General features: G+C 38.3%; 4 protein-coding genes across 7 annotated transcripts in view; 3 read left to right on the top strand and 1 right to left on the bottom strand.

Moving 5' to 3' along the window:
• The window catches only part of sult6b1.1.S (sulfotransferase family 6B member 1 gene 1 S homeolog), a 7825-nt gene extending 222 nt beyond the window's left edge, over window positions 1-7603 (top strand). Inside the window, exons 2-7 of the mRNA XM_018265226.2 lie at window positions 864-973; window positions 1533-1622; window positions 3872-3998; window positions 4735-4829; window positions 6894-7050; window positions 7341-7603. Of these exons, the coding sequence (XP_018120715.1) occupies window positions 864-973; window positions 1533-1622; window positions 3872-3998; window positions 4735-4829; window positions 6894-7050; window positions 7341-7471 (710 nt within the window). The 3' untranslated portion in view covers window positions 7472-7603. The remainder of the gene's footprint in view (window positions 1-863; window positions 974-1532; window positions 1623-3871; window positions 3999-4734; window positions 4830-6893; window positions 7051-7340) is intronic.
• An 8628-nt stretch (window positions 7604-16231) lies between these two features.
• sult6b1.2.S (sulfotransferase family 6B member 1 gene 2 S homeolog) lies at window positions 16232-33013 on the top strand. 2 transcript variants are annotated; one of them, XM_018264775.2, is made up of 7 exons: window positions 16234-16480; window positions 18185-18297; window positions 19476-19565; window positions 25874-26000; window positions 27455-27549; window positions 29054-29210; window positions 32751-33013. In XM_018264775.2, exons 1-7 carry the CDS (start codon window positions 16282-16284, stop codon window positions 32873-32875), a joined length of 906 nt encoding a protein of 301 aa, XP_018120264.1. In that variant the 5' UTR covers window positions 16234-16281; the 3' UTR covers window positions 32876-33013. The 2 variants fall into 2 exon arrangements, with proteins under 2 accessions (XP_041420373.1, XP_018120264.1); XM_041564439.1 differs by lacking the exon at window positions 19476-19565 and having other exon boundaries at window positions 16232-16480.
• Window positions 33014-67573: 34560 nt separating this feature from the next.
• Window positions 67574-79846, top strand: sult6b1.5.S (sulfotransferase family 6B member 1 gene 5 S homeolog). 2 transcript variants are annotated; one of them, XM_018265225.2, is made up of 7 exons: window positions 67574-67809; window positions 70463-70572; window positions 73559-73648; window positions 74669-74795; window positions 75564-75658; window positions 77274-77430; window positions 79647-79846. In XM_018265225.2, the coding sequence occupies exons 1-7, from the start codon at window positions 67611-67613 to the stop codon at window positions 79772-79774; spliced, it is 906 nt and encodes a 301-aa protein (XP_018120714.1). In that variant the 5' UTR covers window positions 67574-67610; the 3' UTR covers window positions 79775-79846. The 2 variants fall into 2 exon arrangements, with proteins under 2 accessions (XP_018120714.1, XP_041420371.1); XM_041564437.1 differs by lacking the exon at window positions 67574-67809 and adding an exon at window positions 69183-69319.
• Window positions 79847-89489: 9643 nt separating this feature from the next.
• Window positions 89490-138944, bottom strand: shprh.S (SNF2 histone linker PHD RING helicase, E3 ubiquitin protein ligase S homeolog). 2 transcript variants are annotated; one of them, XM_018265224.2, is made up of 30 exons: window positions 138787-138944; window positions 134465-135087; window positions 134203-134332; window positions 132793-133011; window positions 130263-130341; window positions 129726-129876; window positions 128825-128930; window positions 127965-128221; window positions 125020-125652; window positions 123177-123428; window positions 121948-122026; window positions 119688-119851; window positions 119226-119482; window positions 117779-117900; window positions 115527-115615; window positions 114136-114228; window positions 113787-113894; window positions 109709-109851; window positions 108025-108198; window positions 106767-106829; window positions 105300-105525; window positions 104050-104193; window positions 103213-103314; window positions 101810-101881; window positions 100093-100281; window positions 98521-98613; window positions 98071-98157; window positions 96640-96818; window positions 93631-93711; window positions 89490-91652 (listed from the first exon to the last, which is right to left on the bottom strand). In XM_018265224.2, the coding sequence occupies exons 2-30, from the start codon at window positions 135068-135070 to the stop codon at window positions 91556-91558; spliced, it is 4995 nt and encodes a 1664-aa protein (XP_018120713.1). In that variant the 5' UTR covers window positions 135071-135087; window positions 138787-138944; the 3' UTR covers window positions 89490-91555. The 2 variants fall into 2 exon arrangements, with proteins under 2 accessions (XP_018120713.1, XP_041420370.1); XM_041564436.1 differs by lacking the exons at window positions 130263-130341; window positions 134203-134332; window positions 134465-135087; window positions 138787-138944 and having other exon boundaries at window positions 132793-132929.
• Between the last annotated feature and the right edge of the window lie 5235 nt (window positions 138945-144179).

Genomic DNA, 144179 nt, shown 5'->3' with positions numbered 1-144179 from the left:
AAGTGTGTAAAGGGACATTAAAGGACCAGTTCGGTGTAAAAATAAAGACTGGGTAAATAGGCTGTGCAAATAAAAAAATATTTCTAATATAGTTAGACAAAAATGTAATGTATAAAGGCTGGAGTGACTGAATGTCTAACATAATAGTCAGAACACTACTTCCTGCTTTTCAACTCTCTAACTCTGAGTTAGTCAGCGACTTTAAGGGGGGGCCACATGGGACATGATTGTTTAATGAGTTTGTGATTGATCCTTCAGAATCAAAAGCAAACAGTTATAACCCATGTGCCCCCAATCAAGTCACTGCCTGGTAACCAATCAGTGGAAACCAAGAGAGTTGAAAAGCAGGAAGTAGTGTTCTGTTCTGTTATGTTAGACATCCAGTCACTACAGATTTTATAGATGACATTTTTGGCTACCTAACTATATTAGAAACATTTTTTATTTTGCATAGTTTATCTACCCAGTTTTTTTTACTCTGAACAATTCCTTTAACCCCTACAGAAAGATACTGTATAGTTTAGAGCTCCTGTATGAATATATCTCATGCTAAACTGCACAAATAAAAAAAAAAAACAAATCACAAAGGTATTTGCTCCTACAAACAGCCTCTGTGACTTGCACCTTGTGCCATTGTGCTAGTCAGCCTGGCCTGGGCTGATGTTGCATACAAGGTGCAGGGCCCACAGACACAAGAAAGGCCTGCAAATTTACACTTGCCATGAGAAGATGTTACTTCCAATACTTAGAGGAATTCTGGGAGAAACGACCAGCAGTAATGCCTTTTCTATAAATAATATATTAACTCTGAATATTGTATATTGGTGCCTTGTTCATGTTGTTTTTTTTTTTGTTTGTTTTAGGGACAAATTGGGTAATTGGTATACTACACGAAATGTTGTTTTGCATCAATGGTAAAAAGCCCACTAAAGACCCCGTTATAATTGAATTTGGAAAACCAGAAAAAGTACAGGTCAGTAAAATATAGGAAGTTAAATACCAGCACTAGGCCATAGCTAAGGAGTGTCCTAGGCAAGCCCCCGGCCTTAACGCTCCTGCCATAGTGAGGTGAAGAGTGAGGGAGGTGATGGGAAGGAGCTGTGATGGGGATGAGTGGGGGTTCATCTCAGTTGAGAAAAAAACATGGTGTCTTATAATTCTAATATCTCAGAAACAACAAACATTGGAAACAAATGTATATTGCAAAAGTTCTCAGATAAATATACAGAGAAAGTTTATATTTTTTAAGTTTACAACCCCTATAAGTACAACCCTGCTAAGGCTGAGAAATTAGACTGTATATTATAAATATCACTTGAAGGGATATACTTTAAAGCCGTGCCCTTAAATTATTAGTTAGATCAGGCTTATCTATTCAAAAACACCCAAATTGGCCCCTCTGGAATGGCTTTCTTTTAAAGAATAATTCATAAGGGCAGATTTATTAATAAGTTAGCTTGCTATGATTATGATCAAATTGTTTCAATCTGTCCATTAACATAATGATATACCTGTACATGTCACATTATCAGATTCTTAAAGAAGCATCTTCCCCAAGACTGTTTGCAACACATTTGCATTATAAGGACATCCCCAAGTCTTTTTTGGAAAAGAAAGTAAAGGTAATTACTTTTTCTTTAATTGCATGCTTACCGTCAGACAAATACATAATTTATATTCATCCCCCTTGGGATCAGGGTCGGATTAATCATTGGTGGGGCCTTAGCAGTACCCTTGACCTCCCCAGTTCTAACCCATCCTGTCTCAAGTTCCACTCTATCTTCACTGATGTTGTTCAGTTCCCTTAATTTCCCTTTTATATATTTTCATTTAAGCTGCAAATTGATTCCCCTTGGGATCAGGGTCGGATTAATTTTGGTAGGGCCTTGGCTGTACCCTTGACCTCCCCAGTTCTGCCCCATCCTGTCTCAAACCCCACTCTCTTTTAATTGTTGCTCTGCATGTAGGCAGGTGGCCCATAATGTACTATGGCAGAAGTAACACCACTTCTAAAAATAAAGTTCTGTTTATTTTCCAACGGCAATATGCAATTCCAACTCATACACAAATAACCAGGGCATTCCAGTACGTGGTACAAGAGGAGGGTTGTGGGTGCACTCCAAAGGCCATATAAAAAAATATTTAAATACAATAATCCCCTGTCTAAAAAAAGAAAAACAGGGTTTTTTGTTACAAAGTTATGATCATAAAATTGGTAAGCCGCCATACCACGTCAAGGTAAACCCCATAGGATGGTCCCTAACCTGTTTACCTGTGAACAAAATATAAAACCTTGGTTTCAATCTGTGGACTAGATCCTCCCCCGCCACCTGCATATGCGGCTTTTGAAGGGGAGACTGCCCAGACCAACGCCCATTTAAAAAAAAAAAAAATGTGATTGTGAAGAGACTATAATGAAGGAAAAGTAAAGTTGTATAGCGGCTGGGGAGGCTTTGGCCTTTTTATTACCAACGCCTGTGAGACACCCATTATATTTGCTGCACTTATCACTAGGTAACACTTGCACAGACCCACACACATTACACTCCACATTTAGCTTTTCCTTTTTCATCTCCTTCATCATCCTACATCTATACTCACACCTGTACTTATACTCACACACATACACACACAAGTGTGCACTTATATATATTAAATAATAATATTATATATATTTTAAATAACCCCCTACGTGTATAAAAGACATTTTTGTGAATAAAACATAGAAGGAATCTTGTATTGGTTACTTAAATGCATCCTCTCATCTGAACATAATGAAAATTACACCAACGATAGTAACAAATGCAAAGACCTGTTTGCCCAGAGATTTAGGGTGAATACTAATCTGCATTTTAGAAAATGACACATTCAGTTCCATTCACACAATGATTATTTAAATATTTCAGTTTAATCCCATTCTGTATGAGTTGTAGATCCCATCTTTTCATAACACAGGGATCATACTATGTAAGTGCACTCATAGAATGGTTAGAGCTGTAGATCAGCTACATTTAATTGAAGATCTCTTCCATGCTAAATCAGGCAGCATATCTTAATTTAGCAGGAAAAGATTTTGCATTATTACCATCATTTATTATAGGTTATATTAGGGATGTTCTTGATTCGGCCGAACCCCCGAATCCTTCACGAAAGATTCGAACGAATACTGAACCGAATCCGAATCCTGATTTGCATATGCAAATTAGGGGTGGGAAGGGGATTCCCTCAATTTGCATATGCATGCGGCTGGGAAGAAGGATTTGGCCGAATCCGAATCCATCTGAAAAAGGCTGAATCCTGGCCGAATCCCAAACCGAATCCTGGATTCAAAGCATTCCAAGTTTATATAGTACATATCTACAGCACAATGATTAGACAGCATTCACTACCACTGGAATTTAAGCAGCCATAGATGAGCCAGTCGTGTATGCTCTCTTGATTGGCCCATGGGCTGGATGGAGAACATACAAGATACAACAGGCAAGAGATTCCGACTTTGTTATTGTACCAATTTTTTGGAACTATCATGCTATAAGAAGTTATATAGGAAAGGATTTTCAAGTCCTGTAATCTGTAGAAAGACATGAGGCATCCGCTCATGTGCATGTTCACAAAAATCATAGTTTATTATTAAAACAAATATTATGCAAAACTAATTTTGGCAATAAATCACAAGATATGTGGATATTTTTAATCCTGTTGTATTAGAAGTCTCTTCACAGTTCTTGGCCCTGTGCTATACATATGTAACATATTTACATTTCCCATTTCATTGTACAGTTGGAAAATGTAAATATTTGCATTGAGGTGAAACATTGTACAAATGTACCTAAATTAAATAAAAAATAACAGTATGCTTCTCATTCAATAGACCTTGTTGATCCTTCGTAATCCCAAAGACACAGCGGTCTCTTACTTTCACTTCTGTAATAATAATCCAGTACTTCCCAGCTATGACTCATGGGATTTGTTTTTTGATGATTACATAAATGGAAAAGGTAGGATTTTATGTTATCTAATACTGGTACATGTTGTCTCACCCATAAGAAATTGTGTTTATGCTACCTATTCCCCAATTTGTTTGTACCTTCATGGAGAGTGATTTTGAGATGTCACCACCACTCCCTGGCCCCTTTTCTAATTAATAACCTGGTGCATAGTGTGTGGGGGGGGGGGGAATTCACCCCCTTTAATCTGTATAAGGAAAATACCTGAACAGCAGTTCTGGTGCAAAGTGAGGATTACCCTGCCTGTAATGTTTTGGGGACATGTTTCTTCATCATTTGGTTAAATATGCTGGGTAATTCCCACTTGCACCAGATTGGGTGTGTCGGTTCTTTCCTTATGCAGCATGGAGAGTTTGCATTTTAGAGGAAATCATCTACTGAACACCCCAATACCCTTTACATAAGCACCACTTGATGTTTACTTTATGCTTTTAAATGCAACTGTAAGGGGCAGTTTTTAGTCTGCAGAATAAAATATGTATAAACAAGACCAGTATGGTATGAATTCTGACCATTTAGAAAAAGACAGCCTTCTTTAATTCTCCACTATATAATATGGCGATCAACACCACAAATGCAAAAAAAAGTAGAATTAGCTTTACTGAAAAATACCTTTGCCTAAGATATTATAGTAATTGTATAAAAGCAAGAACTTTTATAATTATTGTAGTCTTTGTCAATTCATTACAATTTATGTGTCCTTCATTTGGTTTTCATCTGATTTTAGTATGCTATGGGTCATTTTTTGATCACAATTTGGCATGGGGAGAGCACATGAATGATGAAAATATTATGGCAATTACATTTGAAGATATGAAACTGGTAAGTGTTGATTTCTGTGTGATTTGCATAGACATTACAACCCTAAAGACTAGTGGTTGGTAATCCTGACAGCTGTAGCCACCAAATAACGTATTGCTTTTAGGGATGCACCGAATCCAGGATTCGGCCTTTTTCAGCATGATTCGGATTAAGACTAATCCTTCTGCCCGGCCGAACCGAATCCTAATCCTAATTTGCATATGCAAATTAGGGGTGGGATGGAAATTGCATGACTTTTTGTCACAAAACAAGGAAGTAAAAAATGTTTTCCCCTTCCAACCCCTAATTTGCATATGCAAATTAGGGTTCGGTATTCGGCTGAATCTCACGCAAAGGATTCGGGGGTTCAGCCGAATCCAAAATAGTGGATTCGGTGCATCCATAATTGCTTTACTAATTAGACTCAAGATTTTACAAGCAGGGCCCTTTCACTTTCTTCCATTGGCTTTCATTTGTATGTGTCTACTAGTGATGTCTTATAAATATATATTGTACAGCTCTGTCAGTACTTAAAGTGGACCTGTCACCCAGACATAAAAAGCTGTATAATAAAAGTCCATTTCAAATTAAACATGAAACCCAAATTCTTTTTTTTATTAAAACATTCATCGCTGTTGTAAACTCATTTAAAAATCTCAGCTGTCAATCAAATATTTTCTGCCCCTCCTCTATGCCTTAAGAACAGGCATTCACTTTCACTTTCCATTCAGCATTTACTAGATGTCACTGCTCTCCCCACAATTACTAGATGTCACTGCACTCCTCCGCTCAATATACCATTTAATTGTGTAACCAGGGCATGGGAATGAACATCAGGTCCCCCATTCTGGTGCACAAACAAGATTCTGAGATGATGCAAGGCTTGTCGTAATAACAGTGTCCACAAAATGGCTCCTGCCTCCTTCCTAGTGATGGGCGAATTTGCGTCGTTTCGCTTCGCCGAAAAATTAGCGAAATTCGCGAAACGGCGGAAAAAGTCGCGAAACGGTGCCAGCGTCTTCTTTTTGACGCCGGTGCCCGTTTTTTACGCCGGCGCCCGTTTTTTCGGAAAAAAAAATTTTGACGCCGAAAAATGTGCGAATTTCGAGTGAAATTCGCGAAACGCCGGTGCCCGTTTTTGGCGCCTGCGTCCGTTTTTTCGGAAAAAAATTTTTTGACGCCGGAGAATTTTTGCCGCGAATTTTCACGGGCGTTTCGCGAATTTATTCGCTGGCGGCGAAACGCGCAAATTCGCCACGAATTCGCGCTGGCGAATAAATGGGCGAATAAATTCGCCCATCACTACTCCTTGCTATAATTATGAATTCCCAGGCCAAAGGAAACAAGATTCAAAAAATGTATATAGTGTAATTAAAGTTCATTTTGCTTGACTAACAGGATAAAATAGGATTTTTTTTTTGGTGACGGGTCCCCTTTAATAACAATTTAGTGCATTTATTTTTTCTAACCAACCACTTCCTTTTCCAATTATGTGTATTGGTATTTAAAAATGAAACAGTACGAGCAAAATCAACAAAATATTGACTTACAATGAAGCCCATCAGTTTACATAATAAAAGAAAATAATTATTATTACATTTGATTTCATGCCAATCCATTGAAAATAAAGCAGCAAATTCTAACTTGAACAAAAATTCATCAAGAAAAAAATTTGCAACCACTTCCATAATCCTAATACTCTTTGGTTACAAATACAGATCTCCATCTGGAGTGATTTAGAAACTACTTTTTCCACCACCTTAGGATCTACAAGTTCTCCTTTCCTGTGCCAGAATTATCAGATAAATACATATACTTGATTTACTGTATATAGCCGTAACCTTGATGCATTGCCTAGAACCCCTCATTTCTAACCTTTCTGTTACTCGTTAACATTTATAAACGAGTCACAAATCTATGGAGCACAATTAAGGAATATATGTGTTTCAGCTCAGAAGGACCTTCATAGCGACAGTAGGCGCAGAAATTATGATGTTAGTGCAAAGGTATAGAGGTAGTCTGATTATTTTGGATTCTACAGTACAATTCCTGTTTTCTTATTTATATATCATTCCTTTCTTGAAGGATTACGCTATGAATCTGAAAAAAATAGCTGACTTCTTTGGACTCTCCTTGTCAGAGGAACAACTTAAAGTGACTGAAAACAAAACTACCTTTAAATCTATGAAAGACAACTCAGAAGACACACATGGAAAACAAGGAAGTGCTTTCTTCCGCAAAGGTTTGTAGTTTGTTTAGTTAAAGGATAATATAAGCAGTAGAATAAAATAGCATACTACTGTATAACACTTGCATGCAATACATTTTTATCAGTTCAAATAATTTGTAGGAGTTTTGACCACTGCATGGTCACCTTAACCCTATGATATTCCAAAGTAAAATGGTTACAAAATAAACCAGTGAGCTCTGGTCACTAATATTCTTCCAAACAAAACAAAGCATTAACAACTTAAAGAAAAAAAGACAAGAAATACACATGAAAGCTTTATACTGTGCTCTTCTTTCTTCTAGGAGAAATAGGTGACTGGAAAAATCTTTTTACTGAAGCACAAAGCAAAGAGGTTGATGCAAAGTTTGAACAGCATCTTGCAGGGACAAAGCTGGGAGAGAAATTAAACTATAAAAAATACTGTGAATATTAGAAATTCGTTAATTCATTCACTCTTTTAGGAAAAAATGTATTACTATCAAATTTAATTGTACTCAGAAATAAAACACCCTATGTCATTGTTAATCAATGGAAAGATACTAAATAAATTGCTATATAAATTTTTGCTTGTTTTTTACTTGTTTTTATTTTACTTGTGTTTTTGTTGCTACGTTTATGTTTTACTGAATTTGGATCCAAGTAAATGTGAAATAATAGTGTTCTACAAACCCCAAAAAAACATATACACTGTGTGCACTTAGGGGCAGATTTATCAAGGTAATTGATAAAGGTATTGAGGTAATTTTAGTGTTCTTCAATTAGGGAATAGTCCAAATTCGTAACGAATTAGAAAAAAATTAGAAAATTTGAATTTCGAAATTTATCATGTACTGTCTCTTCAAAAAAATTCAACTTTGACTATTCCTCGTCTAAAACTTGCCTAATTGCTGTTTTAGCCTATGGGGGACTTCTAGAACCTATTTGGAGTAATTTGGTGGACTTTGAAAAATATAAGTTTTTTTTGGAAAATACTTTGATTCGAATTCGATCGAATATGATCCAAATTCGAATCGAACATTCGCATACAGCCTATTCAACTGAAGTTAATTTTTTTTTTAAATAAATTTCGGTTGGTCCTTTTTTATTCAAATTTCGAGGTGATGATAAATCTGCCCCTTAGACTCTGACAGCAATGACCATGCCCATCTCTTGTCCATGTTTTTTTTGTCTTGAATATTGAAATCAGAATGTAGTAGGTATTTTAGCATTAAGAAAACATGCTATGAGTGGCCTGGTGGAACTCCAGGCATTTACAGTACAATTCCTGTTTTCTTATTTTTAAGACATAGGTGATGGTATTCTGAGTGAAAGTATTACCTCAGCTACATTTGCACAATCTATCCATTTCTGCATTGATCTTACTGGCATGTCTGGAGTTAATGAAGGGTCATTGGCCATTGTAGTGGGGAAGATGCACCATCTTGGGTCCTGTTAGTGTCTCTAGTGTACCTTTCAAGCGTCATAGCTGCTTCCAAAGAGCTTTTATGGACCTTTTGTTGCCCAACAAAGCTGTGGCAGTTTCAGAGGCAGTATGTTTGCCCTCTGTAATTGTTTATCAGGCATATGATTTTTTTAGGATCTCAGAGAGCGTAGCTCATAGAGATGCATCCTTTCACATCTACTGTAGCTGCAGGCCGTGCCCCATAGTGGATATTTTTAGCAAACAGTCAGCACTTCTGATTTTGTCTGTCGTCCCAGGAGTCCGTTGAGTGGCAGTGGGAGCAGAGGGCTATGGTGGTCTTGTGCACAATGTGAGGTGAGTTGGTGACAGACAAGAGGGGCAAAACTAGTACTGTCAAGCGGCACAGGTAGTGGGCCAGCAGCAGTGCAAATGCAGTAATTAATCTGTGAATAATTAAACCAGGGACATTGGGATTTATTGGGGAACTGGGATTTTTTCCAGTAACCCAGAGGCCAGTCCGGCCATGCTTAAATTGATTCTGTCATGATGTTTATGGTGTTGTTTTTATTTCTAAATTACACTGTTTACACTGCAAATAATTCACTCTATAATATAAAATTTCATTCCTGAACCAACAAGTGTATTTTTTTTTTATTTATAATATTGGTGTGTCGGGAGCCATCTCAGGTCATTTTGCCTGGTCATGTGCTTTCAGAAAGAGCCAGCACTTTAGGATGGAACTGCTTTCTGGCAGGCTGTTGTTTCTACTTCTCAATGTAACTGAATGTGTCGCAGTGGGACCTGGATTTTACTATTGAGTGCTGTTCTTAGATCTACCAGGGAGCTGTTATCTTGTATTAGGGAACTGCTATCTGTTTACCTTCCCATTGTTCTGTTGTTATGCTGCTGGGAAGGGAAAGGAAGGGGGGTTATGTCACTCCAACTCGCAGTGCAGCAGTAAAGAGAGACTGAAGTTTAGCAAAAGTCACACGACTGGGGCAGCTGGGAAACTGACAATATTTCTAGCCCCATGAAAACACCAATTTAACACCAGCAGCACTCTTGAATGTTATGGGGATCACCGCTTATTTCAAAAATATTCACTTCCCTGCTCTGCAGCTTTTGGTAATGGAGTACTCCCACTCCAAATATATAGAAATCTGTAGTAAAAAATAAAAGCGCAAAGACACAAGGGATCTTTTCTAAGTGCAGTATTTAGTTATAGTTCAACATATCCCCGCATACAAAGTTACAATCACAGGATAAAAAAAAATAGTAATTGCATATAAGTTTCTTCTCTGTCCAAATGTTTTGTCCCACTCCGTGTGTGTTTAGTGCTCAGAACCAGTCCCGTGCCGGCAATTGGTCCCTCTATGGTCCCGATTTTGAGCTCTCTCAATCCACACTTGTTCTTGGAGTAGTTTCAGGCATACGGACTCCTCACTTTTATCCAACGCAGACTCCGATTTGCTTTCTCAAGGACTTCTTGTCTCATACATCACTTCCTTCATTCTTATTCTCATCATCCTTAACCCTTCCCATCTTAAAATGTATTTTACTTTATTAATATTAAACCTGTGAAGCTATTAGTTAAAATAATTTCAGTTAGAGGAGTCAAGATGTTCCCACTACATAATTTTACACTGTGTTCCTAAGACTATATGACACAGCAGTTTTTCATCAGTGCAATTATAATAGGTTTACATAATCACAGGGCAAAGGGCGACCTGCTAATACTAATCTTATAGTTTTAGCTGCATTAGGCATGTTAAACAATACTTAGAAGGAGCTTTGCAGTATTCTGTGATACTCATTGTTACACTTTACTCAGATTTGCTTTCTCTAAAAAATCATGCACCATATTATACCTTTTCTATTTGCCAAATGTTCCCTCTTCACACACACCAAGGGGCTAATTTGATGTCAAAGCACCGGGCTGCTCTTTACCATGGGCTAGTCTCCAACTAATTTTTTTTCCACATCATAAAATAAAAAGCTTGAAAATTGATACCTGGTGATTATTGGGGAAAAAAACCATCATGATTTAAAAGACAAAAAAAAAGTGGACGGGTAATATTAGGGTCAACACAGTAGATGGTGTACATTCTCATGTACCTACAACATATTCCATTCAATGCAGCATCTCTGTTGGGCTTTATTATTTATTTTTGCATGGTTTCTTTATTATTCTTTATTTCTTGTCTACAGCTGAAAATGCTATTTGAATGTTGGGGTGACTAACTGAAGCAATCATAATAAGAGATCAACAGTGAGTGCTTAATTTTCTGGTCCTTCAGCCAGTCTTCATTCAAAATATAAAGCAGTTTGGCAGTTTGATGGTGAGCATTTGCCCTTTTGACCATTTATTAAAGTGGCCCACCATTACAATTCTTTATTAAATATGCTAATGAAGAATTGAGAATAACAAACTGAAATTTGAAGGTGAAACAGAAAGCAAAGTTTTGCAGTGCTGCAGTATGAGTGTAAACATTATCCTGAGTAGTTTGTTCCAACTCAGTACTATAAACAAAACCCACAAGACCAATGTCTGACTTGAACTAATGACCAACCAGCTTAATAAATAGACGTAAGATATTCACATACAGCAATAAAACCATGGGGTATTATAAAATACATCATTAATAATATACCCAAAAGCACTTTAGCATGTTCATAAGGTGAGGCCGGTGTGGTCCAGTTGGACGCCCCAGTGGGGAAACAGATCCCTTCTGCAATTCAGTGCAATACCTGACATTAACAACTGGGCCAGTCGAGGGGTAAAAACTTTCTATGATATTGTGGAAAATGGGGTCATCAAGATGTTTCAAAGCCTTAAAGAAGGCTACAACCTACCTAATTCCATGTTTTTTTGCTACCTTCAATTAAGACACGCCTTTAGAACTCAATTTCCCACTAGACTAACAGACCTTAGGAAACCAACTACTTGGTTATATACCATATTATACCAGGCTTGCCCAGACAAATGGGTTAGAGATATCCCAGAACTGGAGGAGGAAATGTGGGTGGATGCACTTAAGCAGGTCCTTGACATCACAATGTCAATCAAAGACAGATACATACAAGCAACATATTTGAACAGAGTATATCTTACTCCGTATAGGCTTGCAAAGATATACCCAGTGACTCTAGACCAGTGTGTAAAATCGAACCAAGAGGTTGGCTCATATATGCATGTGTTCTGGTCCTGGCCACTTATCCAAAGATTTTGGGGAGAAGTCCTGCAATACATTTCCAACACCCTAGGGTGTCCCGTGCATTAAGACTCCACTAGTGTGTCTTTTGGGAGTGGCGGACGAAAACTTTGCTACCTCTAACTGTTATACTACGATTTCCACTGTAGCCATTCTGCTACAGTGGAAATCCACTGCTCCCCCAACCCTTGCCTTCTGGTGCACATTGGTAAATGACACCTATATAGCCCGGGGTTGCCCAATAAAATTTGAGACAATCTGGGACATGTGGCTGGAAATGGAGGGTACCAGCTCAGACACTAATGGACAATAATGTTATGTCTGATAAAGATATGTTAATGTACAGCAAAGTATGATAAGGAAATGACAAAGATAATTTGATAGATAAAATTGAATATTTATTATTTGGCTCCACTGGCAAAAACACTGCTTGTATGTCTTCTTCTTTCCTTTTTTCTTTCTTCACCTGGTAAAAGCAAAATGCAAAAATAAAAACTTTTTTTAAAAAAAATGTACCCAACCCTTTAAAGGAGAACTAAAACTTAACAAACAATTAAGGCAGAATTGCTGCATGTTATAAAGTCCAAGATTGTGACTGCTGTGGACAACTGTGAAGGCCTGGAATTTTACTGTTAAAGAGACTTTGAAACTTCTGAAACGCTGATGCAGCAAGTTCAGTACACAAAATATAGAATTTCTGTCCATATTTGTTTTTTTGGTTCAGATCTTCTTTAAAACCGTCAGTTCCAGGAAATGGAAGACTCTCCTGTTATGATTGGTATCCCGAACTAGAACGAACCCCTAGGTCCCAGTCATGGCACCGTCTTCTGCCTGTAGCAGCCACCATTGGCTTCGGGAGGAGCCCTCCGCTACTCCGGTGCCGCCAGGTCTTAAATTAACAGCCGTATGCAAATACACTAGGCACAAACGAATATTAGTGCATCTTTGCTATGAAATGCTCGCACTGCCGAAGTAACGCTAGGAAAAAGTCGCCAGCATTCAGCGCCTAGGGTGCAACTTTGCATATTAGTGATTGAGCGTAGTGGTAGCAAATTTCCGCCTGGCGAAGTGGAGCGATGTGTGTGAATTGGTCGCTGACGTCAATTCGCCCTTTAGTGAATCTGCCCCATGGTCGGACTTAAGTGTTTGACTACTGAGTACTATTCTCATGTCTACCACTAGGGCCATGGGAGCATTTTTAGCAGGGCAGGTGCCAGTGGACTATTATCTTGTTACCTTCTCATTTTTATGTTCATAGACTGCTGTGGTGGTGGGAAGGTAGGGAAATGATATCACTTAAACTTGCCGTGCAGCAGTAAAGAATGACTGAAGTTTATCAGAGTCACATGGGTGAGGGCACCTTGGAAAATAAGAGTATGTCTAGCCTCACATTACATTCAAACTTAAGTAAAAAATAAAATTAATTTAAAAAAATCAGTTTTCTCTTTTGAAAAAATGATTTTAATTCAGGATTCTCCTAGAAGAGCACTATGAACTGATACATTTTGTAAAAAGACATGTTTCCGGTGACAGAATTCCCTCAACTTTAGTGCCTAATTTCATTTCACTTGATTCAGTCTATCAAACTGATGACCAATGTGCCCAAAGTTTTTGTTTTCAGATTTTAAACCAATTTGGACATCAATTATTTAGACTATAAGTTCACAAGTTTTTTCTGCCGATATATTAGATTAGAAAAAATCTAAAAATAATCAAATAATAATTCAACCAGACTAATTGATGGAACCTGGACCAATTGGTATCCCATCTCTTTGATTGTATAAGTGATTTGATAACAAATAAAGTGTAAAACAAAGCCTACTGAGGACTTTCTTCTATATTACACATTTACAAGTAAGCAATAAGAGACCACAAGAACCAGGCAGTATATATATTTCTATATACTGTATATATATTTATATTACATCACAATGCAATATTTTGATGGCATTATATAACCCTGGCACATGTGAGGGACTTTGGACTGAAATCTTAATATGAATGCTCTGTCGAGATCATGTTTGTAACACTTGGAATCCTGTTGCTTTGTGTTATAAAAAAAAATAAAAAAATAAAATCAATATTAAAAAAAAAAATTTGACGTCTAAAAGCCACTCATTTCTTGTACAAAATGCTAAGTGTTCCTTTAATGTATTAATGCAATGTAGAAGGACTATCTTATGAACTGAAGATAATTTTATAATCATTACACCTTGCGTTTTTATTGACAAAAACAATATTGTGTAACCATCTCCTTGAACCAAATCCAAATACTTTCTGCTATTAATGTGTAATTCAGTTGGTAAATCTGTTGAGGGCTGTGGTCCAAGTACTGCCCTTTATACCCTTCTTTTGAATGCAAGATAGTATAAAACAGGGCTGTCCAACTGGCGTCGAGCTGGCTGTGACCCCCTTGTGTGGCCCCCCCACCTGCTGTGTCTGTTTACCATGTGTAAAATTTAAATCGTATCACTACAGAGATTAAATGGCCCCTCTATTGTTTAAACCTCAAATTCAGACTAAACCCCTTGCATTGTTCACACTTGTGACACCTCTATTGTTTACACCCCCTAAAATCCTGTACTGTTCACACCTGACCCCCAGACTGTCCACATTGTTCATCTGTTCACACTTTATACACAATGCTAATGGGGCACCAGCACTGTGTCACTGTATGTATTACATCTTAGAGTGGTCCTGTGTGTGCCATACTCTGCCTGCGTGTGCCGTGTGCCCTACTCTGCCTGTGTGTGCCCTGCTCTCCCTGCATTTGCAGTGTGCCCTACTCTGCCTGCGTGTGCCCTACTCTGCCTGCGTGTGCCCTGCTCTGCCTGCATATGCCCTGCTCTGCCTGCATGTGCAATGCACTGCCTGCGTGTGTCCTACTCTGCCTGTGTGTGAAATGCTCTGTCTGCGTGCGTCCTGCTCTTGTGCGTGTGCCCTGCTCTGCCTGCATGTGCCGTGTGCCCTACTCTGCCTGCATGTTCCCTGCTCTGCCTGCGTGTCCAATGCTCTGCCTGCGTGTGCCCTGCTCTGCCTGCATGTGCCGTGTGCCCTATTCTGCCTGCATGTTCCCTGCTCTGCCTGCGTGTCCAATGCTCTGCCTGTGTGTGCCTTGCTCTGTCTGCATGTGCCCTGCTCTGCCTGCGTGTGCCATGCTCTGCCTGTGTGTGACATTCTCTGCCTGTGTGTGACATACTCTGCCTGTGTGTGCTCTGCCTGTGTGTGATATACTCTGCCTGTGTGTGACATACTCTGCCTGTGTGTGCTCTGCCTGTGTGTGCCATGCTCTGCCTGTGTGTGCCATGATCTGCCTGTGTACCCTGCTCTGCCTGTGTGTGCCATGCTCTGCCTGTGTGTGACATACTCTGCCTGTGTGTGACATACTCTGCCTGCGTGTGCCCTGCTCTGCCTGTATGTGTCCTGCTCTGCCTGTGTGACATACTGTGCCTGTGTGTGGGGGGACGCCCGCCGGCTCCCTGGCAGGGACGCCTGCCGCGTCAGAAATCCTCTGTGCCTGTTCTTTCCTAGGGCGCGTGGCGCACTTCTCGCGTGATGACGTGGGCGCGCAGTGGCGCGAAATTCAAACCTATTTAAAGTGGCAGATTGTATTTGTCAGTGCCCATGATAGGATTTGTTCCTGGTGCTTAGCTGTTGCTATTCTGATCTTGAAAACCTGTTTTGACTACCTGTTGTGACCCCTGCCTGTTCTTGATGATTCTACTTTGTGTATCCTGACCCCTTGCCTGATATCCAACCCCGATTCTGCCTTATCCCTCTGATTGACTTTCTGGTTTGACCCTTGCCTGCCTGACTACGTTTGTTCTCTGCCTGCCCCGACCCAGCCTGTTCTGATTACGATTTGTCTCACACTTTGTACTGTGACCTTCAGCTCAAAGACTCTTGCCTTACAGTTGTGCCCCTCTGCTTGTCTAGAACCCCTCGCCTTGCACCTCTCGTTTAAGACCTGGAGGCATCTGAGTAGCTGAGGGCTCCTCTTGAAGCCAAAGGCGGCTGCTACAGGCGGAAGCACAAGCTGAGACCAGGGTGCTTGGCATTGGTTCTAGATTTAGGGTGCACAGACTAATTGATGGAACACACCTGGTCCAATTGGTGTCCCATCTCTTTGACTGTAGAAGTGATTTAAAAACAAATAAAGCCTACTGAGGACTTACTTCTACATTACACATTTACAAATACTGAGCAATGAGAGACCACAAGACCTAGGCAGTATATATATTTATATATACTGTATATATTTTTATCACAATGCAATATTCTGATGGCATCATTTAACCAAATATAGGACTCACTCATTTCTTGTACAAAATGCAAATTGTTCCCTTACTGTATTAATGCAATGTAGAATGGACTATCATATCTGAACTGAAGCTAATGTTATGATCATTACACCTTGCGTTTTTATTGGAAAAAAACAATATTGTGTAACTCTCTCCTTGAAACCAATCCAAATACTTTCTGCTATTAATGTGTAATTCAGTTGGTAAATCTGTTGAGGGCTGCGGTCCAAGTACTGCCCTTTATACCCTTCTATTACAAGCAAGATAGTATAAAGCATAGCATACAGCAAGAATACTATTTTCAGTAGACACATTATTGCTCCACAAAATGGCTAGTAGGAAGCTATTCCTTAAGGAGGTTGAAAATATGATGGATGCTTGTAAAGATATTCCACAGGATGATATGCTCTTTACATACAATGGAACCTTATACCCCAAAACAATATGCCATCCAGAAACATTTAAGGCTATGGAATCATTTCAGTTAAGAGAGGATGATTTACTGATTGTTTCTTATCCTAAATGTGGTATGTAACACAAGGATTTGATTTAAATGAAATTATTTTCTTTTATTCTCTTTTGGTGACTAAATAGTTACAGAAAAAGAATATAAATCATCTATGTTCCCTCTACTTTATTTGCACATAGCTGGGTGTTTCGTGAAAACAATATATGATGAAGATTTTTCATTGAAGAACATTGATTCTGCACTAATATTTTGTATTCGAGATACCCAGATTTGCTTGTGAAATTGGATGTAACGTCCATAAAATAATAGAAATCGATTTTTGATGTTAGTCTGCTTTGTAAAATATTTCTGCTGCTGTGTAGTTCTTGAATACTATGGAATGCTGAAATATCATTGACAAGATGGGTAGGTGGACTTGTACCCAGTATTGCCTGGAACCTTTCATGTTTGCTGGTAAATGGACAACAATTTTGTATACCTCTGAAATCTACCCGGAATCTATCTGCTCAGTTGTTCTACAATGCTATGGAAGGATGCAATTTCATTATCAGGTAGTTTTTGGGGTAAATTTACACAAAAAGTAGTTGATGATCTCCTCCAGTATGAGAGGATAAAAAGTTATATAATTGCAGGCAACAGTGGGTTTTATATACTGCCAGGACTAGGGACCTGGTTCTACATTAAGGCACCATTGGGTTTCTTATTGCTATTGTTTTTGTATACCGGTCTCTTTATCTAGTATGTGTTCATAAAGTGTGTTGCAGGCAAATTACTTAAGGAGAAGGAAAACAAAAAGAACCACTTGTTGAACTGAGTTGTGTATATAATGACAGGAGAATATACAGTAGGTCAGGAGACCTTGCTCCATGACACAGAGCAAAACAACTAGAATGTGACCCAGAGGAAACATGTGGTTTTCCCTAAGTGATATTTAATAAACAGGTTATGTTTAAGAAAAGAGTGCTTCTACTAAAATCTGTATCTTTTAATGGGAGTGGAGAAGAGCTCCTAATAATATGGGAGAAATAGAGAATACCATGAACAAATAAGAATTAGTTCAAGTAATGTAAGCTAAGGGCATAGACCCTCTTGCTATGGGGCAAAAATTCCCCAGCGACGGCTTCGCAGCCATCGCAACACTTCGCCAGGCGTAAATTTGCTAGGACAATGCTAATTCACTAATTCGCCAATCAAAGTGAAGATGCGATAGTGTTGCCTAATTTGCATACGGCAGGAAATGATAAAGTTGAATGGACATATATGTTGCAGCAAATACATTACATTACACAAGTCCAGGGAATCTTAATAAATGAAATAGAATTGTTATAATGCCCTACACATGAGCCCATTGTATAGTTCATGTTCCGTATGTTAGAAAATGGAGGGGGGGGGAACCCGGTTACCCAAAAAAATGTTTTACAGACCTTTGCAGGCTATCACTCAGAAAAAAGACACCAGCATTTTTTGGGACTTCAGTAAAATCCACATCTTAGTGAATTTGGGGAGTTACGTATGTTCACCAGAGCAAAAATTTGATTGGCGCTAGAGTGCGAAGCAAGGCTATCGTCTATCTCCTTCGCTAGCGAAGTGATGCCTGAGCCCGTTAGGAAATCGGTGAAGTCCCTGCAGGCGGTAACACTAGAGAATTGACGCTAGCATTAGCCACTTTGCCCTTTAGGGAATTTGCTCCCATATATCTACTGATATGCTAACATGCTATCACATCTACTTACAGTTTTTTTTAATCTTTTTATTTGCCTAGGATCCAACTGGACTTATCAAATATTACAGGACATATTATATGCTGTGCACAAAAAAGAAGAATCAATCATTGGAATACCAATGTTGGAATTTGGACTTCCTGATAAATATGAGGTATTTCTATCATGCAATCCATAAGCATTTGTATACTAACCTAGAAAACTGACATCACACATCTCCCTCTATACAATTTCACATAAATAAAGAAATTGGGGCATCGGGAGCACTTTAAGGTACTAGTGGGACCCGGTCAAATATCTCCTGAAGCAGGAGAACTTGGATATACAGTAATAAGGCAGGAAATTAAGAAATAGTTTATACTTAGCGAAGTAGACAAGAGACCATTAGAGGGTTATGTTGAGCTCTTCCAGCTAATATGCATGACATATTTAGGGGATGCTTTAGTGAAAAGTTCTGGCAGTTAAAAGGTTTGATGGTGGGCTCCTAGTCATGGTGAGGACTGGGCAATTGTCACTTTATTAAAACTGTTCTGAGGGTCTCCCATAGTGCAAAACAATGAAAAGTTTATTACGTTTATTTAAACAAATATATTGAACAATCAATTATAAAAATCAATTATATAGTCCATTTATCAGACCACACGGTCCACGCAATAGGAGGGCACCCCTCTTTCTTTGTTTATTTTCAGTTCTTCTGGGTCTGAGCAACTGTTGAGAAAGCAGTGCTTGATACAGATCTCATTTCTGTTTTTAACTTTTTATTAAATGTATTGGATTGACATTCTCTGTGGTGGCAAATAACTGCACTTTGTTTTATTTGCTTTCATTTTCCTTTGCTTCACATATTCCTATGTGCCACTTTAAGTTAGTTATATGTCTGTGTGCGGATATACATAGTGGACGCACATAAGCCCTCTGCTGTTCATCGACCCTGTCTCCTTCGTTTGTGCACAATTGCAAATTTTCATCAATGGGTCATGGGAAATTTAAAAACTATGTTATCTCTTGTGCATCCCCAGTGCTTCCGAACCAAGTGCATGTGGTTGGGCAGCATGTCGCCCCCTAAAATCCTGCCGTCCTAGGCCGGGACCTTTCTATCTGTGTGCTATTTAACATAATACTGTCTGGGTGACAAAAATTTGGTGGTGCTAGTAAACCATGTAATATGGTTTATGTAGTGCTGATCATTTACGTGCACCAAAAAAAACTGAAATTATATTAGTGATTGCAGTAAACCAACTCTGATGTTTAGTCAGACTGTGAGCAACCTCTCTGCCTTTTTTAGCCTAGTAATTCACATAATTTGTCTCATATTCCTTACCTGTCCTTCAGAAATACAACCAAGAACCTTCACCAAGAGTCTTTACCACACATTTTCAGTATGGTAACATGCCAAAATCTGTGTTTACAAGAAATGTAAAGGTAAAGAATTCATTTTTTCAAGTAATATTATCTGCATTAGGTTAACATTTACATTCCAGATTGCATTCTCTTGAATATAATCTATCCTAGAATATTGTTATGTATCCAAGGTACTTGTTGCAACTGGTAGATGGGGGTACCCTACAATCAAAGTTAGTCCAAACAGGTTACCTTAAAACCGGTTAGACTTGGTTCAACTCCTGGCAACTCCGAGAAGGGCACGTGTTCCTATGTGACTGCTATCTCTCATGTCAGCCCTCGCTGTATTGTTGGAGGAATGTTTAAAGGGCAAGGCAAACAAATAAAATCCAATTTTTACTTTCTTTAATGAAAAAGAAACCTATCTCCAATATACTTTAATTACAAAATGTGTACCGTTTTTATAAGAAACCTAACTGTATGCAGTGAAATTCTCCCTTCATTTACAGCTGTGGATAGGAATTTTCAGATGGTCCCTAACTGCTGAGCAGGGAAACAATCATACTTATGAACAGCAGGGGGAGCCCCCGCCTTACTTCCCAGCCATGCAGAATTCAAGCAGCTTTGTTTATGATGATCCTTAAGCAGCTCAGACCACACTGAGCATATGCAGGGCCAGGGTCAGGCAAAGATGTTAAACAAAGTTACAAGATGACAGCCCCCTATGGCCAACTTTGAAAGCATAAATCATTTGTTGATTAGGCTTTGTGGTGCAGTAAGTTCATGCTTATATTTAGTATACAAAATACAGCATTTCTAGCCTTATTCTATTTTAGACTTTCCTTGTCCTTTAACACTGATTCCACTCACAAAGATTGATCTCTTGAATAAGCATTGATTCTTTAAAAAACATATTAAACCATTTATTGATGGATATTACTCAAATTCTCTCTTGTGGCTACTGATTCAGATGGTACAAGCTCTAATCAGTAAATGCATCAAATATTTTTGTAAACAGTTGTTAGTCAATCACAGATATTGGGGCAGTGTGTTTACTTCAGAAAAACTCACCCACTTTCTATTCATTCTAATGGGATGTTTAGAGGTGCATTTGTTAAATGGTGAGCTCTAACTTTCACCCCTTGATAAATACACTTCTAAAAATTGAATAGAAAGGATTAAATAGAAATGGGCATTTTTCAGTGGTAAACTCGAAGCTCAAATTTTGATAAATCTGCCCTGTAGTGCTCACAACAGAGGCAGCTTGCTGCTGCTGTCACCCCTCCCCTGCCCACTCACCTTTATGATCTGGAGGGGGTGGAGGGGGGTGTCCACAATGCCAGCAGAGAGGTCCAGGAGGCAATTTCCCTCTCTGCACTAGAAGAGCCGAGTTTCCAGTTTAAAAAACAAAATTCGTCTCTTAAAGTTACAGGAGCAGCATTTTGCCACCCCTGGTAACTATTGAGGCACTGCCGCCTAAGGCGAGTTCCTCAACTTGTCTCATTGGTGCTCCTTGTTGGAACCTCTTACTGCACTACTAACTTATCTGATCCTGCCTTTCCCTCCAAGATTGTATATTATAAAACTATCCTTGCACTTACTTCCAGGCCCTATTGAGCACATCACACCACTTCCAGCAACTGGGGGAATTAAAGAGACCATGCGCAACTCTTTTTACAGAATAGAACATTGACATTGACTGGCCAGCTACTGAATTGAAAGAAAAATACTTTAAAGGGGACCTGTCACCTAGAGATAAAAAGCTATATACACTGTAATAAAAATCCATTTTAATTTAAACCTGAACCCCAAATTATTTTTATTTATTAAAACATCCTGTTATAAACTCATTTAAATGTCTCAACTGTCCATCTTATATCGCCTGTACGTCCTCTAAGCCTTAGGCATAGAGGTGGGGCAGGAAATTACTTTCACTTCAGAAAAAATGTACACCAATACCTTGTCTGCTGCAAACAGGGATTTCCCAAATTTTTTTCCATGGTGCTCTTGAACACTTCATAAAGGAAGGGCCATGCGGTTCCGAAACGTTTGATCATCTTGAAGAGCACCATGGAATACATTTTGGGAAATCCCTGTTTGCAGCAGACAAGGTATTGATGTTCATTTTTTCTGATTGCATAATTGCAGGTGGGTGGCTAGGCCTAGGCCAGTGCCTTTACCTAAATCCCCTTAATAGGACTATGAATTACTTTCACTTTCCATTTAGCATTTCCTAGATCGTCATTACACTTCCTACTTTTTCACTCCCTTTTCACCAACTAATTGTGTAGCCTGTACAGAGACATGGGTATTTTTAAGGGTGACAGGTCCCATTTAACACTGGAAAGGGAAAGATATTCCCATCTATACTATGACAAACTATGATTAGTTTGTCATATGTAAAGTGTTTTACATGCCTTACTTTCAATTTATATGGATGGAAAGTTATTTTTGCAAAAAGGTTTAGCACTCAGATGCAAAAGGGCAGACTCTGAAAATACACTGCAGACAAATGTGACAAACAAATGGCAATGCTAGATTAGATGTCAAATTTTCTCATTCAGTATAAAAATAAAAATTGGATAAACAGATAGGCTGTGCAAAATAAAAATTATATCTAATATAGTTAGTTAGCCAAAAATGTAATATAGAAAGGCAGGAGTGTCTGGATGTCTAACATAATAGCCAGGGTAAACAATTGCAGCAGCACTCCGATATGTGAAAAAAACTTTTTATTCGTGCAACAATGGCAACGTTTCGGACTATTCCAGTCCTTTATCAAGGCTTGATAAAGGACTGGAATAATCCGAAACGTTGCCGTTGTTGCACGAATAAAAAGTTTTTTTCACATATCGGAGTGCTGCTGCAATTGTTTATCCACGTGTAAAGAACCTGTGCAGAGAGGAGTTCAGCGTGCACCCGAGACTACAAACAGTGAGTTGTGTGAGTGTGGCACTTTACCTTTGACTTTGTAACATAATAGCCAGAACACTACTTCCTGCTTTGCAACTCTCTTGCTTTCCACTGATTGGTTACCAGGCAATAACCAATCAGTGACTTGAGGGTCTTAATGGTTTGCTTTTGAATCTGAGCTGAATGCTGAGGATCAATTGCAAACTCACTGAACAGTTATGTCCCATGTGGCCCCCCTTCAAGTCACTGACTAACTCAGAGTTAGAGAGCTGAAAAGCAGGAAGTTGTGTTCTGTTCTGTTCTGTTAGACATCTGTTCACTCCAGCCTTTTTACATTACATTTTTGGGTAACTAACTATATTAGTAACTTTTTTTATTTTGCATAGCCTATCTTTTTACCCAGTTTTTATTTTTACACTGAACTGTTCCTTTAAGACCATCATTTTATTTAAAAAAATAAAATATCAGTTTGCCAGGTCTAAGCTGGGGAAGGAAACTCTGGTAACTCTGGTAACATTCTATAAAATTCACACTTTAGTGAATTTGCAGAGTGACGATCATTTGCCTAAGAGAAAATTCAACTGATAGGGCGCAAAACTGCGATAGTGACCATTTCTTTCGCTAGCGAATTATCTTCTACGCCTGTTAGTAAATTGGCGATGTCCCAGTGGATGGGATTTCTGGCGAATTTTCGCTAGCGATGGCCACTTTGCCCTTTATTAAATCTGCCCCTCAGTGACTATAGTGTAACATTTATATCATGATGTGAAATGAATACCTTGCCTCAGGTAGCACCCACAAGAGCTCTTTTAGCTTTTAGAGACAATTTTGCTGTTTTAAACAGGAAGTCTAGCTCTTCTACTGTAGGAGAGTGATCACACCAATTTACATGCGTCACCATCAATGTGCACACTTGCATCAATGGCGACAAAATGCAGTGACAGGACATACATGTGGATTCCTTCAAAGATTGACAACATGCTACTGATATTCAGCCTGAACCAAAGCTATGATTTAATCCATGAATTTGTTCAACCTCATAAAACAATTAGGGGCAGATTAATCAAAGGTCGAGGTGAATTTTAGAATTCAAAATTTTTTAATTTTGAGCAATTTTTGTGTACTTCGACTAGGGAATAGTCCAAATTCGATTTGAATTTGAAAAAAATGTGAAAATTCAAATATCTAAATTTATCATGTACTGTCTCTTTAAAAATTCAACTTCGACCATTAGCCATCTAAAACCTGCCGAATTGCTGTTTTAGCCTATGGGGGACCTCCTGGAACCAATATAAAGTCAAATGGTGGAAAAACTTTGAATGGAATTCGATCAAATACGATATTCCTTCTATTCGAACGATTCGAATTAGACCGAATGTGGTTCTATTTGATCAGAAAATTACCTATTCGACCAAAAAAAAACTTTGACTTAATTTCAGTTGGACTTTTTGAATTTGAATTTCGAAGTTTTTTCAATTCGAAATTCTACCCTTGATAAGAATGCCCCATAATCTAGGATGACTCAAACAACAGTTTTTAAGAATGCAACAGAAAAATAACTGCACAAAAAATATTGAGATTAACACATATACAGGGCCAGATTTACAAAGTGGGTGCCCCTAGGTCTGCTGTTGTTCATCACCTCCACCCCCCCCTTTATTCATGCAAAGTTCCAGAGCAATGGGGGTTGGCGCACCGGAATCCCTATCCCCCTATCGTATCTCCTGCGCATCCTCAGTGTTTTTGAACCAATGTGGGTGTGGTTGGGCAGCATGCCATCCCCTAAAATCCTGCAGCTCTAGGCCTGTGCCTTGGTGGCCTCTCCTCAAATCTGGGCCTGCACATATAAAAGTACAAAGAACAAGATGCCTACCCATTAGATTAGAGAAACTGAATTTGAAGCAGTGCAGATGATTCTTGAGGGTGAGAGCAGTGAGGTTGTGGAATGGCCTGCTGGGTGGTGATGGTCAGGGGCAATTTTATTCCCTTAGCTACCTAAGGAGACTCCCGCAATGCTGCGCCACCTTGTTCCTCAGTCTTTATCTTTCCTGGCCAGAGCAGGTCCGTTGTGGAGGCTGCATCTCTAATGCAGCCTACTCTGTTCTAGAAGAGATGACTTTCAGGTTTATTAACCAAAAATTCAGCTCTTAAAGTAACCAGGAACGTTTTGTTTCACCCCTTGTAACTTCAGGACTGCTGCCATCTGAGGTGAGCTTCTCACCTTGCCTCATGGCAACAGCATCCCTGTGATGGTATATTATTGCCTTTAAGAGTGGCTTGAATGATGTCTTGGACAAGCACATTATTAACCAGGTAACTGTAACCCCAGAGATGCTCAGTTAAACTGTTTTAAAAAATGGGTCCCTAGAACTGATCTCCTGCATGGCTTCTAATCTCAAAGCACCAGGTATCACTGCTCTTTCAGGCCTGCAGCCTGAGAACCTTTTGCCAGACTTCTGTATTGTGATTCGCAGTGTAGGACTGGCCCACTGGGATACCACGAAAACTCCCGGTGGGCCCAGGTGTCAGTAGGCCCTCTTGCTTCTACTCATTTGACCTATTTCTTGGCCATTCCCTATTTATTGAAGAGGCTTAATTATGGAAGAGTTGAGTATAGTATGTAGAGATAAAAAACTAGGAGAATAAAGAGTTTGAGTGAGGAGGAATAATAGTTTGGAAAGTGGGCGCATGGTCTAAGGTGGGCCCCTGGCATCCCAGTCCGACACTGTGTGGCACATTTTCTAAGCTCGAGTGAAGGATTCGAAGTAAAAAAACTTCAAATTTCAAAGTATTTTTTGGGTAATTTGACCATCGAATAGGCTATCGATAAACTATTCTAACTAAAAATCGTTCGACTATTCGACCATTCGACCATTCTATAGTCGAAGTACTGTCTCTTAAAAAAATACTTTGACTACATACTTCGGTAGTTTAAACCTACCGAGGTACAATGTTAGCCTATGGGGACCTTTCCCATTACTTTTCTAAGGTTTTTTTGATCAAAGGAAAATCCTTCGATCGATGGATTAAAATCCTTCAAATCGTTTGATTCGAAGGATTTCACCATTCGATCGAACGATCATAGGCTTTGGGGTAAATCCTTCACATTCGATATTCGAATTCGAAGGATTTTACTTCGAGGGTCGAATTCGAGGGTTTATTAACCCTCGATATTCGACAATTAGTAAATGTGCCACTGTGTAATTGTAATACATTTCAGTTTTTCAAAGGAGCAATTCTTTATTTGTTTGATTAGATATGGCCTGTATCACAGGGTTCTTCTCATAAAGACCTGTCCCCCAGAAGCAAATCAATGACGGCTGCTGAGTCTCTAAAATATAAGCAGACTGCCCAATTTGGTTCTTTACCTCTGGTATTTAGTCCTCTACCTGCCAAGTTTTTACTTTGCTTCTTGAAGCAGATGAATAGTTGCTGCTTCATAAGGACATTCTCTGTCTTGTTTGCACCATGTACAGATGCTAGTGGTTTTTCGGAATCCAAAAGACACAGCAGTATCCTTCTACCATTTTTACAACAACAACCCAGGTCTTCCCAACTACAGTTCATGGGATACATTCTTCCAGGATTTCACAAGCGGAAATGGTAATTTTTTCTCATTTGAAGTATTTTTTTTAAACAGATGATTGTTAATCAAAATGAAGAACATTTTTGGAGATTTTATATCTTTTGTCTGTTTCCCAAATAAGGGCACCCCACCACTATAAGGGTAAAAAAAAGTAATGGAATGTAGAGATGGCAGTCATAATGTCTTAAAATATGAGATTTGCTGTCTTTTAGATTCATGAAACAATAATAGAGCAGATCTATCAACTATGATAACCTCTGCTTGAATTACTTTATTTGATATCACAAAATAAACTTTCCACCATTACTGGAAGATTATGCGCATAAGGTCTGCAACTAATTTGTACCAACTATCCACCCTGATTCAGAGAGAGCTGCTTTAAATATGAAATCATACACTTTGAGTATCAATAGAGAAAGTGGAGTCAGCATCTCTCCTGGTCTTTGTGTGCATCTCATTTACCATCCATACCATTGTCCTCAACACCTTGATTGCGAGTGCCCACTAATGTTGTATTTCATATAGTTTGGTGGGCATTAGGCACTATAGATGATTATTTTAATGAAAGATAAAGTAAATCAATGCCACTCTTAAAAAGTATTCTCTCTAAAAAAGGTATTTTTTATGGAAAAACAAATGTTGAGGTATGTCACATTTTTTGGGTAACAAGATATAAAACTAAAATTCTAGTTACATAGTGTGTGCATAAAGGAATAATAGTCTGCAACAGCTTTAAAATAAAACGTATGGCACTCCTGCTGCTCCAACATATGACTTATGCATACATGCCAGGACAAAAAAATGCCCACAGATCAATTGTACTAATCATTTTTAGAAAGGGACTTTTGAAATGAAGCAGATATCTTATTCAGGCATCTAGTAATTCATCAAATAAAGATGCACCACATCTTGGATCCCAAAAACTCTTTCTGCAGGATTCATATTCAGCCGAGTGCTTATTCCAAGCTGAACACAACCATAAATATCCCAATACTTTAGACCACATGACAACTGTCATGTGTCTTTTCCACATACTACAAAAGTTTTTTTGGAATTTCTCTGACTTCCATACAGTATGTGAATTGCATTCTGGATATGGCTGAATCTTTTGTGGTGGATCTGAAATTCATCCAAATCCTAAAAAAATCCTAAAAGGGGGAATGTAATTATATTCACAAAGAGAACAACGTTGCGAATAAAAAGCCTCATGTCACAATGCAATATTCTTCATTAAGCTTTTATTGCTTTGCGAATCTTAATTGCACATTGCGAACCTTTAACACCTGCTTGAAGGTGGCTTAAACTTTTGGAGAAAATGTAACAAGTTTTACGATCAGCAAATATATCCAAAATGTTTTTCCAAACAGATTGGATCACTGTCAGGACAGGGCCCTGCATTTAAAGAATTCATACACAATACAAGAGTCTTGTGCCACATTTTGACCTAAACTTAACCATCTTTTGTTTTCAGTTTGCTTTGGATCATATTTTGATTATGCTCTTACGTGGAACAAACACATTGATGATGAAAATGTGTTGATAATGACTTTTGAAGAGATGAAAGAGGTTGGTTTATCATAGAGACACAAAAGATGCTTATTTTTGTAACACATTAGCTATATGGTCTGACACTCTTTAAAAAACTAATTATGTGTACCTTTAAGGCATTAAACATTTTTACCAATCCTAATTAATTCAATTCCCATTCAATTCAATTCGTTAGCTGAATTCCCTTTACAAGCGGACACAGTTTTATGTGGATTCCTGGCTTATGTATACCTTACACATAAACAGTTTTTTTGTGGTCAGTACCTCTGAGCTTGAGTTCCAGTTGCAATTTATATATAATTTACTTAAAAGGATACATGTCATGTCATGTTTTTTTTTTCAATACACATCAGTTAATAGTGCTGTTCCAGCAGAATTCTGCACAGAAATATGTTTCTCAAAAGAGCAAACAGATTTTTATATTTTTAATTTTGAAATCTGACATGGGGCTAGACATATTGTCAGTTCCTCAGCTGCCCCAAGTCATGTGACTTGTGCTCTGATAAACTTCAGTCACTCTTTACTGCAAGTTAGAGTGATATCACCCCTCCCTTTCCCCCCCCCCAGCAGCCTAACAAAAGAACAATGGGAAGGTAACCAGATAGCAGCTCCCTAACACAAGATAACAGCTGCCTGGTAGATATAAGAACAGCACTAAATAGTAAAATCCCACTGCAACACATTTAGTAACATTGAGTAGGAGAAACAACAGCCTTCGAGAAAGCAGTTCCATCCTAAAGTGCTTTTTATGGGGGGATTGTACAAAAACAAACTAACTCTTTATGTGGGGAGTGTACAAAAAAAAAACCTAAACTACTACACTTAGAAAATATTCCCTGCTGCTGCGCTTTTTAGAATTATAGATTTCCATCTCTTTCTGAAAGCATAGGACCAGGCAAAATGACCTGAGATGGCTGCCTACACACCAATATTACAAAAAGAAAAAAATACACTTGCTGGTTCAGGAATGAAATTTTATATTGTGGAGTAAATTATTTGCAGTGTAAACAGTGTCATTTAGAAATAAAAACTACACCATGTGTCTCTCTATTATTTTTTATTGTTTCCCTTCTCTGTAGAGCCTCTACTATTATTTTTTCATTAATACTAATGAACATTGCAATAAATCAGCCATTAGCATTAGATTTGTACTGTTTAAAAACAAAACATCTTATTCTTTGTTAGATAAGTAGACCAGGGGCAAACAATAGACAGATTCAAACCAGTGAGAAGAAGATATATCATGGTTTATTACATGAAACAGACGAGATTCAATTTGAGGATAGGAGAAAACTTTTCTCCAAATTCAGTTCCAGTTTTATCCCATAGACTTCCATAGAGTTTTTACGTGATAAACCATGAGAAACGTTTTTCTAAATTAGATTGCATCTCAGATTGAATCTTGTCCATTAGTTTTCATGTGATAAACCTTTTTTCACTGAATTGAATCTGGCCTATTATATCTCACATGTTTCTGAACATCATTTGGAGCTAGATATATGATTAAGATTCATGTTCACAGGATTTATACAAAGCAGTGAAGAAGATATGCATATTCTTTGGATATTCGCTGACTGAGGAGCAAGTCCAATATATTTCAGACAAAGGCACATTCAAGTCTATGAAGGAGAAATCAGGTGAAACTCATGGTTATTTTGGGAAAGTTCTTTTTAGAAAAGGTAAGAAAGTATAAGTATTTAAACAGTTGTATTTTTTGCTTTTCCATCAGCCCTGTCAGTAAACAATTACTTAGAAATAAATCATAGCTTTAAAAAAAACCATATTCTTAAGCGTCCGCACTATGTCCCAGTTTCTCTAGGTTGCACGATCGATCTTTCAACATATACTTAATCTTTGGAATAATTAATTCCTGGATCAACACTCCCATTCTTTGTGATATATTATGTATTTTTATTTATACACACATGATATAGTGTTCCAATGTTTCGGTCCACATTTGGACCTTTTTCAAGGTTAAAAATGTATACACTGAGAGATTCTGTAACTCAAGACAAAAGGGAGGACCACAATAACTTTAGTGACAAGGAGGGTAATTCTAACTGCTGTCAATGTATTCAATTTCTCCTGCTACTGAAATAATCCAGCATGCAGCCCCAGCTATGATGAAAGAACCACTGTTCTCTTAGGGCAATGACACATGAGGAATTTAGTTACCCTTGAAAAATCTCTTCTCTTCTGCATTTTTCCGAAGTGGCCTCAAGAGGAAACTTCAATCGACTTTGATAAAACAAACTGACCAGGGGCGTAACTACAGAGGCAGCACACCCTGCTGCTGTAGGGGAGCCAGAAGTGTAGAATAGCCCATTAAGGCCCTAATTAATTAGCAATATTTTTCAATAGCTTTTTGTCAACAGTTTTAGAACTACAAGATGGATATCACAGTAGAAATATGCATTATTATTTGCGCCAATCTATTTAAAGAGCAATTTTAATATACAGGTATCTTGGTAGATAAGGTCAACTTACTGATATTTTGTGCCCTAAATTGAATTTGCTGTGGGGCCCAGTAGTGTTGTAAAGCCACTCATATGTTTTACCATCAGCAGAAGAGGAGATTTGTCTTATTTCAACAATGTGTTTATTATTTTCCATAAACAAGTCAATAATGGAGCAGTACATATACAACATTTCAAAATATTGAATGTAGAAGTATGCATATATAATAACAAGTAATGATCTTCATGAACTAACTAAGAGCAATAAAATTGCCAAAATGACATAAGAGCAAAGAAAATACATGAAATAAAAGCATCAAAGCACTAAGAACATGAAATGGGAAATAATTTGACAACGTCCATGAAATATTTTGACCTTCAATCTTCTTGTTCAGATGACCTTACAAATCCCAATTTAGCCAACAATTGCTTTTTGGGTTTATCAAATAAATCTAGATATCTGGACCAAAGAGAATAAAAAAAGAACAGGAGGATTTTTCTTTCTCAAAATTATATCTAAAAGCTTCTTCAAGCGTAACTGACTTAGAGAAAGTAGTCAAGGAAGTTGTCTGGAGAAAGAAAGAGGCTGCTCTGATGTTCTTCTGCTTAGGAAAGATTTGAGAAAGGTTTATAATTGTTTTCCTAAGCAGAAGAACATCAGTGCAGCCTCTTTCTTTCTAAAGACAACTTCATTGACTACTTGGTGGTGCTGTTGTAACAAAATACATTCATATTAACAGCACATGTATCCCTTAATATTTTGGAATAAAAAGAAAATAAATAATGAATGTAAATGACAAAAGTGCTTAGACTAGCACTCTCATCAATTACATTCACTTCTTTAAAGGTTCACTTATACTTTAAGATAGGGACTTCCTTCTGTATCCAATAAAGAGATATAAGTTTAGGAGATTTGTCTCAAGCATTCTTCATGTGTCATTGACCTTAATTTATACTCTTTTGCTTTACTGACCCCTTTCTTGAATTGCTCCCCTTTCTCTCCTCTGTCCCCAGAATTTTTTATAAATAGAAAGCTTTCATCTGCAGCCACTTTATATTGGGCACTTCTCTCTGAATACAGCATGGGGCATGTGTGGATTGGACAGTGCAGAAAAAGTTCAATCTCCTGTAGAATGTCACTGTGGCAGCAAAAACCTTTCTATTATCAACACATTTGGGACAGGGCCTAAAAGGAAATCACACTATGGTCTGTGATACAAATTTTGGGGGGCTTAGCCACCATGGTTCGGATGCCTATGACCTCTAGGTTGGCAGTAATTCCAAAAGTACATTGAAATTACAAGCACTTAGTGCATGAAGAAAAGTACTGATTAGAAGGTTATGATATATAAACATATATTTTAACAATTACATTGGACAGGAAGTAATGTGAATGATCTATACTGTATGTCAGTGCTGTATAAGTAAGGGATAATAATCGATTCGGAGCGAATGTGTTTTTAAGGAGATCTTTCTTTTAAAGGACAACTATACCCCCTGGGTCTCTATAAAAATATATTGCATAAAACAGCTCATATGTAAAACCCTGCTTCATGTAAATAAACCATTTTCATAATAATATACTTAAGTAGTATGTGCCATTGGGTAATCATAAATAGAAAACTGACATATAAAAAAAATAAGGGCCGCCCTCTGGGATCCTAGGATCAGAGACGTGCAGCCGTGCCCCGCCCCCTCCGTACGGCCGGAAACGGACGCATTTCCTTTAGAACAGAGTGGCGCGTGAGCTGCTGTGGGGCCCTGAGGGGGTGCTGGCCCTGGCCCAATCGCACCCCCTGCTCCCCCGGTAGTTAAGCCACTGCCTAGGATTCACGATGCACACAAACAAACTATAAATGTTAGGTCATTGAGCCAATTAAAAGACAGAGTTCTGTCTTTTAATTCCACACTACTTCCTGTTTAAGGGGCAGATTTACTAAGGTTCGAGTGAATTTTCGAAGTACAAAAAGTTGGATAATTCGACCATCGAATAGGATACTACGACTTTGAATTTACTTTGACTTCGATTCTAAGTAAAAATCGTTTGAATATTCGACCATTCGAAGTACTGTCTCTTTAAAAAAAACTTCGAGTTCAATACTTATCTAACTTAAACCTGCCGAAGTGCTATGTTAGCCTATGGGGACCTGCCAGAGCATATTTCTAAGTTTTTGGGTTTCGAAGAAAAATCTTACGATAAAATCGTTCGAACTGTACGATTCGAAGTACGATCGGAGTACAATCGGAGTACGATGTTACGATGAATAAAATCCTACTATTTCGAATTCAAATGTCGGAGGATTCTATTAGATGGTCGAATTAAGTAATATCGCATTCGAAATGCACTATTCAACGTTTTCTCCAAAAGATACTTCATATAATAATTTTTAAAGTCCACCAATTGAGTCCAAATAGGTTCTAGGAGGTCCCCCATAGGCTAAAACAGCAATTCAGCAGATTTTAGATGGTGAATGGTCGAAGTCAAAATTTTAAAGAGAAAGTTTAATTTTCGAATTTTTTTCAAATTCGAATCGAATTTGGACTATTCCCTAGTTGAAGTACACAAAATTAGCTCTAAATTTGGATTTTCACTTCGATCTTTGATAAATCTGCCCCTTAATGTGAAATAAACTATCTGTTGCTTATGTATGCATTTTGGGAGTATAGTTTTCCTTTAATGTTTGTAAACAATATTCACATACCTGTAAAACTTCTGCATCATAAAGCTTTTAATGTACAGTATATATTTTGCTTAATTTGAAGGTGATGTTGGAGACTGGAAAAATCATTTTTCTGAAGCTCAAAGCAAAGAAATGGATGCCAAATTTGAAGAATATTTAGCAGGAACAAAGCTTGGAAATAAAATGAAATACAACATATATTGCTAGGCATAAAGTGCAACAATAGATAAACACCAAAAAAAGAAAAAATGCCCTGTAAATGTTCTTTGACTCAATATTCGTATTTCACCCTATTTCAGCATTGGTCTTTCTTTCACTTTTACAAAATAAAGCACATAACCTCTACAATTTGTATCCTTATTCCATTTTTAAATTAGCACTAAATAGGACAGGGACTATATTATCTATAAAATGTAGCAGAACATGTCACTACTATATTAATAAATACAATAATATATTAAGGAAAGTGTTTTTAAAGAGATTCTTCACTCACTAACCATGGGATGTTGAACAGGTACCTGTTATCCAGAATTCTCAGGACCTAGGGTTTTCCAGATAACAGATCTTTCCATAATTTGGATCTTTATACCTTAGCTCTACTAGACAATCATGTAAACACTAAATAAACCCAATAGGTTGGTTTTGCTCCCAATAAGGATTAATTGTATCTCATTTTGAATCAAGTACAAAGTCATGTTTTATTATTACAGAGAAAAATTTAATCTTTTTGAAAAATTTGGATTATTTGGATTAAATGGAGTCTATGGGAGAAAGCCTTTCCATAATATGGAGCTTTCTGGATAACGGGATAAAAAAAAGTCTGTCCTATGTGCTCTAAGTTCCAAAAGAATTCTGGAAACAAAATGTAAATCATTTTTACAGTGTTGGTAAAGTTTATTTTGCTTGACAAATACAATAGAAAATAATTTGGCATTATTTCTTAGGGTGACAGGTCCCCTTTAATTACAGAAATTATAATATTTCGGAAATGGCTCATTATTTGGCATTTCCACTAGATATGTAGCATTGATATAATTTCCTTATCATACCTCTAATATTTGTTTGCACCTCCAGATATGTTATGACTATTTTACAGTTTGTTTCTTGTACCTTATACATAAGGTAAATGCATGTATTTCATTATTCTACAAATTTATGGGGCAGATTTATCAAAGGTCAAATTTAGGTGAATCTTTTTATACTCTAATAAATTTGAATATACTCACAACTTGAATGGGAAGTTAAGAAAAATACGAACGTCTAATATTAGATCAAATAGTCCTGACATGAAAATTTGAACCAAATTCGAATCAAATTTTTCCCTCTGAATAAAACTTGAATGTCAGGAAGGAAATTAACATTCAAACAGTTTAACAGACCTTTGCCATTGACTTGTAAATGAACTCGGCAGGTTTTAGATGTTGACTATTAAAACTAGAACTATTCCCATGGTCGAGGTGTGATACATCTCACATTCGAATAATTGGTTGGGTGAGATAAAGAATTATGGGGAAGCTAGGGTAGACGGGGCAGTGGGATTAGTAAGGGGTCATGCGGGAGGAGTGAGGGGGGCATATAGTTTACCAGCTAATGAGGCCCCTCAAGGAAAACAGACTAATACTAACTTAATATATAATTCTCCACTAAATAATGCAAATTTCAAAAGTAAACGTAGTAACCTCCGCTGTATGCTGGGACATGCACAGAGTTTGTCAGGTAAAATGGGAGACCTAGAATTAATTGCATGCTCTAAAAATTATGATATAATTGGTATCACTGAGACCTGGTGGGATGAAACATGTGACTGGATTGTGAATTTAAATGGTTACACCATTTTTAGGAGGTACAGAGGGATTAAAAAGGGTGGAGGAGTGTGTTTGTATGTAAAGCCTGAATTAAAGCGATGCGCTAAAGAAATAATCATAGCTGGCACTGGTGAGGGAGTGGAATCCCTCTGGGTAGAGATTTTGATTGGGCAAAAGGTTACAAAGAGAATCATCATTGGTGTATGCTATAAACTACCTTGTTTAAGTGATGAGTATGAAGCCCAGCTACTCTTGCAGATACAAGCGGCTTCACAGCTGGGTCAAGTTGTTGCTATGGGTGACTTCAATTATCCAGACATTGACTGGGGTAATGGGGTTGCCAAGACAGAAAAAGCTAGTAGGTTTGTAAATATGCTGAATGGCAACTATTTATTCCAGCTCGTTCAAGAACCTACTTGGAATAATTGTGTTTTGGACCTTGTAATAACTAATAATACTGAACTCATCTCTAGCATTTGTGTGGGTGAGCATTTAGGGTATAGTGATCATAACATGGTCTCCTTTGAGATTCTGTTGCAAAGGCAATTCTATAAGGGAGTAACTAATACACTTAATTACAGATGTGCAAACTTTCACAGTATAAGGGCATCTCTGCAACATATTAAGTGGGAAATGCTTTTCACAGGGTTAAACACAGGACAAAAATGGGAAGTTTTTAAAATGCTGCTTAATAAATATACTTGTCAGTATATTCCACTTGTAAGCAAGGAACGTTGTTGCAAAGCAAAACCTTTTTGGTTCAATAGAAGCGTTGGTGTTGAGGTGGGTAAGAAAATACGTACTTTTAAGGCTTTCAAGTTAGCTGGGACAGCCGAATCATTTATAAGGTACAAGGAGGCCAATAAATCATGCAAAAAAGCTATAAGGCAAGCTAAAAAAAATTTTTTTTAATAGTAAAAAAAATTAAGCAGGAAGGGGTGGGACCTTTAATATCAGAGGGGGGTCAGCTGGTTGATGAAAACAAAGATTATGAACTCATATATTTCGTCTGTCTACACAAATGAGGAACCAGTTAATGAAGGTTTCCTTCTTAATAGTCCCAATTCTAGTAATACAATTAATGATTCATGGTCCATGCATGGTTCACACATGAGGAAATTCAAAATAGACTAGAACATGTTAAGATAAACAAGGTCCGGGGCCAGATGGTATTCATCCCAGGGTACTTAGCGAGCTTAGCTCTGTGATTGCCAGACCTCTTTACTTAATTTTCAGGATTCATTGAGGTGTGGCATAGTGCTGACAAATTGCTAATGTAGTGCCTCTATTCAAAAAGGGATCCAGTTCTCAGCCTCAAAACTATAGGCCAGTTAGTCTTATGTCAGTGGTAGGAAAGCTTTTTGAAGGGTTAATAAAGGATAAGATACTGGACTTCATAGCAAATCATAATACTATGAGTTTGTGACAGCATGGTTTAATGCATAATAGATCTTGCCAGACTAATTTAATTTCTTTTTATGAGACGGTAAGTAGAGACCTTGATTCTGGGATGGCAGTGGATGTGATTTACTTAGACTTTGCTAAAACATTTGATATGAAGTTGTTTTCTCTGGAAAAAAGGCGCTTGCGAGGAGACATGATTGGATTAGAAGACATTATAGACAAATAGCAGGGGACCTTTTTACCCATAAAGAGGGGTCACCGTACCAGAGGCCACCCCTTCAGACTAGAAGAAAAGAACTTTCATTTGAAGCAATGTAGGTGGTTCTTCACAGTGAGGACAGTGAGGTTGTGGAATGCACTGCCGGGTGATGTTGTGATGGCTGATTCAGTTAATGCCTTTAAGAATGGCTTGGATGATTTCTTTGACAGACATAATATCAAAGGCTATTGTGATACTAAACTCTATAGTTAGGGGCAGATTTATCAAGGGTTGAAGTAAATTCGAGGGAATTTTCAAAGTAAAAAAATTCGAAATTCAAAGTAATTTTTTGGATACTTCGACCATCGAATAGGATGCTATGACTTTGACTTCGATTAGAAGTAAAATTTTTGAATATTAGACTATTCGATTATCTAAGTACTGTCTCTTTAAAAAAAACTTTGACTTCAATACTTCGCCAAATTTAAACCTGCCGAAGTGCTATGTTAGCCTATGGGGACCTTATAGAGCAGTTTTCTAAGGATTTCATAGTTCAATCGAACAATTTTACTTTGACCGCAAAACGGTCAAATTCTGTGAAAAAAAATTAAAAAATTAATGCCATTCGATGGTCAAATTTCAAAGTATTCATCACTTTGAAATTCGACCCTTGATAAATCTGCCCCTTAGTGTAGATGGGTATATAGAATTTATGTGAAAGTATGGAGGGGTGTGTATGGATGCTGGGTTTTCATTTGAAGGGGTTGGACTTGATGCACTTTGTAACTAATTAGATTTCTCAGTCAGCACCTATGCTTCCCAATTCTTAAGCCCTGGTGCACGTCCAACGGTTTCCACCATGCGTCCGTTTATTCACAATTTACAGATGTCGACAGCACCAGCCAAAGATTATGCAGTTTAAAATGCCTTTATTGAGACATGGGTTTCTGGCCCCAATACACTTGGCAACGTTTCAGACCGCCATCGGTCTTTTATCAAGCCCTTTGTAACTAACTAAATATGTAAAATTGGGGGTTTAAAATGTGAATTTTGACACCAAAAACAATTGAAAAATTCGAATTTACTATTCGACCCTTAATAAATCTGCCGCTTAGTCTCCATTTTTTTTGTGAACGTGTATTAACAATTGATTTATTTACAGGTGCAAATATCCAATGTTTACATCACTCAAATTTGTTTGCCCATATTTGCATATTTAAGAATGTGCTTTTGTTGATTCCAAAAGAAAATGAGTGGCAATAGTTGGTAAAAATGGTCCATTTCATGAAATAAAAAGTGGGCTGTATTTTAATAATGTATTTGTAACAGGTACCGTTTCTCTACATATTGTATGTGCTATCGATGTGATGAGTCTGTGTGTCTGGTTTAGCCACTGAAGTGACTGGAAGGATGCTTGTAAGTGCTTGCTGTTTTATCCATTTTTTTGTTGCTGGAGTGATGGACCCATTCTGCTCATTGTGGCTGACTTAGGCCACCTTTCAATGTATTGTAACGCTTTCTTGGCCTATCCCGCCAATTAGGGGTTAAGGGTGTCCAGCTAGTGTATGAGCATGGGTTACACTGTGAAACTACACTCAGGGCGGAGCCTTCGCTAAATGGAAGCTTCCCCTTTAAGATGGTGTAAAACTACAACCCACAGGCTAATTAGTGTTAAAATAGAATAATGGACGCCAGGAGGTTCTTAGATAGTGAAAACAAGTGAGATGGTTTATTAGCACAAAAATATGCAAAGGCAATTGACCACAGGTTTACTCACGCAGGAGTTGTAGTAGGAGTTAGCATATCACAGAGGAGAAAGGATAGCATTGATGATGATGCAGCATGTACAGATGTCACTCCTCAAGTCAAACAGTAGGAAGAATATCACACTCCCAAAGACCAGCGACCAATGTGAAACAGGATCGATCAAGTAGGGGTCAGGCAGTGCTCTGCTAAACTGAATTCCCTATCATGAGTTCCCTACACTAAAGGCACCTTAGAAGCCTTTGGGAGGCTACTCCCTGCTATTCTCCTTGTTGGAGCACACAACTGTTCATACTACATAAATCTGGCTATCTCTCTCTCCTAGAGAGACTATTACAGATCTGCCCTAATGATAGCTAATCCTCATTCACGGGATTGCCTGGTTCCCGACTTCAGCACCAAAGGTACAGGTCCCTTTGGGGTAAATGCTTACTGGGGCCTTGGTGATCCCAGGCTCAATGGGAAACACCTAGCAGCACAGACACCAGGAGCCAAAGAGGAAGAGGCAACTCCCTACACAGCACTATAAAGCAGTGTGGCAGGGGAGTGTCATTACACTCTTTGTCCAATAGGTGTAGATGTTACACTTTACCAGTAAGAAGGGCTAGGCCCAATAACAAGGGAAAGAGAACTTAAGCAAAGGTAGGGGATTAACTCTATAGGAGCCTAAAAGATCATATAGGTCCCTACAGTATGTTGTATTAGGGGTTTCTTACTTGAAATGCATCTTAATTAAGCTTCTTCGTCCAAACCAACCTCCAGCCAACATCCAGCCTCATGCATAACTGCAGCATGGGTAAATACACATGTGGCCACAATTTTTGTAATATAAAGGCTGCATTGTGGGGGGAATACATTGTGAATTGTGTCCAATTGCCCTTTGCACACTGCGCTTGCATTGTAAATGAACACACAATAACCTTTGAACACCCTGGCATGAGTGTACTAAAGTTTCTCTTAAAAAATCAATACAGGACTTGTTTCTGTGATTTACAAATGGGTGGATATCAACTTGAACTTGTCTGGTGCTGACATACCATAAAATGTAATTATACTGATAGTAAAACATGAAGATTAACAATTAAATATTTGCATCATGTAGATGAAAGGAAATGAAGCAATACAGGAAATCTTCTTTACCATTGTTTACTCCTGAGTTTAAATGGAGAGGGAGTTTACAGTCATTTCTGTTGATTATGAAAAAATGCTGCTAAAATAATGCAAATATTGTTTTGCTACTGTAACTAAATACATAAAAAACAAAATAACAAACATCAAAATGTCTTTTTATCAGAAATATTTTGTTCAAAATCCTAATTTGCGGAATCTCTAGAAAACACGAGCATTACTGTTTGTGGTTTTTGCCAATTAAATGTGGAAATTCCAAAATTCCCAAGCCCAGCCCTGGATTTCTGGATTTCAAATTAAAGGCTTTTTTTCCAACCGGTTTGAATAACAGAAAAATATTACTGAAGGCGTACTAATGATTACTAAAAACTAAATGGACAACATGTAACAGAAGATGTAATTGCAAAAAATTTTTTGCACATCTTCCCCACCTGAACTGCATCATTTCTACTGTATATAACCCTCCCTTTTGATGGTTCCTCCTCCTGCATAGGTGGATAAGTTATACAAAGTTGGATCTAGTCAGAAATCAGCTTCAACTGCACATACTCCCGCAGCCTTCATGTCGGCAAAGAGACCCAAAAGAATATGAATGGGCAGAAGATGGTGCCGGGGAACTCATTATAGAGTCAGGTTTTTTTTCAGGGGCACCTTTCTGACTAATACACAGTGCGGGGAGGGAGAGGATAGTGGGGCAATGCCAGGCAGTTAAGGGAGGCTGTTGTTACAAAGGGGGGGGGGGTAAGTTCTCCTTTAAACCTCAGTGGGACTTGTCCCTCATATATGCCCCATGTCCCCTCTCTACTGTAGTAACCTGTATTGCCAGCAACTGATAGTTTCCAAGGTCTTGCATCAGACATTGCATGGTAGACAATAAACTATAATTTGTGTGCCGATTTAAGCATGGCTTAGGATAACAAAAGCTAAGATTAATAACAATCCTTCAACTATTGCACAATGAAGGAAGTGAACTATAAACTAGGCACCAGCGAATTGCAAGCAGTTACATGAGATTTCTGTGGATGTTGCATTCATGTTGCAGCACAAGTAGTGCCTGTAATGAGGGCTCACCTTAACCTAATGGTTTCTTGTGGTATTACAAAGCTGTGGGAAAAAGGCATTGCAAATCAGTCTGTGATAAGGGCACCAATAAAAAGGATGGGAAATGGCTAAATCAAATTAAACAACCATAAAGCCAGACTAGGGCAGCTTTGTTCTTTCTATAAATAAAGCAACAATAAAAAAAAACTCAGCTAAATTTAAAAATAAGGTATACAGTAAGTGTTCTAGTGACTACAGCAGAGGATCACACATGCTAATCACATGTAGTTCCAAAGATAAACAGAAATATGCCCTTCACTATAGAATTAAGGAATGTCAAGGGTATAATGCACAATTCATTTGCAGGAGCTGAGGCATATACGCGGATGGGAGATTATTTTTTATTTAATATTTACAGTCATGTTTATTCATTTATGTATTTAAACTTTTAATTCTGCATTATAGCATGAAGAGGAGAGAGTGATGACAGCTATCAGCAGAGAAAATGTTTTTGACAACAGGTAGGGAAGCCTTGCAGTGGTCCTGCAGTGAATCTCTATCACCTTCAAAGCCTCTTTTCATTGCTCAACAATAGTAATTTAAAAATAAAAAACTAAAGCTAATTCACTCAGGGGAGTACTTTGTACTTATTTAATTTGTTTTGGAGATTTCCCATCCTTTTTATTAGTGCCAAATGCACTCGTTGGAGGGTGTCAACAATGAAGCAAAGAATTATTAAAAATATTATTATTATTATTATTATTAAAATATATAAGTGTGTCAGAGATGAACCTACAAGTGGTGAAGAATCCCTGTAAATATTGGAGTCTAGGAAACTGGCCAGGAATTACGGAACAGGTCTTTCTGCAAATCCAGGCCTGATGATAAGACTATAATTGTTAGGCCTGGAATCCAGACAGGTCCTTGGCCTCAAGACTTACAGACAGGCCCTACATCTTGAAGTTAGGACAGACACCAGGACATCAGAGGCAACAAAAACTGAATTATAGGAAGAGTCACTTATTGGGATTATCTGGACAGCAGAATGGATACAGTGTGCTATGTATCATCATGAGACAATAGTAGGCACTCAAAGAAATAGATCTACCTTAGTTTAGGCTAAATAGCACACAATTAGAGAAGGTGGAGACTCTAAGGTACAGAGTCTTTATCCAATGTGCTCTGAAAAGGCAGAGGTTTTTGCAAGTGTGTGCATCTTGACGCATCTTACACTTTTGTCATGACTCTTACATATGGATGTGTGCAGTGTGATACTCGCCAGGTTGCACATGTGCTTTGCCTACTTATGGACTTTGATAAGTGATTTTCAGCTATTGCAGACTCTCAGCTCTCTTGCTTGTTACTTATCTTCCACTAATTGATTCACTGGATGACCTTGGTCTGTTCCAGACCTCTGAACCTCACCTGCCTCAGTTGACCTCAGCCTGCCTTTTTTTTTTACAGAACCAGCAAGCTCTTCACAGATTTCTGCAGTTCTGTTTTGCAGCTCAGACACCTGCAGCTTCCCAGATGAAAACAGTGCTGACTGCGCTTATCAGAACTGAAATTCTAAATAGGTCCTGGCATTTCAAGTATACAGAGGTCCAACTAACCTATTATAAAGTAATGGTCTAAAGCAGCCTACAGCAGTCCCTCTGGCATTTACAGTAGACACGACCTTGAGGCTGCTCCTACTTCCACTCCCTCCCTTGCGTATGCAAATACTGAGCAACTGCCACCTCAATGAACATTAGGGGGAGCTCTAACCAACAAAAATAATATCAAATAAGACAAGTTTCAGGCGGCCCGATATGCCAATTATCCAGTGTACATATTACAAGATACTCCCACTGGAATCTGGTAATTCCAGGATTTTTGCAGTGGGTTGAGGCAATAGCTTGTGCCAAAAGAATAACATGGTAATGGTGTTTATATTGCCACACTGGCACTGACACAATCCCCATTTTGCAAAAACATGAATAGGCAATTGCATTTGATTTGAGGCATCTGGTACAATTCTGGTAGGTATAACTTCCTATGTGCCCAAAATTATGCTGTAAAAAACACTGCATTGTGGGTAACATACATGGCAACAAATTGATGGGGCTTTGTGCCTGAAAATTGCACTTTGCAAACTAAATGCTATACAGGGGTATTATGTGCTGGTGTATTTCAACATAAATCTTATAAAGTCACTTCCCATACAAGCATATCCCATTCAAGTGAATGAGAGGTGGCAGTGACACATAGGCATATTTCCAAAAGAATTTCACTAGTTTAGGAAAAAAATTGCATTTTTTTTGTAATTTTTTCCTTGCTCTTTAAGTGGAAAGTTGGTATATTTGCCACCAGTGGAATCAACACATTGAGTTGTATGTCCATTGATTTTGGTGGCATGTCACTGGAATCCCACAACAAGTTAATTCAGTTAACACAAAAGCATGTTTCAGTGTCACTGGTTCTGTGCAGCTATACATCATGCACTTAAATTAAGTAGCTGTAAGTATTGGAGGTGGCAGTTCAAAAAGGAAACTTTTAGCATGTATTTGTCAGTGTGGGCAGTTTGTATGTTTGTCTCAAATACTATAGAGTGGGTCTAAAGGTGGCCATACACGCACTGATATTATTATACAAAACAAATTTTCATATGATATTTGGTGTGTGTATGGTGGGAGAAGAGCTGACTGATATTGACAGAAGGCTTGGATGTTGGTCGGCTTGCCGATCGGTCCAGGCGGAAAATTTTGATTGGGTGCCTTTGAATGCACTCGGACATCGGCCACTGTTTAGTGCTGAATCATCAGATACAGATAGAATTCTATTGTTTCTACCTATATATGTGGCTATTCAGCTTTGTGTGTTGAAATGAATGATCTTTTTTGGAAAGATCTTTTTCAGGAAAGATTGTAATTGTTACGTCTATGGCCACCTTGAGAGCAGTGTCGGACTGGGCCGGCGGGACACCGGGAAAAAACCCGGTGGGCCCCAGGCTCTTGTGGGCCCCGCCGGCCCAGATCCGCTACTTAGTTTGGCAGTGCGACCCCACTTTGTCGGGGGTCGCGGTTGAATAGAAGATCTGCGCGTGCGCACAAAGGTATTGCTGCGCGCGTGCGCACAAACGTGGCGCCGTGCGCACAAACGTAGCGTGGCACTAGCCCAATGAAGCACGCCGGAGCGGCGGCGGGGGCCGGAGCGGGGCCCTGGGCAGTAGCCCCGGTGGGCCAGAAGCCCCCCAGTCCGACCCTGCTTGAGAGAGAGAGAGAGAGAGATACGGTATGTGCGATAGCCCACACATGCCAAGTCACACAGACTCTCTGCACACAAGTCATAATTCATTTAAGCAGCAGTTTTACACCTCAAGCAGGTTGTCATTCCCAATAAATGAGTTGGTGCAATTGCTGTTTAATGTTTTATAGCAGATTGTGTCTGTTCCACTGCAAAGCGTAGGATACCATTACATTTGTGTTGCATATAGCAACCATTAATAAGCTGAATGAATGTCTCTTTAGTTACAATTATGTAGTGTAAGAGGGAGGCTGAACTATGAGTTTCTCTCATATTACCCACCCATTTTTCTTTCATTGACGAGACAAGAAACACAGAGAGGACAAAGAGAATTGCTGTTAATTTTGTTGTCCAAAATGTCAGCCAAGGAGCAGTTAACTGAACAGGTGAAGATGAAATTAAATGATTCTGATAAGACATCACAGGACAAGAAACTGATTCAAATAAATGGAGTATTATATCCTAGTTCTTTATGCAGTGAGCTGCTGGTAATGTACTATGCAACATTCCCCTTTAAACAAGAATACCTGTGATATGTACTGGTACTAAAACCTCAACAGGCCTGTATCAGATATCTTTACCTAAAGAGGATGGGGGGGGGTGAAATACACAATGTAGAATCTACGTTGGTAAAAAGAGTGTATAGATTCTAAGGTTTAATGAGGACGATATGCTAAAAATAAAAATATCTTGTACGTGGTTGTTTTTTATTGCACTTTTCATGCAGTTGATATTTGAACATGGCAACGCGGTGTTAAATCAACTGGAGGAACAAAAAATGAATATTTCAGCTACACAACATTCACAATGTGAATCATATGCAGGGCATACATGGGAAATAATGCAGATATAAGGAGGCTTTATAATTATATTGGTAACCTCCTCAACAGGACTATATGTAGGTCCCAAGCACCAGACCTCATTCTCCTCTCCTGTCCTGCACATTTGGGAAGTGTGGAAAAGAAGGGTACTTCCTCTCAGTATTACATCAAAGGGGGGCCGCATCGCTAGTGCAATGAGCGCAATAGCATTAAAACCTGGAAATTCGGAACTTAAAGTTACAAGAGGCTGCTTTTTTTAGCTGTATATACTTAATAGAACTGACTGGTTTTGTTGGGCTTTTTTTTTTAATTCAGTAAAGTCTAAATAAATGTAAAGAGGCAGAGATTAGCCACTTGGGCATGTTTATTCTCTATATTGCAATTGGCTGGCTTGACAGGATTGCAGCTCAGAGTTGTATAATAAGCTACAGGGCTAGATACTGGAAGCCTGGTGCACAAAATGTGACAGTTGATGCTAGTGGTTAGACCTCAACATGATAGGCAAGGAAAAAATATAATCTAACAAAAAAGCTATATATTTCTCTCATAGCGTCTTCTTGTATTTAGCCTTGAGGCTTGTTAGGCCCACAGAAGAGCTGCCAAAGCAATGAAATGGTTACTTAAAGGAACAGTAATACCAAAAACTGAAAGTGTCTTAAATGAATGACAATATAATGTAATGTTGCTCTGCACTGGTAAACCTGGGGTGTTTTCATCAGAAACTCAATTATAGTTTATATAAACAAGCTTCTATGTAGCCATGGGGGCAGCCATTCAAGCACAGGGTGTACAATGGATATACAATAAGTTCTGAAGAATCCCATTTTATTCCAGAGAACTTAACTGTTATCTGCTGTGTATCCTGTGCCTTTTTTCCTTTTCCAGCTTTGAATGGCTGCCCCCATGGCTACACAGCAGCTTGTATAAATAAACTATAGAAGAGATTCTGAAGCAAACACCTCCATTTTAACAATGCAGCACAAGAGTACATTGTATTTTCATTACTTTAAAAGACTTTCATTTTTTTGTGTTACTGTTCCTTTAAGATAGGTGTAGAGTCTACTTTAGGGTGATGGCACATGGTTAGTTTTGTTGACAGCACTAAATCTTCTCCTGCGTGGGCAACAAAACATCAGAAAATATCTTTGTATAGAGGTCATTGTGAATCTCCACCACTGAAACACTTGAATCATGTAAATGTTGGAGGAGATTTAGCATGGGGCACAAAATGTACCATCACACTTGCAACACACTGCACTACTTTTATCTGTCACTCTTCAGATTCCCTAGACTAATCTAAGCAATACATAGGGGCACATTTACTAAGGGTCGAATATCGAGGGTTAATAAACCCTCAAAGTAAAATTCTTCGAATTCGAATATTGAATTCGAAGGATTTTAATCGATCGATGAAAGGATTTTTCTTCGATCAAAAAAACCTTAGAAAGCTGATGGGGAAGGTCCCCATAGACTAACATTGTACCTTGGTAGGTTTAAACTGCCGAAGTATGTAGTCAAAGTTTTTTTTAAAGAGACGGTACTTCGACTATCGAATGGTCAAACGATTTTTAGTTTGAATCGAAGTCGAAGGTCGTAGTAGCCTATTCGATGGTCAAAGTACCCAAAAAAAAACCTTCGAAATTCAAAGTTTTTTTCATTCGAATCCTTCACTCGAGCTTAGTAAATGTGCCCCTAAAGGTTGCTTCCACCTAGTGACCAAACTGGAAACTACACATAGCTAGTTAATAAGTATCTTTTAAATGTTTAAATGCTGTTACAATAAAGTTGTAAATTAAGCTAAATATATTTTCTCCACTTTCTTAGGAACTACTTGATCATTGCATTTACTAAATGACGTGGTGCAGACAATATACAATAAAGATCCACCAAACATGATTTAAATCTTAGAATTTGGAGCTCCTGACAAACATGAGGTTTGTATAAATATGTGTTATCTTGTTGCAGTCACATATGTGCTATGGTTTTTGGATGATATCTATAATGTGCTTCTGTACCAAGATACACTTTTGTGATCCAAGCTTATGATTCTAATTAATCCAGATATTTTCAAATCCAGGTGCATTTATCTGCTACTGTTCCCTGTCATACCCCATTCTGCCAGGCAATTCCCCATTCCACTTAGCCCATGCCCCTGATTTTCTATTTTGCAGTACGCCTGTCTTTTACACAACCAAAACTTGCCTCCATGCCTGGAATTCTAAAATAAGCAACATACAAGGGGTTTGTGATCAACATGTTGCTCATGAGCCACTGATTCAGGCCCATGGTGCTAGCGCCTGCCCCCACCCCCTCCCCTGGAAACGCAAGCACGTATGCACTGGAGCACCCCAGTGCAACATATATTGCAGCTGGCTGCCATGCTGCCCCTAATATTTTGCCACCCTAGGCCCGGGCCTTTGTGGCCTCACCACAAATCCGGGCCTACACTGATTGGGGTTCATTGATATAAATGGATATCCACAAAATGACATATTTATGGGCTTGTATCCTGTCAGTTGTCATAGTCATCTCCTTTGAATGGGCTTTATGTGTTGCTGACTATAAAATATCATATATTTATTGCCACAGCTAAAAATTGATCATGTGATTTAATTGTAATGCTGTAACAATGCCAATTTAAACACACATTTTGCAATATTTTGTGTTGTGTTTCCAGAAATTAAATGAAGAACCATATCCAAGAGTTTTAGGGACACACCTGCATTATGATAATATTCCCCAGTCCTTTTTTTAATAAGAAAGTAAGAAAGCCATGTTCCTTTTCCACAATGCATGTGCAATACGGAAAGAGTGAGTGTTTCACCATCAATAAAATCCTGTTTTTTATGTTGACATATTTAGTTGACAACATTTTAGTATTTTTGCAGATTAGAGATATATATAAACAAAGCATTATAAAAGATTATTGGGATTATTAAAAATTGCAAACCTACACTATCACAATGATGTCAACAGTTGCTGATGTATGTGGACCACCTTAACAGGGCCCAGAATAAGCAGTGGCCAGTATACTTTTTGTAAGAATAGTCTGTTCAGAGCTAGGGCCTTGTTTATCATTAACAACTTTAAAGTTTTTTAATTATTTGCCTTGTCTGTCTATTTCCAACTTACAACTGCCTCCGGCAGCCAAAAAATGATTGATTTCTGCAGTTACATTTTATTACTTATCTTTCTATTTTGTATGCTATTTTCTATGCTATGCCTGTTTGCCAGGCAACCAGATAGCTGCTGAAATTCCAAACTGGAGAGCCACTGAACAAAACTAAGCTATTTAGTAGTCTATTTTTTAGCTAAATAAGTAAAAATCCAGGAAAAATAAAAAAAATTAAGACCAACTACTAATTCTCTAATAATATCACTGTTTACATAATACTGAAATTCAGCTACCCCTTCAATATCCCAAGGATTTGGCCTATCACCCACGGTCCATCTTTTCTTATTGTCTTATTTTTTTCTTAATCTCACATGGTGTGTCAAAGAAGAAACCATAAATGTAAAATATACCACGCTGATGGTTAGGTGCTGAAGAGCTGGAACTGAAGATTTTACAGTAAGCAGTTAATGCCCCTTAGAGTTAAGAAAAAAACTGATTTATTAATGGTTACAGTCAATTTCAACCCCCCCCCCCAGAGTCCAGTGGAATGTTCTATATCCCTGTACAGTAAATCTCTCCCCTTACCTGGTGTCACCATGGTATGGTACATTTAACCATCTTTTTAATGTCAAATGATATGGTCCATCTACCAGTCTGTATCAAGTGGTACAATTTATCTTGCTCCTTCACTGTAACCCCCCACATTGCAAAGTGGTACAGTTCACACCCACCGGCATTTCAGTGTGATATGGCTCCCCTTACCTTGAGATAACATGGGTGTGGTTTAAACTGGTGTATTTTAAAAGGGGGAGTGGTCAACACTGGCTTCCATTATTGGCCCTCCACCATGTAGGCCAGAAAAATTCCAGCCCTCTGTACGACAGAAGTTGGACAGCACTGCCTTATCCAACAATCATTTTGCTTCAGAATTATTGGAATAAGTAGAATAACTGCTACTTAAAGGAAAACTATACCCCCCAAATTAATACTTAAGCAACAGAGGTATGGTTGGTTTGTGTGCACTGTGAATCCAAGGATCCCAGAGGGTGGCCCTTACTTTTTAAAATGGCAATTTTCTATTCATGACACATACCCAGTGGCACATATTACTAAAAAAAGTATATTATTATGAAACTGGTTTATTTACATGAAGCAGGGTTTTACATATGAGCTGTTTTATACAACATAACAGCAATAAATCTAAAATCTCATAGTCAGGCTAATGATCCTGACAACAACATAGCTTGTTTAGTTTCAGACTACAGTATAAACACTAATATGTAAAAATATATATATAAATATATATAAGAAATGGTAAAAATATGAGAATGAGGTGGGTTTAATATATGTGTACATTTTATATTTGTTTGTAAAGAGCTGCAAAAGCAGAGATGCAGGTTATTGCTTAACAATTGTTACTCTGGTTATGCAAACTCCAAAAAGGAATTGGACTGAAAAAAATCACTTCTAGTCCCTCCCCCCCCCCTTCTGCAGATATTTACAATTGAGAAAAATAGAGACAGGAAGCAATTATTGATAGGTAGCTTCCAGAGTTTGTGTTGAGAACAGAAACACAGTGTGCAAAGTTCATAAACACAGAAGCAAGTCACCATGTTTTTTTAAACTTTGGATTTCTTTGCATCTCATGCATGAGGGATAGACTGGGGAAGACTGTAGGTATCCCCTATCCTGCGCACTATTCAGGCATGCAAGTTAGGAAGATCCAGGGTTGCTTAGTTGGTGTTGGACTGGGACAGTCCGGGCCCACCAGGGCTGCCACAGCTAGGGCCCACATAAACAGTCAGGCCCCTTTTGCCCGGGCCCAGTACAGATGTACCCCCAGATGGCAGCCCTGATTGTACTTATGTAAAGGATAAATAAAGCCTAACTAAAGAAGTAGGATAGAAATGTTGTACATTAAGTTTTGGGCTGCTGTACTAGCCCAAGGCAACTACAGCCCTCTAGCAGGGAAGATCTGTGTTTTCAAAGATGCTTCAGTAGATTCCCAACTTCTTTCCACCTGCTCTGTGCTGTTGTCACAGATAATTACTACATGGCAGGTCAGAAACCAGTGCAATTTGCATCAGTCTTGTAGCATCATCTTATATTTTATATAATACACAAAAGCCATGAATATCTTGTAAATTATATCCTTATAAACGGTGAGTTCTGATGTCATCAGTTATAAACGGTGAGTTCTGATGTCATTTCTGTCACATGACTCACTGAAACTTGTGTATTATAATAAATAAAGTACCCCCTGCTGCAAAATATGAGGATATTAGAATTTACCTCAGAGTTCCATGACCTGTATAAAAACACTCGGCCTTCGGCCTCGTGTTTTTATATGGTCATGAAACTCCTCGGTAACTTATAATATCCTTATATTTTACAAAAGGGGTTACTTTATTCACTATATATTATTTTGCAAAAATTCCTAAGCTTAGCTTTTCACCCAGGCCCGGATTTGTGTAGAGACCACAAAGGCCCGGGCGTAGGGCAGCCAAATGTGTTTGGAGCAGGATTTTTTTTTCGCCAGTCTACTATCTCAGTAGAAAGGGTGCATTGGGTCCCAGCATGAAAGCCACCAGTTGGGGCGCCACCAAGACCCCTAATTCTTAATCTTTTAAATTTTAAGGATAGAGATGCTGCACTCAAAGAAGCTAGACTGAAGGGTAAAATCTACCATGAGAATGCCAGAGTGTTTCTACCCTGATTTCTCCACTATGATACAGAAGAAACACAGATTGGAGGTCATTTATAAAGTTTGCGCAGCGCATATTTTTTCGCAAATGGTTGTATTGCCCATGTTTTTTCCTGAATGCTAATATATTGCACTACTCTGCATGTTTTCTGCAAATTTGAATTGTGAATACATTTTCACAAATGAGATGAATGTTTGTGTGAGTGCACCCACTGTGCGAGGTTGATGTGCACGGAAATAGCGTTGACAGTAAGTTAAATTTGCAATTTGCAAAACTGTTTTGCAAATATTTTCTTTTTATAAATGAGCCCCAGGACGTTTTAATGAGGCCAAACAATGTCTGTGGTGTCAGGGTATTAAATATGCTATGGCTTTTCCAGCTAAACTTCAGGTGATGGATGAAGATTCTGTAGTATTTTTTGAACATCCTGAACTGGTCATACAGTGGTTGGAGGCTAGACCAAATGTGTGTAACTCACATCCCGGGGGAAAATAAGAGCTTGGTTTGGCATTATACCTGGTATAATATGAACTGTACAGCATAAGGTGAATTATCTTGGTGTTATAAGTTTGTGGACTGTCTTTTTGCTGAGTGAATATGGCAATGCATATACTGGGATTTGTACATTGGCTAAGCGATGAACTGGCAGAAAATGTGCTGTGGACAGATCCTTGCTTGAAGCACTAAAATATATCAGAGAGGGGTTGTGTTATTTTTTTTTTTTTTAATTAACTTTAAAATATTGATATTTATTGCATTAAATTTGACGGCTACATTGTTTTAAATCCTGTTATTAATATGTTCAGGAGCCGGGAACAGTGTCGGACTGGCCCACTGGTGTCAGTGGGCCTCTTGCTTCTAACTATTTGGCCTATTTCATGGTCATTCCCTATTTCTTTTTAAGAAAAAAAGGCTTAATAATTGAACAATAGAGTAAAGTAAGTAGATATAAAGACTCGGAGAATAAAGAGTGAGTAGAGGAAGAATAATAGTTTGGAAAGTGGGCCCACGGTCTAAGGTTTTCTGGTGGGCCCCTGGCATCCCAATCCGACACTGGCCGGGAATTTAGAGGTTAGCACTTGCTCACTGCCTATTTATATAAATACAGTGGGGTGTAGGCCTGCTTAGGAGAATCGGCGGGTGGGGTTGGTTTTGGGGATTTAGTACAGGGTGAAGGGGGGGTTGTATGTACTTTAATGTATTGTTATGTTAAAAGAGTTGCCACATTTTTGATTATAAGTTTAAGAGAACACAGCTCTTTACCTATCTCAAGAAATGTTCTCCATCGGTACTTTTATTACAGGAAACCCACTTAGTGGGCTGTAAACTTTTGGGCCGCGCATCACTATCATTCATCTTTCTCTACACATGCTAGGGGAGTATCTGTGTTAATTCATAAGAATATAATGTTTGAGAGATGTAAAGATAGAGGGGAGATTTTTAATAATTCACTGTAAAATTAATTCTTTTTTATTACTATTGTTAACGTATACAGTATAATCCACCACCTAGTTCATTAGACATAATAAAAATTGTTTATGCTAAAATAGCTAAATTAGCCCTTTCCCCTTTGTGTATTATGGGGGATTACATCCATATTTAGATAATTTGTCATCATAGAATCAGTCCCCTACCCCTCTTGCAAAATGGGTAGCTAACATGAACCTTGTAGAAATATGGAGATGGAAACATCCGGATTCTATTTAGTATACTTGTTATTCCATTACAAATAAGACTTTATATCCTATTGATTTAGCATTTGCCTCTCCAGAAATTTTACCAATTGTTGAGGATATTTTTTTTTATCTTACTAGAGCATTTTCAGATCATTCTCCACTTTTACTTATGTTATGTATTGGTTTTTCAACCTTCTACTTTTTATATATATTAAGTCCTCTGTGGCTTTGCAAATCCATTAGTATATCAAACTAACTCTAAAGACAATAGATATGTTTGTAGATATGTTTGTTGGGAAGCTTCTAAGGTAGTGACCAGGGGAATTTTACAAATGCTGTATTGGTTGCTCGTATGGTTTCAAAGCAAATAGGTAGGGAAGCAAAGATGGTGGATGCTGAGTATGTTATTAACCCCTTGTTGGATTCCCATGATAATCTTTTAAAAGCTTAAAAAGCACTTTAGTTATCCTATACAATGCTTACTAATAAAAAGTTACTGTATGCATCTCAACATATTTATGATTATGGGAAAAAAGTGGTAACGTTTTGTCTCGACTGGTTGCTTCATCTCCTGCTAATACAGTGATTGCTAGGGTACATTTAGGTGAAGGAGATTGGGTTTCAAACCCACAAGATATATTGGAAGTGTATAGGGAGTATTATGCTTCTCTTTATGAATCTAAAACAGATCATTCTGTTAATTCTACAGCCAAATATTTAGCTACTCTCCCAATTCCGCAATTAGATCAGGATCAAAGGGCTTATCTTGATAACCGAATTACGGTGCAAGAGATTGCAGAGGTTATTCAATCTTTACCAAGTAATAAGACCCCAGGACCGGCGGATGGGTTGCCACATCAATGGTATAGATCAGTGGCTGATGATGTAATTCCCCATCTTTTGCATATGTATGAAGATGCTTTTAATGTACAGCAACTTTCTCCATTAATATATTCTGCCTTCATAGTACTGAAACATAAAACGGGGAAAGATCCGGATCTTTGAAGTTCTGATCGATCCATCTCTAAAATTTTGTCTAAGATATTGGAGAATCGACTTGCTAATGTCACGAGCGCCGCCCGGAGCAGGTCCAAGAGCTCCGGGCGGCGCGTCCTCTCCTGCCGGCGTCGCTCCCAAGATGGCGGCGCCCATGGCCGCCACGTGGGTAAGCGGCGCCGGCGCGATGACGTCAGTGCGACGACGTCGGCGCAAGGACGTCAATGACGTCACTAAGGCGCCAAATTCAAATAAAAAGCCTGTTTAGACGCCAGAATGGCGCCCAAGTATAGGATTACCTTCCCTAAAGTGTATCCTGGGTTTCCTGTGTACCTTATTGCCAAATCTTGTTCCTGATCTGTTTCCTGACCCCTTTGCCTGGACTTTGGACCTTGTTGTATTCTGCCTGCCTGTGAACTCTTGCCTGATCCTGACTATTCTTCGTTTAACCCTTTGGACACCGCGACCTTGTTCCCTCAAGAGGGCTTCCTCCTTGATCCTGACAACCTCCCTGGAGGGAGCTCCCGGCTCCCTGACATTATACTTGGGCCATGGATCCTTCTGAGGAAGCCACACCTCATGTCGGACGAGCGCTCCGCGGACTGGCATCCCGCATGGAGGACTACGAAAACCAGCAGGTTCGCATTGGGCAAGCACTCGATGTCCTGCTGGCTCAAGTGCCTTCTGCGTCCTCCACTGCTCCACCTACTGGGGATCCCCCCATGGCGGCAGCCCCCACGAACACAAGCTACCCGACAGGTGAGCCTCGCATTCCACCTCCCCCTCGTTTCAGTGGGGACCCACAAGCCTGCAGGGGATTTGCCACGCAATGCCAAATTCAATTTGAGTTCCAACCCACACAGTTTCCTAGCGAGCGTTCCAAGGTGGGGTATGTGATGTCTCGATTGGAAGGCAAGCCACTAGAGTGGGCCACGTCTCTTTGGGAGAAGAATTCCCCGCTGACTTTTGATGTTAAAGACTTTCTCCAGGCTTTTCGTATAGTTTTTGATGCTCCAGGTCGGGTTACGAACGCCCCTGCCCGTCTCTTGCAGCTCCGGCAAGGAAGCCGCAGTGTCAATGAGTATGCTATAGACTTCCGAACACTGATGGCGGAGACTTCCTGGTGTGATGACGCTTACAAGGCCGTATACTACCAAGGCCTATCCATCCGCATCAAAGATGATCTCGTCTCCAGAGAGACTCCTGACACCCTGGAAGGGTTGATCGCTCTATCCATTAAGGTGGACACTCGTCTCAGAGAGCACCAGGTGGAGAGAGAGCGCAGTAGACGATTTTCTCCCATGTTGGCCCCTCGCTTTCAAAGGCCGATTCTGCAAACACCCGCTGTTCCTGTGACCCATGTGTCGACGTCTCCCTTGGAGGAACCCATGCAAGTAGGAAAGACTCGCCTCTCCGAGCAGGAAAGACTCCGAAGACGTATGGCAGGTCTCTGTTTATACTGTGGTGGGCATTCCCATTTTGCCAACGCCTGTCCTGCCAAAGCCAAGAGTTTTGTACCCCGAGGTATGTCTCAGGTTTCTCATGTAGGGGGCATCACTCGAGGTTCTCTGGAGAAGTATCAAGAAAATTCACGCAGGCTTCTTCTTCCTTTGCAGATTCACCTGGCAAGTAAGTCTATCTTCGAAAGGGCCTTCCTCGACTCCGGAGCGGATGGCAATTTCATGGATGCCTTTTTTGCCGAATGCATGAAGATTCCTCTGCTTCCATTGTCTTCTCCCCTGCGAATTACTGCCATAGATGACAAACCCCTGGAGTTTGAATTCGTCACAAAGTTCACGGCGGAACTATCTGTACAAGTTGGGGCGCTGCATCAAGAAAAACTTTCATTCTTCATCATCCCCTGTCCTTCTACTCCAGTGATATTGGGTCTTCCATGGTTACGTCTGCATAACCCCACCATAGACTGGTCCACTGGGCAGATCTCTCGTTGGAGTTCATTTTGCCTGCAACATTGCCTTCCGCCAAAACCCCTCGAGAAGGTGAATGTCTCCTCTGCGGAATTAAAGACTTTGCCCTCCACTTACAAGGGATTTTCCGATGTATTTTGTAAAAAGTCTGCAGAGTTCCTTCCCCCACATCGCTCCTACGACTGTCCGGTTGAACTCCTGCCTGGAGCTATGCCCCCCAGAGGGCGCACCTACCCTCTCTCTCCTGCAGAGACTACCGCTATGAAGGAGTACATCCAAGAAAATCTCCAGCGGGGGTTTATCCGCCCTTCTACCTCTCCTGCAGGGGCTGGGTTCTTCTTCGTGGAGAAGAAGGACGGAGGCCTTCGGCCTTGTATAGACTATCGGGGTCTGAATAAGATCACCGTGAAAAACAGATACCCTCTGCCCCTGATTGCCGAGCTCTTTGACCAGCTGAAAGGGGCAAAGATTTTCTCCAAGTTGGATCTCCGGGGGGCCTACAACCTCATTCGCATCCGGGAGGGTGACGAATGGAAGACGGCATTCAACACTCGGGATGGGCACTATGAATATCTCGTTATGCCCTTCGGCCTATGCAATGCCCCTGCCGTCTTCCAGGAGTTTGTGAATGATGTGTTCCGAGATCTCCTAGGAAGGTTCGTAGTCGTATACTTGGACGACATCCTGATCTTTTCCAAGGACCTTGAAAGTCATCGCTCCCAGGTGAAGGAGGTACTCTCTCGTCTGAGGAAGAACTCTCTCTTCGCCAAGTTGGAGAAGTGTGTTTTCGAGGTATCCAAGATCCCCTTCCTAGGATACATTATCTCTCCAGAGGGATTTGAGATGGACCCCGTGAAAGTGTCGGCCATCCAGGAGTGGCCTCTCCCACTGAGTACCAAAGCAATCCAGAGATTCATCGGATTTGCTAATTATTATCGACAGTTCATCCGGGGGTTCTCTTCCCGCATTGCACCTATCCTGGCCCTCATCCGAAAAGGGGGTAAACCCAGCCTGTGGCCTCCATCTGCCATAGAAGCCTTTCAGTCCTTGAAAGAGGCCTTCACGTCTGCTCCTGTTCTTCGACATCCCAATCCTGCACTACCCTTCTGCATCGAAGTTGATGCTTCTGAAGTCGGAGCCGGAGCTATCCTGTCTCAGAGACACTCCTCTGATGGAAAATTGCACCCCTGTGCGTTTTTCTCCAAGAAGTTCTCATCCGCAGAGCAGAACTATGATGTCGGAAATCGAGAACTCCTGGCAGTCAAGCTTGCCCTTGAAGAATGGCGTCACCTCCTGGAGGGTTCTGAAATTCCTGTCCAGATTTTCACTGATCACAAAAATCTGGAGTTCATACAGTCCCTCAAGAGGCTAAATCCCAGACAAGCCAGGTGGGCCCTTTTCTTTTCCCGATTTAACTTTGTTTTGACTTATCGCCCAGGTTCCAAAAATCTGAAGGCCGACGCCTTGTCTCGTAGCTTCACTCCGGTGGACCGTGACCCTGAGAGACAGGAACCAATCATTCCACCAGTCAAGATCATTGCCTCTCTGTATCCCCAATTTGCCGACCAGATTCTGGCTGGGCAGTCCTCGGCTCCTCAAGATACTCCGATTGGCATGGCCTTCGTCCCTCCAGAACTTCGCCTGGCCATCCTGCAACAAACCCACTGCTCCAGGCAAGCTGGACATCCTGGTCCGGCCAAGACCCTTGAACTTTTGAGGCGCCTAGTCTGGTGGCCTGATATCCGCAAGGATGTAAAGGACTTTGTGGCTGCTTGTAATGTCTGCGCCACTTCTAAGCCTAGCCATTCCCGCCCCAGTGGGTTGTTACAGCCTTTGCCGGTACCCTCTCGTCCATGGACACACCTCTCTATGGACTTTATTGTCGAACTTCCTCCCTCCGGTGGGAATACTGTGATCTGGGTTGTTATTGACCGCTTCTCCAAAATGGCCCATTTCATCCCTCTGAAGAAGTTGCCCTCTGCGGTGGAGTTGTCCCAGCTATTTATCCAGTACATCTTCCGCCTGCATGGTTTCCCGGTGGAGATCGTCTCCGATAGAGGCACCCAGTTTACTGCCAAATTCTGGCGTTCCCTATGCAAAGACCTGGGAATTGTTCTTCAGTTTTCATCTGCATACCATCCGCAGACGAATGGGGCAGCTGAACGTGTCAACCAAGCCCTGGAACAGTTCCTGAGGAACCACGTATCCCTCTGCCAGGATGACTGGTCTGATCTCCTCCCATGGGCGGAATTCGCTCATAATAATGCTTGTCATTCCTCTACAGGGAGGTCTCCGTTCATGTCGGTGTATGGTCTGCATCCTCAAGCTTTTCCCCAAGACTTTGTGCTATCTGATGTCCCGGCTGCTGACGACTCCGCAGCCCATATGTCTGCTATTTGGGCTGCGACCAAGTTGAACCTAGAGAAGAGCGCTCTTGTTCATAAGACTTTCGCGGATCGTCGTCGAAGATCCTCTCCTCCCTACAAGGTGGGTGATAATGTCTGGCTCTCTTCCAGGAATATCCGGTTGAAGATACCATCTCCCAAGTTGGGTCCAAAATTCTTGGGTCCATTTCCAATCTTGGAGATAATCAACCCTGTGGCTGTCAGACTCCAACTGCCACCAGAGATGAGAATCCCCAACGTGTTCCACGTGTCTCTGGTGAAACCCGCCATCACCAACCGGTTCTCTGGCGGTCAATCTCCTCCTCCTGCCATCTCTGTGGAGGGTCAACTCGAGTACGAGGTGGAGAGAATCCTAGACTCCAGGATCTCCAGAGGGTCTCTTCAGTACCTCATTCAGTGGAGGGGCTTTGGCCCTGAAGAATGCTCCTGGGAAGGTCACCGTGATGTTCACGCTCCTCGTCTGGTGAGGGAGTTCCACTCCAAATTTCCCCAGAAGCCAAATCCTGGTGGTCCGGAGGCCCCCGTGAGGGGGGGGGTACTGTCACGAGCGCCGCCCGGAGCAGGTCCAAGAGCTCCGGGCGGCGCGTCCTCTCCTGCCGGCGTCGCTCCCAAGATGGCGGCGCCCATGGCCGCCACGTGGGTAAGCGGCGCCGGCGCGATGACGTCAGTGCGACGACGTCGGCGCAAGGACGTCAATGACGTCACTAAGGCGCCAAATTCAAATAAAAAGCCTGTTTAGACGCCAGAATGGCGCCCAAGTATAGGATTACCTTCCCTAAAGTGTATCCTGGGTTTCCTGTGTACCTTATTGCCAAATCTTGTTCCTGATCTGTTTCCTGACCCCTTTGCCTGGACTTTGGACCTTGTTGTATTCTGCCTGCCTGTGAACTCTTGCCTGATCCTGACTATTCTTCGTTTAACCCTTTGGACACCGCGACCTTGTTCCCTCAAGAGGGCTTCCTCCTTGATCCTGACAACCTCCCTGGAGGGAGCTCCCGGCTCCCTGACAGCTAAATTCATTAAGTCAGTGATACATCCGAACAAATCTGGCTTTATGCCACATAAGTCTGCTACAACTAACTTGAGGCATTTATATTATTTGTAATTTACAAATAACTCATGATCATTCGAGTTCAAGTAATAGTCTCCTTAGATTCTGCTAAGGCTTTTGATATACTGTAATTGAATGGCCTTATCTTTGGGAAACTTTAAAAGCATTTGGTATTGGTCTTACATTTTTATCATGGATACAACTTTTATATAAAGCTCCTAAGACCCAATTTACAGTTAATAATTTGCTTTCCTCACCTTTTGAATTACATCCGGGAACGAGACAGGGGTGTCCTCTGTCCCCTTTGTTGTTTGCTATGGCGATAGAGCAGTTGGCCATAGTGATTCGACAGACTTAAGGTCTTAAGGGACTTCAGTTTAAAGTGGTGGAAGAATGAATAGCTCTCTACACAGATGATATATTGTTATTCCTGGAGGACAAGTATGATTCATTAAAAAAGGAATTTCCAGAATAATGGTTCCTACGCTGGTTTGCAGGTTAATTGGGACAAGTCCCAGATAATTACTGTAGATGTAAAACCTTTGTCAAATTGACCAGTTAATATTCCAATAGTTTGGGCTGAGGTAATCCATTATTTAGGAATCAAAGTGTCCATGCAACATTCACAGTTTCAAGAACTTAATTTGGACCCATTAATTAAACAATTTTCTTCGACTACTGCTTCATAGCATCACTCTTTGGTGATGCTAATGCTTACAGTAGATAATGCTAATGTCGAACTTCTGCTTGCAACTGGTAGATGGGGCCCTACCTTTAATTAAGCTGACCTATGAAATATGGGGAGCAAAACACAGGGCAAAGTTTGATAAAATATGGGTACCTTGGTGTGAATCTTGAAGGAGTAAAGCTGGCCATAGTCTCAAAGATCCGCTCCGACATCGCCAAAACGAGCATATCTTTCCCCGATATGAAACTAACGGCATGGCTATATCGGGGTAATTCGAACGTTCAGCCATATGGCCGAACAATCTAATTACGATACGCCAAGGGGCTCTGATGGGTCGACCGGTTAAAAATCAAACCTTCCCGATCGATATCGTGGCCAGATATCGGTCGGGAAGACCGTCGGAAGCCCCCATACACGGGTCAGATAAGCTGTCAAATTGGTCCAAACGACTGATATCGGCAGCTTTATCTGCCCGTGTATGGCCAGCTTAACTAATGCAGTATCATCACCTACTACAACTAAATAAAATCTGTGCTGGACTAAGAATGGCATGTGGTGGTCTTGTTAAATACTGTGGAATTTTACCATCAGACTACTGCAATGCACTGAACGGATGATTGTTTTTATGGAATAAGAAAAAGTTTAAATTTAGCCACCATAGAAAGCTCTAATGTAAATAACATTTGCACCTGATGTAAGCCACCATGTGCTACAAATCATCTGTAGAGGGTGAGCTGATGATCATGCCCTACACTGCATAATTGCGTGTACTTCATTACTTGTCTGAGAATGTAGTTCTACTGGCCGGAATCTGGCAACACAGGTAAACGCTTCACACTTTTCCCACACATTGAATTCAATAGAAAGTATCTAAGATGTCATGTCTGGTTTATGTATTTGCTAACTTTTAAAGAGGTGGTTCACCTTTAAGTTAATGTTTAGTATGCTATAGAATGGCCAATTCTAAGCAACTTTCCAACTGGTCTTCATTATTTATTTTTTATATTTTTTTTTAATTATTTGCCTATTTCTTCTGACTCTTTCCAGTTTGCAAATGGGGGTCCCTAAAAAAAACAAAAAACAACCATCTAAAAACAAAATCAAAATTACAAAAAACAAATGATTTGTCAAGCTGCAACTCATTACTCATATTTGTATTCAGGCCCTCTCTTATTCATTTCCAGTCTCTTTCTTTAATCTGTGCATGGTTGCTAATAGCAACCAGATAATTGCAAACTGGAGAGTTTCTGATGAAAAAAACGAAACAACCATGAACCACAAATAATAAAAAAATAAAACCAATTGCAAATTATCTCAGAATATCTCTCCCTACATCATACTAGAAGTTAAGTCATGGGTGAACAACCCCTTTAAGTTAACCTGGTCCTCAAAAATGCAGAATATGTTGAATAATGTTTGGGAAGGAAGAACAAAGTACTGTTGTTCTCAATATTATTGCATGCAGTGACAGTATTTTCTGGATATTTCCATTTCAGTTTGTTAGGGATCATATTTTGATCATATACTGTACTTGAATGAAACAAACATATTGATGATAAACATTTGAAGAAATGAAAAGGGTAGGTTTATTGTTAATGTTTAAATTGTGATTATGCTGTGTTTGCTTCAATAATGGTTAAAGCGATAACCTTGGCTACTCTTGGCAGTACATGGGTTACATGTGCAGACTTTCACCCAGACATGAGGTAGGATTATAACGGGACATACTTGAGCAGCAAAGCTTATTGACAACTATATTTTACTCTGCTGCAAAGGCACCATTGGGTTTTATAGGACTGTTGCAGATATATATATATATATATATATAATACACAAAAGCCATGAATATCCTGTAAATTATATCCTTATAAACGGTGAGTTCTGATGTCATCAGTTATAAACGGTGAGTTCTGATGTCATTTCTGTCACATGACTCACTGAAATGTGTGTATTATAATAAATAAAGTACCCCCAGTTGCAAAATATGAGGATATTAGAAGTTACCTCAGAGTTCGGCCTCGTGTTTTTATACGGTCATGGAACTCCTTGGTAACTTATAATATCCTTATATTTTACAAGAGGGGGTGCTTTATTCATATATATATATATAACATACACACAGCTGGTTTGCATTGTTCAGTGGACTGGGTTGTGAGTTACCCAGAAAGCCACAAAGACCCAGGCCTGGGGCCAGGGTCGGACCCTTGTTGGCCCAGTCCCGCTATTGGCGCTGCCCCTCCAACCTCCATCCCAGTCCCTGGTTGCGGACGCAAACATGGAAAAAGGTAAGAACAGGGGGTGCCAGAGTGGGATTGCAGCTGTAGATGGGGGGAGGGTCTAGCCATTGTGCCTTCGCTGCTGTGGCTGGGGCGGGAATTTTAGGTGTGGCATGCTGCCCAGTCACATCACAAGGGTTCTGAAGCACCGTGGACATGCGGGAGATTTGCTAGATCTTTAAATCTCCCTTGCACCAATTCCCGTGCTCCGAGATAAAAACTTGTGCACGCGCATGCAAATATGGAGGGGGATGCGGTAAGGGGGATGACTAGTGGCCCTGGCCTAGGGGTGCTTTATGTACAGCCTGTACTGCAAATGATGCACAAAGAAATTTAATATAATAACTGTGCGTCTGGCAGAAACCATGAAAACACAACCACCCCTCAGAGACTATAGCAGATCCATAGGAAGCTTCTATAAAGGGGCCATTTTTAAAGATAATAATTTTTAGCCAGAGTAAAACCGGCACCATATAGTACTGATTATTGCTTACAAGATTGGGGGACTTTAAGTTATGCTAAATGACACCTCAAATGTAGTTATCAAAATGCAGGTTTTTCAAAAAGCCTCTGTTTTTACTCAAACAACATTTTAACATTAACATTTTAAAGGAATATTCTAAACAGAATGTCCCACATTTTCTCTAAATATTTCCTTTTACTAAACCAGCTACAGTCAGGTGATCTCAGTGGTGGCCAATAAAAGTGCAACTTGGGTTGGGAGTATTAACCTTGAAAGCAGCAAGTAAGTTGCAGGTATAGTACCTGTGTAAAATGTATATTGAAGCAGTACAATTCTAAATGAATCAAATAAAAGTGTTTAGGACTGGCCAGACCAGGGATGACTTTGACGTAGTTGGCCAGCTTAAATATATTGCAATATATGGACAAACAATCCCTGTTTTGTTTAAAAGGTAGGAATCATGTATGGTATCCCAAAACAAACCCCATGGTCCCGGTCTCCGTTCACAAGTCATGCTTCTGCCTTTAACAACTGCCTTTTGCATTGGGAGGAGCCCTCCACTACTCAGATGCCGCCAGGTCTTAAAGTGAGAGGACCAAGGGGAAGTTCTGGGCAGGGCAAGGGAACCGTAACATATACAGGAGTAACAGGGAACAGAGAGTGTAGTCGTGGAACTGGCTTAGGACAGTTCCAAATCAGATGCAATACAGGATCAGGAACCAGGAACATAGTCAGGATAAACAGGTGGGGGTCATAACCAATTGGTAACAAGGTACAGAGTTAGGTTACAGAACAGTGGTCAAACAGACAAGGACTGGTTCAGGCAGCAATAGAGCAATGTCAAAAACAGGCAATGGTCAGGAACAGAAAAGCAGACAAGAATCATACTCAGGAACTATGGAACATAGACCTACATTGGGCAATGAGTCCAGTCCATGAGTGCAGTGCAGGGGGTTTTATAGGCAGCTTAATGGCTTACACAGATCACATGTGACCAGATTGATAACGGGTGAAACAAGCCATGCCTACTTGCAACTAAATGGAAAGTAATGGACGTGAACCAGGGCCTTCACTGTCTCCTTATATAGCACAGTGGAAATGTGGATAGTACAGAAACACCAGGTCCTTGGTTCAACTCCAGCAGGTTGTTAGAGGAGGGCATTTTTAGTAGCTTAAGGCAAAAACATGTCTTAAATAGATTGATAATAGGTTGAATGTAGAGGACTTCTTGTATTTGTCTGGTTGAGAAACACTCTGCAATAAATCAGAAGAACTAACTGAGATGATAGCAAGGCCATTTTGGTGACCATTGTGACACAAGAAGTTGGTGGAGCAGTTGCAAATTACACATCTAGTTTCTAGGAAGTTAAAAGTTGTGCTAAAACATAAGTCCCATTATACTGTATTGATGTGGACACAGTGTCGGACTGGCCCGGCGGGATACCGGGAAAATACCCGGTGGGCCCCGACCCTAGTGGGCCCCGCCGGGCCAGTCCCCCTCTCCCAAACTTTTTTTTAAAAATAATAAAAAAAAAATCGGCGCATAGTAGCGCCGTTTGCGCATGCGCGCCGAGCGCCGTTTCCGTTTGCGCATGCGCGCCGTTTGCGCATGCGCGATGCGCCGAGCAGGGATTCGCCGAACAAGTAGGTAGCGGGGCCAGAGGGGGGCCCTGGACACCAGTCCCGGTGGGCCCCGGACCCCCCAGTCCGACCCTGTGTGGACATGCTGGATATGTGCAATTAAAAGTACATTTTTTGTATCTAAAATGACTCTAATTAGTGCCCTTTCTCCCTGCATTCAGTCTTATGTAATTTCTAAATCACAAGCTGAAAACTGCAGCATATTTCAGCCACTTCCTGATCTAGCGTGAAGCTTCATCCCTTTTTTTCTGAGCTCTAGGGATGGGTGAATTTTTTTTCGGCTTTTTTCGCCAAGGAAATGACGCCCATAGACTTGTATGGTGGCGCGCGTCAAAAAAAAAAAAAAAAAAGACGCACGTCCCAAAAAATTCGCAGCGTGTCAAAACATTTTTGAAATGCGGGCTAGCATATGTGGGCCAAACCAAGAGAACGGTCCGTGAATGGATACGAGAACACAAATTTGCAATTAATACAGGAAAAAAAAGATCAAGCAGTGGCCGGTCACTTTATCGCTTCATGCTCATAGGGTCAATCAGTTAAAATTCCAGATTGTAGAGACCATTGAACCTAAATGTCGGGGAAGGAATAGATTAAAGGAGTTATTATACAAGGAGGCATACTGGTTTAGAAAACTTGAAACCCTAGAACCATGGGGCTTAAACAAAGAATATGACTTGAGTCCCATTTTCCGATGATTTTAATATTATTCTGACTGGGTTTTTATTCTGATTTTATTTGTTTTGTTTTTTATGTCTTACAGATATTTTCACTTTAGACATTTTGTTGAACTTGCTTCAAACGATATTGAACACTTGCTTGAGTATTGTTCTATTGGTGTTAAACTGGCAAATGTAAAAGAATTATTTGTTGATGTTGATGTTCCATGTTAATTGAATAAGTTTGCACAAATGACCACTAGATGGTGTTATAGAGTATAAGTAGCATTATTGAATCACATGCTGGTTAGCTTAATAAAAGACCATATGGTCTGAAAGTTGCAGTAATGCCCTTGGACCAATAAAGGCTGTTTTATTTAAAACTGCGGGTGCTGGACTAATTTGCCAAAACATTTTTGATGCCCATAGACTATAATGGGCGTCCGTGACATTTCGCCGGCAGCAAATTTTTGGCGAAGCGAAACAGGTCAAATTCGCCAAGCCTACCGAGCTCTCCTCTCCTTGACCGAGAATACCGATGAAATGAGCTGAAATTTTCAGCTTGTTATTTAAAAAAAAATGTGCAACTGAATGCAGGAAGAAAGCTACAGTATGTTTTCTGGGGTTGTTTTAGAAACTTTTTTAGGAATTTTAAAATAATAAGGATAATAATTATTGCTCTATGTTATTTCTCTTTTATTTTGATTTACTAAAATGCAACCATCACTGTATTCTTCTGGAAATGAATGCCGTATTGGCACATTGGCAGTTGGAGCAGTCTTCCGGTTCGTAGCAACTGTGCATGCACCAAAAGTGCCAGAAATTGCTGAAGGGAAGGAAGAGGACCCTAATAATACAGAAGATGAAGCCTATGAGCTTCTCTGCACCGTTACGTGAGTAATGAACTATGGGCACTTTCAGGGGTAATCATCTATGTGGGGGGGGAGAAGCAGGGAGGGACAATGGGTTGTAGTTTTCATTATTGGGGGTTTAATTCTCCTTTAAAGGAGAAGGAAAGGCTTTTTTAACTTGGGGTGCAAAAAGTTAGGCACCACCAAGTGATTGTATTTATCTACATGATACCCCAAGCAGTGTTCCTATTAGCAGAAAACCTGCCTGGGGTTATTCCAGCAAGCACCACAGATCGATTCTCTTCATCCACTTCTTCGTCCTTGAAATATCCTGAGGCAGAAGCATGCACAGAAGAGGGCAATAGCCGGATTTTTGTTAAAGTTTGGCTTTTCACTCTACTGTACATGTACAACCGTGCTAAGAAAGAAGAAACAGAAAGAAGATCACTCTGTGGTGCTTGCTGGAGGAACCCCTGGCTTGGTGAAGTTTTCTTCTGATAGGAACACAGTACTGGGGTATCAAGTATATTCAGTCACTTGAGGTTACTAACTTCCCCAAGTAAGAAAAAAAGACTTTCCTTCTCCAATACGGCTAGTTACAGTTGAGAAGTGCACACTTTGCAGTTTTTCGGTCTAAAGGCCCATTACTTGTGAAATACCCCCCCATACCAGATTCAAAATTAGTTTTCTCGCCAAGATCCTGAAGCAAAGTTAAAAAAAAAAAAATACTGGATATCTACGTGTAATATTTCAGAGAGAGAAATATATGGAACACAACCAGTTCTCAAAGAGGTGTTTACTGGGCATGCTCACTGCCTCTGCTCCAATGGAAATTAATCAGGAATGCACCTCTTTGAGGTCTTCATAATCGGAAAGAGAAGAAGAGCTCAGAAAGGAAAAACAAGCAAGCAAGGCTCTCCATTGTCAAAAAGGATAATAATCCAGACATTTTAGGGAAAGGAAAGACTGTAGCACTGACACTATAGTCAAGGGGTGCATTTGGGACGGTCCATTGGGAGATATATCTAAAAATAATGTCTTTGAAAATAACAGCCCATCTACTAAAAACAATCCTCATGATTGAAAGTTGTGCAACACTATTTTAATTTAACTTTTAGTATGATGAATGAAGTTAGGTATGATTTAATTGCACTGAACTTGGTTTTTCCTTTTTTATCCTCAAGTACTAGAAAAATTATTAATATTGTTAATTTTAAAAAGGGGAGAAATACATTAGATGGGTGGGAGATTTGCATCTGACATCAGTATCATCTTTTCTTTCAATAAGACTATGCTATGTTTGTTTGCTTGATCTCTAAAGGCTGAGATGTACAACCAAATTCCTGATCACCAGTTTATTATATTGACATTTAATAGCAGAAATGTCTGTCATTTTTCCAAATGTTAACAAATGCCACATATGGTCACCTAGTCTCAAACCTAGCATCAGTACCAGTGATGGGCAAGATATTTCTCCAGGGTTCACTGGCAAAAAAACACCCATAGACTACAAAAGTCACACAGTTTGGAAAAAGTCACAAACATTTTAACTAATTTTGCCACATATATACAGTATGGCATTACAATAACTATTACAATTGAGGAAGCACTTTGAGGCCCATTTATCAAAGGTCAAATTTGGAATTCATGTGAGTTTTTTTAAAATTTGAATATACTCACAATACGACTGAGAGGTTATTTAAAGGAAAACTATACACCTCAAACAATTTAGGTCTCTATAAAAATATATTGCATAAAACAGCTCATATGTAAAACCCTGCTTCATGTAAATAAACCATTTTCATAATAATATACTTTTTTAGAAGTATGAACCACTGGGTAATCATAAATACAAAACTGCCATTTTAAAAAATAAGGGCAGCCCCCTGGTATCATATGATTCACAGTGCACACAAACATACCAAACAAACTATACTTGTTAGGTCACATGAGCCAATTAACAGACAGAGTTGTGTCTTTTGCTTCCACACTTCTTCCTGTTACAGTTAGAGTTGAAGTATTTCTGATCAGGTGATCTCTGAAGCAGCACAGAGACAATATTTACTTAAATATTTGTTCCAGTTTGATAAGATTCTTTAATATTCCACTTAATATAATATAAACTATCTGTTGCTCAAGTATTCATTTTGGTGGTATAGTTTTCCTTTAAGAAAAAATTTCAATGGCTGATATTCGATAGAATGATTCTGACCCGAAAATTCAAATCATATTCGATTCGTATGAATCATACTTTTCTTCCGAAAAAAAAACTTGAATGTCAGGAAAGCTATTAACATCTCCAAATGGCTCAACGGACCTCTGCCATTGACTTATACATGAACACGGCAGGTTTTAGGTGGTGGATATTCTCATAAGGACTGTTTCCACAGTAAAGCCGTGATAAATCTTACATTCGAATTTACATTTGAAATAGGGGATTTAAAATTCGAATGTGTGAATTTTTAAACTCGATAATTCGAATTCGAATTGACTATTCGACCCATGATAAATCTGACCCTTTATGTTGAGGAGTTTAAGAACTCACTTGTGGTTTTAATAACTGGAGGCTTGAGCATTAACAAATCAGCTGATGATCAGATAATCAATAATGAAATGCAACATATTATGGCATATGATAGTATAGGAAGTATTTGGCAAAATTATACTTTTCTAAATCAAAATTGTTGTTTTCATATTTGACCATTTATTAAAAGGTCGGTTAAATACACGCAATGTACTACATATAATTCAAAATTGTACAGAAACATCACTTTGCTTTGTTCTATAAAGCTTTGGAGACTTTTGACCTTTCATATAAATTCTTCTAAGTGTTAAGGTTAATTATTCTTTCAGGATATGAATGAAGGAAAGCTGTTGTTGCTCTATGCTCCCGCAGTGTGCAAGGACTCTGTGTACTGTTTCAGACAGAAGGATGGGCTGGATCACAAGTTCCACCTCCCTCCCTACATTACAGATAAACTTCTTCAAAAAGGCAGACAGAGCACATTTTCTATAGTATAGTAGCACTGGATCAGTGGAAGAAAATGGCTAACAGGGAGAAATTTGTCGAAGAAGTAAATAAAATGTTGGAAGCCGTAAAGGATTTATCGCCTGACAAAATGTTGTTCAGATACAATGGTGTCTTATATCCCACTGTATTGTGTAAACAAGAGATGTTTGAAGCACTAAACACTTTTGAGACAAGAGAAGAAGACATTCTCATGGCAGCTTATCCCAAATGTGGTAAGTTCCTTAAATACTATTTGACTTTGAATTGTAACAATACAAGTTTTCCTGTTCTCTCTGTTTAGTTTTAAGGGGTGAATTATGGACACAACAACATCAGCAAAAATAATAATTACAAGTAAACCCACTGATGCTGCAATGAGGTATACAAATCACTATAATATAAAAAGTATATTTTTAAAGTGTTTCCAGATATTGACAGGTTTTTATAGGTGTCTAGGAATGCAATCGACTTGGTCTCCCAATGAAGTGCTACAGGCTGATCAGCTGGGTGTGATTAGCTTCAGGTGGCTAATCAGTAGTCCTTAAAGGGAACCTGTCATCGGAAAACATGTTTTTTTCAAAACACATCAGTTAATAGTGCTACTCCAGCAGAATTCTGCACTGAAATCCATTTCTCAAAATGCCCTGAATCTGCTCAGAGGGGTAAGTAAAGAGTTAGGGGCATTTGGCCGGGGTAGCAGCTAGGCTGGGGGGGAGCAGGTAGGGGGGTCTAGGGTAGAGGGGTAGGGTTTTTTAATAGAAAGGGTTTGGTTCTTATTTAAAGGGATACTGTCATGGGGAAAAAAAAAATGAAATGAATCAGTTAATAGTGCTGCTCCAGCAGAATTCTGCACTGAAATCCATTTCTCAAAAGAGCAAACAGATCTTTTTATATTCAATTTTGAAATTTGAAATGGGGCTAGACATTTTGTTAATTTCCCAGCTGTCCCTGGTCATGTGACTTGTGCCTGCACTTTAGGAGAGAAATGCTTTCTGGCAGGCTGCTGTTTTTCCTTCTCAATGTAACTGAATGTGTCTCAGTGAGACATGGGTTTTTACTATTGAGTGTTGTTCTTAGATCTACCAGGCAGCTGTTATCTTGTGTTAGGGAGCTGCTATCTGGTTACCTTCCCATTGTTCTTTTATTTGGCTGCTGGGGGGGGAAAGGGAGGGGGTGATATCACTCCAACTTGCAGTACAGCAGTAAAGAGTGATTGAAGTTTATCAGAGCACAAGTCACATGACTTGGGGCAGCTGGGAAATTGACAACATGTCTAGCCCCATGTCAGATTTCAAAAAAATCTGTTTGCTCTTTTGAGAAATGGATTTCAGTGCAGAATTCTGCTGGAGCAGCACTATTAACTGATTCATTTCATTTTTTTTTTCCCCATGACAGTATCCCTTTAAATAAGAACCAAACCCTTTCTATTAAAAAACCCTACCCCTCTACCCTAGACCCCCCTACCTGCTCCCCCCCAGCCTAGCTGCTACCCCGGCCAAATGCCCCTAACTCTTTACTTACCCCTCTGTGCAGATTCAGGGCATTGGAGTTCATGGACGCCATATTCCTCTCTTCGGTCTTCTTCCGGCGCTTCGGCAATTTCCGTGACGTTCGTTGTATGTGCAGTGTTGCGAAACTGAAGATTGCTCCAACTGAGCATGCGCCTTTACACCGATTTATTCCTGAATATTACCGAAGAAAATGGCGCCTGTGAACTCCGATGCCCTGAATATGCACCGAGGGGTAAGTGAAGAGTTAGGGGCATTTACCAAAGGTACCACCTGGGCTGGGGGGGGGAGCAGGGAGGTGGGTCTATGTAGGGTAGGGGTTTTTATTAGCAAGGGTTTGGTGCTCCTTTAAGGGCTCTTACAAATCTGAAAAATAGGCAGCATCTCCTTTTTACCAATTTTATTTATGACTATTAAACCTAGTAGCCAAAAAACAGGGTGTTGTAAAGCTAGAAACTACTTCCCACAAACTTGATTCCTGTGTTAATATAGTGCTATGACTTCAGAGATTTTTTAGATTAAGAAAAGCAAACTCTGCCCCTCTATAAAAAAACGTGTTTTGAAATTATCGAAAATGATTTAGAGATGACCAGACCAGATAGGGGATGACTTTGATGTACCTACACCAAAAAAAGTTGTTTTTATTCTGGAAAGAGAGTTTATTTATAATATTATTGGTAAGGGTACGTGTACATAATGAATAAATTATGCTCTTTTCAAGTTGTACTATGGGTTTTGCTGTAGAACTCACATCAAGACAGATATCAGCTACCTAATCATTAATTTTATCTGCTCCGCTCTGTATTATTAGTGAGCTCAAAGTTCATCAGCTGAGCAGCGAGAGCCTTAGATTCGTGTGCAATGGGTGTGAAGCCATATATATATACTCAAACAACATTTCATGTTGGCTTAGGGATTTACCTATGTGTGTGGTGGTGTATAGTGGTTCTAGTCAGTACTAGAATTGCAGTAAAGGAAGATAGAGTGTATCATTTGTAAGTAGTTATAAGGAGGATATGGAATTCTATGTTTTCAGTAATGTTTCTTAAAGTTTGAAGACTAAAATTATATTTCTGCAAAAAGGCCAGTACTCTCATCACATTTCTAGATTTAGTCCCCAAAGCTTATAAATGAATGACTATTAGTTATGAGCACATAATATACAGGCACAACAAAAAATATATTTATATAAAAACAAAATAATCAAATGCCATCTTTCGACTGTATGACCCCTACTCATATATGGTAAATTCAGTATTAAAGTGATATATTTCAGTATATTTTACTGCATCATGTTACTACTGATTTGCATGTATATTAATTGCTTTGATTTGAATACTTTTATGATCACTGATTAATGTTCTTCTGCTTTTCAAAGGAACCAACTGGACTCTTCATCTCCTACAGGACATAGTCTATGCAGTGCACAAGAAGGATCCAGCTGCAGTTATACCGATGTTAGAATTTTGTGGAGAAAACAAATTTGAGGTATGTACTTCTCTGTCGCATCCACAGCCAATAGGTACAATGTGGTCAATAGTCGTGCCAATGTGTTATATCAATTTAATAGAATGGGACGAGATCTGCCAACTTTCTGCTGAGAAAGTTATCTAATATGTTCATTATTGTTTTAAGATCTCCAGATTTCTCAATGCTTCCACCTTGTAATGACTGTGTACCTGCTTTATAGGTTCATTGTGCTAAAAAAAAGGTTATTATCAGATTAGACCTTTCACTATGCAGTGTTAATATGCATTGGTTATAATTCTAGGAAAAAAAACTCAATAAAACTTTTAAGCTATAAAAAAAAAATACTACATAATTCCTAAAGCTTGTGGTAAATATGTATGACACCTAGGGGCAGATTTACTAAGCTCAAGTGAATAATTCAAATGCAAAAATATTCGAATTTCGAAGTATTTTTTTGGGTACTTCGACCATCGAATGGGTCAAATTCGATTGAATTAGAACGATTCAAAGTAAAAATCGTTCGACTACTCGACCATTCGATAATCTAAGTACTGTCTCTTTAAAAAAATACTTCGACTTCATACTTCGCCACTTTAAACCTACCGAGGTGCAATGTTAGCCTATGGGGACCTTCCCCAGCACTTTTCAAAGTAATTTAGGTCGAATAAAAATCCTTCAATAGATCACTTAAAATCGCTCAAATCGTTCGATTTTTATTCGATCATTCAATCAAAGCTTTTGCATAAAATCCTTCCTTCGAGGGTCAAATTCGAGGGTTTTTTAACCCTCAAAATTAGACCTTTGATAAATCTGCCCCCTACACTAATAAATATATATTTCCAGTTTAGTAAACTGTTTTGTACAGGAATGCCTGGGTAAATGCTGTTCAGGGCCAGAAAAGTACTAAACCAGGTTTATTACTGATCTATTCCGATTAAAATCACTATACTCATAAACAAGGACAGATGCTGAGAGTGGGATGGTGGAGAGTAGCAATGATTTCCAGAATGGTACAGAAGTTTTAACAGATTATATTTTTATATTCATGAGACTAAAGGAAACCTAAACCCCCAGAATGAATACTTAACCAGCAGTTTATATCTTATTAGGTAATCTATTAAAGAATCTTACTAAACTGGAATATATGTATCATTAAATATTGCCCTTTTACATCTTTTGCCTTGAACCATCATTTTGTGATATTCTCTGTGTTGCCTCAGATCATAATGAAGCTCCAACTCTAACAGGAAGAAGTGTGGGAGTAAAAGACACAACTTTGTGCATGAATTGTCTCATGTAACCTAACATCTATGTGTGCCCTTGGTTTGTTTGTGTGCACCATGAATCGTAGGATCCAGGGGACATCCCTTAAAAATTCCAATTTTCTATTTAGGAATAGCCAATGGCAAATACTACTAAAAAGTACATGATTAAAGTATATTATCGTGAAAATGGTTTATTTAGATGAAGCAGGGTTTTACATATGAGCTGTTTTATGCAATATCTTTTTTATAGAGTCCTAAATTGTTCAAGGGTATAGTTTTCCTTTAAGCTATTTTCCAACTTCCAACTGAATTAAAAACCTCAGACCAGCTCTTCTCATGGGGATTTGAGGTTCAAATACATTGAAAGTGAAGACATATAGGTTTAATCAAATTGATAGAATTGATAAGCTAATTTTATTGAAGCGACCAACTTTCCATTTAAAATTAAATGGTTGGGATTCTTAAACTGTTATCCCTTGTGATTGTTTTATGCAATATATTTTTTATAGAGTCCTAAATTGTTCAAGGGTATAGTTTTCCTTTAAGCTATTTTCCAACTTCCAACTGAATTAAAAACCTCAGACCAGCTCTTCTCATGGGGATTTGAGGTTCAAATACATTGAAAGTGAAGACATATAAGTTTAATCAAATTGATTGAATTGATAAGCTAATTTTATTGAAGCGACCAACTTTCCATTTAAAATTAAATGGTTGGGATTCTTAAACTGTTATCCCCATTTGATCTTTGATAAATCTTCCCCATGGGTCTGTTTAGCGATAAGATTTATGATTTTTGAAGAATTATTGGAAAATGTCTTTCTGACTTAGGATATATGCTATGTAACCCTCTCTAACTTGCAAAACCAGGAGGCAAGCCTGCCAATTCATATGGATATACTAATATGGCTTTTAAGTAGATCTCGCAAAAGAATCCATGGTTAAAATTAATATTCTCTTTCTAGTCACACTCAAAGTAATGCAAAACCAGCACAAACAATAGCTCAGAAGAGCATACTATGGAATCCAACACTGCATATATAAGGAGCCTATATTAAAGGAATTGTTCAGTGTAAAAATAAAAACTGGGTAAATAGATAGGCTGTGCAAAATAAAAAATGTTTCTAATATAGTTAGTTAGCCAAAAATGTAATGTATAAAGGCTGGGGTGATTTGATGTATAACAAGTCAGTCAGGAACCCTACTTCCTGCTTTTCAGCTCTCTTGGTTTACACTGACTGGTTACCCTGGCTACAAGGCAGTAACCAATCAGAGACTTGAAGGGTGGCCACATGGGTCATATCTGTTGCTTTTGAATCTGAGCTGAATGCTGAGGATCAATTACAAACTCACTGAACAGAAATGTCCCAAGTGGCCCCCCTTCAAGTCACTGACTAACTCAGAGTTATAGAGCTGAAAAGCAGGAAGTTGGATTCTGGCTGTTTTATTAGACATCTGTTCACTCCAGTCTTTATACATTACATTTTTGGCTAACTAACTATATTAGAAACATTTTTTATTTTGCACAGCCTGTCTATTTACCCAGTTTTTATTTTCACACTGAACTATTCCTTTAAGAGCAGCTCCAGATTTGAGTGCAGTAGAGCAAGCAACACCTTCATCAAATACAACACTATGAATGCAAATATTAATCAATTCCAGCGGCAGTACAGTATAATTAGTAGACAATATCACTGAAAACAATGTTGTTCTCCACCTTATGCTTTTTATTTTAATTTCAGAAACTCAAAGAAGAGGCTTCACCAAGAGTTTTGGGAACACATTTAAGTTATGATGGCATTCCAAAAAGCTTCTTTAATAAGCCATTGAAGGTAAGGTTTTTTTGTAGTCTTATCCAACTGCTGGATGCAGCCAGTGGACTGCCAGTTGAATAGCACTGATCTAGGCAAAGAGAGCACAGACCAATGATGTAACAGAGCTTATTGTCACATGTGCTGGACCATATCAGCTTGAGCTGATCCTTTGGCCAATAATTTGATCATAGCAGACACCAACGCAGGCTGTCGGAAGAGGACCAATCAACAAGTCAATGTGGCCTCACCCCAAAAATTCTGTTGCCCCAAGGCAAAATGATTAGATCAGCTGAATATGGTGCAGCACATACAGTCATATGAAACAGTTTGGGAACCCCTCTCAGCCTGCATAATAATTTATTCCACTTTCAACAAAAAGCATAACAGTGGTATGTCTTTCATTTCCCAGGAACATCTGAGTACTGGGGTGTTTTCTGAACAAAGATTTTTAGTGAAGCAGTATTCAGTTGTATGAAATTAAATCAAATGTGAAAAACTGGCTGTGCAAAAATTTGGGTACCCTTGTAATTTTGCTAATTTGAATGCATGCAACTGCTCAATACTGATTACTGACAACACCAAATTAGTTGGATTAACTTGTTGAGCCTTGAACTTTATAGGCAGGTGTGTCCAATCAGGTTGTGCTTCTGTTTGACTCTCCTCTGAAAAGTGACCGCATGGTAACATGGAGCAGGATTCAAAGAAACTAGTTGCGATACTCATTGGATTATTGCATTTTAATGTACCTGCTGGCTATGGAGGGTTTTTGGCAGTTTTTACATTATTAATACATTACATTAGATTATTAATACAATCCTGATGCTTCTGGACTACAGCTTCCAGCATCCCAGGTCCCATTAATAATATGAAAATGTGCTGGGTTTGTAGTCCAGCAATAATTTAGTAAAGTATTGTTGAGCAACAGTATTTAGAACCATTGCTTTAAAACATATTATAAGAATGTGTAAAAAGTTAAAATGTTGCAAGGTTGGGGAGAAAACCTGTGCTAACAAAATATGTTGATTCTTTTTTCTACAGATGTTAGTTGTATTTCGGAATCCAAAAGACACAGCATTATCCTACTACCATTTCTATAACAACAATCCAACTTTACCGAAGTACAGTTGCTGGGACACATTTTTTGAAGATTTCATGGCAGGAAATGGTACAGTATTACTTAAGGCAACAGTTTCTCCAGCTAAATTACATTCTGAATTTATTTCCTTAAAAATGCTGTTCTCATTAATGGGTGGTTAAATTATGGAACTTGTACCAAGAAGATGTGAAGCTTAAAGAATGCAATAAAGCCAAAAAGAGAACTTGTAGGAGCAGACTAGGAAAGGACACCTTATTGTGCAATATATAAAACACTCACATACATGAACTGCACCATAAGAAGACAAAATGGAAAATCATACTAACTGATGACCCCTATGGGGTCTCTGGTCAGGCCAGAACTCACAAGACCCACAATTTTTTAACCTGAAGATCCATGCCACACACGTGTGTAGTTAAATTATATAATCACATCAGATAATAAAGATTCAGATGAGTATAAGTGTAAAGAGCTGCTATGATGTATAATGTTAGTTACATTACAAATGATTTGTCCCAGATGACCTTGAAATATTTTAATTTCTAGCACTAATGCAATTGACATAGAGAACTACACGATTTGCTGCCATTTTATAGTTAAGGCCAGTACACCTGTTGAGTGCCAAATTTCTATTATAAATTAAAGTGGAGATTAGGGGCATCCTTGTAGGGTACCCCTTGTGATTTAAAAGGCTTTAAAAGCCTGGCTAGTGGTTAGAGATGTTCAACAACAGTTTTTTTTTAAATAACCCATGTAAAATCTGTGTAGTTCCCAATAATAAAATAATGATATCAGGCTTTCAGTGACTTCAGTACATTCTGGATTTTTCCATTTCAGTTTGCTGGGGATCATATTTTGATCATGTTCTGGCATGGAACAAACACATTGATAATGAAAATATTATGATAGTAACATTCGAAGAGTTGAAAAAGGTAGGTATAATGCCTTTGTTTTAATTCTGCTTGTGCTGGGTTTGCCTCAGTAAATCTTAGTGCTATGCAATTGGCTACTCTTCAAAGTGTGAGTCATGTTTTCTGAGTGCCGGCTCTTGCTCAGAAAGTACACTTATGAAAGAAAATACTTGGGCAGCAGAGCTTATTTATGACTACATTTCACTCTGCTGCAGGCTTTGTTGGGTTCTTCAAGAGCTATTGCAGTTATGTAAGTAACATTTACAGAACATAAGAAGCTATTTGATGCTCATGCATAGTTCAGAAGCCTGCTACCCCACCACACTATACCAAGCAAAAGGGTTGCTATCTTTGCTGGGTTAAATCCAAACAAAAGGGACATACATAATGATCCATGACACATGCTGCTGACATCATCATGCATGCTGCCGTCATCACATCACTACTGTGCAATCACATTGGTTGCATGAGTGATGATGTAAGTGGCACGTGGCAAGCAATAATAATGATAACAAATATACAGATTATGTCTGGGACTTGGTTTGGTATTCGCCTTAATCTTTTGTGAACAATTCGTTTTTTGCCAAATATAATTGATTTGGTGCCTCCCTAGATTTGATACACAACACTTTACAAACTCTGATTATATAATATCATCAAAAAATATTTATTTTAAAGAGACTCACCAAGTACAGTATATGAGGAGGCCCAGGTGCTCCACCCGAGCCTTCAGCTTAAGGGAGAGGACATCACAGTATTGTTTGTAGGGTAGGCACACAAAGAGAAGTACAAGTATGGATTGCAGTCTTACGCGTTTCGTGTTCTCACAAGACTTAATCATAGCCTATGATGACTTAGTATTAAGATTCAAATTATGGAAAGATACATTATCCAGAAAACCTCACGTCCTGAGGATTCCTTTTTCTCTGTAATAATAAAACAGAACCTTGTACTTGATGGTAACTAAGCTGAATGAATCCATATTAGTGGCAAATTAACTCTATTAGGTTTATATAATGTTTAAATTATTCTCAGCAGGCTATGGTGATTCAAATTAAAGTGATACTGACACTAAAAATATTCTTTTCAAAATATTAATCTACATCAAAAGTTACCCATAAGTCATGTTGATCGTTTTTCGCTAATAGTTCTGCTTTTGTCACTAATTGCCACTTGAAGTTCCTAAACATGACTGTATTGCCAACCTGACTTCCCTTCTTAACCAGTCAGTTAGAGTTTCTAATGCTAACGGACTACTGCTGCACAAATATGGCAGCCCCCTCATAGAGGTTTCGGTAGCAAGAAAGGTAATTTAAAAACATCAGGCAAATACTTTTATGGCAAAATTCTAAATAGCATTCAAAGACAATGTTATGATAGATAATAAAAAAAGTTTATTTTCTGATGTCAGTTTTTCTTTAAGATCTCAAATTGGTAAAACGCCAAGTACCAAGCATTCTGGCTAATGGATCTTATCTTATATCTGTACATATATGCACACACAGACACAAACATATTGATGAAAATCACTTTATTGTCTATTCATATGTGACATTCTCCCTGTTAAACCTTTTCTTTCTTTTAATTACATATGATGCATTTGTTTGATTCCTGTTCACACAATATTTTTATACAGGACTTGGAGGTAGCGGTAAGAAATATCTCCAAATTCTTTGGGTTCTCTCTGACTGAAGAGCAAATACGGAGCATTGCGGACAAGGGCACATTCAAGTCCATGAAGGAGAAATCGGAAGAAACTCATGGCGCCATGGGAAAATCAATTTTTAGAAAAGGTGATAATGATCTATATAAAACTAGTCGGGCACTTGTATCATAAACTCTACTCATTACCCTGCACTCCACTCTAAATTTAAGAGAGAACTAGATCTTTCTCTTGCATACATGTCTATACCATTTTCTCTTCAAGTTATATAGTGGAGTAATTTTAATTGTATTAAAATTAGGGATGCACCGAATCCAGGATTCGGTTCGGGATTCGGACAGAAATCTGCCTTTTTTTAGCAGGATTCGGATTTGGTCAGATCCTTCTACCCTGGCTGAACCGAATCCAAATCCTAATTTGCATATGCAAATAAGGGTGGGGAGGAAAATTGGGTAACTTTTTGTCACAAAACAAGGAAGTAAAAAATGTTTTCCCCTTCCCACCTGTAATTTAGATTCGATATTTGGTTCGGTATTCGTCCGAATCTTTTGCAAAGGATTCGGGGGTTCAGTCGAATCCAAAATAGTGGATTTGGTGCATCCCTAATTAAAATATAATTTCAAAGCTTTTAATGTAAACTAAAACTGAGAAATTGGTTCCCATGCTGTTTAGGGTTGATCACCCTATTCCACTGAGTACTGTGACATTTCTGCCTACACTAGAAAATAGCTCAAACAAAAGCTGAAGCTAAAAAGCTAAAATTGAGCATTTTGACAAAAATGTAAAGAAACACTGTTCTAAGAGAAGTAAAGTTGCAAAAAAAAAAAAAGAAGTTTTGTCACTTGTGCAAAATGGCCAAAATTACCTTCTCATTTAACAAAACATTATAATCATTATAATAATATCCCGGTACATTTTCACATTAAACAAATAAAATCAATACGACAGCAAATATTATGCAGATGAAGAAAATAGGTTACATTCGACTCAATGGTATGTCATTATCAAATAGGTATACCATATAAGAATACTTACAAGAACTAACAAAAATTAACTAAGCCAGTGGATGCAAATGTAATGAAAGAAAGAAAAAGCCCATTAATAATTTGGAATGCCGGATAGATCTTCTTACAATTGAAGAAACCGCATTATTTGATCACCAGTATTAGTTACATATTTCAAAATAAGGAGACCAAATGAGCCTAAAAGAATCTTTGGAATTATTTCCTTGAGATTTAATTATTAAGGCTTCTTGCCAGTTAAGCTGATTCATATAAGAAATGGTGTCCAATAGTAAGGGGGGTTCCTTTTGTAGCCAGAAATTAAGTAAAGCTTTCCTGGAAGCAGCTAGAAAATAAGTAGTCGGTACATTTTCTTGGTCACTTAACAATGGAGCTGTTAGCCTTTCTAGACAATGTGCCTCTCAGAGTGATTGTTTATTGTATAATCTCAAGAGTCCCCTTGTGTCCTCTGGAGAGATCTACAGGTACATGTGGCATCAGAGAGGTGTCATATCTCCCCTTAAGTGTCTCTTAAACACATTAAACAATCAAAGCCTGGCCAGCCCTCTAAGTAATCACTGGACATATTAAACAAAAGTTGACCCAACATAGGACCCTGTTAAGTTTAAACTTAGATATAGTATCTGTGAGAACTACTCTTTGCACATGAGCATTCAGACAGTTTAACATCCAATACAACCAGTATTATGTGGCACAGTATCAAAAGCCTTGGCAAAATCTAAGTAACTACATCTATTTTGACATATTAAAACTATGCATATTAACAATTATAATGTCATCCTCCAGGACATATTCTAGAATTTGATCTTGAAACAAACCATTAAATAACCTACAGATGTCAAACATATAGGCTTTATAAAGGTCAGGCTGAGACACAGCCCCTTTTTAAATACTGGAATCAGCTTTTCTTCAGTCAATTTGTTGCTTACTAGATAAGAGGGAATCTGATAAAAGCAGAAATAGTGGACTGACTAAATAAACTAAGCTCACTAAGGGTCAGGACACCCAGGCAGATTCAGGGAGATTAGTTGCCCGGTGCCTCATGAGGCAACTTCTGGAGACTTCGGAAAACGAAATGGTCCGAGTGCCATCCGCTGGCGATTTACATTTTAGCTGGCGGGGAGGCAGTTCGGGGAGATAAGTCGCCCCGAAGAAGAGGAGATTTGTTGCCGGGCGACTAATCTCCCTGAATCTGCCTGTGTTCCCTGACCCTAAGGGTGTATTCCATCATGAGCCACAGGCTTGTTTGCATTCATTTTGTTTAAATGATTGAGTATGGTGTCCTGTGTCTTCCACTGACCATTTGTTTCTTTTTATTCTTAAGGTGAAGTGGGAGACTGGAGAAATATATTCACAGAAGCTCAAAACCAAGAAATGGATGCAAAATTTGAAGCGTGTTTAGCTGGAACGAAACTAGGAGAAATGTTGCAGTACAATGTATACTGCAAATGATGAACAGTTTAATACACATTTACAAAAGTAATAAAATCAGTGAATTACTAATTAAAAGGCGCTTACATATAAGCAAAAATTGTTATCTTTTTACTTGTAGGGGTTTGTTTATTTAAGTCCGAATGCCAAAACCCCAAAAAAGTGTTTTTTTACTATAAAATTCATTTTTTTGGGGGATTCCCAAAAAAATGCCAGATTCCAAAAATCTGGCATCTCAGACCTGCAAAGGTTGCATATAAGTTAATGGGAGAAGTCCCAAAGGTACAGTATCTTGATCTGTGCTAGGTTTTGTGCAATAATCCGAGGATTTCATGGTTTTCAGGCAAAAATCAGAAAAATGTATGCGAAATAATCAGGAAAATGTATTGATGAATGAGGGGAAAAACCCATGCGGATTTGGTCGGAATATTTTTCAGAAATTAATGAGATAAATTCGGAAATGGTCTGCCACATGTTCTTGCCCAAGTTTTAAAAGGTTTTTACTCAAACTCCCAAATTAACAGCACACCTCTAAAAATAGAAATGTCTCATCTTCTCTCTAAATATTTGCTTTTGCTAAATCACATTCTTTCTTGAGGAATGACAGACATCATCCTAGTTCTACTGTTACCTAGTAACTGAAAGGTTTGTTCACAGGAAAACCTCCATGAAATAATACAAAATATCCATCTTTTTTTTCTGGGACAAATTGGGCATTGTATTTGCCTGCAAATTTGTAATTACCTGTCATTGTAATTACCCGCCCCTAGTCTCCAATTTCATGTTGTCCTCTCCCCTCCATCCCTTCCAGCTACATTGTCGCCCAGACTCATCAATTTTTTGTTCAAATGGCCTTAATCAGCATCCATAATGTCCCTTAAAAGGAATAGTTCAGTGTAAAAATAAAAACTTGTTAAATAGATAGGCTGTGCAAAATAAAAAATGTTTCTAATATAGTTAGTCTATAAAGGCTGAAGTGACTGTATGTCTAACATAATAGCCACAACACTACTTCTTGCTTTGCAGATGTCTTGGTTTTCACTGACTGGTTACCAGGCAGTAACCAATCAGTGACAAGAGAGGGGGGCACATGGGTCATAACTGTTGCTTTTGAATCTGGGCTGCATGCTGAGAATCAATTGCAAACTCACTGAACAGTGCTGTCCCATGTGGCCCCCCTTCAAGTCACTGACTAACTCAGAGTTAAGAGCTGAAAAGCAGGAAGTAGTGTTCTGGCTATTAGGTTAGGCATCCTGTCACTCCAAAGTTTATACATTACATTTTTGGCTAACTAAATTAGAAACATTTTTTATTTTGCACGGCCTATCTATTTACCCAGTTTTTAGTTTAACACTGAACTGTTCCTTTAATGCTGTTGAAGCTCTTCATCTGTCAGCATTAATGCCATGTGTCACTGTATGTAGTACATCTTAGAGTGGTCCTGATGAGTTTCCCTGCCTCCTGCTCTGTTCTGTCTTCCCTATGCTCCCTGTGTGTGCCATACTTTGCCTGATATATGCTCCCAGTATGTGCCATACTCTGTCTGCCCCATGCTACATGTGTGTGCCATACTCTGCCTACCCCATGCTCCCTGGTGTGCCATACTCTGTCTGCCCTATGCTCACTATGTGTGCCATACTCTGCTCATCCGATACTCCCTGGGTGTGCCATACTATGCATGCCCTATTCTGCTTGGGCATGCCATAATCTGCTAGTGTGTGCCATCTTCTATCTTGCCTATGCTCCCTGTATGTGCCCTGCTCTGCCTGTGGAACATAAGCCTGGTATTTGTTCCGGGGGTTTGTTAGCATTTGGAAATTGTTGTTAGGGCCCCCTAAGGTGTTTAAACACATTCTGGGGGTGCTGTGTTATCCACACATCCATTACATATGAATTTTGTAGACCACAGTGACAGAATGTTGAAAATAACCCTTTTTTGTTAACCTGGCAGATATAATTTGTACCTTTTTAATATAAGTTTGGCTTTACATATGTTTTGTACGTTTTTTATATATGCGGATAACTAGATTGTCGACAAATTAGCAAATAGAGCAAAGTGATGTTTCCCTTTAATGTTTTCAATAGATCCAGTAAAATACAATGTTTTGTTCAAACCTCAAGGAATGGAAACAAGTTGTTGCTACTGGAGCTGCTATCTGCTCCATCTGAGGTGTCTTCCTCAGATTGGTTGATTACGTTGGCAGGTTCCTTAGACTGGTCCTGGATAACAGAGAAAATAGGATAGCTTGCAACATTTATTTAAAAAAATCATTGTTTTTATTTGCTTTAAATGTTTTCTTTTCTGCTAACCTGCCACATGTCATAAACAGGTTTCTTCTCCAGGTGCTGGTAGAGGAAATAAAAGGTGTTATAAGATTCAATTAACTGCTCAACCAACCTTTTCTAAATTCGCCATGCATGTCTCTTCCGGGTTTCAAGCACCGATGCGAATGACGTCATTGCGCATTGGCAAAAAATTCAAATATTTAAATGGCCAAACGTCCAATTGCTCATTGCCCAATGTAAGGTATATTCTTATAGTTCCTGGGTACGATTAATTAGGGGCAGATTTATCAAGGGTCGAAGTGAATTCGAGGGAATTTTCGAAGTTAAAAAATTTGAATTTACTTTGATTCGAAGTAAAAATCGTTCCAATATTCGACCATTCGATAATTGAAGTAATGTCTCTTTAAAAAAAACTTCGACTTCAATACTTCGCCAAATTAAACCTGCCGAATTGCTATGTTAGCCTATGGGGACCTTCTACAAACTTTTTCCAAGTCTTTATAAATCAAATAAAAATCCTTTGATCGATCGCTGAAATCATTCGAATTGTTCGATTTATTCGATCGTAGGATTGCCAAATTCGTTGAAAAAACTTCGAATTCGATATTCGAAGTTTTTTAATTCGATGGTCGAATTTCGAAGTTTTTTGTACTTCGAAATTCGACCCTTGATAAATCTGCCCCTTAGTGTTCTGTCCAGTTCCTGAACCTGCCTAGGCCTTGTCTTCCTCCCCTCCCGACTCTTGCCAGTTAAACTCAGTTGTTGGGGCAGAAATCTTTCATGGCAGTGTTGATTTTTAATAACTGATCAGGAAAATAACCAGAACAATGTTGCATTCATTTTAATGCAATGAAAGTCTATAGGTAACTTCACATATCAGTAAACTTTCTTTACTCATAATATGTTTCCCTCTTATTATATGAATCTTTGTAGATTTTTCTACAGGTTGCTCCTGAATAATTGAGAACAATGTTTGGTCATATTATCTAAAGACATCGGTTAAGGTAATGGAATATATACATTAATTATATTATATACGATTTTAGTATCATGTAAATGTTTCCCTCTTATGAAATCAATAGATTCATTAAAATAAATTTTATCCAAGTCCCAATAAATAGCAGCAGATTTTAGCTACCTTATTGACCACCTCTTCTTTTTAGATCTCCTTCTGGGTGATCTCTTCTTTAGGTTCCACCTGATTAATTAAAAAATAAAGGTAACAAAGTAGTGTGAAAATAGGTGTCTAAATAATCTTATAAAGACATTATTTTAAAAATACTTCAAATAAATTCAAACCGCAACTGCAATTGTGCATGTTTTTTTTGCACATTGGGTTCTATATTCTGCTCTTGTTTCTCCAGGTTAAGAGAGAAAGACATTATATGATTTGAATTTTATTCTGAATATATCTTGTATGATTCAACGGCAATTTATTTCTCAGCTACAAGCTAAAATATGATGTTACAGTTTGGGGGTCCTATAATTTACAGTTATGTTAGTCCTTTTTTTTTTTTTTACATTTACTTGTCAAGGGACATTGCCTGTTTAAGAAAGCAAAGCTCATATATGTAGAACAGATGGCAACAAAACTCTGTCATGGCTACATCCAGTTGTAATTGAAAATCATAATAGAGTCATGAATTTTGCTTCAGTTAATTGTTATGTCAATTAAAAAAACATGAAAAATAAATCTGGCCCTGGGTGGAAAAGTCAAAAAAAGTAGGTCAAAGTGTGCAATAAGTATGCAGTGTGGGTGATAAATATGCAAATGTGTTACCTGGGGCAGGCAAGGTAACTTTTGTAGAAATATAATGTGCAAATCTGCTGCCCAAACCAAGTGAGTCAGGAGAAAGTAGACACATTGCAAAGTATTGCCAGATTCTATTGCTGAGTCATGTTCTCTGTGCATGCCTGCAAGCAAAGCTCATGACATTCCATACAAGAAAAGGAACACAGTTAATGGGTTCTTCTCACGCATGGCTGTGACAGCAGAAAGGGAAGCTGATAACATTTATTTACCTTTCTTTGAAATAAAACGTCTTTTAGGGTTAATAGTAATAGAATTCTGCAATCACACAGAAACTAACAGCAATCCTGCTGCTTTCACACAATTCTCTGTGAAACAACAAAGGGAGTGGGGTTATTTTGTAGCTCTAGAAGACCAAAGGGGGGACCTCCCTGCTGATTGTACATCATATAGGGGCAGATTTATCAAAGGTCGAGGTGAATTTCAAGCTATTTTTTGTGTACTTTGACTAGGGAATAGTCCAAATTCGACTTGAATTTGAAAAAAATTAGAAAATTCGAATATCAAAATTTATCATGTACTGTCTCTTTAAAAATTCAACTTCGACCATTCGCCATCTAAAACCAGCCGAATTGCTGTTTTAGCCTATGGGGGACCTCCTAGAACCTAATTGGAGTCAATTGGTGGACTTTGAAAAATCAATGTTTTTATTTGGGAAAAACGTTGAATCGAATGCACTATTAATTTGATGGGTTGGTGAGCAACATGTTGCTCGCGAGGTACTGGTTGGGGACCACTGATCTAGGTTATTGCACTTTGTGGCCTCCTAGCACCTACTGAAATCATCTTGCATTGGCCTGAGGAAATAAAAAACCTAGTAGAGTAGAGTCACTGATTCAGCCCTTCAGTAGCACTGACCCTCTGTGCAATTCCATTTCTTTATAAACTGTAAAAGAGTTAAGCACTAAACAAGATTTGCTCCCCGCGGGAAACTGTGGGTGCTCATCCCTCCACCACTAATCATGATAATAAACGGGAATAAAAAAGTATTCTTTATTATAAACTCCTTGATGAAAAAGTAGCTCAAAAGATGAAAAGGCGGCACTCCGGTTAGAAAAAAAAAAAGGTGTTTTATTCCAACAGGTCACTGACCCACATCACCTGACACATTTCGGGAGTAACTCCCTTAATCACCGCCTTTTCATCTTTTGAGCTACTATAATTCCAGTGGGGACACTGATGGCAGAGCACCCGGATGATTTCAATTAAATAATGGAGCTACACTAACGAACACACAGGGGGTGAGTTTGGAGTGGCCCATTTTCTTCTTTTTGCACTATGTTGGTCTATAGTCCCTGATGAAAAAGTAAGATTGTGCCACAGCTACGTAATAAATTATAGGCAGCTGTTATGGGGAAGTGTAGACCATGCAGGGTTTCAGGTCAGTTGACATTGTTTTGGTTATTCTTTTGCCAAATTGTAGGGAACACTTGAATATGTAACACTTGAATTACTGAGTGGCACTCCCTTTGAAGAAATGTTAACATCACACCTCCAAATGGTTTTTAAATTCAACCTGGCACTACAGTAGTTTCATCTAATACCTTATCAACTATATATTCACATCTGAAGGTGTCTATGGGTTAAAGTGGTGATTTATCTTCTGACACTTTTCCCAATTCAGTTGTTTTCAGATAGTTCTCCAGAAATACGGATTTCTATTCGTTTTATAACGTTGAAGTGTAAAATTTAATTTTTTTTACATTCTTATGTCTTTCTAAAGCAGCCCGGGGGAGGAGGGGGGTGATTGTTCCAAATTGCTTAGATATATTTCTTATCTAAGCTCTGTTGAGCAGAATCCATTAGTTTCATTACAGGCAGCTGGTAGAATTGATACAATAGTTGTTAATATTACACAGATGCAGCTGAAAAATCTAGTAACTAATGTAACAAACTGTAACAGTTCATATACAGCACATTAATTACTGAGCTGAGAGAGAGGGACATAAATCTTCAATTTAGAAAAAAAACAAATAGTACAAAAAATTTAAAAAAGTCTTTATTTATGGTGAACAATCTGAATACAACTAAACTGAATAAGTGTTTGGAAGGTAAACAATCCCTTAAATCAGGGATGTCCAATGTACGTCCCGCGGGCCAATTGTGGCCTGTTTTCAAATGTACACTGTCCCGATCACTTGTTTCTGGTAGGCCATAATTGATGTTTTCCCCTCAACATACCAGAGCTTATGAGTGCGGCTGCTTCATGTAGATTCAGCTTGGAATAGAGAGTTGTCCCCGCCTGGCCTCCGTACATTGGTCCCCATAGCAACTGAACTGCAGCAGAGAGCGTGTGAAAAGAAGAAGCGGCTCACTCTCCTGATAAGCTAAGCAGCAGCCCTTACACACTGTTCGCTGCACTCCCACACGGTCAGTGCATCTGCTTTTGTTCTAATTTCTCATGGAGGCAGTAATTAGCAATAGATCAGTGGGGGCTGTCAAGCAGACTATCTCTGCTCTAAGGCCACTGGTTCGGGTGAACTAAAAGCAAACTACTTCCTTAAAGGGATACTGTCATGGGAAAAAAAATGTTTTCAAAATGCAGTTAATAGTGTTGCTCCTGCAGAATTCTGCACTGAAATCCATTTCTCAAAAGAGCAAACAGATTTCTTTTATATTCAATTTTGAAATCTGACATGGGGCTAGATATATTGTCAATTTCCCAGCTGCCCCAAGTCATATGACTTGTGCTCTGATAAACTTCAATCACTCTTTACGGCTGTACTGCAAGTTGGAGTGATATCACCCCCCCCCAGCAGACAAACAACAGAACAATGGGAAGGTAACCAGATATCAGGTCCCTAACACAAGATAACAGCTGCCTGGTAGATCTAAGAACAACACTCAATAGTAAAAACCCATGTCCCACTGAGACTCCTTCAGTTACATTGAGAAGGAAAAACAGCAGCCTGCCAGAAAGCATTTCTCTCCTAAAGTGCAGGCACAAGTCACATGACTGGGGACAGCTGGGAAATTGACAAAAGGTCTAGCCCCATGTCAGATTTCAAAATTCAATATAAAAAAAATCTGTTTGCTCTTTTGCTAAATGGATTTCAGTGCAGAAGTCTGCTGGAGTAGCACTATTAACTTATGTGTTTTGAAAAAAACATCAATCAATGCAAGTTGTACAGAAATCACATCCTTTTAGTCATGCTAATGCCCATGCACATGCCTAATTGGCAAACAGATCTCAGATTTTTTTGAGCAAAGTGGCAAGCCATTGATCTGTATACGACAGCTATAAAATAAAGTTTGCTGTTAACGAAAAAAAGAACTTGCTTGTGACAAATGCAATAGCTTAAATATGCGCCTTCAGTCAGTTCCCACTTCTGCCCTCACTTGTCTGATCTGGTCCGGTGCAGTCTGAATGGTCGGCCCCCACACATTTTCACCTCACCAAATTTGGCCCTCGTTGCAAAAGGTTTGGACACCCCTGCCTTAAATAGTTAACATGCTTAGTATTGGCATTATTCATAATATGGTTAATTTTTCACATAGTTGAATGTCATAGTGCCTGATTTCAAAACTAGGATAAAATAGATTATTAACTAGTAAAGTCAGAAACAGCTTTTGCAAGTAAATTCAATTCTGAGCCAACAAAATGATCTTTGAATTAAAGTTTTTGTTTATTACAAAGCTTTGCATGTTAAATTTCCATACAAATATCTCTCACAAATATGGTATGCAGTCTGTTCTGGAAACATCAGCGCAACCAATTGCATGACAAATGAGTAAACAGAAAATCCACTACCCATTTTTGGTATTACACTTAAATATAAAATGCCAAGCAAATGTACTACAGAGGAGTGTGCAATAAATCAAAAAAAAAAAAAAAGTTGAAGGCGGTCATAAAAAGTTCATCCTAACAGTTAAAAAGTGACCACATGTACAGTACCCATAGAAAGTGTTAATCCCCCCTGGATGTTTTCAGGGGCAGATTTATGGAAATGTGAGTTTTGAGCTCACCGCAGAAAAACTCTTCTACCACTTTCTATTCATTCATCTCGCTGATAAATACAATTCTAAAAATCCCATAGGAATCCATAGAAAGTAGGCGAGTTTTTCTGTGGTGAGCTCTACACTCACATTTTTGCCCCTTTTTGGAATAACATGGAAATACAGTACAGTGCTATTTAATTATGTCTTTTTTATGATATTAATCAGAAATCGACCCAAGTCAAAGTAAAAACAGTGATTTATACTAATGACACTTTGTTCAAGTCAGTATTTAGGAGATGCACCTTTGGCAACAATTACAGCCTTGAATCTGTGTGGATAGCTATCTATCAACTTTGCACATCTGCAATTTTAACCCCATTCATCTTTGCAAACCTGCTAAAGATCTGTCAGTTGCATTGTGATTGTTAGGGAGCAGCCTTTTATCAAGTCCAGCTAAATATTCTCTATTGGATTGAGGTCTGAACTCTCACTCGATCATTGGATGATGTTATCAGTTTTGTTTGTAAGCCATCTTTGTGTAGTTATGGCTTTATGTTTGGGGTCATGATCTTGTTGAAGAACTGCATTAAGTTTTCCTCCAGGATTTCACTTTATTTTGCTGTATCTATTCTACCCTCACATGACTTCTAAGACCTGTTGCAGAAAAGCATCCATGCAGCATAATGTGGTCACTGCCATGCTTCATGGTGGGGGTGATGTTATGTCTGATGGCCATTACCTCAGTGTTGGTCTTTACTTTGGAGCCTCCCACGTGCCTTCTGGCAAACTATGAGATTTTATATTAAAATTAGATTTTTGACACTCACCCATAAAGATGGGACTGGTGAAGCTCTGGGCAACAGGATCCTGGTGGCCCCCTCACTATTCTCCTTCTTGAATGATCACCCACTTTTGGTGGATGGCCTGTTCTTGGCAGATTTACAGATGTGCCACGCCTTTCCATTTCTTAATGACATATTTAACTGTAAAGGATATGCACTGACTGCACTGAATATTTTTTTTGTATCAATCTCCTGTGCTTTTCAATCACCTTCACCAAAGTTGCTTCAAGTGCTCATATTTTTAATGGTGTAATGCCACACTAATAACTCATCAGAAGTTGGACCTTAAGGCCCCCATACACGGGCCAATAAAAGCTGGTGACAGACCGAGACGACAACTTATTGGCCCGTGCGTGGGACAATCTGACGGGCGTCCCCGATCAATAGCTGGCCAAAAGTTGAGCAGATTCCAATTGGGCAGGTTAAAAAAGCCACATCTTTTCGTTGATACAGTCCCGCAATCCGACCACCCATTTGGCCTCCATTCTGATCCGATAGTTCAGATCAGATCAGCCTGATATCGCCCACTTCATTGGGGGCATAACAGGGAAAGATCCTTGCGTTTGGCGACATCACCAAATAGATGTCGTTTTACCACAATTTCTTCAAACTCTGTGACTACACACAGGATATTTTTATGTATCTAAATATGAGACTTTAGAAAACCATTGTCTGCACTATTCGTGATTTATGGGTGTCATATTACAGTGGGTGTAAACTGATGCAATCAGTTATTTTGTGTTTTTCATTGTAATTCACTTAAAACACTTTGCAGAGATCTGTCACATGAAAAAGTGTACTTACATGTTGTTCTGCACCAAAAAAAAATACAGTAATTATTACAATAAAGCATGAAAACAAGGGTGTGAATATTTTTTATTTTAACAGTTTTGAGATATTAAATTGTTCATTAGTTCTTCAGTCTAATATATTTGCTGTTGCTATAAACCCAGTCATTCACAATACCTGACTCATAATGGAATGTTATTTATAGACTATGAAAAAGACTGGCAGTTTACCACAAATTCAACATGTTTTACTTAGTATAACCAAGTTGTTATGTAAGAATAAAGTCTATCACAAACCAGGTTTATTAGTCATTCAATTTTTCCCATAACTGTGCCCCATGGTTATGCAGAGAGCAATTCCCTTTTTCATCAGCATATTCAGATGGTAATGGCTACTGGCACCAGAAATTTTATGTTTTGTGGCATATGGAAGGATACAATTAATAAAACTACATTAGTATAAAATCCTTGAAAAATACCAATACATACATTATTTTGATCATTGTTACTACTTAAATATAGCTGAACTAAAACAATGCTTCTCTTAAAAAAAGCTTAATATTCTATTATTCCCCAGAGGGGGAGTTAAGACCTGCGCAACATCTATCTGTTGCAATGGAACTAGATTTAGGTAAAACCAATAATAAAACAAAGTTTCTAAAAACTGATATGCTGGCTGAACATTTGATAAAATCTCAATTTAGCCTCTCTACAGTATATCAAAAGCACTGATGAGCTGTGCTGAAAGCAGGAACATACTGTATTTACTAGTGAATAATGTGTGGGTTGCTGCAGAAAAAAACAAATTGTCTGGCCTAAATAAAGCTATATATTAGAGGTAATACAAGTGCAGATGGGATTTCTTAATTATATTAAACAGTGCCTGGACATTTCCAACAACTAACAACTAGCCAAAGAAGAAAATTATGTAAAATGTACTTACACATAGGTCTGATGTTTCAATTATTTCCTCTTAAACATAGTGTAAAGAATGTAGCCACTATGGCCAAAAATGATTTTCTGCAGCTTTACAATTATATGGAGGTCACTATCACATTGATCACTGCTGTCAAGGAATTCTCTGGAAGTTGCAAAGGAACATGCTTTTTAGTGCTTAGTGATACATGCTGATGTTGCTCAAGCTCTATATCGACACAAACAATATGGCCGCTTACAATCATAATGTACAGTATGTTGATAAAAAGAATGCTTAGGGTTCTATGTGTCATAACCCATTAGTCAATTTAGTTAAAGAGAAGTTGAAAAACCAAACTGAACAAAAATATACCTCCATGTTGCTATTGCTTCTCACTTTTGCAATGAATAGGCACCCTGAAACCTCCAAAATGCAGCTGATAACTAGTCCAACATCACATCGGTCACTTCCTAAGAAGGGACACTTGTCACTGGGTGTCATACTCAAGGATTTGTGTGCTATTAAGTGTGCAATATTAAATGCTCAAGCGGACAGGCCTACTTCAATATGCTAATTCTAATCCTTAAATCTCAGTAAGCAAATAATAGAAGGACTCACTGTTCTTAAAAAACCTATTGTGATCAAACTACATGTGCACTAGCATAATTTTGTTTAGTCACCTGCTGCTAAACCTGCTTTACCTTTTGAAAGGTGACTTGCTGAAAGCCTAATGCATACAAAAGCAAAACTGACTTATTGATATGCGGAAGACAGGGAACATTTTCACATAGGGGCAAGTGGGCTATAATCAAGCTATGGAATGAGGTAGAGAAGGCTTTGAAACCTCTTTGACCTATTCAATAGGCACATTTAATACTTATTTGGGAACCTTTAACCTCCATTTTTGCTGTTTGTTCATTCAGTGAAGGCTGCGCTAGTTGACTTTTACCCTTTAAGGTATTTAAAGGCAATAGCTAAGCTTCAACCTATGACTTACTGGTTCATACATCATATTTAGGGTTCAATAATGTGACGTGGAAGAATTTATGAACTGCTTGCACAATATTTCACCATGACACACAAAAAGGAATGTTGTTCAGCATGCAAAGGTACACCTGCTGTATATTAGATCTGTGGGTTTGTAATGAAGCATTAGGAGGATTTATTAATCAATGCTCATGGAGCTTGGAATGTTTTGAACTTGACAATTTGAATGGTGCTTTACTCCAGCTCGTCTCGCTCTTCTGTAAATAAGTCGGCAAGGTCAGCCACAGTTAGGGCAGATGTTTCAGACTGCTTCATTGATGTGCTTGTATGACTAAAAAGTATAAAGTAAAACATCAATTTTTTAAAGCTATATTATAAACACTTAAAGCACAGTGGTAAGTATTGTTTCCTCATGATTGTTTATTTTGAAGGAGGGTTCAGAGCTCATTAAAATCCCATAAACTATTTATGTAGCCAGGTAATTCACAAACTGCCAATACCAGTTTGTTCTGAACGGTGCAGCTATCTCTCAAAGCATGACAGTGTCAAAAGCATGCTGAATCAGAGCCCAAAGAAATGAAAGGTCAACTGTGTCACTGAAAATATCTGGAATAGAGGTAAGAAGGCTTAAGAGGTTGACACGTTAGTAGAAAAGCTCTGCAATAATGCAATAAGTGATAACAAGTTTGGTAAAGCTAGAGGAGCGATCCGTGGTGCTCACTGGAATAACCCCGGGTTGGTGCAGAGTTCTGCTGATAGGAGCACCGGCCTGGGGTTTCAGGTAAGTCAATACATTCACTTGCTGTTGTCTAACATTTGGCACACCCAAGTGCTATACGACTTTCCTTCTCCTTTAAAATCCATAGGCACCTTAAGAGTAGAGTAAAGTCTGTCTGTTTGCCTCACTCCAGATATATAGCTTTAAAAAACTTGATAAGTTATTACGTATTACATTATTGCAGAGTTTTTTTTACTAACATGTGTCAACCTTCTAACCTCTATTCCAGATATCTTCTAGGACACAGTTGACCTTTCTTTTCTTCACAACAAACTGGTATTGGCAGTTTGTGAATTACCTGGCTACATAAATAGTTTATGGGATCTTAAAGGGCTTTGAACTGTCCTTCAATATAAACTATTTTTCTCTCTCCCTAACAACCAATTTTAGTGTGATTTGACGAATCTGTCAAGCTATCGTGCATCTAATGATTTTTTGTCCGACATTGGTCAGAAAATTGATTGATCAGGTTAGACAATTTTCATCGTTCACAGTGAAATGTATCCATTGTCCAATGGTTTCCAGGGTAAGCAGGCAGCTACCCACAGTAGCTTCAATTAGAGGTACTAAGGAGTCCGTGTTTTTGTCAATTTCCCAGCTGCCCCATGTCATGTGACTTGTGCCTGCACTTTAGGAGAGAAATGCTTTCTGGCAGGCTGCTGTTTTTCCTTCTCAATGTAACTGAATGTGTCTCAGTGATACATGGGTTTTTACTATTGAGTGTTGTTCTTAGATCTACCAGGCAGCTGTTATTTTGTGTTAGGGAGCTGCTTTCTGGTTACCTTCCCATTGTTCTGTTGTTAGGCTGCTGGGGGGGGAGGGGGGTGATATCATTCCAACTTGCAGTACAGCAGTAAAGAGTGATTGAAGTTTATCAGAGCTCAAGTCACATGACTTGGGGCAGCTGGGAAATTGACAAAATGTCTAGCCCCATGTCAGATTTCAAAATTGAATATAAAAAAATCTGTTTGCTCTTTTGAGAAATGGATTTCAGTGCAGAATTCTGCTGGAGCAGCACTATTAACTGATGCATTTTGAAAAAAAAAAAATTTTCCCATGACAGTATCCCTTTAAGTATCAGGGATTCTTTTTCCTGATCACAAACAGGTATGGGATCTATTATCCCAAATGCTTTGGGCCTGGGGTTTTCCGGATAAGGGATTTTTAAACAATTTGGATTACCATACCTTAAGCCTGCTAAAAATAATTTAAACATTATATAAACCCAATATGATTGTTTTGCCACCAATATGGATGCATGCAGCTTAGTAAGAAAGTACCATTTTATTTTTACAAAAAAGCATGAACTCATTTCTAACAATTGGAACTATTTGCTTAAAATTGATTCTAAGGGAGAGTGCCTTCCTGTAATTGAGAGCTTTCCAGATAATGGGTTTTCGGATAACAGATACCATATGTATTACATTTTGATTAAGGTAAGTGTTCTGAAATGTTACAATATGCTGAATACCCCTGATGCGGATTTATATATGATGCTTTTAAGGAATAAAAATAATTGACAACCCATTACCTTCTGTCAGCAGTCTTTAGCATTGCCTGCATCCTATCTTCAATTGTTGCCTTTATTAGGAATCGGTGAACAATTGTAGATCTGAAAACAGCAATTTATAAATAAATGGTCTTTTAAAAGAAATATTTAATAGCACATGTAAAGTTTGCAAGAATTCCATCTGTACTATCGTACAACAAGACAAGTTGTGGGTAAACATCCACCTGCTGCACCTATGCCCAGGGCAGTATGAGTGTTTATTATATTAATAGCATATAACTGTACAATAACTGTGTATACATTGGAGTTTCATTATTAATATCCATACCACAGAGGATTAAAAAAGTTTCAAAACAAACTTTTTTAACACAGTAATTGAAAGAAGAAGATTAAAAGAAGAAGTCTGAAAGAAGAGGTGTACCAAGTTCAATCTCCTTTGTCCAAATTACAGGACCATTTGTCACATGCACTGCATTACATGGGCGGAGCTGCATTTTAGAGGGCTGGAATGATAAAATAATTTATTTTAACCTTAACTTTTCATTATTCTTATTGAAAGGCTACTGTGGGCTACTGTGTTATATGTGTGATATTTTTACTTACTTTTAAGTGCTGGCGGTATTCTGTTTTTGGTATAGTAATGTATTACAAGCTCTATTACAAAAAAAAAGATGCTAACCTACTAATTTCTCTAGAGAGTGCTTCACTTATGAACATATCAAGATAAATACTGGTGTCATTCAAGGACAAGTACTGATACTACAGGTTCCTAAAATCTTGATTTGCTTGAGATTACATTTCCACAGCACATTAGTTAATACTGCTGCCTTCTCAAACTGGGTTCTTTACTTTGTTAATATTGTTTGCCTTCATAATCTCAAAGATATGCAGAGTGTCCATGTATAGTACTGGCAATTAGCTAAGATGTCCAAGGACTGGTGTTTGAAATGTGCCTGGTAACTAATTTCAGTTGTTTCTTCTGAGCTGATTATTAGTATTGCAGCCATGCTCTGAACACATTTGAAAATATAAAAAAAAGGGAATATTATTGTAGGGTAGTTTGTGAGTTAAGTTAATATAGGGCAAATGATACAGAGAATGTAAATATGAAACAAACTAATAGTGGTGGAGCGGAATAAGAATGGTGGAGAAGAGTGGAAGCACTGGAGTGCAGAAAGGTTAGTGTAGAATTGAAATCCATTCTCTGCAATTTTTCTGTCAGAGGTTATATGCAGTTTTCTGAAACCATCTCTACAGTGACTGTTGGCATATCTGGGGCTAATGCAATGCTCATCCCCATTTTGCAATGATTTTACTGGTACATCAGTGGTCAATGCAATGCTTATATTCTTATCTGCACTGATCCTACTGGCATGTTTGGGGTTAATGCAGTTCTGAAACCTTTTTCTGCACTGGTTTTTGTTATGCAGTGCTCATTATAATTGTAGGATGTGTCAAACGAGGGCATGGCAAAATAGTATTCAGTGCAGTGTACAAATCTTTGTAGGACCTTACATTTGTCCAAGACCCCATATTTTGTTGCTTTATTACAATTGCTTTTTAACCCCTATGTTAACAATAGGGTGTGGGCCCTGCTATTTAAATCCCTTCCAGACTCCACTTTGCTCATCGTGGAGCTCTATTTCACTTGACCTCCTGCTCCAGTTTCACTTCCCCATCCTAGCAGCTTCTTACTCCCCCTTCTATTCATACTGGACCTCTTCCCTTCACCCACCTCCACCATTCTCTCCCCCATCCCTTTCACTTCTCACTCACACTACCGACCTCCCTCCTGTCCAGGCAGGACTTGATAGATGGCTGCTAGGAAGCCTACCCAGGTGCATCTGGTTGTTTAAAGGAGAAGGAAAGCTACAGAGGCATTTTATTGCCAATAGATTAGCTGCAATAGTGCAAGCTAGAATGCTATATTTATTCTGTAGAATGCTTTACCATACCTGAGTAAAAACTGTTTGTTTAGGATAGCAGCTGCAGTATTTTTTTGGTGTGAAATCACTTCCTGTCTGAGTCTCTCCCTGCCCTAGCTCTGGGCTCAGATTACAGCAGAGAAGGGAGGGGGGGGGGAAGAGGAGGAAACTGAACATGCTCACGCCGGGGCAAGGAGGTTTAAGCTGAAGGCAGGAAGTCTGATACAGAAGCCCATGTGTACACAATAGAAGGGAAGAAATGCGGTGTTCCTTTTGACAGAGGACTCAGAGCAGCATTACTTTGAGGGTTTAATGATATATTTATGTGGACCTTTCTGATAAGGCTTACTTAGTTTTAACCTTTCCTTCTCCTTTAACAGCAATCAAAATTAAGTTTGCTAAATGCTGGTAGCGGGGCCCCTATCACTGATACCAACAAGGACAGACTGACTACTTTGCATCGGGTCTGGTAGCTTAGCCAGCCCTCACCTAAGCCTCTTTTAGTGGATTAGCCAAAATGTTCCTCCAAAGTTATAAATATATAAAGCATGTGCCACCTGCCAACATCTTGCTGTTTTATTTGCTACAACTCCCTGCAGTAGCGTCACTAGAAGGCGGCGGGCCCTGGTGCGTGACACACAGCCAGGCCCACGGTGGCACACGGGCTGCCGGGGGGGGGGGCCCTGAGGGGGTGTGGGCCTTGGCCCGCTCGCACCCCCTGCTCCCCCGGTAGTTCCGCCACTGACTCCCTGAAAGTCCACACAGTGAAGGCGTTGGTTTTTATGGAAAAGTTGTAGCTGTAAATTACACAGAAACATGCTGATTTGGGGGTGGGGTTACTGCTCCTCTATATATTTTTTTTCCAGTTACCCAAATATGCACAGGTGTGCATTAACCCTTAACACAGGGTTACAAACTACGCCATATTTAAGGTGCTGGGTTGATTCAGGAGCACAAAATAGTGAAACATATGCACAACGACATAGCCCACGTACTGTATAATGTGCTGAGTGAAGCTGCCACCATCATCTACACCATTTCCCAATGGGCACTACATTTGATAATCTCATATATGAAGGTGGGGAACAAGTTATACAGAACTAACTTGGTCTGTCCAATTCTGTGAACTCTCCCAATGGCCTGAAGTTCATGTGCAGGGTTTAGAATCGGCTCCACGAGTAACACATGAGTAGCCTCTATTATGTTGAGTCCATTGGAGCCTGTGTGCAGGGGAAGCAGCAAAATGTTGATTTTGGGATCATATTTAAATGCTGAAAGATTTTCCTGAAAAACAAATAATGGTTTTATGAATTACAAATAACTTTCTAGCAATGTCACAAAATACAGTAAAGGAACAATTATAATAAGATTATGTCAAATACATTTTTAAAGAGCACGAAAGGTACAGTTGTTTTAGAAGTCATTCAGTAGTCTTGCTCTAATGCAGTAACAAAATCTTGCATCACATAAAGTAACTCCAAAGCAAAAATACTGCGGGACATTAAGTAACACAGTACAAATTTTGTCCACCTTACTCAAAAATCAGTGTTTCATCCAAAGCACTCATGTCCTTACTACTGGCTTTGTGAGAGCTTATGGGCAGGATGGGGTAGCATCAGCTGCTATGCAGATTACAGGTACTTCCGAACACCCTATTCCTTAACCGTAAGTCAGGGGTTATCAAAATATAATCAATGGTTAAAGCATGCAGACAGCTGTAGTTCAACTGCATCTGGGGACTCAAGGTTAAGAAACAGGGACATGACATAACTAGAAAGTAGATGTAGGTGCAAAAGGCCAATACATTGCCCTAACATCCTTTGAATAAATGGAAATAGCGAAGGCGGTGTCCAGATGAACTTAGAACTATGTAAATATAATGTTCTAAAAAACAAAAAAAAAAACAAGAACCAAGTGTTATTGGTTACTGTCTCATTTTTATTCAAAGAGGAAGCAATTAGTTCACAATCCGTAATACATTTAATGAATGCAGGGGAATTGCACTGAACCAGTCACAGAATTATTTAGCTTTTTATTCAGCAGCTCTCCAGTTTGCAATTTCTGCAATCTGGTTGCTAGGGTCAAAATTCCTCGAGCAACCATACACTGATTTGAATAAGAGACAGGAATATGAACAGGAGATGGGTTGCACATAAAGATGAGTACTAAAAAGTAGTAATAACAATAATGTGTAGCCTTACAGAGTATTTGTTTTTTAGATGGGATCAGTGACCCCCATTTGAAACTGGAAAGAGTCAGAAGAAGAAGACAAGTAATTCAAAAACATTATAAAATGGAATTATGAAGACCAATTGAAAAGTTGACTAGAATTGACCATTCTGTAACTAAAAGTTAAATAAGGTGAACCACTCCTTTAACAAGTCACTTTTCAATCAATGACTGCTCTATAGCAAAATAATGATTTTGTTTAACAAGGGTAACATTTCTGTCAGTACTTTTAATGGTTAAATAACCAAATGCTTTGATAAGCATTCAATGAAATTACCCTTAATACGTTCAAATATCTTGTTCATACCTGAAATTTATGGATGCCATTGATTTGTGAAAATACCAAGCTATTGTCCTGTAGAGCCTTTGCAATGATATCCAATACATCTTGCCACTTAAAAGAGAAAAAGAGTCAGTTTGAAAGATTTAAAATATTGGTAGTTTTGTCTGTAAATGTCTCTGAAGTCATATATATATATATATATATATATATATATATATATATATATATATATATATATATATATATATACACTGCTCCCTGCCCACTATGCCACTAATGACCCAATTAGTCATCCTGTTATAGCCAACTGGGACATACTACAATAGAGTAATGCATTTGCAGGATACCTGACATTTGGGAGGGGTGTTTAAAAAATGGAGCTCGTTGTCATATTGGATAGCGTTAAAGTTTTACAGTCACTGCAAAGTGTTAATTGCCACCTTCTTCCAACAAAGTGCCTTGTAAAGTACTTACTGTGGAGAAAACCAAAGATTTGGCTCCTGGATCTTGAATTTGTATTTTCAGCAGTGTCCTGACCACAGCTTCTACTTTGGTAGAATGGCTTCCCTTTGAACCAAACAATACAAGACAACTAAGTAACTTGCAGGTTTACCTACTTCTAAACAGATTTAACTTGGTTCGGTTTACAAGCCAAAACATACTTTACACAGATTGCATAAGACAGTGAAGAGTATTCTACCCCCACAAATTTTAAAATGTTATTAGTGGAAATTGGCTATTATATTATTACAGAATGCCAGAAAGGAAAGTTAGTACTTTATTATATGCACTTAAAGGGGAATTATTGCGAAAATGAAAATTTAACACAAGCTTCAGCATACTAAAATAAGAAGTTTTCTAAATACAGTCAATTAAAAATTCTGTACTATTTATGAAATAATCACGTTTATGTTCACTATCACTCTCTCAGCATCTGTTTCTCTTCATTCTTTCTTCATGCAGCAGTTGGGTGTCAGATATTCATTGAGAGTTAGATCCAATATATCTTATAGGGGGGCTCCTTTTGCCTAGAAGATGTATTAGGGCTCACTCTATTAAAATCACCAGACATCGGGTCTCTCTACATGCAGGATTTGTACAAATTTATTTGGTTAGATTTTACGAATACAATATATTGGATCTAACTGTCAATGAATATCTGACAGCCAACTCCTGCATGAAGAGAGAATAAAGAGAAACAAATGCTGAGGGAGGGATAGTGAAGATAAACTTGATTATTTCAGAAAAAGTATAGAATATTTATTTTATTGTATTTAGAAAGTTTCTTATTTCAGTATGCTGAGGCTTATGTTAAATTTTCATTTTTGCGATAGTTCCCATTTAACAAGTTTTTACTCTAATTTACTTGCATAACAGTGCCACCTATTGGCGACTGAGCTTTTTGTATTAGGAGGTATGAATACAGTGAGGAATGTACTTTTGTGCAGGCACAGAAAGGGCCAGTAAAACACACTAGCATACAATATTGAGTGTAGTCACTCCATGTTTTAACGCACACTGGGTACACAGGTACAGCTATATAAATAAAAAAAATACATGCATACATTAATAGTCTTAAGACTGCTATATATCCAGCTGCTAATCAGCAGAGAAACTCCCACCACTTGTTAAGTGACAAACATTTCTCTGTACAACTGAATAAAGTACGATGCCACTGGAGTCTGAAAATGATATATAATACTGAGTCAAAGAAAAATACTTAAAAACTAAAATATATTAACTTTTTTTATGCTGTTATTAGCTCAAATTTGGCCCTAATAGGCTACATCCTGCAAATATGTTATTCTTAGATAATCTGCATTTGCTTATATATTGCATTGTCTTAGACAGAGTGCAGCCATGTATGATTTATTGAAACTTTAATAAAAATAATTCTCTTATTATAAATGGAGAATATGTTCCCTTTCAAACATAGTTACCCAATACAGATGTTAAATAAAGGTAATCATTCTATTAAAGAATACGTACAGAAGGAGAAATTTTGTATTGGATTACCTTCGATTTAAAAAAGAACATGACACTTACCTTAACAGGGATGTCTTGCTCCTGGTTTCCACCCTCACTCGTAAAGACATAGGAGATCTCTTTGTGTGACGTTGTTTGTCTACAGATTGCACATTTAATAGCACTCCTTCGGGTGCCAACACTGTACTGGTCAACTATGATCGCTACGCATTCATTACAGAAGCAATGGCCACAAGTCAACACAGCCCACTTTGGAAAAGAATCGGAAAAGAAATGAAGAGTTTAGACTAAAATGTAGTTTTACTTTTGCTGCAGTTTTTAATAAAAAAAGTAAAGGGAAACCACAGCATATACGTAAGCTGAAGTGACAACATAAGGTTATACATTCAACACTTCAACATAGATGCTAGAAGGAAAAAGAGGGATTAAAAAAGAAACAGAATACAGGTATGGGATTCGTTATAAGGTATGTGATGTGCAATAATAAAACAGTACCTTGTACTTGATCCCAACTAAGATATAATTAATCCTAATTGGAAGCAAAACCAGCCTAGGGGTTTTTTTTAATGTTTATATAATTTTCTAGTAGACTTAAGGTATGAAGAGCCAAATTATGGAAAGAACCGTTATCCAAAAAACCCCAGGTCCCGAGCACTCTGGATAACAGGTCCTATACCTGTACAGTGATGTAGGTACCATTATTTTTATCAAATTATCCAGTATGCACTAAATCATATTAACTAGCCTCTGGAGCGAAGGTCATGGTGATCGGCTGTCCCATACTTGAGCATCTGCTTGATAAATGAACTTGTACAGTCTTTTCCAGTTTGCCAGAGTACGGAGGCAGGAAATCTCTAATTAAGGACTTCTACCATCCTACCATAAAACAATAATATTCTAAGGCGAATTTGTTGATTCCTTCTCCGAGATTATGTTTTCCACTAACCCCAGCAAACAGGCCTTCAGAGATTTAACCTTTGAATAGGCACAACTTGAAAGGTATGTTCTGTGAATAATACAAGACTCTATACAATATCATTGTTGTTGATTACAGAGGGTAGGTATGATATATAACATTATGTCAGTCATACAAATCTAACTGGGTTAAGTCCCCCGTCCATTTTGAATGACAGGTCTCAAAGTTGCCTATTTGATTGGTAAGCATGACATGCCTAGTTTTGGCAGATTTAGAAAATGACTGGTGGCAGCATACCAAAACTGCAAATATTGAAAAAACATTATTATAGTATTTGGGTAAATTGCATTCTTTGGCCAGGGTGTCAATGGATGTAAGCACCTGATTTTTATATAATTGTAGTATTTTATTTTGAATCTTTCCCACCCTGTACTTCCAGTTGTGAGGTCAAGTAGGGCAGAAAAAATTGCTGGTCATTCTAAACCACTAGTTTTAGATGTCATTAACATTTTTAAGCTAATTGAATCCACTGATACTCCTTTCCAGGAGAATGCTCTGGCTCCAGAATGCTGACAAATTTTGGTGTAAAATAACCAGTAGTGATGAGCGAAATTTTTTCACTGCAAAAATGACGCCCATAGACTCTAATGGGTAAAAAAAAATTGTTGCACAATTTTTTGCCCATAGACATTAATGTATTTTGGCAAACTTTTGCCATTTTGCAAATTTTCCGCAAAGCGAAACGAATCAGATTCGCCCATCACTACCACTTGTCAGGGTCAATTACCTTCTATTAAATCTTTACATAGTAAAATGCACCTCGTAATGAAGTCAAAGGAAATAAGCAGTAAGGAACATTACCTGCTTCCCTAGATGTCGAGCGCATATTGGACAAGGTTCTGGGTTAATGCCACCTGAAGTTTTGTCCTGAGACTGAAAGAAGATGGATATATAGAGACCGCAGTTTAAATGTGCAAGTCAACACCTAAAGATAAGTTGAAAGTATGAAGCAAGCTGAAAACAGTTAACTAGAAATGAGCTTAATTGATGACATTCTCTTTCCTGAGCCAAGCAAAGTCAGAAGAATACTTTTTTCCTTCTCAACATTCACCCAGAATATAAAGTCATAAAAACTGACCAGCAGGTGGCAGCATTGTTGCAAAATGTATTATTAGCAGTTTAATAGCTTTAAAATGAAAAATATATTAAAACATAGCAAAAGTGCTTGAAAGAGCACTTTGAACAATTTTACAGTAATTTAAGGTTTACATATAAATATGCATGCAAATGATGGCTTTGCTTTTTTTTCTTTAGTAACACTAAGGAGAAGATCTGTTAACATTCTGTAATACATTTCAAACTCTTATTCCTTTCTTATAAATAATTCTGATTCACACTACAAGGCAGGATAGACATCAATGCATTCTGCTTATAAACTGATTTTTTCTCATAGACGGAACTTGACTTTTGATCATTTCCAATGACCTCTAGTGGTAGCCTGTCAATAAAAGCCCAGAGGATACTGAGTGTATGTCATACCTCCCAACATTTCAAAAATTAAAAGAGAGACACGCATTTTATGACCACGCCCCCTAATCACCATGTCCATTTTACAAAATGTGACAGGTTATTAAAGTCTGAACACATTTCTGGGGCTTTAGGTACATGTTTTATGTGTTATAACAGTTTTGTTAATGAAGGTGAAATTGCCCTCTAAGGTGCTATCTAGTCTCAGTTCTCCCAAGAGACTTGCTATCTTAAATAGTTAAAATTGTGTCTTTGCTTAGTTACAATTGTGTCTTTGCTTATCTTACAAATGTTTCTAAGGCAAGTGCTCAGTACTCAGGACTCTGCCTAAAAGCCTCTCATTTAATTAAGTTTCAGAAACGTATTTGTTACAATTGTATCAAATCTTTTTCTGGCGTCACTCAGGCGATAAAAGAGAAACTTGGGACATTTCAGTAGGAAACCCTAGACTGCGGGCTGATCTGTCAAAATCGGAACAGTCCCGAAGAAAACTAGATAGTTGGAAGGTATGGTGCATACAGCACCACTGGCACAAAAAAGACAGTCTAAGAAGATCCAAGATGGGGAGCTCCTGTGGACAACAATTAAGCCACCTCTGGTCTGGTACACTAAGGTCAGTATATTAAATACAGCATTTGTAATAATGCTTTAGCTTATTAAAGTAAATTGGCTCTTCACTGAAACTCCTGAAGTTAAACAATTAGGGACAATTTAAAGGACAAACTTCTTAACAGTACCTTTTCTAAATTTGTAAGATATAAAAGCTGTCCCAGTTTCTTTTGTAATTGTGATTTGGCAACTGCTTTATCATTGAGAAGCTTCACACGATTTTGCTCCACCTGTAAAGATAGTGAATATTTGGTATTCTTAAAAACTACAGTAGTAAAGTGTAAATTAATGCTGTAACTTAAAATAAAATAAACATTGCATATTTCAAATTAAGCACAAAAGGGTCCAAATATGAAGCATTTATCAACCAAATTGATAAAAAGTCACACTGTGTAATCTTAAAGGGATACTGTCATGGGAAAAAAACATTTTTTCAAAATGAATCAGTTAATAGTGCAGCTCCAGCAGAATTCTGCACTGAAATACATTTCTCAAAAGAGCAAAAAAAAAATTTATATTCAATTTTGAAATATGACATGGGGCTAGACATATTGTCAATTTCCCAGCTGCCCCAAGTGATGTGACTTGTTCTCTGATAAACTTCAATCACTCTTTACTGCTGTACTGCAAGTTGGAATGATATCACCCCCCTCCCTTCCCCCCACCCCCAGCAGCCAAACAAAAGAACAATGGGAAGGTAACCAGATAAAAGCTCCCTAACACAAGATAACAGCTGCCTGGTAAATCTAAGAACAGCACTCAATAGTAAAAACCCATGTCCCACTGAGACACATTCAGTTACATTGAGAAGAAAAAACAGCAGCCTGCCAGAAAGCATTTCTATCCTAAAGTGCAGGCACAAGTCACATGACCAGGGGCAGCTGGGAAATTGACAAAATGTCTAGCCCCATGTCAGACTAGGGATGCACCTATACCACCTATAGTTCACTGCCATAATTTTTTACCTCATGAGGTTCAATGATGTGAAGGACAGGAGGACTTGGCTTTGGTTCATCTGGTAGCCGAACTCTTAGTCGCTCTGTAGCCATAGCCAGCTCATCAATTGCAGAAACATGGTCTCTCAGAACCATCCAATACTCATGAAGTAACTAAGGGGACACAACAAGTGAATTGTTAGCTCAGATACAACATATGTTATTAATGCTCTCAAGTAAAAAGAACTAGGGGTACATGTGAATGCTTTCTGTTAAATATGGTTACTAATATAATACCTTTAATAAAAAATAAGATTGTCAGCTGGACTATATAATCTTATCATATATGTCTTAAAGGGCATGTAAAGGCAAAAAAAACCAAAATCCCATTTTTACTGAAAAAGAAACCTATCTCCAATATACTTTAATTAAAAAATGTGTACTGTTTTTAAAAGAAACCTGACTGTATGCAGTGAAATGCTCCCTTCATTTAGTGTTGTGGATAGGAATTGTAGACGGTCCCTAACTGCTCTGCAGGGAAACAATCATACTTATGAACAGCAGGGGGAGCCCCCACCTTACTTCCCAGCCATGCATAATTCAAGAAGCTTTGTTTGTTTCCCTGAAGAGCAGTTTGAGGATTATTTTGCTGCAACCACTGGTTCTGCAGAGTTGGAGAAAGTTTGTATCAATACAAAATACAAAAATTATTCAATCCAAATTAGATTACATGACAACACAGGACCCAGTGCAGTCTGCATATTCTGATTATTAATAAGACTTGCTGTATCAACTTCTGATATTATTTGATCTCTAAGTTGCCCGGACCACACTGAGCATGTGCACAGTCTTGGTCTTGCAAAGATCTTTAATAAAGTTACAAGATGGTGACCCCCTGTGGCCAACTTTGAAAGCATAAATCATTTGTTTGATTAGGTTTGTGGTGCGGTAAGTTCATGCTTAGTACACAAAATACAGCATTTCTAGCCTTATTTTATTTTAGACTTTACTTCCCATTTAACTAAGTGTTTTTCCTCCAACCTTCTTACTTGTACCAACTTTACCGTCTTGAGGCATGAGGGAAGGAGGGCATCTCTCAAGTTATACTGAGTGGGGTTATTCACTTTATGTTTTAGTTATTAAATTATATATATATTAAATTAATATTGTTGCCAAAAGAAATGCTATCTGATTTTACCAGCCACAATAAACCAAACTAGTATTTATTATAAAGATAGTGATTTGGAACATTTAGATTCCCTGAAAATACACCACCTCACCTTATATTCCTTTTTCCAAGAATCAAATAGCTCCATAAAGATGGCTCCTTCATCTATCACCTTTCCATCCATGCGGTGTGTCCGTGCAAATGACAAAACAGCTTTTAGGGATCGTTCCAGCTCACTAGCAGCCCACAGACCACGGCTGGTTGTAGGAAGTCGGTCATCCACAAGGCCTTCTTCCTCTTCAATCATCTCCTCAAATATAGCTGTTTGGCCTTTCACACTACAAGACAGTGTGTATGAGAAAATGATTGCCTGTTTTCCACCAAGGTAAAAAATCTAACCCAGTCTGCTAAAATTTGAGGAGAAAAACAACACTGTGTTGTGCCAATCACTACAGGTTCAACCTCTTAGCGCTAATTGGATACCAAGCAAACGGATACTCACTGGCAGCCCTTTCATAGCAGATAAAACTTGTGCCCATGTGCTGATTTACCAACTGCTAATCTTTATGCCTTCAGAATACCGTTACAGATGTGCAGCTAACTGAATATTGATATTGGTATAAAATTATGATGTACACCTCTTTTTGCGCCATCTGACAAAAACGAGAATGCCTTAATTACATCAACTAATGCTCCTACATGGAATATGTAGATAAGCAAAGACTATCTTGTGCCCTCATGTGCTGCTATGATACTTAAATATTTATTGTAAGGAAAGAAAATGAAACATACACTTATTATCAGTAAGGATAAAATTTCTCTTCAATTTAACACAATATGGTTTAATAAATCACCATTTTCAGTAATAGGGTTTGGATTATACCACTATTTCTTTAACAATATTCAATAAATATTCAATAAAGCTGCAGTAATATATAATAGATACATAAAGGGACATAGGACTGTCTATATTTTGCATTATGAAGACATGTAGGTTATTTACTAAAACCTCTAATTTATCGAGCTTTGTAAACCAGCGTCAAACACCCCAAAACGCCCAAACTCGTGAGGGCTAAAAACATATTCAAATGGTTAAAAGGATAGCTGTCATTGACTTTTACATCAATTTCACAGGTTTTATATGGAGTATTTTCGAATTCGGACTTTTAGCAGCTTTGGGGCATATTAGATCTGAAAAAAAGAACTTTAGTGAAAGAACTAGAATTATTAGATTAAATAAATAGAGTTTTAATAAATAACTCGCATAGTGTACCCATTGTGCCATCCCTCACAGATAAATAATATTTGTACGTTATGTAAGGGCTCCTTGTATCAATTAATAATAGAGATAATAACCATAATCATCTTTTTTTCTCAAGAGGGTATAATATATGAGATTTTTAAAAATAAACCAGATTTGTTGCGCTAAAATCTGCATTTTACTAACTGCAAAATGGTAAGAGCAAGAAGAGTAGGGAGTGGGCCTAAATCACAACGTATTTGTATAACACGCCAACACAAAAGTCTCTGCAAGTCTGTTTTTCAAAGGAACATCCCTCTGTTCGAATAGTGTACTTACGTGTGGGCGAACAGCTTTGACTCATACTCTGTGAATAATTCATCAGCTTTGCAGAAAACACAGCTGCAGAATAAAACAAAGTATGTTACAAAAACCTTAGTTAACCCCACTTCCCAGCGCCTATGGACAATACTCCATAATAAAAAAAACTATCACTATGCAATTTTTCATGCTTCTAACCAATAAAACACAGGTTTTTGCATAAGCATTAGGTTAAACAAATACCTACATGGATAACCAATGTTCAATGTTCCAAAGAAAAATACAGGCCAGTAAAAGAAAAGAAACTAGTTCTCTTTACTTCTACACTTTTTGGTTGGTTTGTGGTTTCCTGCTTTTAACTATGACAGCTTGACTATATCTACCTTTTAACTGAGGACCCATACGAAACCATGTTACATTTGTTCCCTTTAATGTAGTATACATATAGTTATACAAGTTATATGTCCTACAGCACTACTGGTTCCAATGCTTCCCAGCACAATTATTGTATTATGCTACATATTACATTAGTACAAAATATTTATCATATGAGACCACTGTTTATGAAAGGGGACGTTCACCGCAACATTTTATAAATTGAACAATTCTAAGCAATTTTTCAGTCAGTGTTTTCTCATCTATTGATTTCATTTTTTTTAATCAGTCTTCTTTTTATTCTGAAACTTTCCAGCCTGAAACTAAAAATACTTTGTTGGTGTCACTAACAAAACAGATTGAGGGTGCAAGGCTCAGTGTTGTTAATTATTGTTGCATATCTTTTACTCAGCCCCTCTCCATTTCATCTTCCATTTGGACTTCCAAACTGCTGTCAGATTGATAGAGTAATTAGGATGTATCCTCTAGGCAGCAGTTCAACTTCCAAATCTATGAGCTACTAATAAAAAATGTTAGTTAAAAAAAAACAAGATTACCTTCAGTTTATATTAGCTTTATATTAGCTTGTAGCACTGCTGAGACATGCTGTACTCTCATACTCAATCCATGCTACATGACTGAACTTTCATTAATTATGGTGCACCCTAAAAACTACACAGATGCCTGTGAAGGCTGTGCATGCAATCTCTTTGTTTCTGCAGGGTAGGTTAGCCATACTTCAGCATCATTACATGACACCGACAATAAAAGCATACCACACAGTATTACCTGACATATTTATTTGTCAGGTTAATGGCTTGTCAAATGCTTGGCTTGAGTGAAAGCAATGAAAAAAGAAAGCAAAACAGACATTTTCTAGTGCGATACTGATACAACATACTTATTAAGAGGAAGACGGGCTGGTCGAAGATGGCAGATGGTGGAAGCCTGAATAACCTCTTGGGATGGAGGACCTTCCAGATTCTTTACAGCATCTCTGACAAGCTTTTGGCATTTCTTCAACTCTTCCATCTGTGTTGTAACTATATACTGAAGGCCTCTGCAATCCCTGAACCTAAAACACAATATTGATACAGTTATCGAGTAAAATGGCTTTTATTGCCATAGACACTTCTGTATTTATAGTCAAATAATATTTGCCAGAAGCCGATACGGCAAGACTGATTAATAATCAGAATAAGCAGACTGCACTGGGTCCTGTGCTGTCATGTAATTTAATGTGGATTTTATAATTTTATATTGTTTAATAAAAACTTTCTCCAACTCTGCAGAACTAGTGGCTGGAGCAAAATAATACTCCAAATAGAATCCCAGTTTATCTGTTTAAATCTGCAGTTGGAGTTTGAAACAGTAAAGTGGTTGTGAAGCCAAAATAAAATCCAATATAAATCTCTACACAGTTGCCGTCTGCTCTACAGGTAAACAAACAAAGCTGCTTGAGTTCTGCAAGGCTGGGAAGTAAGGCAAGGGCTCCCCGTGCTGTTCATAAGTATGATTGTTTTCCTGCCCAGCAGTTAGGGACCACCTGACAATTCCTATTTACAGCATTAAATGGGAGAATTTCCCTGCATACAGTCAGGTTTCGTATAAAAACTGTACACATTTTTTAATAAAGTATAAGGTTTCTTTTTCATTAAAGAAAGTAAAAATGGGATTTTATTTTTTCACCTTTACATGCCCTTTGAGAATGAAGTTTGTAGTTATTTTTATTAGGGCTAGGGACAGATTTTTAGCTATAGTAAACATATTTTAACAGTAGTGGCATTCTAATATATTACATTTTATATATTAAACTAGTTTTTATCCTTTTTCTTTAATATTGGGGAGCCACCACCCTTAAAGAATAGCCAATTCTAAGCAACTTTTCAATTGGTCTTTATTATCTATTTTTTTTATAGTTTTATAGGTATTTGCCTTTTTCTTCTGACTCTTTGCAGTTTTCAAATGGGCGTTGCCGACCCCTTCTAAAAAAACAAATGCTCTGTAAGGCTACAAATGTATTGTTATTGCTACTTTTATTCATCATCTTTCTATTAAAGCCTCTCAAATTCATATTTCAGTCTTATTCACATCAGTGCATGGTTTCTAGGGTAATTTGGCCCCTAGCTACCAGAATGCTTAAAATGCAATTTGAAGAGCTGCTGAATAAAAAGCTAAATAACTCAAAATATATATATAAAAAAAAAATTACAAATTGTCTCAGAATATCACTCTCGATATCATACTAAAAGTTATCTCAAAGGTGAACAACCCCGTTTAAATATCCTATCAAAGTACTGGAGCCTAACTAGGGAAGGTTTTACCCCATGTAATGAATTGTTGCTTGAAACATATGCAAATAAACACATTGGAAACAATGTTGCCCACGTGAAATCCAGAAACCAGAATTCCCACAGGGATAAGAGCTGCAAAGGGGAGTTATTGGCAAACAGTATCCCTATATTCCTGCAGATGAGGTAAAACAAGTGAGGAGATGTCAATTTAGCAGGCTAAAGCTTAAGTAGTCATCTGGTCAGCTGAAATTCAAAACTTCATTTAAAGCTTTTAAAGAATACACATTTTACTTGTCTGCCATGGAGAGTTTGTTTGTCTGGTGCTTATAGATGCTGGTGAGTTCATTCTGTACACGCTGAACAAGTTCCTCATCAATAGCATACTGTACTGCACACTGGATGACGTCAAGCCACCAAGGAGAGGAGAAATGTATCTAGGAGAAGAAAGCAAGGAAGGCTTTATAAAATAAAACATTGTTTAAAACATAACTATATCAAATAGCTTGTTTGACAAAATAGAACTGAAAAATCACTGGGGGTGCCTAACAATTTGAAAAACCTGTGTAAAACAGAACTTTATTTGCAAATTTCTCTAATTCACAGTTTTTTGAAGAAGTGGAGCACTGGCCTGGGGTGTCTAACAATTTGGTACCCCCCACCCTCAGTAATTTGACCTTTCTTACTGCATTAAAAACATTACACTGTTTAAAGCTGGCTTGCTAAGAATGGAGTATCTAATATATTTTAACCCTCTGTTTAATGGCTAGAACCACTACAGTGTGGTCATTAAAAATAGAAGACCGCAGTTTAGTCACTAAACCACAAAACTTTAGCTCAGGGGTGTCCAAACTACGGCACGTGGGCCAAATGCGGCCCGGGATCCATTTTTAATTGACCCGCAGCAAATTCCAAAAATATACCAGAATATGGCCCGCACATGAAACCTGGCTGTATTGCATTTTTCGGTATGCTGTAGAAGGGCAGATGGAGCAAGACCTGTAGGCAAGAGTAGGTGGAGTGCAAGTCACTTGCAACCTGTCACCAGCTGCAGCCGCTACTAACTTTTCCCAATAAGACTGGTACGCCTTGGTGTGCTTTGCGATTCCCAGTCAGTGCTGCTGCTAAATTGCATGGCCGGACTTACTACTTGTCCCGGTGCTGACACGGAGGCTGCTGTGGGAGTAGAGAAGGGGGTTGTGCCAGAGACGAACAGAAGCTTTTGACTCGAATGCGAGTACGGAGTGAGTAAGGCAAGGCAGCAGCGTTTGTCATTCTCCTTCCACTGGCTGCTCTCTGCCATTCCTTCCCATTGGCCACTCACATTTTTTCATGCTGCCTGTCTGGGTGCGACTTGCAAGTCACAAGTGTAACCATAACTGCTGGGGGTGAACATTATACATCCCCTAACTCCAAACCTTTACTTTTTTTTTTTTTATAAGAAAAGGGACCCAGATCTGCTGGTGATTCGTCAGATATAAACAGTAATGTTCTGGCTTTATTCAAATTATTTAAATTATCATGTATTCTAATCTATTAGGTTTTTTTATATGCGTTCAGATGTCTGCAGTTTAGTGGTAATATCAATTATATGGTGTAATGTGAATGTGCTTGCAGCTTACCTCCTGATGTATTTCTAGTCTGATTCACAACAAGAGGAGTGCTTCATTTATATAGTAATTATAAATGAAGCACTGAATTATCTTTTTACTTGATTTCATTGCTCTGACACATTCCCAAAGTGGCACATTGATAGGGATTCAAATCATGACAAACAGGGCAAACTATGACTCCATTTTGCTGTCCATGCAGCAAATTTGCTATTCTCTGAGTATGTTAATGCCCATTAATCCCTTAGGTATTAACATGGATAAATTTACCATTACCAAGTAAATATAACTGCTATTTTACGAGATTCCTTGTTTAAATGAGGCGCAAAGAATAGGTCCAGACAGACTCCACTTCTCCACGTCCTAAACGCTGTGTACGCGTCCACCTCCAGGAGTGAATGATTCTGGAATGATCCTGATCGCAAGCTAGCTACTTCGGAAGGGATAGTGGCATCAGGCTGAATGGTTCGGCCCCCACACATTTTCACCTCACCAAATATGGCCCTAGTTGCAAAAAGTTTGGACACCCCTGCTTTAGCTGCAACATGCTACCAGTTCCTAGTTCCCACAAGAAGCTTAAAGCTAGGAACGTGTCAGTATCAAGTAAATGCTGCACCCAGAATAGTTCCCCTCGAAACCCCGCAAAGCCGCCCCAGCCCCCGCAAACCTGCGTTCAACCGACCCTCCAACACTGCTAAATGATCTTCTGTACTGTTTCAGTGATGCTGGGCTGGGGACGGCGCCATCCTTCCATAGGCTGATTATGAATGAAAACATGACTTCAGCCTATGGAAGGATCACTCTGCCAGCGTCACTGAAGCAACACGGAAGATCTGTTTGTGTGAGTCAGTCTACTGCACACAGGTTCGCGGGGCTGGGGGCGGCTTTGAGGGGGGCTTTGCGGGGAACTATTCTGGGTGCAGCATTTACTTGATACTGACACGTTCCTATGATTTTTATAGGAGCGTGTCAGTTTCGCTTTAACTCAAAGCAAAAATGTGCTGTCCAACAACTGTGGTACCGAGGACCGGAATTTCTCTCGCCTACATTGTAGAGGGCCGGTAATGGAAGCCAGTGTTGACCACTCCCTGTTTTTAAACCATATCCATGTTACCACAAGAACTTTTAAGATCATGTCCACATTAATGGAGTACCACCCCAAAAAAAACGAATGGTTGGTTTTTGCTGCAGGGATATCACGGATATGTGAAAAATGTAAGTCATATTAAAACATTCCCTTGATTCAATATGCCTGCCCTGTAAATAACAAAACAACCTCCAGCACATGATTAAACACCTTAGGAGATCTACCAACAATTTCAAATGCTAACAAACCCCAGAACAAACCCTTACCAGGCTCACATCCCACAGGTTGTGCAGGTAGAATGGGGCAGCAGAGTATAACACACACAGGGAGCATAGGGCATAGGGCAAACACTCTTACATAAATGTAAGAGTGTTTGCAGATGACAAAATTATGCAGCCCCATTAAGTCCATCCAGGATGCAGCATCCTTGCAATAGGGCTGCTAAGTGGCAGAAGAGATTCAATGTTGATAAATGTAAAGTCATGCACCAGGGAAGTAAAAATATGCAAGCTACTTACATCTTTAGTGGGACTGCACTTGGCAAATTCATAATGCAAAAGGACCTTGGAGTCCTTGTAGTAGTAAATAAACTTGGCTGTAGCAATGCCAGTCAGCAGCTGCAAGGGCCAACAAGGTCTTAAAGGGGACCCGTCACCCAAAAAAATTATTCAAAATCCTATTTTATCAGATTAGTCAAGCAAAATGAACTTTAATTACACTATATAAATTATTTGAATCTTGTTTCCTTCAGTCTGGGATTTCAAAATTATAGCAAGCAAGCAGCAGCCATTTTGTGGACACTGTTATTAAGACAAGTCTTGTATCATCTCAGAATCTTGTTTGTGCACCAGAATGGGGGACCCAATGTCCATCCCCATGCCCTGGCCACACAGTTATATGGTAAAGAGAACTGGGGGAATGTGTAGAGAGCAGTTACATCTAGGAAGTGCTGAATTGAAAGTGAAAGTAATTGTCTGCCCCGCCTCTATGCCACAGGCATAGAGGAGGGGCAGACAATATTTGATTGACAGCTGAGATTTGTAAATGAGCTTACAACAGCTATGAATGCTTAAATAAAAAATAGAAATTGGATTTCATGTTTAATTTGAAAAGGACTTTTATTATACAGATTTTTGTGTCTGGGTGACAGGTCCACTTTAAGCTGCATTAAAACGACCATAGGGTCATTTCCTGGCCCTAATTTGCATACGCATATGCAAATTAAGATTCGGACTTGGTTGGTTATTCGGCCGAATCTTTCACCAAGGATTCGGCAGAATCCCAAATAGTGGATTCGATGCATCCCTAATTCATTTTTAGAATCATATTTATCAATGGAGTTTACCATTTGATAAACATGCTTTTAAAAAACCCATAGGAATGAATAGAATGTGAGTCAGTTTTATTGTGGTGAGTTCTAATCTCACACATTGATAAACCTGCCCCTCAATGTGAAACCTTACAGAGCATTTTTTTGATGGGGTCAGTGACCCTCATTTAGAATAAAACTGTTTTCAATCTGCCTGATCAGGTGTTATGTAAAAACGCAATGCCTTCTAATTTAAGGCTACTAACAAAAATAATCCATGCTTATGAAAAAAATATTTAACTAGATAGTTTTAGTCAGAGGGCTTGATGAATCAATGTAAATAGCCTTTAGTATCATGTACTTTACCTTTCTTTGCAGCTCACGTATTGACTGCAAAACAGGTTGTAGTGCTTGGTGACCTTCAGACACTTCTGCATTTGATTTACTCATGTAATGTTCTTTAAGTTGTTTCGTCTAGAAATATAGAATAAATATAACTGCAGTTACCATTTGATTAAACCATATGATACACTGTTGTCTAGGAACTAGTCATTTTGTATATGGAGCAAAGAAAATCTGAATTTCTATATGTGACATTATATCTTAAGCAAATAAAAGCTAAGATGAAGATTTTTTTTTCCTCCCAACACACACAAATGAAAACTATTTATGAAATATACAACATTAAGATGGATTGTACAAAATAAATTGTTACCTCATCTGCTAGTTTGTCATCACGTAAGGTTGGAGGGATTCCAGGATGTTTTGCAGCAAGAAGTTCCATCAGGTTATGTGTAGAATGAAGCCTCTGGAATGGAAAACAGAACAAAGGCAGCAGTTACACTAAATCAGAGACATCGAAAAGTGCAAAAACAATTAAATTCTAGAGAAGTGCACTGGTCTCAAAACAAATACATTTCAGATAATGCTTTAGTTCACAAATTTAGCAAAGTCCCTATATGTTTTAATTTAAAGGAAAACTATACCCCCAAAATGAACACTTCAGCAACAGATAGTTTACATCATATTAAGTGGCAGATTAAAGAATCTTATCAAACTGGTCTATTAATTTAAGTAAATATTGCCGTTTTACATCTCTTGCCTTGAACCACCATTTTGTGATGGTCTGTGTGCTGCCTCAGAGATCATCTGACCAGAAATACTACAACTCTACCTGTTAGAGGAAAAAGTGTTGACGCAAAAGACACAACGCTGTCTGTTAATTGGCTCATGTGACCTAACTAGGGATGCACCGAATCCACTATTTTGGATTTGGCCTAACCCCCGAATCCTTTGCGAAAGATTCGGCCGAATACCGAACCGAATCATAATTTGCATATGCAAATTAGGGGTGGGAAGGGGAAAACATTTTTTACTTCCTTGTTCTGTGACAAAAAGTCACGCAATTTCCCTCTCCGCCCCTAATTTGCATATGCAAGTTAGGATTCAGATTTGGTTTGGCCGGGCAGAAGGATTCGGCCGAATCCGAATCCTGCTGAAAAAGGCTGAATCCTGGTCGAATCCCGAACCGAATCCTGGATTCGGTGCATCCCTAGACCCAACAAGTATGGTTTGTTGGTATGTTTGTGTGCACAGTGAATTGTACAATCCAAGGGGGCGCCCCTTATTTTTTAAAATGACAATTTTTTATTTATGATTATCCAATGTCACATACCACTAGAAAAGTATAATATTATTAAAATGGTTTGTTTACATGAAGCAGGGTTTTACATATGAGCTGTTTTATGCAATATCTTTTTATAGAGACCCACATTGTTTGGGGAGTATAGTTTTCCTTTGAGAGAAGGTTTATACTGAATATACCTTGGTGAAGAAAAATGTTTGTCTAATTTTGGCTGCACAACCAAGAAACTGAATTAAGAGCCCACTATCCGCATAAACATTACAAACAGGAAAAAGGATTTTTACAAATTATACTTTATTAAAAAAACACTTTTTAGTGAAACACTAATAGTAATCATTGTATCTAAATATCTTCCTTTTGCACACCTTTAAATAAAGCATTTCATTCTCTATAAAGGTTTTAAGTAAAAAATAGATTATTCTAGTTTTCTTGCCCTGTAACAAATAGCTTATGAATTTTACCTGCAAAGAGTCAGTTTTAAGTTTTTCCTTGTGCTCTTCTGATGATCTCAATACTTCCCTATATAATTCTGTTGCCTCGGGATATTCACCTGCAAAATTTGAACAAAACACAATTCTAGCTTAAACTATATTAAAATAAACGTTCATCGAATATGTTGATATTTACAAAACTGACTAGATAAAAAAATTAAGCTGGAGCTAATAAGTAACTCTCCTTTTATCCATTAGTGTAGGTCAAGTATCATGAGAAAAACCAAGGGGCAGATTTAATAACAATGGAAAAAATAAATTCCGACTTTTTACCCACTTCTCATTAGCCTTTATTTTTTTAGATTTTTAACCATTGTAAGAGCCGTTTCTGGCGAATAATGCTTTATTGAAAAACATGCACTACGAAAAAAAATCATTGAACTTGAAATCAGTTTTTCATAAATGGGAAATGTGCACCTGCAGAAATACACCAAGTTTAAATACTACTGGGAAAAATAAATCAGTCCACAACTCTTCCCATTTCCACAGAAAATCAGATAATTAAGAGAGCAACATATATCTCAGAATAGGGTGATGGTGTAAGAAGAAAAAAAGCTGCATATGCACATATCAAACTGGCTTAGCAATTGATATGATAGTAAAGTTGTAATTAAAAGGCGTTTCACAAAATCAATGCCCAAACACATGATGAATTACTACTAAAACATTATAATTATTAGGGATGCACTGAATCCACTATTTTGGATTCGGCCGAACCCCCGAATCCTTCGTGAAAGATTCGGGCGAATACCGAACCCTAATTTGCATACTTCCTTGCTTTCTGACAAAAAGTCACACAATTTCCATCCCGCCCCTAATTTACATATGCAAATTAGGATTCGGTTCGGCTGGGCAGAAGGATTCAGCCGAATCCTGACCGAATCCCGAACCAAATCCTGGATTCGGTGCATCCCTAATAATTATATATATACATTGGGGGAATTGTAATAAAAATCATAAATGGAAAAAAAAAATTGTACTAACAAGAATCAAAATTTGCACATTGCCAATTAATATTCTTTGTTAGACAATTTTTGGAATTTTAATGCTTGAAAGTGTTGTAAATATTTTGGAGTAGAAATACATTTTTCGGTAAGAAGTTTCATTACATACACTGCACCGATGCAAACTATAACATTTGCAATCTTTATTCCACTGCCAGAAATGGTCCCCAAAGAGTTTACGGGATCGCAAAAGCGGAAAATTTGTGTGCACAAAGGCATACATTTTCAAATTGCAAATATGTTTCCATTACCGACTTATTCCATTTCCTGTTTGTATCATACTTGATTTTAATTTATTTTTATCACATAATAAATTTGTTTCCATTATGCATTTCCATACAGTAAAGAATCAAGCATATCAGTTCTCAACAATTGTTCAACAGTATATAATAACAATTTAAACTTTCAGCTCAAAAATAAGTTTGAGATCCTATAAAGGGTTTTATGGGTTTATAGCCAACAATCTGTTTATTTGATGAATCCTGCGGGGTGCAACGTCTAGCCTTTCTTGTTCTTGTTGCCAGGTGTCACGGTATTGGGATGACTCCACGACAAATAGATTTTCTCTTAAAGTTTCTTCATCATACCTTGTTGGTTGGCTAAAGGTATAAACTGTAAGGTATTTGATATGTTGTGGAAGTGATGTTACGTATGTTATCCATGTATTAAAGAATATTGTTGTGTTTTATCCTTTTTTAGTAATTGATTCCAACCAATCCATATGAAATAGGTGGTGTATTTTTTTGTTTGACTAATAGTATAGTTGGAGGTTCAGGAGTTAACCATTGTTGTAATATCGTTTTTCGGGGCTGCTGCAGCTAATCTCTCAAACATATTTTTTTCAGATTTTGATATTTCATGGTGCTGCTAAATAATGCCCACTCGATTTGCATTTGAATGGATTTTCCAATCATCTGTTCGCCCTATGAGGTTACCTCTTATCCAAGATTACAATCCTTTTGGCATGACCAAAGGTCGTGTATTAAATCGGCTCCTGGGGAGCAGCATCTTAAGCATGTTAGAGGAACGATTTCCCATTTTGTATCTTCTAACTGGAGTTAGATATGAATTGTGTCGTATTTGGAGTCATTTCTTGATATCTACTTGCTGGGAGTAATTTCATTATGTTTACATGTAGTGTTATATTTGGGATATTTGTCAACCATTTAAAGCCTGGTTTTTCTTCATCCTCTAATTGTATTAGTGTTCTGATCATACCTTTAATAATGTGAATCCCAGCTAGACCATTAAGAGCACAAACAAGCTGGCGATGGGCCTCTTCACATTCTGTGCGACATTTTTTCTGTAGTGAGGTCAGCAGCTCCTCCATGGTCATTGTGCTTTGAACAAAATGAACATACCAGTATTACTCTAAATTCGAGATTTTCAAACCCAAGTGGGGTCATTTAAAAAACCCAAGACTGACATTCTAGATCACTAAATGCAATTAGCACAATGTTGACAAGCTAAGGCAGCTTTGTACTCACATTCTAGAAGCACCTTGTCCTCCATAACTAGCATTTCTCAGAATTACATGCAAGTTAGAAGGTGGGTAGAGGAAAGGAAATAGGTTGCTTATTTGTTTTCCCCAGTCATCCCGTCTTGAATACAGTGCTGCCTAATGCAGGCAGTTTTGCATTCACTAGGAAGGAATAGGTTCTTGTGCTTCACTTTGGAGTGCAAAGACCTGCATCTGTGGGCAAAAATGGCAAGGCACAGTGCAAAGCACAAAGATGGTATGTTGCACCTGTTTTTGCACATTGCACTGTGCCCTATTGAATGCAGGTACAACCCTAGATTTTTCAGGCTTTCAAAGGAGAACAAAAGCTTCCCATAAGTTGTTTGCTGGAATTATGAGTCCTCCAGATAGTGTAGTCAATGACTAGGTTTTTATTGCCCTAAAGGCATTCAGTACCTCATAAATAACTCTTCTAGCTGTTTTACTTGCATTCACTTTACTCATGCGTTAAAGTCCCTTCTACTTAACCACACACATCACTAATCAAGAAGGGGAAAAAAGGAATTAGAAAGAGCATGCGCCTAGTGAGAACTAAGCTTGATACTGCCCGGGGCAGTGGGGGCATGGAATGCTAGGAATGCAGTGATGTCACTGTACTTCTATGGAGAGCCATTGAAGACTCAAAGCAAAGTTAGGGGAAACACTAAACACTGTTACATGTTACAATGCAACACACTTGATTTTAGCATTCCATTGTCCTTTAACAATAACTGGGAATTGATAAAATAATTGGTTTGCATATATGTGTGTGTGATTATCTGTTATTTTGAAACCTTGGATTCTGTTAGTAAATAGTTAGTCAAATAGTCAAAGAAATCTAGGCTTAAGATTCACTAGCATATACTTGATACCAAAACATTGGTATGCAATATGTTTGTATGGCTTAAATCCTTGGTTTCCCAAGGTTTTCTTGGTGTTCTTGTCAGCAATTTCTAGCATTGCAATTATTTGTCTAATCAGAAAAGGGTTCAACAAATTACACTGCTGACATCCATGAAAGAATCTTGGGTCTGCACCAGCACTCCCGCAGGGAATTGGAGAAAAGTCTATGATACTATGCTGGGGAAAAGTTGTTTTCCCCTACTCTTTAGTTCACCACCCCATGAAAAGTATATTTTATATGTTTAGACAACTATTTTTGTTTACCTTTTCTGCAAAGGCAGAAATTCACCTCTTACAGCTTGTGGATGACAACAAGCCTGCCTCAGTCGTAGCAGAGGATAAAGAATGGAGGATACAGTTCTCCTGTCTAAGCTGCTTAGTTTGAGAGACCAGTCTGTGATTTTACGCAGTTTTGCCAGTGCATCCTGGCAGCAAACTTCATGTTGTCGATGATAAAAATGCCTCTCTACAGGGGAAAAATGAAGCCAATGCACATCCTCAGTTTGTGGTGGGATCTGAATCTGAAACAATAAATTCATGTTATGTAACATTTTTGGGCAGCTGTTTTTGGAAATGTCAATGTCAAAAATTCAGAAGTGCAACCATACTTTCCACCCAAACTATTATGCAAAGCATTCCAAACAAGGCTGTTATCCAAATAATTATCAATATAATGATCATTCTGAGAGCTAACTCAAACATAACAATACTATTAATACTATATACCTGGTCAAGGACATCCTTTTTTGCAGACCTCCACATTATTTTGGATATAAATTTATATAATGGAAAGGGATCCTTCCTGCAATAGGGTTTATATAGAAGTTGATCCCACCAGTGTTTGACCCAATAAGGATCAACTCCAAGAAATAAAACTAATCCAAATAAATCTAAAAAATAAAAAAAAACAGATATAAAAGACAATTGCATTATTATACAGAGTAATAATATATAAAGTTATTTTGAACCTTAATATTATCTAGATAACTACAGATAAAAATTTTTTAAAGGGACCTGTCACCCTAAAAAATAATTGCAAATCATGTTTTTTGATGTTAGTCAAGCAAAATAAACTTCACTTACACTATATATATGATTTCACTCTTCTTTCTTTTAGTCTTGTAAATCACAATCACATCAAGCAGGCAGCAGCCATTTTGGGGACCCTGGTATTAAGGCAAGCTAAAATCTTGCCAAATCATGCCAAAATCTTGTTTATGCACCAAAATGGGGCACCTGATGCCCATGCCCTGGCTACAAAATTAATTAAAGGAGTGCAGTGACATCTAGGAATTGCAGAATGAAAGGGCAAGAGGAAGGGCAAGCAATATATGATTGACAGTTGAGAGTTTTAAACGAGTTTATAACCTGTATGGTTGTTTTAATAAAAAAAAGAATTTGGGTTTGATGATTAATTTTAAAAGGACTGTTATTATACAGGTTTTCATGTGTGGGTGACAGGTCCCCACAAAATGATAAATACACATTTATTCATACTACCAGAGTACACGTAGGACACTCTGTGCTGTTTCTTATAGATGAAGGTCTGGAAGTCCCTGGTTAGAACAATATAGTTTGACTTGACCAAGAATAAGTGGGCAACAATGGTTCTGAGTAGCCTAGCTAGCTAAAGTACATCACACTAGAGGTCAAATAGAATTTTTGCTGTGATAAGATATTTATTATGATAAAAAAATTCTAAAAATTCTAAAAGGTCCAGGCCAAGCTGACCATGGCACCCTAGCCTACCCGGCTGGCCACCTTGCTCAAAATCAATGGGAAATGTCTAGGACAAATTTAAAGTTTTTTTTATCACTGCAAGTTTTCAGAATATTCTGACCCACTGAAAATGATAAATTTCAGAGAGTACAAATACGAGGTATTCAATTTATTTTCCATGATTTTATTCAATTACATTTTTTAAATAAATAAAATAAATTTTATATTTTTTATATAAAATTTGAGTTTATTTGAAGTACCTCTAACATTTAATAGATTAGAATTTTGATAAAAAAGCCTTTAAGTATTGCACATGCTTGGCTCAGGCATAGGTGTACTACCCACTTAAAAGATTTTAAGAGCGACACAATGCCAAGATAACCATGTACATACTCGAAGTGCCGAGTTTTTGGCACGAAACGCGTTAGTTTGCACCCCACTGCTGTAATTTAATTATGTGTGCCCAATAAAGAAGCCAGTATTGATATTATACACGTCTCTCCTGTATTGGATCAGCGCATACAAGCGTGGTTCAATCAGCTCAATAGATAAAATATGGCATTTCTAGCCATATTCATTTTTAGGGTTTACTACTCCTTTAAGTGTCTGCATTGATCACACTTCAGACTCAGACTGTAAGCCCTGCAATGTTCACACTTCAGAAAGTACTGTTTTTAAAGTTTAATCGTTACGTGCGTGGTCCTGATAGATTTCCCTGTCTCTTGATCTATTCTGCCTGTGTCTGCCAGTGTACCATACTTTGCCTGCACTACACTGCCTGTGTGTGCCATACTGTTCCTGTGTGTTTTGGGTGAGTCTGGTGGTTTTTGTTGTGGAGGTTTGTTAGCATTTGGAAGTAGTCGTTAAAGGGATCTATAAGGTGCTTACTTATATGCTGGGTGTTGCTATGCAATCCACAGGGGAGGAGGCATATGGATTTAAGGATATATCTTAATATGACAAATATACTTTTTTTACATACAGTAACAGTGGTGGGTGTGCTACCACCATTACTGTGGAAAGGGCCGCGTTTGGGACTGAAACATTGTTGCTTGTTGAAGATTTAAGCCAAGTAAACCAATAAAGGCTTTTTAAATTCATTCTTCGGATGGTGCTGTGACCTCTTTTGACATTGTAAAACTGGGAGTGATCAACACTGGCTTCCATTATTGGCCCTCCACCAGCTCTTGGCCCTAGAGAAGTTGGACAGCACTGTTGTATACTAATATAGTCTATATAATAGAGCCTATAGCAAATACATTCTTACCTTCAAGACCACGTTGTACTGGAGTGCCACTTACACACCATCTGTTGATCCCAGTAAGACGCAAGGCCATTTCTGCCGCCTGGGGGGGAAAAAATTGCCCCAAAACGATAAAGATGAAGTGTGTAAAATAAGAATATCTTTGAATATCTTTGAATAAGGTCAAAGAAAAAGAGTTACGTTTTCTAGTGCATGCACAAGTGAAAGATAAAGGTGGACAAAATATTATAGAGGCCTTAAGAAAAACTGATGAGTCAGTGAACTAACTGCATTAAGACATCAATGGATGAGCTATAAACATATCTGTCTTGCAGAAACATTTAAATGAGAAGCAAATCCAAAAGATAAAAAACCTGTACCCCCCTACCCTACATAGACCCCCCTCCCTCCTCCCCTCAGCCTAAGTATTACCCTGGGCAAATGCCCCTAAGTCTTTACTTACCCCTCCGTGTAGCTTCTGTCCAGTGGAGTTTACTGGTGCCATCTTCTCTTCTGTAATCTTCAGAATGAGACTGGAGGAGCGGTGCATGCGCAGTTGGAGCAATATTTTGATATACAACAACCACGCATATGCCGAAGCAAATGAACATTGCCGAAGTGCCGTTCTCATTCCGAAAATTACCAAAGCGGCTAAAGATGGAACCTGTGAACTCCGATGCCTGAATCTGCACCGAGGGGTAAGTAAAAAGTTAGGGGCATTTGCCCAGGGTAACACTTAGGCTGGGTGGAGGAGGGAGGGGGGTCTATGTAAGGTAGGGGTTTTCTAACTTTTGAGTTTGCTTCTCCTTTAAGATGGATGGTTTGATTCTTAAAGAAGACGTACCATTTGCCTGTAAATACCTATACAGAATATAAAATGGATTACAGATGATGACAACTGTGATAAATCTGTATATTTTAACGAATTAGTTTGTACATATTACATCTTTTGAATATAAACTCTGCACTTTGCGTACTACGATCAGTATCATAATAACCAGATAGATCATGATTTCCATATTTCTATATGCAAAGACCATGGCATCTATGATTTTTACACAGAAAATGTTGGCTGAAGGTGGCTTGAAGCTACAGGTTTATATCCATGTAATGTACAGAATGACAATAATAGCAGCTTCGACCTTCATACTATTTAATATGGAATACAAAGACTTGCATTCACAGGGTCTTGGACCTACATGATCACATGATAAAATACACATTGTTTATTGAAACAGTAATAACAGGTTCACCTTTGCTGTTGTGCACTCAACCATTTGGGCTTCATCTAGACATATTCGCCACCACTCAACAGCAACCAGAGGACTTGGTACAGCCATGTAACGCTTCTGATTCCGAAACTTCCTTCCATCTTCGCTGTTACTGTGTGGAATATCTACGTAATTTAGTTCAGACCGCAGTACATCATAGGTAGTTATAACCACATCTTGTTCTGCTAACATTTGAGGTTGCAGAAAGCCGTGTTTTTTTACCCCCTGGTATACCTAAAGGGAATATGAACTAATAAATTAATGATAACAATAGAAACATTAGAATAAATAGAAGCAATTTGGGATTATAAAATAATACAAGATAAAGATACACTAGGGAATAAATCATTAAATTAAATATTTACAAAAGTCCTACAGACATCACAAACAAAGAATTCATATAAAGAATTTTAGAGTTGACTTAATTAACTTTCATTACTACTTATAAAGATTCTTCTCCCTCAAAACATTTACAAATCTATAAAGTTTAAAAATACAAAAAATGGTTTAATAAACAGTCTTCTTTGCCTCTCTTGCCACATTTCACCTCAATTGGATAATGTCAATTCTGGGTTTTGATTAACTCACTTCTTGTCTAAGATATTGGTTTTATCATAATCAGCAGATAGCAGGTCAGGCAAAAAAAGCAGTTACAGGTTTGTGCAGACAAAGTGGGTTGCGGGTCCAGGTCTACCAGATTAAACATGAGCAGTACTCTACCAAAAACAGCTCCCACAAGAGCAGCCACAGTTGCCAAATATAAAAGTAAAACTTTTGAAGAATGGACCAAACCTTTACTGACACAGATTCAAATCCACAACAGAATAATCATTAACATCTAAGGGTAATTGGAACCATATATTGATTATTAATTAGTCTAAGGGGGTTATGTAATAAAAGGCACTAAGTTTGCCCAGGAGCAGTAACGCATAGCAACCAATAAGAAGGTAGCATTTACTGGTCACAACACCATATTGGTTGCCATGGGTTACTGCTCCAGTGCAAACGTAGTGCTTTTAACTTAACTCTGCAGTAAATTAAAGTATCCTTAGCCTCTTCCTGATCGCTAAGTTTCTAGCTTCAAATTCCTTCGTTTTCACAAGTAAGTAAAAGACTATGTTGGCCACCAAAATGTAAATGTGAAAAGGATGTGCAAAGAATGTACACCAGACATAGGATTATACTTAAATTCTGGCATGTATTTATGTAGCTTCATGCACAATATAGTTTTTCAACATTGCTAGTGCCATACATTGAAGGTAATCAGGCATGACTGTGTCTGGTTACATGCATAGGACTGAGATTGGTAAATCCAATTATATGTGTACAAGTTACTGTCTATTGCAGATACAGACAGCATACACAGTCAGATTATAAGAACAAACACATCAGATATGTTCAAATAAAGAAGCTACATACAGAAGAAGCTAACATGGAGGGGAGCACACAAAGCATATTTATAGAAGCTAAAAGTCTACAGCATACAGATCCCAATCACAGAAGACCATGTCAGGAAAAGAGCACATAGCCCACCACTTAGAGGAACATTTATCAAAGGTCGAATTTCGAATTCAACTATTTTGTTATTTCAAATTAACTCCCCTAAACTCCCATAAATTTGAATAACTCCCTAGTCGAATATCACAGTTTTGACCATAAAAAAATTAGAAAATTCAAATTTTCAATTCCACCCTTGATAAATCTGCCCCTTAGAGTCACAGAGATACACAGTGGCATCTCAGAAAAAAAAGAGGATCTTCTGACCACAATCTGTAATATTTCTAGAACATGCTTAAAGCGTATACGAGAGTCAAAATATGCTCACCATAATGTGAAGTGAGGATGACTGTACATGGCGGTTGATTTCATCTACCCACTGGTGACATATGGAACTGGGAGAAATGATAAGAGTTGCTCCAGTCGGAACTGGCTTCATGGCAACCAGGCAATGTGGACAGTAGAAAGGTGTGACCCCCAAGTTTTCTTGCTTATAGTTTACACACTCTGCATGTTGCCATAGATGGCACTGAAGGCACTGCACGCGGGCTTTGTAATCGTAGAGGCCTAATTCACCACATATACACTCAAATCGGTAATCTGCAGTATTGAAAGGAAAAACAGCACCAGTCTGACAGGTAGGCTCCTGAGAATGGGGACAATCCATGTAGTTGTTTTCATGCTTAGTTTCTGTATTAGTACAATCATTATTTGTATTTTCACAAAATGTTCTGCTGGCAGCTGAATTATCTAGTATTTGTGCGTTTTCTTCAGGTACATTTCTCTCCTTAACTTCACCCTTGTCTTTCAGTTCACTTTCAGAAACGCTCTCCTTATGTTGTGTACAATAGTCGTGATCTTTTGCAGCAACACGGATGCAATTGCCCATCTCAGTCTGTTCTTGTTGATGATCCCTAAGTTCTGATAGATTAGGCTGTAACCTTTTAGAAGATTTCGTTTTCTGTAAAAAATTTGAAATAAAAAAGATTAGCTGAATGAGGAAGAAGAAGGTATTATTTTGCAGTGTAAAACTAATATATTTGGTAGTTTTTAAATGTTCATAATGGTAGTATATTTGCTGTTTACTGCAGAAACTAGTAACTAGTATGTATTATAAAAAAAAAAAATTTGCCTTGCTTAGTGATGTGTGGACTAAAACACTAGCAAGTTTATCAAATATGCAGACAACTGCATATACGCCTCAAAACGTTTGTATTTTTTAATGGTACAGCCGCTGTAACTCTTACTTCAACTCAATAAAGGGGTGGTTCACCTTTAGGTAACTTTTAGTATGTTATAGAATGGCCAACTCTAAGCAACTGGTTTTCATTATTTATTTTGTATAGTTTTATAGTTATTTGCCTTTTTCTTCTGACTTTTTGCATCTTTCAAATGGGCGTCGCTGAACCCTTCTAAAGCAAATGCTCTGTAAGGCAACAAATGTATTGTTATTGTAATTTTTATTACTCGTCTTTCTATTCAGGCCCTCTCCTATTCCAGTCTCTTATTCAAATCAATGCACGGTTGCTAGGGTAATTTGGACCCTAGCTACCAGATTGCTTAAAATGCAAATTGAAGAGCTGCTGAATAAAAAACCTTAAATAATAAAAAATGAAAACCAATTGCTAATTTGCATCACTCTCTGTCTACATCATACTAAAAGTTAACTCAAAGGTGAACAACCCCTTTAAGGAGTCTCCACATAAAAAGCCATTAAATGGTCAACCCAAAAAAATAATGTGTGCCTAATAAAAGAAAACACAGTTATAAGCAACTTTCCAATTTGAATTTATTAAAAAATGTTAGTGCTTTAAAACTTATTTGTCAATGTAATTGCTATTGAATGCATTTGCTTAACTCCTTGTTGTTACTTTTTAAACAATGTTACAAAAGCCAGTCTCCTCCAGCAAGACAAGTCTATCCACTCTGTTGGCTTGTGTTACATTGTTTCAAAAGCCCGAATCACCAGGGTATAGAATAGAAAGGACCATATAAGCAAGGCTTTCAACAGAAATACAAATAACTTAGATTCTGTCATTATTTTTATGATGTAGTTTTTATTACACTATTTACACTGCAAATAATTCACTCAACCATGTCAAATTTTATTCCTAACCCAACAATTTTTTTTTACTATTGAGCGTTATCTGGTTACCCATTGTTCTGCTGATGGGCTGCCAACTTGCAGTGCAGCAGTAAAGAGTGACTGACGTTTATCAGAGCACAAGTCACATGACTAGGAGTACCTTGAAAACTGACAATATGTCTAGCCCCATGTCATAATCCAAAATTAAATGTAAAAAAATCTGTTTGCTCTTTCGAAAAAGGTTTCAGTGCAGAAGTCTTCTGGAGGAGCACTAATAACTGATGCATTTTGAAAAAAGCATGTGTTCCCATGACAGTATGCCTTTAAAAACCATAAAAGATTTGTAATGAATGTGATTATTGCAAAGTTGCTTAGAATTATGTTTTTCTTTTATTAGGCAAAAACATGTTTTTGGGGTCAATGTGTCCTTTAAGAAATAATAGAAAAAAATGTGTTGTTGTGCTGTAAGAAGCAGCTCTTGCTCCTATTGAAGGCAAAACTAACTTTCCATAACAGCACTTCCACCCAAATGTGTTTGGACTACAAACGTGAAGGGTTAACACATGGTGGGCTAATTTTTATATACAGTTTTCCTCAGTATTGCAGACGTAGTTTTCCACTTATTGCAAGGGTATCCTCAAGTAAGTTTTCTGTCTGTTTTGTGTACACCTGGCTCCTGTTTTTTTGTTCATGATAATGTTTATTAAACAAAGATTTATCTAGCATCACAGACCTAAACAGGTTTGATCTCAATGTAAATTAAAACCAATACTGCACAGTCATATTCCTGCGTTAGAAAGCAACAAGATAACTGTTGTAGTTCTGGAAAAGAGGATAATTACTGGAGAACCTGACTGCATCTGTAATGCAGTTTGGCCTGACTGCTTTGACAACTGCACTGGAAAGGGTCCTTCTGATTTGTTTCACCTTTCAGTCCACAATGCATTATCATTTATCAGATATGTTTCATGAAAGTTTCATGAAAGTGTTTCCTTGTACAGTACACAGGAAAAAATCTATAGGAACCACCATGACTGGCAACTAAACTGTAAGAAACAGCTGGTAAGCATACAGAAACGTACAACTTTCAAAATTCAGTATACAGAATTTAAAAATAACTATATAAAAAGCAAGGTAAACAAATGTGCAAATGTGAAGCAGAAACCCACTATTAACAGCTATCGTACCAGTTTTTGTGATTTGTCTTGGATTTTGCCTTCCTTGTAATTTTTCCCAAGTTTGAATGATCCTGCAAGGCCGTGTCCTTTCACCTGCTCTACTATTTTCTCTGAGATTAGTTTTTCTAGGGTCCTTTTAAGAAGTCTTCGGTTCCTCTGAACATCATATCTGTAGATGGTATTAATATACTTAAAGATGGCAATTATGGAAGCTCCCTTTTTCACACTAATTTCTTTTATTGCTGCCAATATCATTACACGTAAACCTGAGTGGGGAAAAAAAGTAAATCAATGCAAATCGTGAATAGAAGTCTTTTCTTCTTCTTTGAGTAAACATAAGGCTTAATATTTGATGCAGTTTAAAATAATACTGAAACAAGGATTTTTGAGTCATCTTGCTACATATTTGGCTGAACCATTACCAGATAACAAATGCCCCTAACTTTTTTTCTTACCCCTCGGTGCAGATTTAGGGGTCGCCATTTTCCAGGTCTTCATGTCTTCTTCCGGCGCTTTGCCAGTTTCCGTCCATTTTGGCGCATTCGCAGTTGTCGCAAACCGGGAAATTGCTCCAACTGTGCATGCGCAGCTCCGCCGGTCTCATTCTCAGATTACTGAAGACCTGGAAAATGGCTGCCGAGAACTCCAATCCCTGAATCTGCATGGTGGGGTAAGTTAAAAGTTAGGGGCATTTGTCCGGGGTAGCAGCTAGGCTGGGGGGGGGCAGGGAGGCGGGTCTATGTGGGGTGGGGGGTAGGGTTTTTTTAATAAGGGGTTTGTTTCTCCTTTAAATACTGCAAGAGACTACATTTGAAAAATATTTTGGACGATTATTATTTGCTGAAAAGCTTTGTTTGATGCATACTTACTAGGGAACTGTATCTTCTCCTTTGATTTGAAACCAGCAACTTTCTCCTTCCTATTTCTTGCTAACTTCATGGGTGGAGGCGGTATGAAATAATTCACTAGTTTTCCCTAAGGTAATAAAAATAAAAAACAGTTACACAACTTTGAGATTCTCTGATGCACATTCTGTTCATTCAGGTTCATTTTTTAATGTAAAATAACGAGTCATTCTGTATGAAAGTGATTTTGAATGTAGAATTACTACGCTGAATAATATTAACTCTTACTTTAAGGAATACGTTTTTAACTAAAGACATCCTAAAATAATTTGTGAAGTCAATACAAGCTAAAGTAGCTAGATCAAGCAAGGAAGCAATAGAAGAATTTTCCATAATTAAAAGAGAATGACCCTTGGGTTTCATACTCAAATACCGTAAATGCCCATTTACAGGCAGTTTTACCAATATTTGGGGGAAATGTGCATGCTTTTTTCCCTTTATTTTGGTAAAAATGTTTTTTCCCACAATTAAGTATTATTAATGATTATTTCCCACCCCCATGCAAAAGCATTGCAACACTTTCCTTTAGACATGCAGGTGAACATGTTTACCATTTGAAATTCTAAAAATGCTTTTCAGTTTCACACTTTTGAGAAATGTGACAAGTTTTACCAAACCTGCCAAATAATTACAGTAAAAATAAAATTCAAAAATATATGAGGAAACAATATCGTCAGGAAAAAGAGATGTGCCCAAAAGTTTAAAAAAATTCAATCTCAAATCAATATGATTCTTAAAATGTTTTACGTACTTTTCAAGGTTTATACGTTAACTATTTCTGTAGAAGGGTTTCTTTTTTTTACCATATTATATTTTATACCCCCTCCCTTTGCAGTGAATTATTGTTACAAGGCAAGCATATTACCTCAGGTAATGTCAAAACATCCTTCTTGACATCTTTCCGTGGGTGACAGAGTATTAGACTTAATACTTCTACTGTCTTTCCAAGCCCCATTTCATCAGCTAAAATACCCCCAGGCCACTCATGACCGGCAACAGGACGTTCTCGAATAACACTAAAAGTAAAAAAGGGATAAAATATAGACCCATAGTGAAAACAAAAAAAAAAAACTAAAAATTGTGCTGTCAATTTGTCACTGTATAATATTTAGTCAAAAAATTATTTCAGACTCCTTGTGCAATAAGTAAAAAAAGAAGGGATCTCCAGTATCTCAGCAATAGTTAGTTGTTTGCAGTAGAAAAAAAATGAAGGCTGAAGAAGTACACTAAAATCATTAATACAATCTATTTGGAAAAAAATATTATAACGCATTGACTATAGTTAGTTGCTGGTTTTAGAATAGTGATGGATCCCCTTTCTGTATTAAAACAATAGTGATGGCTCCCATTTCTGTATTAAAACAATCAATGAAAATCAGTAAAAATATGCTGCTCAACTTACCAACCAGTGAAAGGGTTATAATAAATTGTAACTTCTTCCAGTGTTGAGACTTCTCGCCATAATGGGTGCAAAGCATTTTCTAGGTTCAAAAATAATATAAGCAAACCATTTCCTTTTAAATCAGTTTACTGTTTGTATCCTTTTAAACAAACTGGTGAGCCCTATATAAACAAGCCACTCCCTCCCCAAGCTGCATCCTTTTGTCAGGCTTTTAGAGAGAATGCAACCCATTATACAGAGCATCCAAATGTTTGATGAGTTTATATTCATATGCAAAGCCAACAGAAAAAACATTTTGTTGGTGCTAAAATGGGGTTATTCTTTCTCCCAAACAGGTTTCCTGCTGTACACAGTCAAAGATGGACAGTTTTTCACAAGTATGGGATCTTTTATCCAGAATGCTTGGGCCCAGGGGCTTTAAGGATAAAGACTTTCTTGGCATTGGTAGAGAGGAGATCTAGCTATTGGTGTATATAATAAATTGAATAAAAAAGGATCTGACTTGCGTCAGTATATTAGCAGTTAAATAGAAAAGAGAAAAAAGATATCCCTTCTTTATCAATCAAAGCATATTCACATTCAGAAAAAGTTTTTTTAAAACCACGGCTTCTATACAAAAACAGGATGTTTGCACCTTGTGTCAATGTGTAGGATATTGTTGTATTATTTGTCAATAGTGTACCCTTTTAGGTATTCATTTACTTTCTTTGTTAACCCTTAGGGGCACATTTACTTAGTTCGACTGAAGGAATAGAATAAAAAATACTTCGAATTTCGAATGATTTTTTTGGTTACTTCGACCATCGAATTGGCTACTTCGACTACGAATCGAACGATTCGAACTAAAAATCGTTCGACTATTCGATAGTCGAAGTACTGTCTCTTGGACCCCCTACTTCAGCAAGTAAAACCTACTGAGGTGCAATGTTAGCCTATGGGGAAGGTCCCCATAGGCTTCCTAACAATTTTTTGATCGAAGGAAAATCCTTCGATTGATGGATTAAAATCCTTCAAATCGTTCGATTCTAAGGATTTAATAGTTCAAACGATTTTTCCTTCGATCGTACGATCGTAGGAAATGCGGTAAATCCTTCGACTTCAATATTCCTAGTATTTTACCTCGACCCTAAGTAAATGTGCACCTTAAAGTGCCTTAATGCTATTTAAAATTTAAGGGGACTTGTTGCGTAATAAATTCTTAGCAGCTTCTTATCTTTTTTCTATCTTCGGGACCCCACAAAGGTGGAGAAGTCAGGGCTTCTGAGACTGTGGTCTCAAAATTACCTTATCTGACTTTTAAGAGAACTAGCTATCCTACAAAACCACAAATCCCAGGGCCCTTAATAGGGATTTCTGAGCAAAGACCAATAGAAAACCATTTTTCCAGATTATTATAAAAAAAAAACAAAAGTTCAGTTAAAAATGGTTTAAACCATCTATATAAGAAGCTGCCGACGCGCGTTTCGCATTAGTTTTTTCATAGGCAAAGGATAAAGACTTTCTGTAATTTGAAACACCAGTCCATGAAAAACATGCAAACTTTAAAAAAACCACTTATGATTTTTACCAATTTGGTGTTACACTAACTTAGCTGTCATCAAATACTGTACTATTTATTGTTACAGACAAAAAAAAAATCAGTGTTGTTTAAATGGCTCTATAAGAAACTATACATATTCTGGTGATTTCAACATAATGGGTTTCTGGATTATATTTGCATACCTGTATAAATTCAGAAAGTAAAGTTTGATATTGCTTTTCTGGCTAAGCATACAAAAAACACCTGTCAGAGATGACTAGTTTGAAATGTAATGCTCAGTAAAGCCAAGTAAATCCAGTAAGGTAACTTCAGCTCCTATGAACTAAATGCCTGATTGCATTTTGTTTTTCCTTGACCTAAGTAATTGGGGGGAAACATTTAGCTTTTGGGGTTTTCTGGATAACGGATCTTTCCTTAATTTAGATCTTCATACCTTAAGTCTACTAGAAAATTATTTAAACTATAACTAAACCAAATAGGCTGTTTTTGCATCCAATAAGGAGCAATAATATCTTAGTTTGAATCAAGTACAAGGTACTGTTTTTATTATTACAGGCAAAAAGTAATTTTTATTAATTTAAGTATTTTGATAATATGGAGTCTATGGGAGATGGCCTTTCCATAATTTGGTACTTTCTGGATAATGGGTTTCCAGATAAGAGATCCCATACCTGTAAATGACAAACTGACATGATAAAGTGTGGCCATAGCCTAAAATGGTTTGCAAACCTAAATACAGGTGGAAAAATATAACCATACACAAAAAACATGGAAATGTTAGTAAATGTGCACTTTAATGACTGGAAAAATATAACTGAGAAAATATATTCACATTTGGTGAAAATTAAATTTTTACTCAAATTCACACAAAGGAAAAATGCTGCCTTACGTTCTTAAATGGCTGCTCGTTGACAAAGAAAAATGATTTGGAATAATAAAAATATAACAGGCAGATGTAATATGAAATGCAGATGGACTATTTTTACTTACCAGTTGAAGGCACTTCCATGAAGTTTTCTTTTTGTAACATCCAGTTCACTGCTTCATTTTGGTAAGGCCTGAGCACTGGAATTAAGGCTGGGTGTTGGACCTCTTGATTCAAAAGGTTGCCTTCTTGTTGGTGTTTCTGCCTCACATAGTCGTAAAGCTCTTCAATGTTTTGCCTCTCCAGCTCTCTGTCAGACTCCTCCTCATTGTCATCAATGACATCTGAATCATCAGATCAAAAGATGGTTTAATCGAAAATCTGCAGTTGGGAAAGTTTACTATAGCAAAAAGAAACCGCAACTCTTCTGTCAATGATAGGAGTCATGATCACAGGGAAGGCCCATTTATCAAAGGTCGATTTTAAATTCATGTGAGTTTTTTTAAACTCTAATAAATTTGAATATACTCGAAATTCGATTGGGAGGTTATATAAGGAAAAGAATTGAATATCAAACACTCTAATGAATATTACTGACCCTAAAACTCGAACTTGAACGACAGGAAGGCTATTAACTTCTTCAAATGGGTCACTGGACCTCTGCCATTGATTTATGCATGAACTCGGAAGGTTTTAGGTGATGAATAGTCAAATTATTCCCAGGATATAGGTTTTATAAATCTCGAAATGCAAATTTGAATTAAAACTCGAATCAAGTTTGGATAATTCACAATTCGAATTTGAGAGTTTTGACAAAAAAAAAAATTTTTTAATTAGAATTTACTATTCGACCCTTAATAAATCTGCCCCTCAGAGAAATCCAATGCAACTTCCTTTTCTTTTTTTATTCCTTTACTTATTTTCTATACCATGTGTATTACTAAAAAGATTTCTTTCTTTAGCTGGCCATAGATGTTGAGATTTTTAAAAGATCAGATCCTCAACGTGAGACCACGATTTTCTCGGAACGATCGTACGAATTGACCATCAACTAAAAAGACCAATTTGCCAGGAAAACAAAGGGGAGCTGCCTGCTTGACCCTGCAAACATAGATAGATTGCACTGGGACCGACAAAGATTTTTTGACCTGGCCGATCAATTTCCTGACAGATGTCGGCCGAAAAATCGTAAGATGTACGATCGTTCGAATCCCACTAACCGCACGATAATTTCGAAGGATTGGTCGGACTTCCCTAAAATCGGTCGTTCGGCAAGAAAAATCGTTGCGTCTATGGGGAGCTTTAGGCTTATCTAAAAGTCAATAAATAGATAATAACATGAGTATGGTACACTACCCAGCTGTGGTGAGCAAAAAAATCTGCCAATAATTTATCACATGCAGAGGGCATTCATAAAGCCATCAGCTTCAGACTACACCAACCCAATGCAATTGTAGGCAATTATTTGGCCCCATAACAACCCACAACTTCAGTGGAGCCTTTTTCAGTTATTTTTGGATTCTTCCTTTGCCCACCTGGAATAGGAAAGTTGTAAAACTTTTCCATCAGTCTTTGCATGAGAATGCAAGCTTTTCTCATCCTTCCATTTCCTTGACTCAAAAATTCAGGTTTTGACAAGCAAGCTTCCAGCAGGTAGATTTCAACCTGTAAACCAGAGCATTCAATTCTGATATGAAAATAGCATAATGATATGTGGTGAAATAGGGTCCCTAAACATTAATGTATATATGAAAATATGAGTAATATCAGTAGGCTGACAATTTACTGTACAAATACCTCAATAGCTTTAGACTTTGCTGGTCTGTGATAAAGTGCAATCATTTTCTTCTTTTGCAGCCATCTTAAGTCTTCCAGCAGATCATCACAAAGCAATGTTTTCACCTGGAGCATCTCTACAGAACTGCTGAAATTTGCTCCTTCATCTATTTCCTCATCTTTGTCATGGATGCACATCAGCAGCTGAGAAGAGCAGGGTTTCTCTTTAGTTAAAGTGAAGCTTTGTCCCTGCAATATACTATGAGCATTCTGCCCAGATGAAAGATATAGGCTGAACACACCAAGCAAGGCTTTCCAGCATTCCTCTGTAGAAACAGGAGAAATTAACATGCTAAAATGGACAGACAAAGGCACCAAAGTTGGTGTTATGTCCGATTCAATTTGACAGGGAAGGTTCAAAGGTTCCATAACAGATTCAGAAATCAGTTTTTGCTCCAACTTAGCATGTTTGACATCATGAATTGAGAATGACGTGCTAGTTCCAGGATTTTCCTCCTCTAGTGTAAAGTCTTCTAATCTCCTATCTTCATGCATATTCCAGCGGTGAAGTTTCTTTTCTTCATCGCTGAGCCTGATCGGAGGGGCGCGCTTCCTACGACTACTCATCTTGAAAGTGTTCCCGACTAACAAAAGGGGAAAAAAAATGAAATATCAAAAGGAGCAACTGATTAAACTGCAGATATGTAATCTTTAATCCAGAAGTTTACCCAGACCTCCACTGGCAGAATCTGTGCCGAGGGTTAAGTATAAAGTATGGGGCATTTCCCCGGGGGGGGGCAGTTAGCCTGGGGGGTCTACCTGGGGTGGGGGTATGGGCTTTTTTTATACAGGGTTGAATTCTGCTTTAATAGTATTTTGTTTAAATAGTTCTTCATTCGTGCCTGATTATCTATTTCTCAGAAGAAAAAATTACAAGTTTTTAACAATTACAATGCTTCTTCTGAGGGAATAGGAACATTTAAAATAATGTAAACAAACTGAATGACATTTATTTTCCTTCCTAATAACTGGTAGGGTGCAGGATAAATATACATGTGTGTATGTTTGTATGTTTAACTATTTGTAAAGCGATGTTAAGGAGCCACAGCACTGTACAATGATTAAAAGTACAATATATTTATAAAATTATACACGGTGAAGACAAATCACACAATAAATATACATACCTCCCAACATTTTGGAAATAAAAAGAACAAAAAAGTTGGCGCACGCAGCGTGGCAAATATTTTTTGACAATGCCCATTTTTGCGGGCACACCCCCTAATTACCATGATCATTTTACAATATTTGGCAGGTTATGAAAATTTGAACACATTTCTGTGTTTTTTTTTCAGTTATTACAGTTTTGCTAATGAAGGTGAATTGCCCTTTAAGTTGCAGCTTCCCCAAGAGACCTGTTATCTTATATTACTTATTTGCTTATCTTTACAAAAGTTTCCAAGTGCAACTGGTGGCTATTCTGGGCTCTCTGCCAAAAGCCAATTAAGTTAGAAACATTGTTTCTTTTTCTGGCTGTTCAGTGCAGAGAACAAGTTTCCAGTACAAATGAGGGACTGCAGGTTGAGCTGTCTAAAGAGGGACTGTCCCTCTAAAAACGGGCAGTTGGAAGGTATGTATACACAGAATTCATATCAGGACGTAAGAGACATAGAGGGAAGGGGGTCCTTGCCCCGTAGAGCTTACAGTCTATACAGATAAAAGGATATGGAGGACCATATACACTGCAGCATTTATATACTTTGTGATGGGCAGGCAGACCATACACAATGCAGTCTGTAAATACTGTAAATGCTGAAAGAGCAGACAGGCAATAAAGACTGCTGGGCACATACTGGTATATAGTTAAAGGATCTATCCTTTTCTTTATATGATGAGGATGACATGGCACTGTGACCAGATCCACTACACGGATTTTAAACATGAAGGCATATATTGATGGGGGAGGCGAGTGCAGGGTCCATACAAGCTGTTGGACAGACACCATGGAGAAGTATATTAGTACTGATAGAGGTAGAACACTGGATACTAGCACATTGTCTAGTGTGTATTACCATACCGGGATGCTTCTAGATACTAGTACATTATGCACAGTATTAGGATCAAGTGTAAGGAAATGTTTTATTACTATAAAATGGACTTTGTGGGAGATGGCTTTCCTGTAATTTGGAGGTTTCTGGATAAGGGATCCCATGCCTATCTATATCAGCATGATGAGATTGCACACTACATTATAAATACGACTTGCATTGTTGAAGTCTCTTGATACCAACATGTTACACAGGGTAGTAATGTCACCAGATTGAGAGATAACAACTTACGCCAGGAAATTATGGAGATGAGGACCCACTATGGCCATTTATCTGACCTTAAAAGAACAGTAATACAATAAATTACAGTCACATAGGCAAACACACCAGTTTACCAGTGCAGGCCAACAGTACATTATATTGTCATTCTTTCAAAACACTTTAATTTTTTAGTGTTACTGTCCCTTTAATAACAGCCTAATAACATGGGCTTAGGGGACATCTATGCAGAACATCTAATATATCACTGACACGTTTGCAAAACTTTTATAACTGAAATGCTAACCGCTCTATACTGTAGATCAGTACTGGTGTGAGTGTAGTACACTATAAAAACATGTATGAAAAATACAATATTACCACACGGAAATGATTCCAAACAGGAACAGAGAGCTGAGAAGGGGGGCAGAGCAGCTGAACAGTACAGGGAGGGGAGTGAAAATGATTGGCTGAATAACAACAGAGGCGGGCACTATATAGTTAGAGACCGTCTGCAAATACCCAGACATTTGGGGAACATGAAGTTAGAACAAAAGCTAAAAATGATGGTTACCTTGTGTTAATGTTTTATCCGTTGTTTGACAATTATATATGGCTTCTGCATGACGTCTTGTTCACCCATACATGAGACCTATGAATTGCTCCCTGCATTTATGCTTATACCACCTATCTTCATGCTTCCCTTGTTCTTACATCACAGAAGTGTTTATATTATTTCTGAGGCATCTATTCAGTAGTAAGACTCCAACATTTACATTCAGTATGCCATTAAAGAGGTTGTTCACCTTTAAATTAATTTTTAGTATGACGTTGAGAGTTATATTCAATGTCAATCTGCAATTGTTTTTAATTCTTTGTTATTTGTGGTTTTTGATTTATTTAGTTTTTATTCAGCAGCTCTCCAGATTGCAATTTCAGTTATCTAGTTGCTAGGGCCCAAATCACCCTAGTACCCTTGCACAGATTTGAGTAAGAGACTGGAATAAAAAAACAATGCTCTGTAAAGCTACAAATGTATTGTTATTGCTACTTTTTATTACTCATCTTTCTAGTGAGGTCCTCTCCTATTCCAGTCTCTTATTTCAACCAATGCACGGTTGCTAGCGTAATTTGGTCCAGCGTCGGACTGGGGGGCCTGACCAAGCCACAACCCCCTCCGGCGCCCCCGCGACTACCTTCTCCTTCTTGCAGGCACACAGAGGTCCAGGGAGGGAGGTCAGAAGCCACGCTAATGGCTTCGCACAGGGAGCTGGTCTGGGCCAGTGGGGCCCACTGTTTTTTTTCCCGGTGTCCTACCGGCCCAGTCCAACCCTGATTTGTGCAAGGAGCAGGTCTGGGCCGGTGGGGTCCACGAGTGCCAGGCATGGGCGCTCTACCAATGAGGCAAGTTGATCCACTCGCCTCAGACGGCAGTGCTCCCCTTGGTTACCAGAAAATATAAGCGGCAACGGAAGCCGCCTCAGGCGGCATATAGGCGCAAATCGGCGCTCGTGCCAGGGCCCTCTGGGTTTTTTTCCCTGTGTCACACTGGCCTAGTTCTACCCTCAGTTGGACCCTAGCAACCAGGTTGCTGCAATTGTAAATTGGAGAGCTGTTGAATAAAAGCGAAATAACTCAAAAACCACATGAAATCCAAATCAAAATCATATTGTCTCAGAATATCACTCTTTACATGACACTAAAAGTTAACTCAAGAACCCTTGAAGATATGTGTTTGTATAAGAACATAGTGCTGAGGATTAGTATCTTTGGGTGCCTCTGTATTACACAGCACAGTGCACACTGTATATAATACAATCCTGATATGTATCTGTATATATGAAATTCACAGGTCATTTATAAAGGATATTTGGAAACCTCAACAATATAACTGTACATAGTAGACTACATGTATCTGTATGTCTGTTTTCCACTGGATATAAACACATTACATATTCTGTACCTCTGCAATGGGAAATCTCCATAAGGTTACACTGCAAATAGAACTCTTTCAAAATAAGTTCTCAAGATACAAACCTTGTTTTCTGACTGGCTAACGTGCACAGCACTGTTCTGTTTCTGTCTCGATCTGCTACTGCTCAGAGCTTCTTTTTCCGTCTACGATTCAAGGTCCGAAGAGTTTTAAATTTTAAGACGATCCCTAGCACAAGCCCCGCCTCTGTCGTGAGTCAGCCAATCGCTGCCACGCCCCTGTGAGCGCTCCCAATCATATGCCGTCCTTCTGAGCACGCTGTTCCTATAGGGTCACAGTCACAGAAGAAATATAAACAGTGGCACAGCGCATTATAAGCACACTGCAGAAATCATGAATGTGCTTGTTAAACGTTATTGGGGAGTTCTGTGGCCGTGATAAATAGTATGCAGGCCAGAGTGTCTTCTAATTGGCTTCTAGATTTAGCTTGGGGTTTGATCTGTCAGGAAGGAGCCACTCAATATGTTTTATGTGTGGAGTGTAAGGGAAACCATAGGGCTCATGAACTCCCCACAGAAGTGCAGTTAACTACCATACAGCAGACCCATAGGCAGGGTATCAGGCTCAATTCTTTTACTGTCTTTCCAAATCTCATTTTATCGACTAAAATACCAACAGGTCATTCTTAAGTAACACTGGATGGAACAAAATGATGCACAGAATATAGATTAATAATGACTGGCATAAACACTCATCTGAAAACAAACATTTTTGTGCTAGTTTGTATGTGCACTGTATTCAGTTATAGGAATATTTCAGACTGGTTATTTCCCTGCTTAGACTGTATATGGTGCCTAGCAGAATAATAACATAGCTTAAGAAAACAATTATCAAGTACCTCCCTTTTCCATGCAGAGTTTATGCCCTTTCTGCCATATGGCTATAACGCTCTGGCTATTAAATACTTTGGCACAGATTCTATTATCAGCACAAAACCTGAGTAATTTTGCAAGGGTTACAAGTCCTTAGAGCTGGTAAAATATCTGGACAGCTAAAAGGCAAAACAGGAGTCGAACAGAAATAATATCAGAACAAGGTAGGAATACTGTAACGACTCATTAGAAGAACCAACTAAAAATGCCATATTTTATATAATGACCTTATTGCACCAGCCTAAAGTTTCAGCTTCTCAATAGCAGCAATGAACCAGGACACTCACATGCTCAGTGCGCTCTGAGCAGCTGTTAAGAAGCTAAGCTTAGGGGTTTTTGCAAATGATCAGAAAATGAGTTTGTACTGTAATATAAGCTGATGCTACAGGGCTGATTATTAAATTCTGATGCTAGTTGCACTGGTTTATGTGATGACATGTAGTAATTATCTGTATTAATTATTAATCAGCCTTATATTGTGACATTTTTATTCTATATGAACTGTATATTATGAGTGGGTCCCTAAGCTCAGTAAGTGACAGCAGCACAGAGCATGTGCAGTTAACCAGCAGAAAAGAAGATGGGGAGCTACTGGGGCATCTTTGGAGGCACAGATCTTCACTGCTAAAGGGCTGTGGTTGCCTTGGGCTGATATAGAAGCCCAAAATATAATGTACAACATTTCTAGCTACACTTCTTTATTAAGCTTTCATTTAAAAGGCTGGTACAGACAAGGCAAGCATGAGGCAAAATTTAGTCAGGAACAGGTAAAATGGTCAAGGCTTAGGCAAGCTCTATAACCAGAAGCCATCTTTGGCAGAATAAGAATGGTTTTAAAAAAATCATTTGTGGCAAAATACGAAAATGGTGTCACATCGTTGCACATCTTCACGCTACATGTCGCCTGTGTATGTGCAAAATGACTGGAACTGGAGCATGAAAGGTAAGGAAGTGCAATAACCCATAGAAAAAAATATCCCTATTTCTGGAAGATGATTTAAAGCTTGAAGAAAAAAAAATCATCTGAAAACCTTTGTACAAAATATGTACTTGGCTAATTCACTGCTGTGAAGAACATTAGAGAGAGGAATGTATGTTTAGCAGGGGGATTAAAGCCCAACAGAACAGCCCAGAGGACAGATTTGTTAGCAGCAAACAGGAGAAGAATTCCAACATTGTTACCACTGATGGAACAACAGAAAAAGGGTTTGGTAGTCTAATAGATGTAGAAAAAATAGTAGACTGACCTCAACCCATGATTACAATGAGTAAACTAAACTCTCTTAGAACCCGGGGGTGTATGCCATCAGGCCCAAGCGCCTTGTCTACATTAATTTTCATTAAAGCTTTATGAATCATATCCTGAGTTAGCCACTGACTAGATTGAGCTGAGCCATCAGTGCAGCTATAAAGTGAGCCTGGGAACTCAGACTCTTCTATTGTATACACTGAAGAAAATTATTGATTTAGCACATTTGCTAAATCAATTGTGAACAGTAATGCTTTAATATCATTTTAAATGACAACCATTTTTTGTTTTGAGTTTTTAGCTGAAAACATAATGCCAAAATCAATGCTCTGAATGGCAGCCCTCAAGGCACTAGAATTAGCTTTTCTGAAATTCATGTTTTTTTATTGCCCCAGTGTACAGTATATTTGTTTTTTGCACCAGACAAAATTATGGTCACTATTACCCAGGGGTTCAATACACATTTGCTATAAGTTCTGGGTCATTAGAGATCACTAGATCCAGAATAGCATTTTTTCTGGTTGGCTCCTCAACAACCTGTGCCATAAAACTGTCATTCAACAAGTTTATAAATTTGTTCCCATTAACTGACCTAGCAGTACTGTTGCTCCAGTCAATATCTGGGTAATTAAAATTATTATTATCATTACTTTACCCAAACTAGCAGCCTTTTCTATTTGCATCAGGAGCTTAGCATCCTCCTCATTTACATTAGGGGGTCTATGGCATACTCCTACAATTAATTTGCTGGACTCTTTACAATTGGTGAATAACTCCACTCATAAGACTCTTGCCCCCTCATTTTCTAATATAAACTCCTCCCTTATACAATTTTTTAAATCATGCCCAAACAGACATGCCCCATCTCCTGTTCTATTGTCTCTGTCCCTCCGAAAAAAAAAGTATATCCGCTGATATTAACTGCCCAGTCATGCAACTCATTCAGGCATGTTTCAGCCACACCAATCACGTCATATTTTCCCTCCAGCACCAGCACCTCCAGCTCTTCCATTTTACCAGTCAGACTCCTTGCATTTGCAAGCATACATTTAATATTGGTACCATATTGAACAAATGACATGTGGTCCTCCCTATCCTTAACAGTAACCCAAACCAAATCTCCTCCCCCATTTTCCCTTACTTTGCCCACTATCTCATCTTACATGTCTTCCACTGAATCCTTTACTGACCCCCCCCCCACACCTGGTTTAAATCTCTTCCAACCCTCTAGCCAGAAAATCAGCCCAGTTCTCCAAAAACTCAAAACCCTCCTCCCTACACCAATCTCTCAGCCACGCATTAATCTCCCTAAGCTCCTGCTGTCTATTTAGCATTGCTCTTGGCACAGGTAATATTTCTGTGAAAATAACCTTGGAAGTCCTCGCCCTCAACTTTACACCTAGTTTTTTTTAAATCGTTCTTAAGGACCGCTGGGTCTTCCCCAGCCCCTCCCAATAACCTGTCCACTCGCCGAACCCTAGCACCAGGCAAGCAGCAGACTGTTCGGCATGAAGGGTCCTTTCAGCAGATTACCCTATCCACCTTTCTAATAATTGAATCCCCAATAACTAAAACCCACTGACCTCTCTTACATGTAAATACTGCATGGAACTGCTGCTCCAACACCACATACATGTGACAAGACACACACTGAATGATAATAAGTGATATCAATAATGATATCATAAAGAGTACTTTTTGCCTCCATTTTTATCGAGTTATCTAAAGACTGAAACTTAAATCACAGCCTCGGTAGATGCTGATGCCCTTGTTGAGTCTCATTAGTGTAGTGACGGGTTTTCTGTTCATCATATACAAAGCAGGGGAACTGGTTTTACATGAAAAGCACATCACCAGCCTGGCTGTGTTTTAAAAGGCAGTTGGTGAACTGGGAAAGATTTGCAACCATGGGTAGAGACCCACAAATGGGTCCCCATGCTGTTTAGGGTAATCCCCATAAATAAAATGTGAGATACCCTTCCTCAATAAAACATAGGTATTAAAAAAGATACGTTTGGTTTTAAGACAATTTTTGGTTCTTAAAGCTTACCTTGGGTTGCAGAAGAAGAAATGTTTATTTTTAGAATTAGATTAGAAGATTATTATCTTTAAATATAGTAAATTTATGTCATCTTGTTATAAAGTTTTGTTCCAAATAAGCTGAATATTGTTATATCCACTGAAATTAGAGCACTTGGGCACAAAGCTTGCGTCCTATTTTCATATTTTAATTGCTTTGTTCTTATGAGAATTACAGTCTGTTAAAACCATCTCATTATTTTAATAACAGTGGGTGTACGTCATTTTGTATTTTTGGGGGGCACCCACAGACACACCAACATGAATTTTGAGAACTTTTAGTTAACCATTTGCCTGTTTCATTCCTGGAATATAAAATCTTATAATGATGTTAGTGACTCTGCCCTTTACAAAGAAGAATAGTTATTATCATTTTATTTGGCTATGCTTCAGGCATTGAATACTGATTGCAAGCTCTGTGGTGCATGGTTTATGCCTTTAAAATTGTCTGTATTGAAAAAGTAAAAGTCATGTTTATGCAGAAATTAACCTGCTTGCCTGCACTGTTGTTCTAATACATTTTGCAAGCTCTTACAGCTATCTGGTGCATGTGAAGTATGAAAATGCATGACATCTTCTGCAATGATTTTATAATATTCCTTAATATCCCCCCATCTGTGTCATTCCACTGTTTTAGTACACATCAGTAGCTGAATATGGGTTGGCATTTGTCAATCTTAAGTCTTGGTGACTAACACAGATATGCCGCTGGGCTGGATTCTGGTGGCTGCAATATGCACCAGGTGTTGTGCATATCTAAGACTGAAATCTTTTCAGGGATGAAAAAATCTGTCTGACTTTAATGATTAATGACATAGCAGATAAAAAATATTAACAGTTACAATATTCTTTTATCCTTTATTTATATGCCACCAATACATTTACACAAAACATTAGAAAGACTATTGATCATGCATATCATTCCCTGCCCGAGCATACAATTTAAAATTCCTATTAAATTCACACAACAATTTCAATTTGATGAAGGATCAGTTAACCTGCCTTTATGTTTTTGGAGTGCGGGAGAAAATCGGAGTTATAACATAGCCCATGTAAGGGCTCATTCCAACAAGATTATTTCCTAAAAATTATTCTACTGTACTTTATAATTTAATAAAATGTCATTTTAAATAGGTCATGGCCTCTAATCCAACCCAAGATAATCTCAGATGCACTCTGTTTACTCAGACATGCCCTGATCTGACCAAGGTCGAACCGAGTCACCTGCCATGCCCAC

Source organism: Xenopus laevis, chromosome 5S (assembly GCF_017654675.1).
Source record: "Xenopus laevis strain J_2021 chromosome 5S, Xenopus_laevis_v10.1, whole genome shotgun sequence".
Lineage (NCBI taxonomy): Eukaryota > Metazoa > Chordata > Amphibia > Anura > Pipidae > Xenopus > Xenopus laevis.
The sequence above is the reverse complement of the archived record's forward strand: the minus strand, read 5'-3'. Positions and strand labels throughout refer to the sequence as shown.

Bases quoted from the DNA above. Each gene is read 5' to 3' on its own strand.
- sult6b1.2.S (XM_018264775.2), top strand. From the start codon at position 16,282: ATGGCTAGTAGGAAGCTATTCCTTAAGGAGGTTGAAAATATGATGGAT. The intron at 16,481-18,184 runs GTATGTAACACA...TTATTTGCCTAG, and splicing joins TGTTTCTTATCCTAAATGTG to GATCCAACTGGACTTATCAA. The intron at 18,298-19,475 runs GTATTTCTATCA...CCTGTCCTTCAG, and splicing joins GACTTCCTGATAAATATGAG to AAATACAACCAAGAACCTTC.
- sult6b1.5.S (XM_018265225.2), top strand. From the start codon at position 67,611: ATGGCTAACAGGGAGAAATTTGTCGAAGAAGTAAATAAAATGTTGGAA. The intron at 70,573-73,558 runs GTATGTACTTCT...TTTTAATTTCAG, and splicing joins GTGGAGAAAACAAATTTGAG to AAACTCAAAGAAGAGGCTTC. The intron at 75,659-77,273 runs GTAGGTATAATG...ATTTTTATACAG, and splicing joins CATTCGAAGAGTTGAAAAAG to GACTTGGAGGTAGCGGTAAG.
- shprh.S (XM_018265224.2), bottom strand. From the start codon at position 135,070: ATGAGTAGTCGTAGGAAGCGCGCCCCTCCGATCAGGCTCAGCGATGAA. The intron at 122,027-123,176 runs GTGAACCTGTTA...TTTCCCCCCCAG, and splicing joins TTGAGTGCACAACAGCAAAG to GCGGCAGAAATGGCCTTGCG. The intron at 101,882-103,212 runs GTACTGTTAAGA...ATCTTCTTTCAG, and splicing joins ATCTTACAAATTTAGAAAAG to TCTCAGGACAAAACTTCAGG.